General features: G+C 41.2%; 1 protein-coding gene and 2 long non-coding RNA genes across 5 annotated transcripts; 2 read left to right on the forward strand and 1 right to left on the reverse strand.

Annotated features, from left to right (window-relative positions):
- The first annotated feature begins 36,275 nt into the window (after positions 1–36,275).
- gprc6a (G protein-coupled receptor, class C, group 6, member A) lies at positions 36,276–69,312 on the forward strand. 2 transcript variants are annotated; one of them, XM_069886779.1, is made up of 6 exons: positions 36,276–36,601; positions 49,999–50,302; positions 57,035–57,880; positions 61,132–61,335; positions 63,252–63,375; positions 67,435–69,312. In XM_069886779.1, exons 1-6 carry the CDS (start codon positions 36,390–36,392, stop codon positions 68,508–68,510), a joined length of 2,766 nt encoding a protein of 921 aa, XP_069742880.1. In that variant the 5' UTR covers positions 36,276–36,389; the 3' UTR covers positions 68,511–69,312. The 2 variants fall into 2 exon arrangements, with proteins under 2 accessions (XP_069742880.1, XP_069742881.1); XM_069886780.1 differs by having other exon boundaries at positions 36,513–36,601; positions 50,049–50,302.
- Positions 69,313–92,188: 22,876 nt separating this feature from the next.
- LOC138737664 (uncharacterized) lies at positions 92,189–120,503 on the reverse strand. 2 transcript variants are annotated; one of them, XR_011341120.1, is made up of 5 exons: positions 120,305–120,503; positions 102,039–102,194; positions 101,468–101,566; positions 100,367–100,449; positions 92,189–92,929 (listed from the first exon to the last, which is right to left on the reverse strand). It is a non-coding gene; the product is annotated as an uncharacterized lncRNA (long non-coding RNA). The 2 variants fall into 2 exon arrangements; XR_011341121.1 differs by lacking the exons at positions 92,189–92,929; positions 100,367–100,449; positions 101,468–101,566 and adding an exon at positions 101,591–101,920.
- LOC138737663 (uncharacterized) lies at positions 103,306–108,174 on the forward strand. Its single transcript, XR_011341119.1, has 2 exons — positions 103,306–103,455; positions 107,505–108,174. It is a non-coding gene; the product is annotated as an uncharacterized lncRNA (long non-coding RNA).
- Positions 120,504–121,896: the final 1,393 nt, after the last annotated feature.

Below are 121,896 nucleotides of genomic sequence, written 5' to 3' on the forward strand. Positions count from 1 at the left end.
CCGTTGTCATACCCACACTCCTGTTCAGCTCTGAATCATGGGTCCTCTACCGGCACCACCTACAGCTCCTAGAACACTTCCATCAGCGCTGTCTCTGCTCCATCCTCAACATTCATTTGAATGACTTCATCACCAACATCGAAGTACTCGAGCTGGCAGAATCCGCAAGCATTGAATCCATGCTGCTTAAGACCCAACTGCGCTGGGTGGGTCACGTCTCCAGAATGGAGGACCATCACCTTCCTAACATCGTGTTATATGACGAGCTCTCCACTGGCCACCGAGACAGAGGTGCACCAAAGAAGAGGTACAAGGACTGCTTAAAGAAATCTCTTGGTGCCTGCCACATTGACCACCACCAGTGGGCTGATATCGCCTCTAACCGTGCATCTTGGCGCCTCACAGTTCGGCGGGCTGCAACCTCCTTTGATAAGACCGTAGAGCCCACCTCACTGACAAAAGGCAAAGGAGGAAAAACCCAACACCCAACCCCAACCAACCAATTTTCCCTTGCAACCGCTGCAACCGTGCCTGCCTGTCCCGCATCGGACTTGTCAGTCACTAACGAGCCTGCAGCAGAAGTGGACATACCCCTCCATAAATCTTCGTCTGCGAAGCCAAGCCAAAGAAAGAAAACAGAAAAAGAAGATCTCCAGCTATGTGTGTGTGTGTGTGTGTGTGTGTGTGTGTGTGTGTGTGTGTGTGTGTGTGTGTGTGTGTGTGTGTGTGTGTGTGTGTGTGTGTGTGTGTGTGTGTGTGTGTGTGTGTGTGTGTGTGTGTGAATGAGTATTATACCCAAACCATTTCATTCCAGGCCAAAATGTAGAAAGTTACTTCAAAGTTCAGTCTTTTAAATTCAGTGTTGAAGTGTAGGCCTTTGAAATTTGATGCCCAGAATTAATGTTGAACTGATGGGAAGACTGGAGTTGTGGCTGCTGCAGACTTACCAATTCTCCTTGCTTTGCTTTTGAAGAAATATCCATCTACATGAGCTGTGATCACAACACTCCTGCTTCTTTTGTAGGCAAGACTCAAGCTGGGCGGCCTCCATGAAGCTTCCAAGACCCTGGCACCAGTCGCTCCAAGTAACTTCACTGCTCATCACACTTAAAATGAAGCAGTCTCTCCAAGTTACATCCACTGTTAGTCACAATCAAAATTAAGCACTTTGCTCCCCAAAAGGACCCTCCTGGCACGGAAAAGGTCCAGGCCATGCTTTGCTCTGAATTCCACAGAATGGCTGGCCGCAAGAGCTGCTTCAAAGGGCTGTGTTCTCTCCAACAGCCAGAATGGTTCTCCTTTGCAAAATCAGTGTCTTTGGAAATGTATGAAATTCTGGAACAGACTTTGACAAGCCTTCCCTCAGTTGAAAGATTTGAATTATCATTGGGCTGTGACCTGTGATCTGCTTGGTGCTTGTGTGAAATGTTAAATTTTAACTGTGACCTTTCAGTCCCTCCTGTTTATACTATCCCTTAAAGTGATAATCCAATTTTACTAAAACGGGAGCTTGTAATACTTTCTTGAAGGTTTTCTTGCATTTTGTATACTCCTCAAGTACTTCATTTTCTCATTGTTACTTATACCTGCTATACACTCTCTTCTTCTGAACCAGATCCCCAATATCCCTTGAATGCCAAGATTCCCTATACCTGTTCACTTTGTCTTTAATCCTGACAGGAACATATAAATTCTGAAAATGTCACCTTTGAAGGTCTTTCACTTTCCTCATTCATCCTTTCCAGAAAACAACTCCTCCTTGAAAATAGATTCTTCTATACTTTAAGACAGTAGGTTCCATAGTCTCACCAAGTTTACATGAAAAACATTCATCCTAATCGCTAATTGATTTCTTGGTTACTACCACTTAATGACCTTTTCCTCACAAGTGGTAATATTCTTTTTGTATTCTCTGTATTAAAACTCTTCATTTTACAGAAGCATTCAGCTTTGTTTTTTTTAAGAGAAGCCCCTGTCTCCACATACTTTCATATATGTACCTCTCCACAATTCTGATATTATCCTCGTAGTTTTTCTGTACAGGACCATATGTAGGAAGAGTTAGGCTATTTGGCCTGTTGAGTCTGCTCTGCCATTCTATCATGAGTTGATCCATTCTCCCATTCAGCACCACTCCTCGGCCTCTTAACATAACTTTTAATGCACTGACTATTCAGATACCTCTCTCTGCCTTAAATACACCCAATGAGTTGGCCTCCACAGCTGCCCAGGGAGCAAATTCCAGAGGTTCACCACTCACTGACCAAATAATTAACAATCATATTATAACACAAATAGATACGAACTGGTTGGTTTTGGTAGGAAGAATGGAAGAGTCACTTATTGATTGGAAGAAGCAAGTCCAGGTTGTGTAGAGGAATAAAGGGACCCAGGAATACAAATACACCATTTACTGTATGTTGCGCAACAGGCTAGCCAGTTCAGAAGAAAAGCATAAAGATTTATTTCCCGAAGGGCAAAATTGAAAAGTTGTGAAATTACATTATAAAATTATATTAAACTTAGGTTAGTCCTCATTTCTGTTCACCATTTTACAAGGATATAGAGACAATGGATTAGAAAGATACTAGCATGAGTAGAGCATTAGTGGATTGGCAGAAAACAGAGTGTGCGAATAAAGGGATCCAATTCTGAATGGCTATTAGTTACCAGTGGTGTTCCACAGGGGTCAGTGCTGGGGTCACCTCTTTTTACATTGTATGTTAATGATTTGGATGGCAGAATAAATGGATTTGTGGCCAAGTTTGCAGATGAGACTGTTATGACTCAAAACAGTGACAACAGAAGACGCAATTCAAAAGGGTTACATTTTAACTCTAAATTTATTAATTGTCAATTAACAATATAATGTCTTAACACAATTAACCCCACTATAAGTACCTATAACAAATATACAGATTTCATATCTTTATAAACAGTGTGTATGTAAAAAAAAAACCCCAGACTATTTCAGTCTGTGCCCAATATTCAAAAAGGAAGAATCCACCAAAACCCCAGGTTAGTCAGTTAAGTAAGTCAGTCCAGAAAACAGTCCACAGAATTCAATCTCAAAGTCCAAAGTCCAAATTCAGATCTTTAACTGATTAACAAAAGGACATCCCATTGAACGTTGGAGAGAGAAATGACTGATGTGCTGTCGTAAGCTTAAAAATGCTTTTACAAAGCTTCCTTAGGTGACTTCTGGAAAGCATTTCTGTGTGCAGTTTGGATCACCAAATGAGAGGAAGGTGATAAACAAAATAGAGAGAGTGCAGAGAAGGTTCACGAGAATGTTGACAGGATGTCAGGGTTTGAGTGACAGAGAAAGGTTGAGCAGCCTGGGGCTTTTTTCTCTGGAGCAGAGAAGATTGAGGGGGGATTTGATGGAGGTGTTCAAGATTTTAAAAGGGATAGAGAGTCAATGTGGATAGGCTTTTTTAATTAAGAGTGGGGGATATTCAAACCAGAGGCCATGGTTTGAGATTGCAGGGGGAAAATTATAAGGGGAACATGAGGGGAAATTGCTTCACACAAAGGGTGGTTGGGATGTGGAATAAGCTTCCGGCAGAGGTGGTTGAAGCAGGGACGTTATTTACATTTAAGGAAAGACTGAATAATTACATGGAGGGGAGAGGATTGGAGGGTGGGAATTTGTTCCGGCATGGACTAGTAGGGCCAAACTGGCCTGTTCTGTGCTGTATATGGTGATATGGACTTCCCTCGGTTCTGAAATTGTGGTTTTTAACTGCCAGTGGGCTGATATCGCCTCAAACCATGCATCTTGGCGCCTCACAGTTCAGCGGGCAGCAACTTCCTTTGAAGAAGACCGCAGAGCCCACCTCACTGACAAAAGACAAAGGAGGAAAAACCCAACACCCAACCCCAACCCACCAATTTCCCCTTGGAACCGCTGCAACCGTGTCTGCCTGTCCCGCATCAGACTTGTCAGCCACAAATAAACCTGCAGCTGACGTGGACATTACCACTCCATAAATCTTCATCCACAAAGCCAAGCCAAAGAAGAAAGAGAAGAACTTATGAGGCATGTGCCTTTCACACAGCTCTCCAGTTGGCCTCCATCCCTCCAAATGCCATTCTAACTGCCATTTTGAGCATTCCATTCTCTCTCTGTCTGCAGAGCTTGACCCAGCTGCCACATAAGTCACAGCAGGATTCCATCCATTATGATGACAGTCCACAGTCCAAAGGGTCAGTCCATGGTCCAAAGATAGGTGGAGGGCAGGGAGTGAGGAAGAAATGGAAAGTCTGCAGAGAGCCTCCTGCGAAGCTTCAAGGAATTCCTTGGTGTTGGCGTTTCTAATGATCTCAACTGGTCCCTGAACTCCTCCATCCTGATCAAAAAGGTGCAACAATGCCTTTTTTTTCTGCGGAGCATCAAGATAACTCACCTGTGTATCAGGATATTAATGGATTTTTATCACTGTACCATTGAGACCATACTCACCTCGGCAACTATCCTGTATTGGACTGTAAAACATTCCAGTGGGTGGAGAAAACTGTCCAGCAGATTATTGGAGTCAATTGCTCACATCTATCAGAAACACTGCCTGGGCAGGGCGGAAAGCATTATCAAGGATGCATTTCACCCTAACTATGGATGTTTTACTCTTCTTCATCCAGTAGGTGCTACAGGAGCTTCCACTCCCGAACTAGCAGGCTCAGGAAGAATTTCCTGAGGCTGTGACCCTGCTGAACCTTGCATCACAGCGTTCAGCAGAATTGTAGCCATATTGTACTGTCAGTCCTTTTATACTTGTTTGTTTACTGGAGCGCTTGCTTTTATTCACAGTTACTTGTAAAAAGCACTATTCTTTGTACTTCTGGTTAGATGATAATTGTATTTCATTGGATTTGTATCTGTACTTGGAACATTGACAATTTAGTTGATTCTAAATCTAAATCAGTTCAGCTCCTTCCTGTCTCAGTCCCATGAAAGGAATCTTTCTTTCTGCACTAGTACTTTAGCTGTGTTTCTACAAAAATGACAGTGAACAATCTCATTTCACATTAGAAATATATCTCTAGATGGGGATAATCTTGAACTCCAAGAAATATGATAGCTATCAAAGCATTAAATGAAGATGAGGCAGAAATTTATCATCATTTGCTTCTACTAAACATGCAATCTGTGGTTTTGCATTATACTCCAGTTTGATAGCAGAATACAAGGCATAGCTGCGACTTTCTTGCACATTTAACACAAATGAACAAGTACAAATATCTAACCAATGATTCTCTTGTAGATTATATGTACTTATTATTCACTTTTGACTTTCAAACGACTTTCAGTAACACATAGAAATTATTAAAAAGAGCATCAGAAACCCCATGAAATTAAAATGAGCAAGGAAAATAAAGCCCTGCTGAGAATGAAAGGAGTATTGGAAATAAAGATGCAGCAAATGTAAAAGGTGTGTGGAAAAAGAGTCCCTGTGAGTTTAAACAAGCACTTGGTATAAACAAAAGAGCTGAAAAAATAAGATAAGTTCCTTCAGGGCATGCAAAACATTAAGTAACTCAATGTTGTAGCATTTTGGATATTTTTTTATTTGTTAGTTGAGTTAATCTAATAGTTAGGGTCATGCTGGTGCACCTCAGAGCCATGGAATGCACATCCTGTGCCATCTGAGAACTCTGGGATTCTTCCCATAACCTGAACATCCACAGGTGCAGTAAATGTGGTCAACTGGAAGAGTTTGAGCTGTGGGTTTTGTAGCATGAGCAACAGCTGATATTACTACTGGCCACTAGAAGCGTTAACACTTGTTGTCCTTCCACAGACGAGATTGGATTTGCTTTATGTTTCCAGCATTTTCTGCTTTTAGCTTGTTCTTTGTCGTTTCAACTCAGTTTGTCTCTCCTATGATTTCTGCTGCCTGAATTGCCGAAGAGTTCAAACATTTTTGTTTTTTCAGGTTTACAACTGCTGCATTCCCTGTTTCAATCATCCAGCATTGATTTTCTCTTCTCTAACCACATTCTCTGTGGTAAACCACTATTATGCCATGATTGGCTGCTGCCGGCTGGACATCCCTCCTGATACCAATCCTTCCCATAGCCCCTTGCATGTTCCCCTTTCTCTTTGCTTTGACCAGTCAATGAGGTTGATGGTAGTTCCAGTCTTCAGTTAATAAAAGCCTGATAGTTTCACAGTATCAGACTTTTGTGATTACTGATAGTACATCAATTTTATTAACTAAAAATTTCAAATAAAAAGCATGGAACAGTATCTGAAACCTGAGAAACTTGACATCGACCCCCGGTAACTGGACGCCCTGAACAAACTTTGGCTACAATGCTTCGAAAACTTTCTGGCAGTGGCTGCGGATGGCATTACCACAGATACTTAGTGGCTGAGACTACTCGTCTCGCATATCAGGCCCCAAGTGTACCCGATGATCAGTGACGCCAGCTTGTTTCAAGCAGCCTTGGAGGTCGTCAAGGCTCAGTATCGCAGAAAAATTAATGAGGTTTACACCAGGCATCTCCTGGTCACCAGAAAACAGTGACTTGGTAAATCGAGTATCTGCAGGGCTTCGGATTCTGTGTAGAGCGTGCAACGGTAAGGCTGTGTGGACTGCTCAGAATGCAGAGGACCTCATCAGAGAGGCGTATCCACTCCAGGTGCATAAGGAAATGGCTATTGGAGCAAAATGTTCTTGATCTGCAAAGGGCAGTTGAACTTGCAGAGACATTGGAGGTGGCCCTCCAGAACTCAAATGACTACTCAGCCACTTGGTTGCCATGGGTGTTGCTATCCTTGGACGGGCCATTGTCCCTCCCTGTGAGTGACTGGTCCCCTATACAATCCCACTACTCTAATGATCTGACCTCAGCTGCCATTGCAGGAAATCTCTCCAAGGGCTTCTTTTGTGGGCAAGGTCAGCATCTGAGGAAACCGCGCCAGAAAAAGAGGCATTCTGCCAGAGTTTTTCAGTCCAAACCATCTGTAAGATCTAGCATCGCAGCATGCAGACAGTCATCACTCTGGGCAGCATGATCAGTGCCATCTTCCCCCACTCCAGCGATGCCTTGTGCTAATCATGCGGGCTGCCATTTTGGACTATGTGCCAAACACCATCTTCCCAGGCATACAATACTACGAGGGGGTGAGGCTGGCCATCTTGAGGCCAAGGGCAGCCATCTCAGGTACAGAAGCACCCATCAGACTCAGTCAATGAATCCATACAAGCCTCCATCACCCTGAACCAAGAGGCCCCACATGAACTTGCCAGGTCCATGATTGACATCTGGGTAAATGGGCATGATATCAACTGTTTATTTTATAGCAGGAGTACAGAAAGCTTTATCCACCTTGATACCTCTAAACAACTGTCTTTTAAAGTATGGCCCACCAAACACAGGATATCACTTGTGTCCAAAACATATATTGTAGCCAGCATGGGATCCTCCGTAGTGACTCTCACTGTTGGAGGCATAGAGTATAAACACTTCAGATTGCTCATTTTGCCACAACTCTGTGCCCCCTTGCTACTAGGGCTGAATTTCCAGTGCCACCTTCAGAAAGTCTCTTTGCAATTCAATGGGCCTTCTCTCCCCTCACTGTCTACAATGAACAGTTCACAGACAACCCCCTAGAAGTGATGTGTAACCTCTCTACCCTCAAGGTCAACCCCCTCCACTGTTTGCCAACTTCACTCCTGAGTGCAAGCCAGTGGCTAGGAGTAGACGGTTCTGTGTGACAGACAGGTCATTCATTAAGGCGGAGATTCAGCACTTATTGGGTGAGGGGATCATCGAAGCCAGTAATAGTCCTCGGAGGGCCCAGGTGATTGAGGTGAAGAATGAGAATGAGAATAGGATGGTCATAGATTACAGTCAAAGCATCAACAAGTACATGCAGCTCGATGCTTATGCCCTTCCCTGCATATCTGATATGGTCAATTAGATTGCATAATATCGGGTATTTTCCACGATTGACCTGAAGTCGGCATATCACCAGCTCCTGATCCGCCCAGAGGACCACCAGTATATGGCATTCAAAGCAGATGGCCACCTCTATCACTTCCTCTGGGTTCATTTTGGCATCACGAGGGGTCTTCATCTTCCAGTGGGAGAAGGACTGCATGGTGGACCACTACGATCTACAGGCCACCTTCCCATATCTAGATAACTTTACTATCTGTGGCCATGACCTGCAGGATCATGATGCAAACAGCTGCATGTTCCTCCGGGCAGCAAAATGTATGAACCATACTTATAACAAGGAGAAATGTGTGTTCCAGACAGCATGGCTAGCCATACTTTGCTGTATGGTCAAGAATTCTATCATTAGTCCTGAACCGGACCTCATGTGTCTGCTGATGGAGCTACCCCTCCCACATACCACCAAAGCTCTGAAGAGATGCCTCAGGTTCTTCTCATATTACGCTCAATGAGTCCCCAACTCTGTGGACAAGATCCGCCCATTGGTCAAACATTTCCCCTGCCAGCAAAAACTGAAGCTGCTTTCAAAAGTATCAAAGATGACATTGCCAAAGCAACCATGCATGCCATAGATGAGTCCATACTGTTCTAAGTGGAGAGCAGTGCATTTGACTTTGCCCTAGCTGCCACATTCAATCAAGTGGACATCTGTCATCTTCTTCTCACGAACCTTCCAAGGTTCTGAAATTTGCCAGTCCTCTATTGAGAAGGTAGCCCAGGGCATCTTGCAGGCTGCATGCCACTGGAGGCACTATCTCACCGGGAAACAGTTCACCTTCCTCACAGATCAGTGAGTGGTAGCATTCAGGTTTAATAATAAGCAAAGAGACAAAATTAAGAATGATAAAATCCTCAGATGGAGAATCGAGCAGTCCATTTATGATTATGACATTCTCTACTGGCCCAGAAAAGCTAACGAGCCTCTGGACACTATTTCCCGAGGAACTTGTGCTAGTGTTCAAATGGACGGACCACAGACTCTCCACAAAGACCTTTGCCACTCCATACTAACCAGGTTTTTCCATTTTACCAAATTTTGGAATCTACCATGCTCCATTGAGGAAGTGTGTCTATGTTTGTGTCTTAGACAAACTATGTCTAAAAACTGTCAGGCCTGTGCCGAATGCAAACCTTAATTCTGCTGGCTGGACAAAGCACATCTGATCAAGGCTACCTGTCCCTTTGATCACCTCAGCATTGATTTCAAGGGACCCCTCTCCCCTCTTCCAATCAGAATGCCTACTTCCTTACAATCATCAATGAATACTCCTGTTTCCCCTTCGCTATAATTCCATACTTGCCCAGACATGACCACGGCCACAGTTATCAAGGCCCTCTGGAATATCTTCACGCTCTTTGGGTACCCTGGATTCATCCACAGTACATCATTCATGCCAGGGGCATCGCCATGAGCAGGACCACCAACTACAATCCTAGGGGTAATGGGAAAGTGAAAAGGGAGAATGCCACAATATGAAAGTCTATTTTCCTGGCACTGAGGTCATGGGGTCTCCCTATCTCCCAATGGCAAGAAGTCCTCCTCCCAGATGCAGTCCTCTCCGTCAGGTCACTTTTATGTATGGCCACCATCAACATTCCTCATGAATGCACGTTTGCTTTCCCTAGAAAGTCTCCATCAGGGACAATGCTGCCCACCTGGCTTACCTCTCCAGGATCAGTCCTGCTCTGGAAGCATGTTAGGCAATCTAAGCCTGACCCACTGGTCGGAATGGTCTACCTTCCCATGCGAACCTCCAGTATGCTTACCTTGTCTTCCCTGACAGGTGCAAAGACACAAACTTGATTCGGGACCTTGCTCTGATCTGGCTTCTCTGATCACCACTGACCTACAACAGACACCCTTCCCACTTCAACTTAGGGGTCCTGGAACCTGTAGCTAACCACCCTCTACCCCTTGCCATTGTTGTAGCCAACAATGCACCAGCTCCACATTCCCCCATCACCCCACCTGTTCCCATCCCTCAACACACTGTTAACAGGCCAACCCCACAAGCTGCTCCAGATGCTACAGTAGGGCCCCAACCATGGCCACATTGCTTGCTGCAGCAGAGGAGACTCCTTGATAGACTTAACCTGTAAAATGTATATGTGTATAGTTGTTTCACCTTCTCTTTTTTTCTCTCACCCCGCAGGACTCTTCTTAAAAAGGAGGGGTGAATGTGGTAAACCACTGTTATGCCATAATTGGCTGATACTGGATGGACACACCTCCTAAGACCAATCCTACTCATAAGCCCCTTGCATGTTCCCCTTTCTCTTTGCTTCGATCAGTCGATGAAGTTGATGGTAGTTCCAGTCTTTACTTCATAAAAGCTTGATAGTTTCACAACTTCAGCCTTTTGTAATGGCGTAGCAGTCCTCCAGAATAATCAGCTGTGATTAACAAATATTCATCACCTTCTCCCGGATGGAGAAAAGAGTTTTTTGCATCATCTGGGTAATCATGATCCGCGGACTACAGCAAGGATTCCCCCCCCCCCCCACCCCCCACCGTTGTCTCTAAACTTACCTCTCTCATCATTTTAAAAATCTCCTTGCTTCCTCGCTTTTTTTCTTCTGCCCAAGAGGCATTAAATTGAGATGTTAGCTCTGCTTCTTTCTTCACAAATGCTGCCTGATATTTTGGATATTTACAGCTCCTCTTGTTTTTATTTCAGTCCCACAAAGTTTTGAGAAACCTGGAAATGCCTTTCTGTGATTTGCATCAGAAAATTGTGATCTTTATAGGAATTTTATCAGTTACATTAGAGGGACACACTATTCTGTATTGACATCAGAGTGCAACTATTTCTTGGTTTGATGAAAAGCTGTCAACATGAAACTTACTCTATTATCCATTCACAAATTTTCTTTGACCTGCTAGATACATACACAAGTGACACATAAAAAAATGTATTTGAAGTGAAAAACCTCAGTGAGGACAATGGGTGCTGAGTGTTTTTCTTTTATTCCAACTTCTTATCATTTTGAATAATATCTCTGTTGACCCTCACCTAACAATCAAGTAAAAAGTAAATCACAAAAATCCATAGACCCCTTGGTTCAAGTAAAAACACAAAATGCTCAAGAAGCTCAGCAGGCAAAACAGTATCTTTTATGTAGCAAAGGTCAGGATACATAACCGACGTTTTGGGCTTTAGTCCTATGGTGTGCTGAGGAAGTAGCAAGCAGGCACAAACTCAGAAAAAGTCTGAACACCAGTTTATGCCTTGGTGGCTCCCTGTGTGACTGGCTTAGGAGGGGCCAGCTCAGGTTTATATTCAGGCCGGCTGATTGACAGCCGGCCAGGTGGAGTCAGCCTCTTAGATGGTCTATTCAGGTCAGCTGATTGACATCCAGCCAAGTGGAGTCAGCTCCTTAGGTGGTCTTCCTGCAGATGCAGAGATCGCCCCCTGCAGTAGGTTGGTGGTCATATCACCACAAGCCCTTCATAAAAGTAAGAGAAAATGCCGGCAGGCGTCTGAACGAAAGAATGTGGGGGGGGGGGGGGTGTTGGTGGCAAAGGCAGGAGATGATAGGTGGAGAAAGGAGGGAGGGGACAGCAGGAATGAGGGGAAGGAGGGATTGTTGGCTGGGTGAAAGAACTGGAAAGACGGAAAAGGAGAGAGGAAAAAGAAGGCGAGCAGGTTGAGTGGAAAGCAGTAAAGTCAATATTAATGCCATCTGGCTGGAGACCCAGACAGAAAGTAAGGTGATTTTTCTCAAATTTATGGGTGGCCTGGGTAGGACAGTACACAAGGCCATGGACAAACATGTGAGTGTGGAAATATGACTTTGAATTGAAATGGTTGGCCACTGGGAGGTAGCTGTTGCAAATGGAGAGGAGGTGCTGAGTGAAGTAATCTCCCAATTTGCGACCGGTCTCTCCACTGTAGAGAATGCCACAAAGGGAGCACCGTTTGCAGTAAATAAGTTCACTGGATGTAGAAGTGAAGTGTTTCTTCACTTGAAGAACCTGTTTGGGACCCCGGACCATGGTGAGGGAGGAGGTGTGGGCGCAAGTGTAGCAGCTTCTGTGGGGACAGGAGAAGGTGCTGGGAATGTGCAGTGCACAGGGGTAGTGTGCTGTGCTGAAGGCTGGCCCTGCCTCCTGGCTCCACCCCCATCTACTCACATATAACCCTGGTTTCCTGCCTAAACCCAGAACCCTTCTGAAGACTATTGTGAGACCCTACCCTTAGTAATATGCTAATAAAAGCATTTGTTCTCCCTCCAGTCATGAGAGCTTTCATTCATGCTACAATTTTATTAGCTTATTCTCTAACGATGGAAGTGCTACTCAAGCCAGAGATGCTGCTGATCGACCCTCTGTCCCCCCACGCAGCTGAGGAGTTCACATACTGGCTCAGCTGCTTCCAGGCCTACCTTAATGCAACTAGAGACATCTTCCACACCGATGAACTTAGGAGTTTCGTACTTGTTTCGATGGTAGGAAGGAAAGGGTATGCAGTCATCAAGGACTGCATATGATGCTGCTACCAAGGCATTGAAAGCTAGGTACTTGAAGTCGCAGAACGAGATCCTAGCAAGCACTGACTCACTCTATGTCGCCAACAGCCAGGAGAGACGATTGATAACTATCTGCTGGATCTGTGGACATTTGCCAAGAAGTTCAGGTATGAAGCGGCTATGGGCCGCGTTCGTGAGGAAGAACAAATTCAGGACACTCGAGTCGCGGGGATCTGTTCGAGGTATATGAGGCAGTGACTGCTCAAGTCGGGAAAGAAGGACCTGGCTAGCCATGTCGAGCTGGCCAAATTGCTGGAACAGGACAAGTTTGAGAACAACGACTTCAAAGCTAGTGAGCTCGCTCACTAAGGTGACCCCTTCTAAGGACCAGCTGCTCCTGTTACCCCTACCCTAAAGACTGCTGCTTCCTATACTAGGGAGTGCTTTTTCTGCGGCAAGAGCCAGCATCCATGATCTTTTTACCTGGTGAAAGACTCAGTGTGTTCCAGCTGTGGCAAGAAAGGGCATTTGGCGAGGGTTTTCTGCACGAGGGGAAGCCCGGGGAGTCCATGGGCTGCATTGCTCCTGGATCCAATTCCAACCCCAAGGCGGCTGCCCCAAATTCACCCGAATCCACTTGCTGCGTGACACACCAACAGAGGGTGGTGGTGAGGAAAAGGTGTGAAAAAGCTCGGCAGCCATCTTACCGCAACCCAAATTCAAACTCGGCGCCATTATCATCGGAGAAAGAAGGATGGTGGCCATCTTGCTGTGCCATGAGGTTGATGCCATCTTACTCATGTAGGGAAACCCAGGATGGTGGGGACCACTCAAGTGAGGTGCATGGAGCCTCTGGGACCTAGCTTCGATGGTCCTAGATCAGGATAGACCTCACCAGCTCAGCAACTCTATAGTGACTGTGAAGGTAAACAGACATTCCACTAAAAGCCTAATCGACACGCGCTCTATTGAAAGCTTCATAGACTCATGGACTGTGCACAAATACAACCTGGAGATATATCCTTCTAATTACCGCATATTTCTCGCATCTCATTCGCATTCTACACGTATTCAATAATATTGTATAGTACATCTGTTATTTGAAGGGGGGGAATTCTGTAAATTTCACTTGTATATTCTTGATGAATTGTGTGCTCCACTGTTGTTGGATCTGGACTTCCTATGTCACCTTAAAAGCGTGACCTTGGAGTATTTTGGTCCCCTACCCCGTAACGGTTCGGAACAGAGAGCCCCTAAAATCAGAGTCCATATGCAGCCTCTCCAGTCTGAATAACGACCACCCCTCCTCTCTTCCCAAATCTGTCCTCAGACTGCAAACCTATTGCTACCATGAGCATGTGGTACAGTACAGCAGACCAAGATTTTATAAAGTCTGAGACACAATGTCTGCTTGAAGAAGGTATCATCGAGCTTAGCACCAGCCCATGGAGAGCGCAAGCAGTAGTGTTAAAAGGGGAAAACATGTCCAGGCTAGTAATTGACTACAGCCAAACTATTAATCGGTATACACTCCTGGACGCACAACCCCTCTCTTGAATTTCAGATATGGTGAATGATATTGCGCAGTATCGCTTCTATTTGACCATTGACCTGAATGCTGCTTATCACCAGCTGTCAATCCATTCTGAGGACTGTCCATATACAGCATTTGAGGGTAACTGTTGTTTTTATCAATTCTGGAGGGTCCCTTTTGGTATTACTAACGGGGTTTCTATCTTCCAAGGGCAGATGGACAGAATGGAGGATGATATGACTTGAAGGCTACCTTCTCCTACCTCGATAATGCCACCATCTGTGACCACACCTTGGAAGACTATGGCACCAACCTCCAGAGTTTTCTCCACACAGCGAAAGCCCTGAACCTCACTCTGACAAGTGCGTGTTCAGTACTAAGCATCTGGTCATCCTTGGCTACATGGTGGAGAATGGCATCATTGGCCTTGATCCTGATAGGATGTGCCCCCTGTAAGAGCTCCCCATCCCCAGGACCACAGAGACTTTGAGGAGATTCCTGGGGTTTTTCTCATATTACACCCAGTGGATCAATATGCTGATAAGGTTTGCCCTCTCGTAAAAGTTACTAATTTCTCTCTCTCAGCTGAAGCCCAAACGGCTTTTAACTACCTCCAAAACCACATTGCAAAAGTTGTCACACACGCGGTGGATGAGAATGTGTCTTTCCAAGTGGAAAGCGATGCTTCCTACATAGCCCTGGCCACTACCCTCAACCAGGTAGCCAGGCCGGTTGCATTTTTTGTGCGGACATTACAAGGCCACGAGCTCCAGAACCCATCTGTGGGAAAGGAGCTCAAACCATTGTAGAAGCCGTGAGGCACTGGGAGACACTACCTGGCTGGTAGAAAATTTACGCTCCTCACTGAGCAGCGCTCGGTCACATTCATGTTCAGTGATGTCAAGAGGGGAAAAAAAATCAAGAATGACAAAATTGCTAGGTGGAGGATTGAACTCTCCACCTACAATTATGACTGTCTATCGGCCAGGAGCCCTTAATGACCCTCTAAGTGCCTCTGTACACACTGGCCAACTGTAGTCTATGCATAATGAGCTCTGTCACCCATATGGTTCATTTTGTCAAGCTGCACAATCTGCCCTACTCCATGGAAGACGTCAGGGAAAGGATCAGGTCTTGCCTGGTCTGCGCGGATTGCAAGCTGCATTTCTACCGCCCCGCAAAAGTGCACCTGATTAAGTGATCCAGGCCCTTTGAACAGCTCAGCTTCGATTTTAAGGCACCTCTCCCCTCCATGAATGGGAACACCTTCTTCCTCTCTGTCAATGATGAGTACTCCCGCTTCCTGTTGGCCATCCAATGTCCACACACATCCACTTCATCAGTCACAAAGGCCCTAGACTCTATTTTCACTCTGTTCGGGTATCCCAGCTATATTCATAGCGACCGGGGCTCAGCCTTTAAGAGCGATGAACTACGTCAATACCTGCTTGTGAGGGGCATCGCGTCCAGCAGGACTACTAGTTAAAACCCTTGGGGAAACTGGCAGGTTGAAAAGGAGAATGCCACGGTCTGGAAGGGTGTCAAACTGGCCCTGAAATCGAAAGGCCATCTAGACTCTTGCCGGCAGGAAGTCCTCCCCATGGCGCTCCATTCCATCTGGTCACTACTATGTGCTCCAACCATCGCTACTCCTCATGAGCTCCTATTCACTTTCGAAAGAAGGCTGACATTGGGAATTACACTCCTAACCTGGTTCATCACTCTTGGTCCAGTCCTTCTCAGGAAGCACGTGTGGAGAAACAAGACCAATCCCCTTTCTGTCTGGGCACTCTCCATCCAGATGGCATTAACATTGACTTTGCTGCTTTCAACTAAACCTGCTCACCTTTTCCTTGCCCTCCCCCTTTCCTGTCTTTTCTGTTCTTCCAGCCATCCCTCCTCCCCTTCATTCCTGCTGTCCCCTCCTTTCCCTTCTATCTATCATCTCCTGCCTTTGCCACCCACCTTTCCCCAACCCCTCCCCCCACTCTTTTGCTCAGACATCTGCCGGCATTTTCACATACTTTGATGAAGGGCTCAAGCCCGAAACGTCAGTGATGTATCCTTACCTTTGCTACATAAAGGACACTGTTTGACCAGCTGAGCTTCTCCAGAATTTAGTGATTTCTACCTAACAATCAAGTATAATAAAGAAGCACTTTAAAAGAAATAACTGGACAAATTTCTAACTTCTAGCAAAGTAGTCTAGATAGATGATGAACACAAGAACAAAATGTTGGTTAACAAGTTCATAACTAGCCAACACCCAAGTTCTGTCTTCAGAAATCTATAATTAAAAGCAGGAAATGCTGAAAATAACAAACCAGACAGGAATGTAGAGAATTAATGCTTCATTAGTGACCTTTAGAAGTGAAGCGACTCAGAGATTACTATATTTTAAAATGGAAGGAAAATAGATGATGGTGCAAGACAAAATGGGATGATATTGAGACAAGCATGACTGAAAAGTGAAATTCTTAATTGACAATATGGTAAATGGGGAAGATGATATTTATCCTGGATGAGGTGTGTAGCATCTCGGAAGGAGACAAAAGAAACTTGTTAATCTGCAAGGAGAGTTGCAGAGGGAAAGTCCCTGATAGGGTAAAACAGGGGTGACAAAGGAATGGAAGAAGTGAACAAATAGGATTGTGATTGAGTGAGAGACAATAAGGAACAGCAGGTACTAATGGAGTTAGTGAAGGGAAGAAATGGTGAGTCCAGAGGTGTAAATGGAAGAAACAGTAAATGACCAAAGCCAAACACATTTGAGAGTTAAATTTTCTGTTCCTCATCCACATTTGAATTTCACTGAAATTGTTACTTTTTGCAAGAACAAGTATATGTACAGAAAAACTACAGTAAAACCACTGAACCACTGGCATCCGGCACCTATGGAGATTGGTAGATGCTAGATACGAGTATTTTTCAGATACTTTAGACTTCCTCTTATCTTCTTCTTCTTCTTCTCTTTGGCTTGGCTTCGCGGACGAAGATTTATGGAGGGGGTAAAAAGTCCACGTCAGCTGCAGGCTCGTTTGTGGCTGACAAGTCCGATGTGGGACAGGCAGACACGGTTGCAGCGGTTGCAGGGGAAAATTGGTTGGTTGGGGTTGGGTGTTGGGTTTTTCCTCCTTTGCCTTTTGTCAGTGAGGTGGGCTCTGCGGTCTTCTTCAAAGGAGGTTGCTGCCCGCCAAACTGTGAGGCGCCAAGATGCACGGTTTGAGGCGTTATCAGCCCACTGGCGGTGGTCAATGTGGCAGGCACCAAGAGATTTCTTTAGGCAGTCCTTGTACCTTTTCTTTGGTGCACCTCTGTCACGGTGGCCAGTGGAGAGCTCGCCATATAACACGATCTTGGGAAGGCGATGGTCCTCCATTCTGGAGACGTGACCCATCCAGCGCAGCTGGATCTTCAGCAGCGTGGACTCGATGCTGTCGACCTCTGCCATCTCGAGTATTTCGACGTTAGGGATGAAAGCGCTCCAATGGATGTTGAGGATGGAGCGGAGACAACGCTGGTGGAAGCGTTCTAGGAGCCGTAGGTGGTGCCGGTAGAGGACCCATGATTCGGAGCCGAACAGGAGTGTGGGTATGACAACGGCTCTGTATACGCTTATCTTTGTGAGGTTTTTCAGTTGGTTGTTTTTCCAGACTCTTTTGTGTAGTCTTCCAAAGGCGCTATTTGCCTTGGCGAGTCTGTTGTCTATCTCATTGTCGATCCTTGCATCTGATGAAATGGTGCAGCCGAGATAGGTAAACTTCCTCTTTTAATGCCTAAATAATACACCTGCCTTAAGAATAAACAGTTTAAAAGACAAAAGACAAAAATACTATATTGTATTTACCATCACAAATAGATATTCAGAGTCTCGTTGTTGCTTAAGTAAGTTGCACTCCCCTTAAGCCGTGTCATACTGAGTGTAAACCATGTATTATACCTCCATACATTTTCCATGCCAGTCACATCCTTATCAACGTAGGCCGTGGTGGAGTTCCATTTCCTGCTCACTGTCCCTTTTCATTGGCTGAGATTGAGCAAATCCGTCGGCTGGAATTGCATCAATGTAGCGATTTGTCCCCTCGCTGTGAAGTGTCGGTGCTCAGGTTGGATGATAGGAAACCTATCCAAGTGATGCCAACAAGAAAAGGCAAAGGAGAATTTTTTTTCTCTCATGCAGCCTCAATTAATCTGTGTCCTTGCAAAACATTCTACCAGTGTGCCCGGTTACACCCCCGGCAACCAGCCTGCTCACTGCTGAGCTCTGGTGGACCTCCTGTTGCTCCACTCCTTTGCTACAAGACCCCATGACAAATCTTAAAGGAAAGAACTATCCCACAAAATGTATCTCTGCCTCCAGGAAGAAAGCCCCATCTGGAGGATGGTCTGCCTTCTCAAAGAAAAACAAAGTTTTCTTGAGTACCTATTATTTTTTCTTATTTATTTTAAATTTTATTTATTTTCTGATTTTTGTGTCAGATGCTTAAGGCTGCCAGTTGCTTGAATTCCGATACCTGGGGTAACAGTAAACTAATTAAATTAAAATTAATAGACAATAAATAAATAAGATAGATATTAAATATTCACATGAATCCTTGTGGAAAAGAAGTGACTTCCAATAGTGCATGGAGTCTTTCTGTGGTGTCGGAGCAGACTATGAGCAGTGTACCAAGGGGAGTTTCAAGAGTCAGATAGCTGTTGAAAAGAAACTGGTCTTGAAATTAGAGGACCTGGATTTTAGGCTTCTGAACCTTCTGCCTGAAGATTGCAGTGAGAAGAGGTTGTGACTAGGGTGATGTGGTCCTTTATGATGTGGACTGAAGCAGAACCTCACTTAGCTGTCTGCAATGGCAGGTAAGTCAGAGCCTGTGATGGACCTTGCTATGTTTGCTACCTTCTGCAGCCTTCTGTGGTCCTGGGCACTTGCATTGCCAAACTAAGCTGTGATGCAACCAGCCTGTATATTTTCCACAGTGCATCTGTAGACATTTACTAGAGTATTCAATGACAAGGCAAATCTCATTCCCCTTAGAATTGTGCCTTCTTCATGGTTGTCTCGAGGTGCTGATTTCAGGAAAGGTCTTCTGAAAGGTGGACTCTCAAGAACTTGAAGGTTCCAAATATCTCCATCTCTGTTTCATCAATACAGACAGGTTCATGCCTCCCTCCCCCCCCCCCACTCCACCACCGCCACCTCACCCCACCCCTCTCCTTCCTAAAATCATCAATAAATCCATGGTCTTGGTGATGTTGAGAGCAAAATTGTTCTGACACCACCCAACTAGATTCTTAGTATTGTTCATGTATTCTGACTCATCATTTCCAATTATTCAGCCATCGATGGGGACATAGCCTTGGGGTGCCACTGTGCTGGTGGTCAGTGTTGAGGAGGTGATATTGCCGATCTGCATTGATTGGGGTCTGCCACTGATGAAGTCAAGAGTTCCAGTGCCTGTAGCTTGGTCATGAGTTTTGCTGGTATGATGGTGTTGATCACAAAGTTACAGTCAGTGAACAACATGAACAACAATGATGGGAGCAGTGTCAAAACATTATTCATGCCTTTTCCTCGTGTTAGTGGATGAGGAATTTGTATTTCGACATAGCCACATCCCCGCTCGAGCATATAATCTCTGAAAAAATTAAACCTGTAATAAGCAGATGTCATGGCTTTTAGGGAAATCTGATAAGAATGAAGTAGCAACTCTGCCAAGTTTGCATGTTACTCATCCCATCATGTCCTTCAGGCACTTGTGAGAAATTTGAGAACTTAGTATCTGCTGCTGGAATCAAGGCAGGTGCTTTTATTGAAAAACAAGTCAGATAAGAATAAAGTTTCCTGTTGTTACTACCTCCAAGATAGAATGGCACAGATCCATACAAACGTGAGTAAGAGTGTGTGATATGTGGTTTAAGCCCAGAAAATTTAGCGAAACAGGAGTAGTGTACCCTGAATCCTTGGCATGGCTTCCTGCAGCTCAGGAGGATCATGGTGCACAATTGAATTCACAGCCATGAAGAAGACACGTCAGCACCTCTACTTTCAAGGAGCCAGAGGAGATATGGCATGTCTTCTGATACTCTATTAATCTTCTTCTGGTGCACTGTGGAAAGTGTAGAAGTTGGGAGGACATGGTGCAGTTGTATAAGATTTAGGTGAGGCGTCACATGAAGTGTGGTGTTCACCAAGCTGCAGTAAAAGTTATGTCAAGCTGGAGAGGAGACAAAACAGATTTACGAGGATGTTGATAGAACTCGCAGACTGAGCAGGCGAAGCGTTCATTCCTTGGCGAAAGGGTGGATGAAGAGTGATGTCACAGAGGTGCACAAAATCATGAGAGGAATAAATTGGTGAACAAGTGTCCTTTGCCCAGAGTAGGAGAATCAGTCATCAGGAAGTCAGAGAATTAATAGGAACTTTTTTGCACAGAGGGTGGTGAGTGAATGGAACAGGCTGCTGGCAGAGGTGGTTAAGGCTGGTTTATTGCAATGTTTCAGAAAAATATGGATGGATACATGGATAGGAATGGCACTCTAAACTTTAGAGGGATATAGCTGAATGCAGACAGGTGTAGCTAGTGAGGGGAGGTTATTTTGGTCAACATGGGCAAGATGGGTCGAAGAGTTGTATCCACACTGTATGTGTCTATGAATATATGGCTGGTTTGCATAGAAACACAGAAGGCTTTAGAAGGTTGTCAACGTAGCCATGTCTATCACACCCTCCATTACAGACATCTATGTGAGATCTATGTAAGGCAGCCAACATCATAAAGGACCCCTTTCACCCTGGTAAGAACCTGTTCTTACAGCTAATTTCAGGCAGAAGGTTTATAAACTTAAAACCAGCACCTCTAGGTTCAAGAACAGTTTCTTAGGAACTGGATTTATGTGCATTTAAAGATGTCTTCTCAGCAACAGTCAACATAGATTTATTAGGGGCAGGTCATGCCTCATGAGGCTAATTGAGTTTTTTTGAGGAAGTGACAAAATAAATTTTTGCATGAAAGATGGTAGATGAGGTGTATATGGATTTTAGTAAGGCATTTAACAAGATTCCCCTCGGTATATTAATTCAGAAGGTCATGAGGTATGGGATCCATGAAAACTTGACTGTCTGGATTCAGTATTGGCTTGCCTGCAGAAAGCAGAGGTAAGTAATAGATGGAATGTATTTTGCCTGGAGGTCAGTGACTAGTATAGTTCCACAATCATCTGTTCTGGGATCTCCATTCTTTGTGATCTTTATAAATGACCTAGACAAAGAAGTGGAAAGATGGGTTAGTAAGTTTGCAGATGGAACAAAGGTTGGAAGTGTTGTGGATGGTATTGAAGGTTGTCATAGGTTACGACAGGATGCAAAGTTGGATGGAGAAGTGGCAGATGGAGTTCAATCTGGATAAGTGTGAAATGGTGCACTTTGGAAGGATGAGCTTGAAGGCATTTTGTGACCGGATTTTTAACAGTGTGGAAGAACAGAGGGACCTTGGGGTCAAAATCCATAGATCTCTCAAGGTGCTGAGTATGCTGACCTTCAATAGTCAGGAAATTCATTTCAAGAGCTGTGAGGTACTGTTGCAGTTCTATAAAACTTTGAACTACACTTGAAATATTATGTTCAGTTCTGGTTGGCTCATGACAGGAAGGATGTTAAAGCTTTGGAAGGTTCAAAGGAGATTTACCAGGTTGATGCCTAAGTTGAAGAAGGTGTCGCATGAGGCACGATTAACAGAACGAAAACTTTTCTCTTTGGAGTGAAGAAGGATGAGAGGTGACTTCATAGAGGTGTACAAGATTATCAGAGTCACAGATGTGAGAGGAGGAAAATTTAGGGGAGATGCCAGGGGAATGATTTTTATCCATCTGGTTCATTAAATTTTGCAGTTTCAGTTAACATCTATCCCTATCCGGTTCTACGGTTTCCATCTGTTCTTATTTCTCCCTCTACTGACACCAGGAAAGGAGAAGGAGCCAAAAGGGAGGGGTCAGAGGATCGCAGAGACTGAGAGAGTTGGTGACAAAGAGGTTGGAGAACAATTGAAGGGAAGAGATTCAATTAGGAGCTGTGAAAGACAAAAGATAATAGTCAGGGAGAAATTGTGCAAAGGTATTGCATTGTGTATCATTGTTCAAAGGTGTTTGTGTGTATACGTGCAGTGTTTAGTGCTCATGCACATTCATGTATGTGGTGTGCATACTTGCTTTCAAGATTTCTTTATTGTCATGTAATAATTCACAAACTTTGTCAATTTTTGCATGCTGTAAAGGCACAAAGAGGTACCACAAGCTTGTGCCCTCACTAATGAAAGAAAGAGAAGCAAACATGGTCACTTCAGAGACATCAAGTGTCCATGGATTTGCCTCCTGTGGTCCTGCAGTCTCTACATCTGCATGGCCTCCTGTCTGCTCCACCGTCTAACCTGAAGTTCCTGACTGAACCTTCAACATCATCAGGAAGCCCTTCGGGAGCATGTGGGTGCATTAAGCATGTGCCATATAGCTTGACCTTCATCGATCTTGTCACAAAATCAATATCTCATTGGGCATTCCACTGGGTATTTCTACTCCTCAGAACTGAAGTGGAAGTAAGTAATTCTCAATCCTAAGAGACTGCTTAAAAATGGAGATTAGAATCCATCATCAAGCACCTGAGTCCATGGTGAATGACCTCCATTTACATAGTGGATGCTAGGATCATCTCGGTGTCCGAGTCGCTGCTCCTCGACAGTTGTGGTGAATAGCTGCCTGCAGGTGCCCTTTGGAGTGTGGAGTGTGGTGGGTCCACAGTTCTGCACATGCACATCTTGACCACGTCATCTGGTCAGCGAATCAAACAAATTGGAGCGGTTAGGGGCCGGCTGATCCATGATGGAGGCACCCAGGGGACGCACGTGGCATTGGTGTGGTTGGACATCTCTGGGTGGAAGTCAGATGATGAAAGATGGCAGCACATGTGGTGAGCATACTGTGGTGTGCGTGGACGGCTGGGCCAGAAATGACGTCGACAATGCAGGTGGAAGTGGCGGGCGGAGTAATGTCACTATCTGATGGGGGGCTCCTAGTTGGTCGTGGAGGGCCACAGCGCTCCTGGTAGGTCTGGCGAGGCACACTTTAGCGAAGTGGTCTTTCTTGCCACATCAGGAGTAATGGGAGTACCTCGCAAGGCAGTTCTTTTGGGAGCACCTGTCCAACCCACATCAAGATCCGCAGTACTTATAGCAGTGAACTGCATCAGTGGCGGCGATCGACTTTTCCACGTAGGGCCCCTTAGCGACTGCTGTTGTCGGCATCGACCATGCCAGAGGTTGGGGGAGTCGAGCATCGAACCCTCTACATGGTGAGCTGTAGCTTCTAGGGAGCAGACCACCTCCATGATTCTGATAAGGGAAACACTATTTTCCTCCAACAGTCACCCCAGCTTCTTTTTTTTTTAAACTTTATTTAAAATTTTATGACATGAATAAAATAAAAATTACATTTAAAGAAATAATAAAAAATAAGATAATAAAAATTAGAATACTACATCATTAAACTACACAAATTAACCCCCTCAATAATTATAACACAACATTAATCATCTAATTTAAAATTAGTCCAAGCCTCCCCCCCAAAATAAAGAGTGAAGAATTAATTAACAATGTTGTAAATAAAATAGAAAAAACCCCACTTACAAAAAAAAGAATAAAACTTAACAACAAAAAAAATCAATACTAAAATAATACCCTTAAACATATATTTAAATCAAACATAATACATGTATTTAACAAATGAAATCCACTTTAAAACTAAGTTCAAATATTAAAATCATATATCAACCACATATCTGTTATACAAAAAATCATAATTAATAATACATAAATACAGAATTTCCATTAATACCAAATTTCCTTTATAATTCATCGAGAGAACAAAAACATCCCTTAGAAAAACAATCAGATAAACTTTTTATTCCCTTCCCCTCCCCTTATATAAAAAAAAGAAAAAAAAAAGTTCAAACTCTTATAAAATTCTCCATATTCTTCATTTATAACATCTTCAAAATTCTCTATCGAAATTAACTTAATTTTATTAAACTCTTCTCCCTCAATGTATTTGTACTTGGTTTTCTTCTTTTTCTTCTTATCACCTTTCCCCTTATCTTCCTCTTCATCTAATTCAACATCCTCAATTTTTGATTTATTATCTTCTGTGACATCATCCTCTTAAAAAAGAAAGAAAAAAGAAAGAAACCCCCCCAAAAAAAGAGAGAAAAAAGGAGAGAAAAAAACCTCCTAATTCTCTCTCAATTACAATCAGAAAACAAAAAGAGTTAAAAAAAAATATTTATTTTTAAAAAATTTAAAAAACCTTCACTTCTTAACCCGAAAATTAAAAAGAAAAAAAAAACAGGTTGGAGGTCACAACTACCTCCTCCTGTTTAAACCGCCCAAAGCGGTAACTCCCCCAAAATATTGGGTGTGAGATAACTCACAGGTAGCTGATGGCTTCTGGAAACTAGTGCCCACCCAGTTCCCTCTCCCAACTCCCATTTCATTAAACTATCATCATTATTTAAACTATTTAAACTCTTCTCAAAAAAAAGATAAAAGATTTATTTTTTTAAATTAACGTTACCACTTCGGTCACCATTGCTTCCATTTCTTTTAAAAATCTGGATCCCACCTTACATCTCTACTCTCTTTGGAGACCTTGAAGGACTACATCATTCCTGAAACTGCATGATTGGTAGAGACTGAGCAAAGTCCATAGCCTCTTTAGGATTGTCAAAGAACTTTGGCTGATTTCCATCCTGAAAAATCTTCAGTACCACAGGATACCTGAATGTTGCCTTATGTCTTTTTTTCCACAACCGTTCTTTCACAGAATTAAATTCGCGTCGTTGAAACATAATTTCTTGACTCAAATCTTGATAAAAGAAAACAGGATTATTCTGAACCATCAAAGGAGATCTATTTTGCTGGGCATTTCTAATAGCCGTACGTAAAATTGTCTCTCTGTCACAATAGTTTAAACAACGGATCAAAACAGGTCTTGAATTCTGTCCTGAAAAAGATTTTCTTCTTAAAACTCTATGAGCACGTTCCAGTATTAAACCTTCAGGGAATTTATCCTGTCCTAACACTCGTGGAATCCATTCAGTAAGAAATTTTCTTGGATCTGGTCCTTCTATGCCTTCTGGCAAACCAACAATTTTCACGTTGTTCCGTCCAGATTGATTCTCCAAATAATCAACCTTTATTGCTAAATTTTTATTTTGGATCTGCAATGTTTCAATTATTCTATTTTCATCTTGCAGTTGATCCTGTATATCGACTAAACCTTGATCACACATTTCAAATCTTTCAATGGTTTCAAGCTTAAAAGCTCCATTAATGGCTTCCGCCATCGCATTAATCTTGGAAATAAACGGGTTCACAAAATTAGCTAAGTGACTCAATACAGAATATATCTTATCTTCAAGATCCTTAACAGACATTTCAACAGAAGTAGATTCAGGCATAATGGGGTCTTGCTGTTCCTTAGAGACCACGGGATCTTCTGTCCCTTCCCTTAATTTAGTATCTTTTCTAGCAGTTTGACTTCGTATAAAAATCCCTCTCAAAGTCCCCCCAGCAATGCCAGGAGACTGAAGATCAGGGTTATCTTTAAGCCAAATCTCTATAATCATCTTCACTGAATCGATGTCTGGAAAAACTGTTGTAATTGAAGATGCATTTTGCAGCGCCACCACTATAGCAGTCAAATGACAACTCTTTAACTCTCCAGCTGGTGGCGCCCCAGCTGATTCAACTGTCAAAGTCTCAGTAACAGCACTCACAGTGACCGTTGTGTGAAATACTGGCACCGGCCAGCTCTTTGTTCTAAAAGCTGCTGAGTGCGACCTTCAGAGAGTCTTACCGGTTTAAAACGGAGTTTCAATGCCGAATTTTGTACGTCTTCTTCTGGATCCATTCTACGTTGAGTCCTGGCTTCTTGTAAACAAGTAGGCTCAGATAATTTCGGAAAATGTAGTTTTTTAATAGTCTGTTGATGTTTTCTTTTACCTTTTTTTGCATATTAGGCACTAATCCAACACCTCTTATTATTTATAAACTTTTAAAAGAACTTTAACGGGCACTTAAAGACAAAACAATAAATCAGAGTCAGGAGAGGTCTGGAAGGCACGTCTGTTCCCTACGCCATCTTGCCACGCCCCAGTCACCCCAGCTTCGATTGTGCATGGGCATGCTAGTTCTCGCAGTTCTCCCAGTTAAGCACCTGCTGTCTCACCTGACTGCTGTACCCTGATGCTGAGCAGGTACCGGGTGTAGAGCACATTCTTTGGTGGCCGGTATGTGCCCTCCAGGACAGCCATCGCTGGCTCGAAATCCATGCACACTCGTATAGCCTGGAAAGCACGGGGGCCCAGTTTGGTGCGAAGTACCGTGAGTCTCTTTTGGTTCACCTCAATCACATGCTTCCAGATCTCGAAGTATACCGGGGCGTTCGGGTGTTGAGGGTTGATATCCAGCCTCTTGATGGTGAGGAAGTTCTCCACGGTCCTTTAAAATTTTGAGCTGATTAAATTGTGACGCGCTGTGGTGCAGCAAGCAAACACAAAACACTAGAAGACTGTATGACAGGCTTTAATCAGCTCAAACTCTGTACACATCAATCTTAATATCCTTGCTGGCTCCATGTGTGCCTAGCTGTCCTTTGCTGGATCCACGTGTCTGACTGACCCGGGGACAGGCCGGATCAAGTCTATATACAGCCCGGTGTGATAGTACAGACCTATCACCAATGTATATAGTTACAGTATCTAGAGTGTAATGACTGTGCTTACAGCGATTGGCTGAGAGCTTAGCCACCCCTACTTTCTGGGCCTTAAAGGGTTGTGTCCCTAGCCAGGTCGGATCATTCCGGACTGGTCAGCCACCTGTGAAGAGCTCTTTACTTTTGCTAATAAAAGCCTTGGTTTGGATCAACAAGTCTTTGGTTCTTTCGACGAGCTCTACACCCGGTGATTGACAACTGGCCAGGTGGGGCCAGTCTTCCAGGTTGCCTACCTGCAGGTACAGTGGTTTCCCCCTGCAGTAGGCTAGTAGAAGTACGGCCAATATTGAGGTTGTATCATCACATTGTGTACTTCCTCAACATCATCAATGAGTACTCACGTTTTCTGTTCGCCGTCCTCTGCTGAGACATGACAGCTGCCACAGTCATCAAGGTCCTACGCAGCCTCTTCACTCGGTTTGGGTTCCTCTGCTATATCCACAGCGACTGGGGGCCATCCTTAATGAGTGACGAGCTGCACCAGTACCTGCTGACCAGAGGCATTGCCACAACCAGAACCATCAGCTACAATCCCCAAGGGAATGGGCAGGTGGAAAGGGAGAGTGCCGCAATCTGGAAGGCCTTCCAGTCTCCCACTGGCAAGATGACCTCCCTGAGGTACTCCACTCCATAAGATCGCTCCTATATACCACCACCAATGCCACTCCACATGAAAGAATATTTTCCTTCCCTAGGAAGTCTGCAACAGGGACCACTCTGCCGCCTGGCTGACATCCACAGGGTTGGTCCTACTCTGAAAGCACGTAAGGAGTCATAAGTCTGATCCACTGGTCAAGAGAATCTACCTCCTCCATGCCAACCCCAGATACTCCTACGTGGAGTTCTCTGATGGGCACGAGGACACAGTCTCTGTCAGGGGCCTGGCACCTTCAGGGGTTCTGGACACCATTGCCGATCACACCACATCCCCATCACCCATTGTCACCCATGATACACCAGGGCCATGGCATCTTACCCCAACCCCAACAGATGGCACGGCAGACTTGTCACCATGAATCCACCCAATCAACGCTGATGACTGCATACAGCCGCCCCAGACTGACCAGGATCTATTGCCACTAAGCAGCAGTACGATGGTCACAGCGGGAGATCTGGCCACCCAAAAGACTTAATTTATGATAACATCAAATGCATTTCACCCTGCCAAACTCTTCTAAAAAAAGGGGTGAATGTGGTAAACCACTGTTGTATGCTTAACTGTCTGGTCACGTCCATTGGCCGACTATACCTGTCTGTGGCTCCTCCCACAGACTTCTGAATAAAGTTGACTATTCTGCAGCTCCCTCCCAGCTCAGGGCAGTCAACCAGCATGGACGTGGCTCCATTCTATTGTGAATAAAAGTCTATCAGTTTTATACAACTTTCTGTCTTTTGGAGTTATTGATGGGGCATCAGATGCCAAATGTTAAGGCATGTTTGAAATCAGTCAGTAAACTGAGTATTCTGCTCAGATATGTGTGGTACTTTGAGAAGGTTTGCTGTATGGTCCAATCCCCCTTGATTAGCTGTGATTGTTTTTGTGAGCTGAATACCTCTTTAAAAACTTTGTACTCTTTCTCAATTATAGGTGATTATGACAGGTCCATAACATGCTTCACGGCCTTTACATCAAGAAATGTATCACTTTCTGGATTCAGTGCAACAAGTGCATTAGCTAACTGTGAGGTGCCCTCGTTGAATCTGTGATCAATTTCTCCAAGCATTGTTTTATCCTCATTATTTCTGTGCCCTGAAGTTCCCATAATGACATAATTATCCACAATCTTGTTTACTTTGTCTCCGTTTGGCAGCCGTGGCCATGTCCCACATCTTATTAAACTCCTCCCCACAATGGAGTTTCTGTACACAAACTGTTGTACTAGCCACAATATTTAAACCTGTCATCAAGTCAGTGTCCTATTTCTGCAGAAGCTTGTTTGGTGGGTCCAACAGGGCAAGAACTGTGTGCACTAACTTGGAAATGAATGAAAAACTGGGATCTGTCATCTTGCACAACAGGCCCACAGTCTCTAATCATATTTCTGTGCCACAGACCAGCACAGAATCAATCACGCTAGTCAAAAGAGATGTTATGTCATCAAAGGATTTTAGAATGACTGATACAGTGGCAAGGTGTCCTGTCCATCTCTGTTCGAGAAGGCATTTAAGATGCCCACCCTTATAGTGCAAAGCAATTGTGGGCTTCTTGCAGAATTTGTAGAGGGGATCACAGACATGAAAGAAGTCCACTACAGCTGTCTCTGCTGACATTGTGAGTACTACAACTAAGTGTAGCTGGTGATTAAGAAAGAGTACATACGTATCTCATGACCTAGTTTCCCTTACAGTAGCTTCTGGATGCCACCCTGCTTCCCAGACATCAGAGCAGCCCTATTAAATACCTGGCTAGGAATCTTTGATGTGTCCAGTCCAACTTAATTTAACTCTGCCAAAATGGTGTCTGCTAATGTCTGTGCATCAACTTTGCCAGCTGTAGCCCAGGTTATCAGACATTCTGTGACATCACATGATTCATTTATAAATTGAATGACAATTGATATATTTTCACACCTGGTGGGGTCATAGGTTCCATCTACTTTCAAGGTGTAATAGGAGTTGCCTACTTCCTCCACTATATCCTCTGAAACCACCCTGCTGAGTGTACCTATGAGTTCATTTTGCATGCCAGGTATATGTGGCATGTGAAGGATCGTTTTCACAACCTCAGCCAATTCAGGGACTTTTTTAAGTGTATTGTTCAGTAAGGAGAGGAAAAGTTCACTCCCCCACTCTGACATGTTATCAAAAGCTTCTATCTTCTCGCATTAAGGCAACTGATTTTCTTCCAGATTTTTATAACATCAATAGGAGAGGAAAGATACCTGTTCTTTCATAATTGTTTTGTGATGAAAAATATTGAAATCTCCTTTCTTGTATTGACACGCCTCTCCTGCTCCATTCATAGTGTATAGCAAGAGATATACTCCATTGAACATTCATGTTTTATAAAATCCCCGATCTCTCTCCACAGCATTTTTCCAGTTATGAAAGCTTAACACTTCCAAAGGCATCCAGTCACCAAGACCTCCGAAAGATGTTAGACAGTTGACAGCAAAAAACAAAATGCTACATTGGCCTTGATACTGTATTCAAGCCAATCTCAGTTATGATATCAAGTGGAGACAAATAAATGCTTCCTACCACTGAAAATGCTGGCAGGGTACTGTTGTAAGATGATTTGGTTGGGCTGGTCATTTCTGTGGTCACCTATGGGTATGGGTTGTCATCCAGAGCTAGCGCTTACTTTAGCAGGTAGATTATGGAGGCTCTTGATTTTCAGAGATGGCCATGCTGGCTGCAAGTGTATTTGCTCCTCTTCCATTGGTGGAGCTGGAGGAGGCCTTGAAGAAGTAGATGCATAGTGTAAGGTAAAAACATCATGAGATGGGACCGGAGAAGGAGTCACCCAGTACTAAGGAGTAACAGAATGCAGATGTGACCTTGTACACTCAAGATAAGCTTTGCACTAACAGGAATGATGTGCAGCAGACTAAGAGAAGGATAGCAACAGTTTATTCATTGGACAATGTAATGGTATGATAATTTACTAAGTACGTATCCTGAGGTATAAAAAAAACACCACTTGCTGATAACGGCAGAATGCGCCTTCTCCAACTAACACTGTTAGTTGCAAGTGTTACAATCCGGCAATAAAGAACAAAGAACCTTGATTTCGACTCAGTCTGGTGTCTGACTCACTCATTCATGAACAAAGCAGACCTAACAATTTGGTGACCCCGACGTGATGGGTGAGTGGACACTAGACGACGGTTTCTGTTTTTCTTGACAATCATCTCAGCCGGCTGATAAAAAGGTCCAGAGAAGCCTGTTTTAACAAAATTCTCTCTTTTAAAATCTTTATGATTGTCAGTAAGAACTGGAGATCGGACAAATTAGACGACCATAATTGAAGGTCGTCACCTGCCAGGATTGTAACACGTAAGTGGTTACAGATAAAAGAAAAGTCCTTAAGGTGTTTGAGTGACATTTGATAAGTGCTTCGCCGACAAACTACTAGAGTTTAAAAAGTCTTTATTGTGTCGTTGCAAAGTCCAATAGAGTGAGAAGGTGGTCTATGAACAATTGGGGACCTGAGTTTTCTGCCCTAAACTGGTTATTAAGAGGAGAAATCTCCCACGTGAAGGTTGGGCTTTGAAAGAAAACGAAGGTTCAGGCTTATTGGTCTCAATTGTATAAAAAGACTGACTTATAAATGTCCGGTAGGTATGATAATGTTTGTATACTTGAAAACTTAAGAATTTATTTCCCCAATTCGCCGTGGTGGAATACCACAGCGGACATAAGAGACCTTGAGACGACAAAAAGAGTACTCAGGGACGCCTGCCTGGTGAACAAGGACGACGACGAAAGGCTTCAAAAGTTGTGTCTGGATCAGGTAGGAGATATCAATGAAAAAGTTGACAGAATCTTAAGAGACACCCGGTTTATTCGAAGTATTTTTGATAAGTTAAATGAGGGTATTCCCAGCATCACCAAGGAGATAAAGTTACGTACATTCATAGATTGGTACAGGGAAACTGGACAAAAATATAGCCCAAAAAATTTGGTTTCCTAGTTGTAATTTAACTTTCAGACCTCTTTGGGAAAACAGAGAGTGGAAGACGAGCAATCAGGGTATACAGGACAGTCTGAGGTCCACCGGAGGACCAGACTTAGAGACTGTTTCACTAAAAAATTTTTTTCATCCAGCCTGCAAAGAGAATTTTTAAAAGCGATTTTCGTTAACATAGATCCCCTAAACGGACAAGAACCTAAATTAAAAGAGGCATTAGGAAGCGACCCTGCAGCAATGGCTGCATAATTGTCTGCTAAGACCTTTGACCAAGTTATTAGGGAAATTAATCAGGAGTTAGGGAAGCGAAATACCAGTAATGTGGCATTGGAGAAACAAAAAATTCTCCGAAAATGTGTAGATCGCTGGAGGAAGATGGGGTGGTTACCCGGGAGCGCTGAGATATTCCTGACAGGTGAGGGAAACAAAATTCTAAAGCGTAGGGTCTTAGATAAGCTGGAAGAAACAAAACACAGAAGGGAAAGGAAAAGTGCCTGTTTCCAGTTTCCAGCCACGAAGTGTCCGGGTTTGCTCTCTCCCTCCCTCCTTTCACCCTCCCCCCTCTCTCTTCTCTCCCCCTCTCTCTCTTCTCCCCCCCCTCCTCTCTCACCCACTCCCCCTCCCAATCCCAATCTGTGGCGGTGCTGCCCTGAAAGCCCCAGGTGGGGCAGGGCAGAGAAATACAATTTGGTTTTAATTTTGTGCCCACAATTCCAGCTCCGCATCAAATGGGATCCTGTTTTATCCTCTCTCCCTCCCTCTTTCCCGCACCCCCACCATTGTGGGATCAGGGCAGACATTGTGGGCTGACATGTAGCACACTCGAGGTGGGAGGGAAGGAAGGAGTGATGGTTCCCAGTGGTGGGAGACCCAATCTGATCCAGACCAGTGATCATAGGATGAGAACTTTTTAAAGGTGTAACCATGAAACAAAAGTGTTAATCTGAAGACTTTTCTCCCAGTGGGGCCAGTGCAAGGCATTTTCTCTCTCTATCTCTCGTGCTCTGTGTATCTGCCTCTCTATCTCTTTCTCTCGCTATGCTCTCTCTCTCTCTCTCTCTCTCTCTCTCTCTCTCTCTCTCTCTCTCATAGTCTCTGGATGTATGTGATGTCATGTATGTACTCTGACAATAAATCATTTATAAGTGAGTCTTATACAATTATACAAACAGGACATAGAAAGGAAAATCTTTAATTGAGAGTCTGCACAAAAAAAGATGAGAGACAAGGAGATGCAGTACCGCGATGTCCTAGCTATATTCGAAGAATTTGGTCTCCCTGATAACCCACCTATTATGGCCCCTGTAGAAATAGCTTGTAGACCCCCGCCCTATGCATATGTGGAGTCACAAGGTACCCCTGACACCCCAGACGGGACCCAGGAGTCACGTCCCTTATATCCAGATATTGAAACACTGGGACATGACGGGAACATCGGGAATAGGGACGCGTCAGACAAGGTACAGGCCCCTTTACTAAAAATAGAAGGGGGAGTAATAGATGTCGAGACCCCCGCGGGATCCAAGAAAATAGAAAAAGACTTAGAGACGCAGAAAAGGAACATGAAAAAGGTTCAGGATAACGTTAAAAACTTAAACAAAGATGTGATTGTGCTAGGGCAGATAAGTAAGGAACAAAAAGAATTAATGGTAGGTGTATTGAAAGAAATGGAAAAGATAACTACAACACTGTCAGCAGAACTCCAAGCTGGAGGAATAGTAACAGGAGTAAAGGACGAAAAGTGTAGTACAGATGAGGAAACGAGATACGACCCACCATGGGAGGAAAGTAGCATAAAAGAACTCGGGAGGGAGAAGAGTAGACATGCCCGCCTGGACATAGTTAGGACGAAAGAGAAAGACGTGAAACCACTAGACTATAACCAAAAAAATTATCTTAGAGGACAAGCAAGGGGTAGGGGTGGACACATTGATCGGCCCCAGAAAATTGGGGGATGGCAGGGTGATCAACAAGTACAGGCACCCCAGTGTGATGACGATATTTGGGAAGGTGCTGAATTTGATTATTGACGGGGCCCTGGAGAATCAAAAATCACGCCTCCCTGGGAGCCACCGAAAATTTGGGGGACGGTAAATGGAGAAAAAATTGAATTTATGATTGACACAGGGGCAGCGGTTACGACCGTGATTAAACAGCCCCCAGGGAGCACATATTCGGGCAAAACATTATCTACAATAGGATTCTCCGGGATAAGGGAAACACAGCCCTATACAGATAACATCGACATGACATTTGGACGACAAGGGGTTAGAGCACCTGTCCTGGTTGTGCCAAGTTGCCCCATTAATTTATTGGCAAGGGACATTCTTACTAAACTGGGAATAACTATACAATGTTCTGAGAAGGGCCTTCGGTTAACATACCCGGGGGACACACCAGAAAGGGAAGGACAGTTTATAGTAATGACTCCAGCCAATGCTTCAGAAGACTCTGTGGAGGTTATTATTTTCTGGAGTCGACTACTGTATGATGAACCAGGCCCGGGGTTGATTAAACAGTTTTTTGAGTGGAGGGCCAGTATTCCTCAGTATAGGGATTACCAATATCCACTGGATCCTATGCATGTAACATTAAACTATACCATCCACCCGGACCAGGAGTATGAGGAGAGGTGGGACTCTCTAAAAGAAGGGACGACAGAAATGATACATTGTCCATTTATCTTTGTGGGTAAGGAGGGAATAGCTGCTATGGTTGTCATGACAGAAGAACAAATGGAGTGGTTCTGCTTAGGAGCAGAAAGTGTGCCACACGTAACCTTGGGAATTGCCAAAGATCACCACGCCCGATAGTTGGGTCCGATGGTGAAGGAAGCGATGGGGTGTGAATACAGGCAGACAGAAATCCTGGGATATTCCACCTTGGAGGGAGGGAAATTTATCAGACTGAATATTGAAGCATGGGACCGGGTAGTGAATGAGAAAGTAGAAAGAGACCGACCCATAAAAGGAGAAAATATTGATCACGGGGACTCAGACAAATATCTTTCTGATCTGAGTCCACAAATGTGGACAATGCTGAGGGCCCTATGGGCATTCCTGTTGGTGGGTTGCCAAACAAGCCAACAGAGTAGTTCGGATCCATGCGGGGCCAAAGTTATTCTGAAGATAGATAAAGACAAGGATAGCACCTTCCAGTTCGATCTATGCTGCACTTCTATCTCTAATAACTCAGGGCCAGATGGGTCACTCACTAAGGGGCTGACAAAGCTTAAGGCATTGGCGAAGGAATTAAAAGCCCAATCTGGAGTCTCTAACCCTGTTTTGTCCTGGTTACATGGAGTGTAACTTTTCTTAGGATTGTTCATTTCTGTATCCATTTTTATCACTTGTGGCTGTTGTTGTATTCCATGCATTCGAATGCTGGTCACGAGGACCATTGAGAGAGCCTTTGCCAACCGCGATGATCTGCCTCCGAAATATCAAGCTCTACAAGCTACGGAGCGGGACTATCTCACTTCAAAGGAGGCGTCAAAAAAATGCTGAGATCGATCTGGAGTCGGATGAAGAATGCGACAGGGAGGAGATGTTATAAAATAGACTGTAGCACGAATGTTAACTTTTATCTTAACTAATTACTAATGCTTAGAAGGGATAGCTAGTTATTTGCTTGGGGGAAAACGGGGAGAAAACTTGTAAACGGGCAATGGGATCGGGGAAACGGATGGGGGGTATACGCTAAAGAGGGTTGGGGGGAGCCCTCACCCACCAGCCGAACAACCCCGTGAACAGAACCCGTATAGAGCTTGGCAATAGTAGGCAAACTAATGTAACGTGGTGGTAGCGTAGTCAGGCCAAGATTGTCCTCTAAAGATGACAAAGGAGGGATTGTAAGGTAAAAACATCATGAGATGGGACCGGAGAAGGAGTCACCCAGTACTAAGGAGTAACAGAATGCAGATGTGACCTTGTACACTCAAGATAAGCTTTGCACTAACAGGAATGATGTGCAGCAGACTAAGAGAAGGATAGCAACAGTTTATTCATTGGACAATGTAATGGTATGATAATTTACTAAGTACGTATCCTGAGGTATAAAAAAAACACCACTTGCTGATAACGGCAGAATGCGCCTTCTCCAACTAACACTGTTAGTTGCAAGTGTTACAATCTGGCAATAAAGAACAAAGAACCTTGATTTCGACTCAGTCTGGTGTCTGACTCACTCATTCATGAACAAAGCAGACCTAACAATAGCCATTTTCTTATATCCATTTCTGTTGTGTATGTGTATTTAAGAATCGATTCACAATGGCAAAAAGGTTTTCACTGTGATAAATATAAATGAATTACTAAAACACCAAGTTTTGCACCAAAGGCTTGGCCTATGGGTGAGTGGGTGGGGGCACAATAAATCTTATCCTTCTGCCACATTCCTCCCCTTCCCATCCATAAGAGGAGTCCTTTGCCCTCTCTCTATACCTTTGTCCATCCCAACCACAATGCAACCTCCAAATCACTGCCACACCCCTCCCCCTTCCCCTCCTCCTTCCCCTCCCCCTTACCCTCCCCTTTCCTTCTTACTGGCATCCTAATTGACATTTCCTGCTTATAAAGACCCAATAGCGCATTGTTGGGGCCTGAGTAAACATGGCTTTAGGATTTAATTCATATTATTGTGGCCCTGTCAACATGTGGAGTATTGGCTTTGAGCATTTTACCAGCCTAAGAACAAATGAATACATGATTTGACACTAAACACATGATTTGAAACCACAATCAAATACCTGCTTAATGGCGATTATGGAGAACTTTTGATTGACTGAGATAGTATTTCTGCAATCCAGGAAACGACATATCACACCAATAGGAGAAACTGAAAATTACGTATTTAAATAGGGTGTGGTTGAAAGTTTATGATTTAGTTTTCTATGTAACCATGAGATACCAGGAACTTGTGAACTCAGTAAAAGCAATCACAATTTAAGTTAACCACTCTTATTAGAAAATGTTAAAGATGCTCAGATGCACGGTTCTGTTTTATGTTTTTGTTGTGGTGTGCACCTCGTCAATCAAAAATCCAAGCTCCTGTGAAAATCTAAATGAAATTTACAACATTTGGGTTCCAGGAGATATCATTATTGGAGGTCTCTTTCCAGTACATTTAAGAACTGTGAATGATGAGGGTCTCAACATACCAGAAGATCGAATATGTGAAGTGTAAGTAATTGATTTAAATAATTAACATAAATAATTAAAATAAATAATTAGTAAAGAATTTTATGTACCTTAGGTTATCAAAAGTTTGTCTGCCATAAGAAATTATAGACCTAAGTTAAATAAGTCCTTTGTGAATTGATACAATTGATATGAGAATAATGAAAATGTTAAATTGAGAAGGAAAGAGGAAATCTTTGAGTAAATTGTATTATATTCTGAAATACAAGTAATTATTTGTACATTAAATTTGTTGCAATCTCTTTTAGAGTCAGTAATAAATTTGACTAATGGGAAGACGCATTTACTGCAGCAAACTTCAGAAACAATTATGCCTTCAGATAGAAATCAAGAATTATAGAACTAAAAAATTCAAATCAAAGTGGCCAAGATTCTTTTAGTGCTTATTGATAATTATAACTTTTCCTTATAGCAAAGTTTTATAGAAGAACACACATGCTGTGATTCTGCAGAGCTATTAATTCTCAGAAAAAAAAATGTATATTTAAGTGATACATCTGAACTCTTCTACACAAATGTACCATAGACCAATAAGGATACCCATTCCCAGTTTTGCATATAACTATTTGTAAATTCCATGAAACCAACTGGCTTGTTGCCACATGCAGCTGTAGAGACCAGGTCATTGGCAGAGATTGATAGGTTCTTGATTAGCCAGGGTATCAAATGTTATGGTGTGAAGTGAGGCTGAGTGAGAAAATAGATCAACTCATGATTAAATGGCGGGGCAGACTCAATTGGCTGAATAGTCTATTTCTGTTCCTACAGTATGACTCATGATCTGATGAGGTAACTTTAGAGATATTTAATGTAAAACATTTGATTTGAAGGCTTTTAATTTACTGGACCAACTTTGCAATTTTCTGATCCATATAATGCATCCATCTATAAATGCTATTTATAAAATTCTCATCTTTACCTTCAGATCCCTCCATGGCCCCCTTCTCCACATATTTCAGCGTCCACTTCAGCTTTAGAGGACTCTGAGAACTTTGTGTTCCTCTTATTCTGACTCTTGTGCCGCCCCAATTTTCCTCACTCTCTGTGCTGTCGACTAATCAGAATCTAAACTGTTCTTTTCCCTCCTAAGCGTCACTGATTTGCCACCACACTTCACCTTAGAGACCATTCATATAGCCATTTATTTTACAAAAGTTTTGATAACTATAGCATTATATCCTTCATGGTATGATATGACATTTTGGCTGAAAATGCTCCTTTGTAGCTGTCAAAAGAACCAAAGACTTATTGATCCAAACCAAGGCTTTTATTAACTAAAATACTAGAGCATATGACATGTAGGTCGACCAGTCCAGAATGACTCTGGCTAGGAGCAATCCTTTAAGACCTGCCTATGCTCTCAGCCAATCACAGTCATTCTACACTACAATCTGTACATGTACACATTGGTGATAGAATCTGTACTATCACAGAAGCTTCATGGCTTACTTTAGTGCATTGGAGGAGAGAAATATGAACATAAAGATAAGAATAATGAATTTAATACGTAGTAAGACCACATTTGGAGTATTGCATGCAGTTCTGATTGCCCAATTATAGGAAAGATGCCTCTGAGCTGGGAGGGGCGCAGAAAAGATTTGTGAGGATGTTGCCAAAACAGGAGGGCTTGAGCTATAAGGAAATGCTTCATAAGTGGGGCTTTTCTTCCTGGAGCATAGGATATTCTGCTTTATTCTGCCTTTATTTTACTAAGGGGTGACCTTATAAAATAAAATAATGACGGATAGAGAGTCATGGATAATGTGAATAGTGATAAACTTTTACCAATGGTAAGGAGTCTAAAACTAGAGACCAAAACTGAGAAGCAAAAAATTTAAAAAGACCATATGAGCAGTAGATATGTGGAGCGAGTTGCCGGAGGAAGTAGTAGAGGTAGGTACAATTGCAATGTTCAAAAAGCATTTACACAGCTACGTGGATAGGAAAGGCTTGGAGAGATAGAGACTCAAGAGAGGCAAATGAAAATCACTCAGATAGACATCTTGGTTGGCATAGACAAGTTGAGCCAAAGAATATGTTTCCATGGTGTAAAGCTATTATGACTATCAACATGGCCCAGAATACCCATGAACACTGCCTGTTTCTTTGACCTATACAAGCATAATTACTGGTATAATCAAAACTACCTTCACATTAGTCAATGCACATCAATGACAATGACAAGGTCATTCAGATATCTGACTGTTTCAGGGGTCCTACACTATGACTCGAAGGTTTTCTGCATCACCATTATGAAGCAAAATATTATATATTTTCTCACATTACTATAAGACTTGCTTTTAGAGAGGTCAAGCATGGAATTAACATCAGAAAGGAAGGAGTGACTGCATAGAAAGGGATTAGATCATTGGTCAGTGATTGCATTGAACACGTTGGACCTTGGCCCTGAGACACAATGTCCTTATGCACCATGGGTTAGATAATTAGTTCTTCTAATTTGTAGTAAATAACATTTAAATCATGGAGAGTAACAGTCTTTGCAAGTGATATTGAATTAGTCTAATGAACAGAAAATACAGGCAGAATAAAGCAGAATAATGATTTTAAATTATTTAAAAAAAAAATTCGGACATACAGCACAGTAACAGGCTATTTTGGCCCATGAATATGTGCCGCCCAATTTATGCCCCATTAACCTATGGTTTAAATAGTGGGAGGAAACCAGAGCTCCTGGAGAAAATCCCCAGACACAGGGAGAATGTTTAAACTCCTAACAGACAGCTCAGGATTCAAACCCCAGTCTGATCCCAATTGCTGGTGCTATAAAGGCATTGCACTAACCACTACACTAACCTTGCTAATCTACCCAAGAAGAATCAATAGATGGGCTTCAGTAGAGCCCAAATGAACATTCCAGTCATGGGAAACCCCACTGTAAAGTTCAGGGTTCAAAGCTTGTTGGAGTTTGGGTTGGGGGAAATATAATATATATATTTATATATATATATATATATATATATATATATATGTATATAAAACAAATAGCACACCCTTTGAGTTTTTCCTTAACTATTCAATGCAATCACGGCTGATTATCTATCGCAATACCATATTCCCTCTTCTTTCCTATATCCCTTAAACTTTTCTGCCAATTTTCGGGGTAGCAATTCAGGGAAAACAAGGGATCAGAGTTTGTACCATTGTTTGAGCATGGATGTGAGGGGAACTAAAGGATTGGATTGTGCCTTGATTTGAATGGAGGGGTGGGATTGTGCCACCGATTGGTCTGATGAGGAACTGTTCATGGTGATCATGACATAAATAGTAGAGGAAGTGATAGGGTGGTCTGAATTCTGCCATTTATTGAACCCTTCTTGCAAGGGAAGTTATTGCAAAGAATGCAAGTATGAGGGAGTCAAGAAGATGGCTTGTAAAATGGTAAAGATGTTGATCTTAACTTACAATGTCCTTCTGACTCTGGGAAGAGCAGCGAATTGGGTGCATGGTTGAGACATAAAATGCTGGCAGCCAACACAAGTTGCAGAGAAGTATAGCAATGTATTAGGCCTGTCAGTGTGAAATCTTAACCAGCAACCAAAATAGAGTCAATGCTGAAAAACCAGTAGAACCAGTTACAAATACTGGCAATGACAGTTGTTGAGAACTGATAGTAAGACAATACTGGGGCAGAGCAATGGACTAAAAAAGTTAATCAAAGATTTAAGCAACTAAGCAGCAGGACCAGATGCAGGTGGGTCTTGCAGAGCCCTTCACAGCAGTTCAGTTCAGAATGCAATTAACCAATACGCTAGGATTCTACTAAATAGAATAATACCTAGTGTCGCTGAGAATATTCTCCCAGAATCACAGTGCGGCTTTCGCGCAAACAGAGGAACCACTGACATGGTCTTTGCCCTCAGACAGCTCCAAGAAAAGTGCAGAGAACAAAACAAAGGACTCTACATCACCTTTGTTGACCTCACCAAAGCCTTCGACACCGTGAGCAGGAAAGGGCTTTGGCAAATACTAGAGCGCATCGGATGTCCCCCAAAGTTCCTCAACATGATTATCCAACTGCACGAAAACCAACAAGGTCGGGTCAGATACAGCAATGAGCTCTCTGAACCCTTCTCCATTAACAATGGCGTGAAGCAAGGCTGTGTTCTCGCACCAACCCTCTTTTCAATCTTCTTCAGCATGATGCTGAACCAAGCCATGAAAGACCCCAACAATGAAGACGCTGTTTACATCCGGTACCGCACGGATGGCAGTCTCTTCAATCTGAGGCGCCTGCAAGCTCACACCAAGACACAAGAGAAACTTGTCCGTGAACTACTCTTTGCAGATGATGCCGCTTTAGTTGCCCATTCAGAGCCAGCTCTTCAGCGCTTGACGTCCTGCTTTGCGGAAACTGCCAAAATGTTTGGCCTGGAAGTCAGCCTGAAGAAAACTGAGGTCCTCCATCAGCCAGCTCCCCACCATGACTACCAGCCCCCCCACATCTCCATCGGGCACACAAAACTCAAAACGGTCAACCAGTTTACCTATCTCGGCTGCACCATTTCATCAGATGCAAGGATCGACAATGAGATAGACAACAGACTCGCCAAGGCAAATAGCGCCTTTGGAAGACTACACAAAAGAGTCTGGAAAAACAACCAACTGAAAAACCTCACAAAGATAAGCGTATACAGAGCCGTTGTCATACCCACACTCCTGTTCGGCTCCGAATCATGGGTCCTCTACCGGCACCACCTACGGCTCCTAGAACGCTTCCACCAGCGTTGTCTCCGCTCCATCCTCAACATCCATTGGAGCGCTCACACCCCTAACGTCGAGGTACTCGAGATGGCAGAGGTCGACAGCATCGAGTCCACGCTGCTGAAGATCCAGCTGCGCTGGATGGGTCACGTCTCCAGAATGGAGGACCATCGCCTTCCCAAGATCGTATTATATGGCGAGCTCTCCACTGGCCACCGTGACAGAGGTGCACCAAAGAAAAGGTACAAGGACTGCCTAAAGAAATCTCTTGGTGCCTGCCACATTGACCGCCGCCAGTGGGCTGATAACGCCTCAAACCGTGTATCTTGGCGCCTCACAGTTTGGCGGGCAGCAGCCTCCTTTGAAGAAGACCGCAGAGCCCACCTCACTGACAAAAGGCAAAGGAGGAAAAACCCAACACCCAACCCCAACCAACCAATTTTCCCTTGCAACCGCTGCAATCGTGTCTGCCTGTCCCGCATCGGACTGGTCAGCCACAAACGAGCCTGCAGCTGACGTGGACTTTTTACCCCCTCCATAAATCTTCGTCCGCGAAGCCAAGCCAAAGAAAGAAAATAGACTGCAAATCTGAAATAAAGGCAGTAAATGTTGGACATATCCATCAGGCAACAGAAGTCACAAATCATTTTAAATGTTGGGATCTCTTTAAAAAAAAAACAAATCACTGGAGGAACTCAGCTGGTCAAGTAAGGGCTAAAGAAATTGTTAAGATTTCAGGTCGAAACTGTTCATAATGACTGATTGTGGTGAGGGAAGACAGCAGTATAAGGAGAGTGTTGAAGGTGTAATACAGGGACCAGAAGGGGATTGGTGAACCAGAGCGGGCTGAAGGATGACAGACAGATGGGGAAGTTGAGAGGTGGGATTGAGAGATGGGGCAGGTGATTGAAAGGTGCCAGGGAGTTGGCAGAGTAAGATGAGCCCTTGGAAAGTTAAGGTGGAGGCGAGTGATAAACAGGAACAAAGGCCATCCACATAATCTTGGAATTTGATAAGTAAAGAAGGTGGTAATGGAAATCAAAGCGATGGGATCAGGTGGCATCTGTAAAGGACATATAGTTAATGTTTCATGTCAATGAGCCTTTATTAGAATTGATGAAATTCCTTGTAATCCTATCACCATTATGTTAACTCTATATGTGTTGTCTCTCATTTGAAGAAAATAGGCCCTTATTGCTGATCCTAACCGTGGCTCTTGATTTTGCATAATTAAATAAAAGATTTCCTCAGATTCATCTCTTACATTGAAAGCAAACCAACCTAAAGATTCCTTCCTCATAATTAAGATTCTCAGGACCTGGCAAAGCCTTCATAAGATGCCTCTGCACATCTTTTTCACATCTTTCCTGTCAACAGAGCCATCTACAAAACTCCACCTGTCGGTTCACTAGTTAGACAATTCTAGGATGACTTCTCCTGCTATTATGTTTAGGACAATAAATATGCTTAGAATCATAGTGTGATGTAGTAGGGAAACAAGCCCTTTGTCCCAAACAGTCCATATCAATCAAGGTGTCTTCCTGGACTAGTCCCATTTGACTGCATTTGTTCTATGTTCCGCCAAACCTTTCCCTTCCATGACTATGTTCAAATGTATTTTAAATGTTGTAATTATATCTGCCTCCATCACTTTTTCTGTCAGATAGTTCCATATACCCATCACCCTCTAAATGAAAAACATGATGCTCAGGTTCCCTTTAAACCTTACCCCTCTCACCTAAAACCAACATTCTCTAGTGTTAAGCTCACCTATCTCGGGAAAAATATCATGACAATCCACCTGATGTATTCTCTTCATGATTTTATGTGGTTCTGTTAGGACACCCTGTAGCCTATTTTACTCCAGGGAAGATAGTCACCATTAATCAAGCCCTCCAGCTCCAGCAATGCTTTTATGAATCTTTTCGTGTTCTCTCTAGCTTGAACATGTAGGGCACGATCAGTAACCACAGAGACAAGCTGAGGAAACGATAGGCTTTAATACACAGAAAAACCTTGCTGGCCCAAGTCTCAGGATAGGAATGGCGCAAGGGAAAGGTGGCTCGAACTTTCTGGACCACGGGGGGAGGAGTCATAGGGTATGAGTCATCCGTGGGTGGGCCAGCTCCATATATACAACCAACAATGATAACTATTTACAATGGAGGAAACAAATCACCACAGATCATAGATCAAGCATTGGACTCAATTATTCCAGGTGCCATCTCACCATTGTTTTCTACAGTTGTAACATAATGTCCCAACTCTTGTACTCAATGCCCCATCTGATGAAGGAAAACATAGCATGTGTCTTTAACACCACATTGTCACCCCATGTTGATGCTTTCAGGGAAGTATGTTCTTATAGCCCTTGGTCTCTCCATTCTACAACATTTTACAGGCTCCCATCATTTACTGTGTAAGTCCTGCCTTGGTTGAATTTCTGAAAATGCATCATTTTGCACTTCTCTAAATTAAATCATATCACCCATTCCTTTTCGCATTTTCTCAGTAAGGAACATAGGAACATAGGAAGTAGGAACAGGAGTAGGGCAAAAATGGCCCATCAAGCCTGATCCCCCATTCAATATGATCATGGCTGATCTAATTTATGACCTAATTCCACCTACCTGCCTTCTCCCCATATCCCCTAATTCCTCTATCATGTAAAAATTTATCTAACCGAATTTTAAATATGTTTAATGAGGCAGCCTCAACCACTTCCCTGGTTAGAGAATTCCAAACATTCACTACTCTCTGGGAAAAACTATTTTTCCTCATCTCTGTCCTAAATCTACTCCCCCAAATCTTGAGACTGTGTCCTCTCGTTTTAGTTTCCCCGGCCAGCTCAAAAAACCTTCCTACATCTATCCTATCCATACCCTTCATAATCCTATATGTTTCTATAAGATCTCCTCTCATTCTTCTGAACTCAAGCGAATACAATCCTAGACGATTTAATCTTTCATCATAAGTCAACCCCTTCATCCCAGGGATCAACCTAGTAAACCTCCTCTGGACCATCTCCAAAGCCAGTATATCCTTCCTCAAATATGGAGACCAGAACTGGACACAGAACTCCAGGTGCGGTCTCACCAGTACCTTATACAGTTGCAACATTACCTCCTTACTCCTGAATTCAATTCCTCTAGCGATGAAGGCCAACATTCCATTTGCCTTCTTAATGACCTGCTGCACCTGCAACCTAACTTTTTGCGATTCATGCACAAGCACTCCCAAGTCCTTCTGCACTACAGCATGGTGTAGTTTTTCCTCACACTTACTAACATTGTACTCCATCTGCCAGACCTTTGCCCACTCATCCAGCTTAACTATATCCCTCTGCAGACTCTCCACATCTTCATTACAATTTGCTCTTCCACTCAATTTGCTGTCATCCGCAAACTTGGCTACACCACATTTTGTCCCCTCCTCCAAGTCATCAATGTAAATGATGAACAGTTTTGGGCCTAACACTGACCCCTGCGGCACCCCACTTACCACTCTCTGCCAACCTGAAAAACTCCCACTTATCCTGACTCTCTGCCTCCTGTCAGACAACCAATTTTCAATCCAGGCCAATATACTTCCCCGGACTCCACTTTCCTGTAACTTACTAATAAGTCTCTTGTGCGGCACCTTATCAAACGCTTTCTGTAAATCCAAATATACAACATCAACCTGTTCCCCTCTATCCACCGCACCCATTATATCCTCAAAGAATCCTAACAAGTTTGTCAAACAAGATCTTCTCTTTCTAAAACCATGCTGCATCTGCCTGATTGAACCCTTACGTTCCAAAAGTTTCACTATTTCATCTTTAATGACGGCTTCAAGCAATTTTCCAACAACAGACGTCAAGCTAATTGGCCGATAATTTCCAGTCTTCTGCCTACATCCCTTCTTAAAAAGTGGCGTGACATTTGCTGTCTTCCAGTCTGCCGGGACCTGCCCAGAATCCAAGGAATTTTGGTACATGACCACCAATGCATCAACTATAACTTCTGCCATTTCCTTCAGAACCCTTGGATGCATATCATCAGGACAAGGTGATTTGCCTGGCTTTAGTCCCATTAGTTTCTCCATCACTACTTCCTTTGTAACAACTATTTTATCAAGGCCCTCCCCAACATTCACATCCTTAACTCCGCACTTGGGCATGCTGGACGTGTCTTCCACTGTGAAGACTGACACAAAATATTTGTTTAATGCCTCAGCCATTTCCTCATTTTTTGCTACCAGTTTTCCTTTCTCATCCTCCAAGGGTCCTATGTTAACTCTGGCCACCCTCTTCCGTTTTATATATTTATAAAATTTTTTGCTTTCTGTTTTTATATTTTGTGCCAATTTACTTTCATAATCCTTTTTCCCATTTCTTATTACCTGCTTTGTAACCCCTTGTTGTCTCTTAAAGTTATCCCAATCTTCCAGTTTCCCACTGCTCTTTGCAGCTTTGTACACCTGCGCCTTCAATTTTATACTCTCCTTTATTTCCTTTGTTAACCACAGTTGATTTTTCCCTCTCTTGCTGCCCTTTTTCCTGACCGGAATATATTTTTGTTGAGCATTACAAAACATTTCTTTGAAAATCTTCCACTGTTCCTCAACTGTTTCATCAATTAGCCTGTGCTCCCAGTCCACTCTGCCCAATTCCTTCCTCATCCTATGGTAGTCACCCCTGTTTAAGCATAATATATTAGTTTTAGATCTAACTATTTCCCCTTTCATCTGAATGAGAAATTCAATCATACTATGATCACTATTTCCTAGATGGTCTCTGACTATTACATCATTTACTCTACCTATCTCATTGCACAACACTAGATCAAGGAGAGCATTTTCTCTTGTGAGTTCCTTAACATGCTGCTCAAGAAAGCTATCGCGGATGCATTCTATGAAGTCCTCTTCTAGACTCCCACGACCAACTTGATTTTCCCAATCTATGTGGAAGTTAAAGTCCCCCATGACTACTGCCATATCATTATTACATGCCTCACTTATCTCTATTTATTTCCTGTGCCATTAAACTATTGTTATTTGGTGGGCGATAGATAACACCCACCAATAATTTTTTCCCTTTGTTATTCTTTATCTCTACTCAAATGGACTCAACATTATGCTCTTTAGATCTTATATCATTCCCCACTACTGCCTGGAGCTCATCTTTGATTAAGAGTGCAACTCCACCTCCCTTACCATCCTGTCTATCTCTTTGCTCCACCTGATACCCTTGAAAGTTTAATTCCCATTTAGGGTCACCTTGTAGCCATGTTTCCGTGATGGCTACCAAATCATAGGCATGGGTATCGATTTGCGCCTCAAGTTCACTAACCTTATTTCTTATACTGCGGGCATTCAGATAAAGTGCCCTTATGCTCTTTGTCCTTTTAATATCCAGTGACTTCTGTAACCTTTTCTTTTGATTTTTCTGCCCACTATTTTTCTTTGTAATTTTCTTAACACTATCATTGACCCGAAAACTCACTGCTCTATCTGATTTTTTTACTTTCTCCTCCCAACATTACTTTTCCTATTTTACTTTTCCTGGCCATTTCTTTATCTTCCCTACCCTTTTTCCTATCACTCTGGTTCCCATACCCCTGCCAAATTAGTTTAAACCTTGCCCCACTGCTGTACCAAACATACTTGCCAAAATGTTGACACCTTTTGGATTTAGGTGCAACCCGTCCCTCTTGTAAAGATCATACCTTCCCCAAAAGAGATCCCAATGATCCAAGAAGCCAAATCCTTGCCTTGTATACCAGCACCTCAGCCACACGTTCATTTTCCTTATCCTTACATTCTTTTCATCACTTGGATTTGGAACAGGTAGTAATCCCAAGATCACCACCCTAGCATTCCTGTCTTTCAGCTTTCGTCCCAGCTCACTGTAATCCCTTTTCATTACCTCCTCCCTTTTCTTGTCAATGTCGTTTGTACCCACATGTACCAAGACATCAGGCTGCTCTCCCTCTCCTCTCAGAATATTTTGGACCAGATTTGTGATATCTCGTACCCTTGCACCAGGGAGGCAGCACACCATGCGGGTATACTTATCTGGCTCACAGAACCTCCTGTCTGTACCCCTGACAATGGAGTCCCCAATAACTACTGCATTTCTCCTTTTCCTTTTCTTTTGCACCACTCTGCCAGGCTCATTGCTATTGACCTGGTGCCCGTGGCCATCTTCTGTCCGGTCATCTCCCTCAACAGAATCCAACACAACATAACTGTTGCTGAGTGCAATAGTTGATCTTAATCCTTTTGTGACCGTAGACAACCATTGTTACAATCCACCGCAATGCCAATAGTGGTGTCATCTAGAAATGTTCTCATCATGCCACCTACATTCTCATTCAAATCATTAGTATATATGCCAAAAAACAGGGGATCCACAACTGATGCCTGCAGCACACCATTAATCATAGGCCTCCAATCTGTAAACAACCCAATTTCATATTCATACTCCTTCTATCAAGCCCATTTGTGTATCCACTGAGTTAGCTCACCCTGAATTCCAAGCGATATCATATTCCAAACAGTCTGCCATGAGGGAGCTTGCTAATAAATTCTATATGAGCAATATCTACTACTTTGCCCTCATGAATCCCGTTGGTCACCTTTGAAGTGGAAGAAGTTGAAGAGCGACCTCATAACAGTGTATAGAATCATGAGGGACACATACATAGTCACAGTATTTTTTTTTGAAGGTTATTTTTTAGAAGGTTATTCACATTCATGAGGCACAATTTGTAATTCACAAAGCTACGCTGATCATTTATTATCATTCCTTGCCTTTCCAAATGCATGTACAGTACATTCTACCTCTCACAAGTAATATACTAACCACTGTACTGCCTTTGCAGCCCTTCTTTAATAAAACCACAACATTAACTATTGCATTCTTCATTACAATATCTGCCAGTAATATATCATGTCCCTCTTTTGCCCTTCCAATATTCTTCTTAAGTGTATACGATCCTAGCTGTCTACACTGGACATATGCCTTGTTCTTTTTCCCAATGAGAACCCCAATATCCCTCATCAGCCAGGGTTCCCTGCCAGCCTGACCTGTCCTTCTAACAGGAACATGCTGCCCCCGATCTCTCCCTATTTCTGTTTTAAAAGCCTCCCACTGGTCAGACATCCCACTACCTACAAACAACCTCTCTCAATCAACCTCTGCAAGTTCCTGTCTAATGTCTGAAAATTAGCCTTGCCCCAATTTAGCTTGTGGACCAGTCCTATCTTTTTCCTATAACTATTTTGAAACCAAAAGAATTATGGTAAATTGTACCAAGGTGTCCCTCATTGACCCTTCAACCTCCTGTCTTTCCCAAGAGGAGGTGGCGTATTGCCATTTTTCTTACAGGATCATCAACATATAGCTCGAGAAAAAAAATCCTGGACATACTTAACTAATTCTGCCTGATCGAATTCCTTAGCTTCTTATGCTTGATTACACACCTGGCAACCTGATCCCCCCCACCCTGTAGACACCTGAAATCAGCTGCATTAGCCCCTTTAACACTGCCAATTACATGGGTTGAACAGGGTAATTTACTGGGTCCATATCCAGGAATCCCATGGTGTGAAAAGTCCTAACCTGGCAGGGTGAGTTAAATTCAACCAGGCTCTGATACTTGGTGGGGGCAAGTGCTAGAGCTCAGCCAAGTTGACACACTGATCGCCTTTTGGCAGTGTGAAAGCACCATCTGTTCTCGCATTGTCACCGCTGAAGGCAGGACCCCCCTTAATATTGCCAGTTTGCCGATTAAACAGGTAATTCATGGTGCAGTGGGAAAGGCGCCTGAGTGCAGCTTGCCTGGTAAATATTCCTGCTTCCTATGAGGGTTGGCAATGTGAAAGGGGCTTTTGATCGAATACAATTGACATTATCGGCAGTTGCTGAAAGAAAACATCCTAATTGCAGCTCAAATAATAGCCAATGAGCTACATGATTTGCTTCCTTTGTTTGCTGAGGGAATGTTATTCCTCTGGTTTTGGTACAGGATTGAGTTCATATGCAGCACTGGCAAAGCAACACTCATGGAATTACTTGCATGCTGTGCCATGAGGAATCCTACACTTTCATTAAAGCTGCATCTTCTCCCCACTTGCTTGCCTACAGTGAAATATATTCTGAACATTAAAAAAACTAGCAAAAGTGGATGGAAAATTGTGAAACTTTGCAAATATCTTCAGTTGACGCTGAAAATAGACTGAAGTATAAAAGTTTGTTTGTTGGTAAATTTTCTGCCACAATAAACTTCTGCTCATCAAAATTACTTCATTATCTTTTAATACTTGAAACTGTCCAAGGGCTGTAAAAGTATTGGAGAGTTGGAAATTCCTCTGGACTGGGGTGGCCAACCTTTTAATTTTTAATTTTGATATGCAGTATGGTAACAGTTCATTTTGGCCCACAAGTCTGTGCCGCCCAATTACCCTACACTCCCGGTACATACCCGTGGACCGAAATGGCCTGTATGTCTAAATTAAAAAATTAAAATTTAAAGATTGGTCACCCCTGCTAGAGGAATGACTATCAGAATAAGAATCATCCTAGCCAGTATATCTGAATAAAATAGAAATAAATGATCATAATAATAATCCTGTAATTTTTATTTCTATGTACTTCATTCTCTGATGTTCAGGTTTGACGTGCAAGGTCTGGTAAAAATTCTTGCTATGATCCATTCCATAGAGAAGATAAACAATTCTACTCTGTTACCTGGAGTCAAACTGGGATACAACATTTATGATACTTGCAAAGAAACTACAAAGGCATTGAAAGCAGTCATGAAGTTTCTGTCTAAAGCCAACTCTTCAGACTACTGTGTTGAAGTTCACTGTAATTATACAGACTACTTGACAACAGTTAAGGCTGTTGTAGGACCTGCTACATCAGAAGTTAGCATTTCAGTTGCAAGACTGTTGAACATGAACCTTATGCCTCAGGTAATTAAATCTTTTGCATTGAAAAATATTTATTTATCCTTCTTTTCTCTACTCATATATCATTGCCTGATGCTATTTATTTTTTTCAGTGTCACAGGATGCTGTACAAATGGTGTAATATATACATGTTCAGTATCAAAGAAGATTAACATTTAGAAAGATTAAAACTCCGTTATCTTTGCTGTGGTCTCAAATGTGACAAATTTCTCAATATCTTCTCATTTTCCTTTCTCCACTTAAACAACCAAACATTTTTTTAGCCCCAACATAAGTTCTGCCGCATAGAACCTCAATTTTGTGGGTGTAAATCTACAATAAAAAAGACAAAGTTGATCTCAGTTTGTGATCATGTATCAGAAATACAGAACATTTGATGACTCAATGCACAATACCAAAAACAAATGACACTTTCATTTCATAGCAAACCACTCATAAATAACATACCTGGTAAAATCTGCTTAATTAGTCACATCCCTGTGCAAGAGATGTAAACTGTTGGTTTTAAACCCAATATACTTTGCTTTGATATAAATGGACAGGCTTTCACCTAAATTCATTAGTGCTAAGTATAGGTTTTAACCTTGGTACTCTTCTGCTATTTGGTTCCATTAATTTCAAAAGAAGGTTGATATCTTCACACTTGTTTAATGCCAGAGATGAGTTTTCCTTAGGAATGTATCCAGGTGGCCTTTTTATATTGAATGGTATTTGGAGTTAAATTTTTATTTGAAGCTCATTAAACGACATCCCATTCTGGGGCAGAATAATCTTAAAATCAATTAAAAAAAAAAGATTATGCTGTGTTAAAACACAAAAGTGCTAGAGGAACTCAGCAGTGTTCACAGCATTCGCAGGAGGTAAAGATATATAACCAATGTTACCTTGAAGAAGGGCTTATGCCCAAAACATTGGTTATTTATCTTTACCTCCTATGTGCGCTGTGAGTTCCTCCAGCATTTCTGTGTTTTTACTACCATCACACCATCTGCAGATGTTTGTGTTTCGCAGATTATGCTGTGTGCTTATCTGGAAAGTCCATACTGTATTTGGTCATTGAAAAAAATACTAAATCACAGCAGAAAATGCTGAAAATACTTAGCAGGTCAGGTAACATCTACAGTGGAAGGACCAGGATTATGTTTTCATGTTGTTGGTCTTTCATCAGAACTGACCTGCTAAGCATTTCCAGTACTTACTGGGTTTTTTTTAATTTTAGTATCTCAGCACTTGCAATTCCATTCTTTTTAAAAGATCCATACCACCCTCCTCATTTAACTAAGTCAACTAATGCTAATCTGCGATGTTTTATATTTCTAAATGCATGAAATTGTATTTAGGAAAATTTGACTTTAGGAATGTGAAATTTAAAACCTACTTACATCAAGAAGTAGTTGCGTTAGATAATGCACTCATATCTGTTGGCAAAAATCTTAATTATCCCTAATCCTGCCATAAGAAGATACAAAATAGTAACTGTATTATGCCATTTGGCATGTTATACCCAACATTCAATAAGATCACCTGAGTGCCACTTTTCTCCGCAAGTCCCATATCTCAGAATTCTCTTAATATTGAAAAAAAAGCCTAATCTCTCAATCTGTTTTGAACCTATTGAACAATTTAAACCCCAGTTCTCTCGGGCAGAATTTCCAGACCTCACCCCCACCCCCCTCCCCCTGAGCAGAAAAAATGCTTCTGATCTCAGTCCAAAATGGCCAATTTGAAGAATAGGATGCCTGATCCTAGCCACCCTAGCCAAAGGAAACATTATCCTTGCATCTACTGTTACTGTCAAGTCCACCCAAAAATTTCATACATTCCAATGAGTTCATCTCTCTTTTGTTTTTAAACTCAAGACAATATGGAACAGTCTGCTTTACTTTTCCACCATTACTCTTATTTCAAATCATCTTGCAACTAAAGGTCAGCATACTATTTGCCTTTCCAATTACTCGCTATACCTGTATATGATTCTTGTATAGGGATACACAAGTCTTTCTCAACACCAACATCTTTCAAACTCTCACAATTTTAGGAAAATATTCTCCCTATCTATTTTTAGGGTAATAGTATCATAGAATGGACATAGACCCTTTGGCCCAATTTGTTCTTGAGACCATATTGTCTAACCCAGCTATTCCCTTTTATCTTTATTAGGCCCATATGATTCTAAACCTTTTTGTCTATGTATCTGTCAAATATCTTTTAAATATTACAATTTTACCCACCTTCACAACATCCTCTTGCAACTCAACTCATTACATACACTCAGCACCCACACTGTGAAAAAGATGTCCCTTGGATCTCTTTTAAATCTTTTCCCTCTTATTTTAAATCAATGCCCTCAGGTTTTAGATTTCCCCTGGAAAAAAGATTCTGGCTACTTATCTTACCTACATCCCTCATTATTTTATAAACCTCAAGAAGGACTGCCTTCAGCCTCCTGTGATTCAGGGGGAAAAGTTTTTGGCATAATCAATCACTTGCTTGTAACTCAAATAAAGAATTAAAATTCAAATATATTCTCAGAGTTAAAACATGACATCACATACAAACCTGAGATTCATCTACCTGGGGGCCAGGGAGAATTTCTAGTTTCTAATGTAAAGAAAAAGATACGCATATAAAAGAGAAATGTGGACAAAAAAAGTGCAAACTGCAATATATACAAAATAAATATTCAATAATTAATAATGTGCAAAATAAGAATCCTTAAATGAGTATCTGAGTTTGTTGTTTAGGAGTTGAATGGTGGAGTGGCAACAACCGCTCCTGAACTTGGTAGTAAGAGTCTTGTGGCACCTATACCCCATTTTCCTGATGTCGGTGGTGAGAACAGAGCATGACCAGGGTAGTGTGGATCTCTGATGATAGCTGCTGCTCTTCAATAGCAGCATTCCATGTAGATATTCTCAATGGTAGGGAGAGTTTTGTCTTTTGTGGGGCTTTCCACTCAGAGGTATTGGTGCTCCCATATGAGGCTGTGATGCAGCAGGTCAGCATACTTTTTGCGACACATCAGTAGAAGTTCCATAGAACAACCACTGAACCGTAGAACAATATGGCATATAAACAGGCCTTCAGCACTTCTAGTCAGTTATTCTCCCCAGTCTCATTGACCTGCACCCCGACATAATCCTCCACCCATGTACTTCTTAAATGTTAAAATTAAGCCTACATTCACCATTTCAGATGGCAGCTCATTCCACACTCCCACCACTCTCTGAGTGAAGGAATTCCCCCTAATATTCCCTTGAAATCTTTCCCTTTTCACCCTTAACCCAGGTCCTCTGGTTTGTATCTCACCTACCCTCAGTGTAAAAAGCCTACCTACATTTATCCTGTCTAGACCCCTCAATTTGAAATACCTCTTATTAAATTTCCTCTCATTCTTCTATGCTTGAGAGAATAAAGTCCTAATCTGTTCAACCTTTCCCTGAAATTCAGTTCCTGAAGTCTGGGCAACCTCCTAGTAAATCTTCTCTGCACTCTTTCAATCCTGTAGTGTATGACTTGGGCATTACCAAAGGTTTTCCAACCTACTTGGTTCAAACGTTGTGACATTAAGTTCACATTTTGCCAAGGTTTCTGATGTCATACTGAACCTCCGCAAACTCCTGAGGAAATAGAGGTGCTGACATTCTTACTTTACAATGACATTTGATTGTTGGTTTCCGGAAAGGTCCAGAACTTAAATTTGCTCACCTTCTACACTTTTGATCCCTCAATAATCACTGGATTGAACATGACTAGTTTTCCCTTTCTGAAGTCTACAATCAATTCCTTGGTTTTGGTGATAGTGAGTGAGTGTCCATTGTGCTCTTGTACGTGAAGTAGCCTTTGGTGCCTGGAAGGCGTGGGGACCCAGCTCCTCCAATCTGAGTCCAGGATGCCACCTTCTTGTGCTTCGAAGATTGCCTCGACCGCGTGCTGCCAGATCGCGAAGTGTGTCTGGCTTCTGGGTGGCGTGGGTCGACTTCGAGCCTCCCTGCACTCAGGAGTTTTTCCATGGCAGCTGTGGGAAAATTTTGTGGATTAAATTGTGGTGCGCTGTTAGAATCAGACACACACAAGAGAAAGACTGTACAACAGGCCTTAATCCACAAAGACTTCCACAGATCCAGGCTGGGTGTAGCTGTAGTAACTTTGAGTGAGCTTCGGGAGGCCGGCGCAGGCTTATATGTTGGAGGGTGATTGACACCCGACTGGTGGGGCTTGATCCCTTCAGGCCTACTGATTGACAGCCGGCCAGGTGTTGTCCTGTCCCCTTACACTCCTGCAGGTACAGAGGTTGCCCCCTGCAGTAGGCCGGCAGTACACTCCTGCAGGTTACAGGTATTGCCCCCTGCAGTAGGCCGGTGGTTTACCACCACAATACCAGCCTTTCAACATACTTCAACACTGTTGATGTGAGTGCCTCTGGTCCGTAGGCATTTAGGCAGGTTACCACACTCTTCTTAGGCACCGGTACAATTGAGGCCTGCATGAAATAGTTGGGTTCCATGCCTGTCAGAGTGAGATGTTGAAGATATCCATGAAAAGATTGGCCAGTTCATCAGTGTAGGTTTTCAGTACTCAGCTGGGTCCCCCAATCCAGGTAACAGATAGGATGATCTCACATTTTTCCACATTGTAGACTACCTGCCATCCCCTTGCCCATTCATTTCATCCACCTGAGGCCTTTTTGCAACCTCCTTACAGTCCACTCTGCTTCTTCATCCAAGTCATTAATTCAGGTTATGTACAGTGGAGACCCAGTAATGACTCCTGGAGCACCTCACTCATCAAACCTTCATAATCCATAAATTACATATATTTCTACTCTCTGTTTTCTGTCTTTTATCTCTGATCATATCTTATCCCCAATATCATGAGCTCAAAGTTTGCTTAATAAACTCTTGGCATTTCAGTTTATGAAAGATATTTTGAAAACCAAAACACTCTACATACATTCATTCAGTCTTATTTATTCTGATGGTTAAACTCTCAAAAAAAAATCAAAGGTTTGAAAAAAAGGATTTTACATTCATTAATCTTTGTTAATTAACTAATCCTATTTCTATTCCCTGATAATAGATTCCAAATTTTCCCTACTCTTAGAGATCTTTTGTTAATTTCTGAGCATTTTTTGTTTTTGTCGTAATACCAAATTTTTTCTGTTCATGAAATGGGTGCACCAGCTGACTGTAGCTTCAAAATCGTTACTGAGATCTGGGTGCGACTTTGCCCACTGTGGAGCGACTTTGCCCACTGTGGTGCAAATGTTCTCATTGTATTTTGAGTGACTATGTAGCAATTTTGCTTTTGCAATGTGATTTTCCAGCTCTGGCCAATGAGTGATTTATCGTCTCATCAAACATTGCCTTTTTGGTATTTTTCTTAAAGTCTCCTCTTTCTTCCCTCAATCTCTTGCCAACTTCTCATACATACCAATTTTTCTTGTGGCAGCATAGTTGTTGGTTTTCTTGGCCATTTCTATCATGTTTACTGTAAAACTCACTTCATACATTCATCATTTTGATGGAGTCTCTATGATAACAATCACCTCCAGCCAATGCCCAGCAGATCAATCATCACATTTTTTGGGGGTCGACTTATACACCGACAAATGACTAACATCTCAGGCATTGCGATTTCAGGGGGTAGACTTATATGCCTAATAGACGATAAAACCCTTAAAATGAGGCTGAAAAAGTGTGTGGGGGGGGGGGGGTGTGGTTTGAGTTATCTGCCAGTTGACTTAGATGTCAAAATATACGATAAATTAAATTTAGAAATACAGCACAGTAACAGGCCATTTCGGCCCATGAGTCCGTGCCACCCAATTTACACCCAATTAACCTACACCCCAAGTATATTTTTGAATGGTGGAAGGAAACTGGAACCCCTGGGAAAAACCCACACAAGGGGAGAATGTACAAACTCCTTACAGACAGCATGGGATTCGAACCCCGGTGCCAATTGCTGGTGCTGTAAAGACATTTTGGTAACCACTTTACCAACTGGGGCCGCCCCTCCATACTTCCAATAGATACTGCGTGACCAGCTGCATTGTTCCAGCAGTATTCAAAGTTTAAAGTTCAGATGCGAGGGGACCTCATCGAGACATTTTGAAAACAGAAAAGCCTAGATAGAGTAGATGTGGTAAGGATGATGATGGATTCTAGGACAAGAGGGCACAAATTTCATGATAAAAGGACGTCAATTTAAAACAAAGATGTGGAGAAAATTCTTTAGTCAGAGGGTGGTGAGTCTAAGGAACATATTGCCGCAAGTGGCTATGGATCTGAGGTCATTGGGTCTATTTAAGGCAGAAATTAATGGTTATTTGATTAGTCAGGGCATCAAGGGTTATGGGGAGAAAGCCGGGAAGCGGGACTAAGTGGGAGGTTTGATCAGCACATGACTAGAATGGAGGATCAGACTCCATGGGCTAATGGCCTACTTCTGCTCTTATATCATGTGATTTTGTGATCCTCTTTCAGTCCCATTAATTTCTCAAATACTAATTTTTCACTAATTCTCCTCAGTCTGTCTGTCTCTATTACACTGCCAGTTTCCAGTTTTTTTTAAGTCTTCTTTTGTTTCACAAAAGACACACACTTACTTAATTTGTCTCACATTTCTTTATTCCCTGATATAATTTCTCCTTAAAGAGAATCAGATTGATTCATCTCTTTTCCTTTGACTTCAAAGTAAGACTTTGCTTTTGACCATTTAAATCTTTTTCAGATTAGCTACTCCGCTTCCGCTAAAATTCTGAGTGATAAAACTCGATTTCCTGCCTTCTTGAGAACTGTTCCAAGTGACGTCTATCAGAGTAAAGCCATGGCCATGCTGGTTCATTCTTTCAATTGGAATTGGGTGGGAACTATTGCAAGTGATGATGACTACAGCCGGTCTGGAATTGACAACTTTATTTCTGAAGCGGAGAACCTGGGCGTATGCATTGCTTTTCGAGAAATTATTCCATTTTATGCATCTGATCAGAAAGCAACTTCCAGGATAAAAGAAATAGCAAATGTTATCATCAACCAAACGCGGGTGAAGGTCATTGTCGTGTTTAGTAGAGCCTCTTATGTCATTGAGCTATTTGAAATACTGAGCATTCACAACATAAACAAAGTTTGGATTGCCAGTGATAGCTGGTCAAGTAATAATAATATTACTCGTTTGGAAAATATTCAGAACATTGGGGATATTGTTGGATTTGCATTTAAAAGTGGAAGTATTTCAACATTTCAAGACTATGTGAAAAACTTGTCATATAATTTGACAAGTGTGAACATTTTTTTGAAAAAGTTTTACATGCTGTACAGCTTTTGCTCAGAAGTTCAAAATGATGATATTGACTCATGTATTTCAAATGAAAACTATCAGATGAATTATGGTAACAATCATGTCAGCAACAACATGGAATTGCTACACCAAGGAAATTACTTTATTTTGAAAAATATTGAACCAGGTGTTGTTTCCAGCATACAGTCGTCGGTTATTGCTCTTGCTCATGCCCTTAAAAATCTACTAAAATGCAATGAAGAGATTTGCCAAAGATCATCAGATTTTGCACCTTGGGAGGTAAGCTTTTACTTCTAATACCTATTTCCACTTGCAGATTAATTGTATCATTTATTAATAGGTTCCATGTAGACCCCTAATATATTTATATAATTAATATCACCTTTCACTTAGCAAAGTATTTTACACTTCTATACGGTGCAAGAAGATTACTGCTACATCAATATCCAACAAGTATTCCCTGCAAAATATTATACATTAATATTCTGACACATGAAGTGATGTGACAAAGGCTTATGGATTCATTTGCCAGAAATGTTCCAAGATTCAGGAATGTCTGCAATTATCCTCACCTCGAACTTTACTCTATTTATGCCAATTTGTAGCTAAAGCAGGTTTCAATTAAATTTTATTCTGCTCAGGCTAATGAAAAGAGCAGAGAATTTGAAATTTTATCACTACATTTGTAGTTAGTGTAGCATTCAGATTCATTGAAAATCTGATCATGGGCTCTTTATGTATTAATGGGCATTTTCAGACATTCAATCATCTTCCTCTGTGTATAGGAGATACATGTACAAATAATATTAACCCTATGATGTGGTGTCATAAGTAAATGAAAGCCACAGTCCACTAGATGCTTTCATTTCAGGATTTTTCCCCTTCTGCAGCCCTGCTGTGCACTCTAGTCATGAAGATTTCACCAAGATGAACTATTTATCCTTCAAATAAGCTCCTGCAAGCTCCCTTTATTATTTAGTAACCTAAGGGGGTCCTGGACAGCACTGCCTTTTTCCTGAGTGCCTTCCACCAAAGCACCTAAATTCAGTTTTGTAGCATTTCGAGAAAGTATTGTTTTAAGAGTTTCCAACCTTGGCAGGGAATAGTGGCAGCAAAGTCAAACATTGTTAGCAACTTTGAGTTTATGGTGCAGTTTGTGTGCACAAGGCACAATTGAAATACACTTGGCCCTTTATACATTGTGTACATTATAGTATCACATCCTTGAATTCAGCACCAAACTAATGCAAGTCCCCTGGCCAGCAATGCTTCACCATGTGCATCTACAGAATCTTGGGTCAAAGGACTACACAGATAGAAAAAGGCTCTCCAACCCAACTCGTCCATGTTGATCAGGTGTCCAATTAAGGTAGTCACATTTGCCTGCATTTGGCCCATGGCCCTCCAAAGTTTTCTTATCCAAGTGCCTATCTTTTAAATGGCACAATTTTACCTGGCTCAGTGGCTTTATTGAGCAGGTCACTGCAAGTATCTACCACCTGTGTGAAAAATCTGCCCTTCAGAACACTTACATTTGTTTTTTCTCACCTAAACCTATATCCTCTAGTTTTGGTCTCCCCTACACTAGGAAATCAATAGAGTCTATTTATCTTATCTATAACTTTTATGATCTTATAAACCTCTATAAGGTTACCCCTCAGTCTTCTATGCTACAGGAGAAAAATTCCAGCCTTTCGAATCTCTCTTCCAGACCCGGCAAAATCCTTGTAAATTTTTTAAGCACCCTTGCCCTTGTAATGACATCCTTGTTATAGGTAGGCAACAAGGACTGCCCACAATTCTCCATACATGGCCTCACCAGTATCTTGTACAACTGTAACACTATATCTGAACTCCTGTATTTATTGGCCTGATTGATAATCACCTTCTGCACCATTCTGTTTACCTATGACACCACTTTCATGAAACTATGTTTAGTGTTCCTGCTTTTTTCTATTCTACAACACTCTTCACTGTCCTGTCATTTACTGTGCAAGTCCAGTCCTGGTTGAACTTCCCAAAATGCATCCCTATCTACTTATCCAAGTTAAATTCCATCTACTATTCCTTGAATCATTTTCCAGTTAATCTAGACCGTGATGTATTCCTAGATAATCTTCCTCACTGTCCACATTGCCATCAATTTTGTAAACATTCACAAACTTATGAATGATTTTTACTGAATTATCATCTAAATTATTAGTACTGATGGAGCACACCACTGGTCACAGGCCTTCAACCTGAAAAACAGTCCTCACTACCACCTTCTGACTCCTTCTACCAAGCCAATTTTGAATCCAGTTAGCTAACCCACCCTGGATCCCATGTGATTTAACCTTCTGAAATAACATACCATAAAGGATCTTCTTAATCCTTGCGGACAATGCCCGCCATCCTCCTGTCATAAATCATCTTCAAAAACTCAGTCAAATTTGTGAGATATAATTTCCCACACACAAAGCAACATTGACTATCCCTTATCAGTCCTTGCCTATTCAAAACCTAGAGGATCCTGTCCCTTAGAATCCCCTCCAGTAACTTTCCCACAACTTAAGTTTGGCTCACTGGCCTGTAGTTCCCTGGCTTAACCTTATAGGCCTTCTTAAAGACAGGCACACATCTCCAGTCTTCCAGTGTCACAGCTGGGGTTAAAAATTATGCATTTATCTTTGTTGAGATCCCAACAACTCCTTCATCAACTTCCCACAATATCCTCAGATACTCATGGCCCTGGGGATGTATCCACCTTGATATGCTTTAAGACTGCCAACACTCCTTGTTTATAATGGTCCAAGGCATCATTACTTATTAGCCTCAATTCCTTAGCTTTTATGACCCTCTTCACAGTAAATACAGATGAGAAATTTTCAGTTAAGACCCCAGCCATCTCCTGTGGCTCCATATGTAGACAGTCATTTTGATCATTAAGGAGTTAGACATTTGCAGTTAATATACCTATAGAATTCCTTTGGATAGCCAGAGCTATCTCCAATCCTCTTTTTGGCTTCCTGGCTTCTTTTTTCAGAGTACTTTGAGATTGATTTTATTTGTCAAGGGATTAACTTCATCCCAGCTGTTTATATCTGATGCATACCTCCCTCATTTTCTTGACCAGAGCCTTAATATCCCTTATCAACTAATTTCTCTAAAACTATTATTTGGAATTTCTGTACTTCAAAATTTTGAATTTGTAATTAAATGAATTGATTCACTTTACTCAAGGTTATCATTTATACTAGTTGTAATAGCAAGGCCATCACCAAATAACAAAATTAAGTTACAAATGTATTCATTTTATTGTCAATTTTGTTTTTAATTACATGCTTTGGAATTCATACTCTAATTACAAGGGAATAAAATATGTTAAAGTCTCAAAGTAGTTTAGGACTTCTACAAAGGGATTTTACCATCTTAATATTAATGTTGACGATTATAGTATTGATATTTAGTAATTGACTTGATTAGAAGACAATACTAACCAAAGCAGTATTCCCTTAAAAACCATATTACCTGCTTGAATTGTCTTCCAGTTACTGAAGGCACTAAAGAATGTGAACATAACCGAAGAAGGCACTAGGATCCATTTTGATTCTTCTGGAGATTTTTTATCTGGATATCATATCTTCATGTGGAAATTAATCAACGGCAAGATGGTTTTTAATCACACAGTTGCAGAATTTGATATAGAGAAGAATGCATTTATAATTAAAGATTCACATTTCAATGAGTTAAAGGTAATTTTATATAGTTCTTAACTTTTAAATTGTAAATGTAAATATAGACACTCGTAATTGGTTTCATCATAAATTTAGTGAGAAAGACATTTGAAATTTTTTTTAATGTTTTGAGTTCATGGTCCCTCTGGCTAGGGTCAAAGATTCAAAATAAGGGCAAAGCCATTCAGAAATATGATAAGATGAAATGTCTTCACCAAATGATGTTGAACCTTTTCACTTCTCTACTCAAGAGGGCTGTGGAAGTTCAATGCCAATATTTCAAGTCTGAGATTGATAGACTTAATTATTAAGAGGGAAAAGAAAGGTATATGGGAGTAATTCAAGGAACTTGTGCTGTGGTGAAAGACCAGCTATGATTTTATTAAATGCCAGAACAGACATGAAATATTGAATGTCACTCTCTTAAGTTCTTCCTAAAAAATCCCAGAAACTCAAGCTACACTGAATGCAAGTCACACATCAAATTTCATTTAAATTAGTTGTTAAATATGTTGCTCTGATATTTAATAGGTTCATGACGTCCACGACTCATCTGATTGTCTTCCCATTATATCCTAAATAACCTATCACCCTCATCTAAAATTTCAACAATGTTCAAATACTTTGCTTCCACTACCTTGTAAGGAAATTCAAGAATTAAGCCAGTTTTTAAAATTATTTTACCTGCATCTTTTTAGCTACACTCTCAAAAAATAACTCCAATACGTTAAAGTTTGTTTATTATCATGAATGTACAAGTACATCCAGCCCTTGGTGAGAAAAATTGCAGGCATGCAACCAAACACAATGCACTTACACAAAATGCAGACAATCAGAATCAAAAAGTACTGTCACAAACAAGTCACAAAAATCGTTGTTTTGCAGCAGCAAATATACAAATATAAAAATGAATAAATAAATATTGCTTAGTGCATACTAACATCCCAGATGGTTAGTGTGAGGATTATTTTAAAATATCGATCCAATTTCTGTTCATTAAATTGTGTTTTTCTTGCTTAAACACCCCCTTCCCTTTCAATTATATAGTTCTTAACACTAATATTTCAGAAGTAAACAAGTCAATGTGCAAAGCTATTTGGGTTATTTATCGGTGATCCAAATAACACTGAATATTACATGAATTTTTATTGAAAAAATGTGTATCAATCTATTTTATAATTTAGTTTGAGAAGGTGAATTCATAAATAATTGCTTATAGAGTGTTAGCCATTGTTCAAAATCTGGTTGTCAAAAGCAGTGCAGAGAAGTAATGCTGGAAGATAATCAGATCGCAAGAGTTAGGCTTCCTTCAAGTGAGGGCTGTTGATGCAGCCCAGGCTATTGCACAAATCATATTTCCATTCACACCTACACTAATTGCTATCTTGGGAAAGCAGCCAGCATTAACGAAAGACCTATCCCACATCTGCCATACTCTCTCCCTCCTCTCCATAGGGTAGAAGATACAAGAGTTTGAAAATACATCCCACCAGATACAAGGACAACTTCTTTCCCACTGTTATCAGAATTTTGAATGAACCTCTTGTACATTAAGGATAAACTTTTGATCTCACAAACCAAATATATAATGGCCTTTGCACTTTTTAAAAATCTGTACTTTCTCTGTAATTTTTGTTTTTGCTGACCTTGTATGGGTGATGATAATAATCAATTCAATTCAATGCAACTTAATGGATATGTTACCATTTAAAATTTTCCATTCACCCAGAATATTTTAGTCAAGAAGCTTCTGCCTGATTTAGGCTATGCTAGCTGAATTTGTTCTCAGTGTATTCCAAGCAACAATTGATGATTTTTTAAAAATATTAAAGATTATGGTGAGGTAGCAAATATTACTTGTAGTTGCCATCATAATTTGAGATCACTTTTTGAGATTGATTTTTCTAATATAATTGTTTTAATTTTCTTTAAAGAATGTGATTTCAAAATGCTCAAATTCCTGCCAACATGGGCAACTAAAACTGTCATCTGAAGGCCAACATACATGTTGCTATGATTGTGTAAACTGCAGTTCCAATATGTTTTCCAATATAACTGGTAAGAAGAAACTAAATCTATTGGCAAATTATTTGTCTATGCTATTTGTAAACTAATACTTCATACACAATCATATGTACAGCAAAGAAATTAGTAATTTAGCCTATCACATCTCTATTGACCTTTCAGCTCGCCCACACTAATCTTATTTGCCTACATTAGGACTGTACTCCTCTATGCCTTGCCCATTTCAGGGTCTGTCCCGATGACTCTGAAACCATCATCTTCTCTGGCAGCAGATTCCAGGTATCAGCCAAGAAGACAATAAAGGAATTCTCCAATCAGAAATAATGGAAGTCCAAGAGATCACAAGACATAGGAACGGAGTTAGGCCATTCAGCTCATCAAATCTGCTCCACCATTTGAGTAATGGTGGATGTATTTTTCCTCTCCACCTCATTTTCTTGCCTTCTCCTTGTAACCTTTGAAATCTTTACAAATAAGAAATAATCTGCCTCTGCTTTAAATCTACCCAATAACTTGGCCTCTATAGTCAACTGTAACAACATTTTTCATAAGCTCACCACCCTTTTGCTGAAGAAATTTCTCCTTATCTCTGTTCTAAAGGGTCACTCTTTTATTTTGAGGCTGTGTCCTCTGGACCTCGACTCTACCACAACTGGAAATGTCTTCTTCTTGTCACTCCATCTGGCCCTTTGAATATTCAGTAGGTTTCAATGAGACATCCCCTCCCCCATCTTTCTAAACTCCTGCAAGCGTTCCTTATACATTAATCTGCTCATTTACAAGATTATTCCTGTAAACCTCCTTTGACCCTCTCCAACACCTGCACATCTTTCCCTGGATATGGTGCCCAGAGTAGCTCACAATATTGAACTTCAAATGTGGCCTTGCTTTTACATTCTAGTTCTCTCAAAATGAATGCTAACATTTTGGTTGCCTTCCTTACCACTGATTCAACCTGCAAGTCACCTTTTAAGGAACCATAGATTAGAGTCGTTTTAGACTCTGCTTACCTAATTCTCTCCATACTTAAAAAAAATTCTACATCTTTATTCCTTCTACTTGCTACTCAAGACAACATTACTGATAATCAAATCTACAAGAAATGCAAGTAAGTGTTGTGCAAAGCTATTGTAATGGGGCAGTACCACACCAAGTTCAAACCCCACAAGAACATCACAGTCATGTGGTGACTTTGGCAAGGAACAAATGCTGTCAAAGTGGAGCCCCGCAGCACAGAACGTAACAGCACAACACTTCCTATGTGTTAAACATGCTCTGAGCAGGGAGCCAACAGGAAGGTGACATCCACATCATTTACTGCAAGTGATAGAACATAGAACATTACAACACAGTTACAGGTCTTTTGGCTCTCAATGTTGATCCAACCCATATATTCCTTAAAAAATACTAACTGTGACCCTATATTTTTATTCCATCCATGTACCTGTCCAAGAGTCTCTTAAATGCCCCTAATATTTTAGCTTCTACCACCATCCTGGCAAGGCATTCCAGGCACTAACAACTCTCCATGTAAAAAACTTATCCTTGATGTATTCCCTTAACTTCCCTCCCTTCACCTTATACATATGTCTTCTGGTGTTTATTATTCCTGCCCTCCCAAAAAAAAAGGTGCTGGCTGTCCACTCTACCTATGGTTCTCATAATCTTGTAGACCTCTATTAAGACTCCTCTCATCCTTCTACACTACAAAGAGAAAAGTCCCAGCTCTGCTCATCTTGTCTCATAATCATATTTTCCAAACCAGGCGACCTCCTCTGCACCCTCTCCATAGCTTCCACATCTTTCCTATAACAATGTGACCAGAACTGAATTGAACACTCCAAGTGTTGTCTCACCAAAGATTTTTACAGTTGCAACATGATCTCTCTGCTCTTGAACTCAATCCTCCAATTAATGAAGCCCAGCATTACATAGTCCTTCTTAAATATCTTATCAATTTGTATGGTGACCTTGATGGTATGTCAGTAATCCTTCCTGAACATATCTGACAAATTCAGTCCCATCAATATTAGGGAAGTTGAAGTGTCCGATAACAACAACAACCCTGTATTTCCCATGATGTTCCACTCAAGGGCACTATTGCTGAAGTCAGGACAGCCTTCCAGCAGGTGAACTTGCAGAAAGTGTAAGTCCTGGGATATGTCCACAGCTCAACAAACATCTTTCATTTCACCCTACAGCAGGCCACAGTCTCCACTTGCTTCAAGAAGACTTCCATCATACCAATGCCAAAGAAAAATATTAATAATGGGCTGAAATGACTACTGTCAGTGGCTTTGATATCTACCAGCCAGCCTTAAACCACTTCAATTTTCCTATTGGCCAAATAGATCCACAGCAGATGCTACCTCCCTAGCTCTCCACTCAGGCCTAGAAGACCTGTATGCTAATGACATCTATTTTAGATTACTGTTCATAGACTCCAGTTTTGCCTTGAATACCATAGTCCATTCTTCTCACCCATTTAAGCACAGTTGTTTAAGTGCCCACAATAACTTGCTCAAGTGAGCAATACCAGTGACAGTGACTGCAGGCTGGATAATTAACTAAGGAGAGCATCATAGACAATAATTTCCAAGAGTACACTCATTGGTATCCCAGAAAGAATAGCAATTATGATCTGATCTACTTCCTTACTGTAAAATTTGGGAACTGAGTCCTAGAATTGCACAGTTGTAGAACATTGTTAAATCAGTCAGGAATGGAAATGGAGACTGGAACTATTTATGCTTCTCTATTAGTGTAATGAATTTAATTTTGTAATAGCCCTTGGAAAAGCTAAAATATTTCTAATAATTGTTATCTTTATTAAGAATGAATGACTCAAATATTCCCTTGATACCTTGATGATGAGGTCAAGCCCAAAACATTAGTTATATCCATTGCTATATAAAGTTATATAAAGTTATATTGTTAAATTGTTATATATATTGCTATATAAAGTATACTGTTAGACCCGCTGAATTTATCCATTTTTACTTAATTGACCAGTGAATCCTTTGGGTAGGTGTGTCAGAGTATATGTTTTTGGGAGATAAATTGGGAAAGGTCTGTTGGAGTAGGTTACATACAAACACTTTAAAACAGATCTTACTTGAAATGCTGGAGCTCTGCTAATGCTAGACACGTCGGCTCCACAGATTTTGCAAGAGCTTTGGAGAGTTATCAAGAGACTTCACTAATGGATTGTTGTTTACAAAAGGCAACAGATGAAAGATCTTGTTGGAGCCACAGATTGTCTGGAAGAGAACTTGTTGTTCTAAGAGGGTCTTGTGGTTTTGCAAGCAGAGAGAGTCAAACAGGCTTTCTCTCAGAGAGAGGAAGAGAGAGAGACATAGATCACTTCTACAGTGTTACAGCTAGCAATAGAAGCTGGGACTGGAACAGGACAAGCTGGCAAGCTTGTGAAAAGCCCCATTTGGAAGATGGCCTGGTCAAAGCCCTTGTGGTTCATACAAGAGGAGAGGACTGGCAGTCAAATGTTACACTTGAATTAAGAGAAACAAAAAGGAACTCTGTGGTGACCTTAAAGAAAAAGGTTATCATCTGGAGAAAGTTGAAGAGGGCAGGTTTCATCAGCAGGACACTGGAATGCCTGATTAAAAAGGAATCAATTGTGGATGTCCTGCAACAACAAATCCCTCTCTGAAACCCCACAAGAACCTTCGTGTGCGGTAACCATTTCAAGTAGCAAAGCCTGATGAACTTTATAAATGTTAAATTCTGCGGACAGTATAAGAATTGCCTGCAACCCGTGAACTTGGAGGAATGAGAAGTGAGATTGGACTATGAACCAAAGAACTTTTCTGAATGCACACATTACATACACCTGCGCTTAGAATTAGAAGGGGGTTAAGTTAGGTTAGTTAAGTTAATAGTGATAAGTTAAAGTGTGATTCTGTTTTCATGTTTAAAGATAATTAAGAGCAACTTTTGTTTAAATAACCATTTGTCTTGGTGAATATCTATGGCTGCTGGGTTTATGGGTCCTCTGGGCTCGTAACATAGGCTACAACAAACTTTTATCACCAAAATTATATATTAATTGTTTTTTTTTAACCTTCATTTCAGATGCACAACAATGTTATTATTGCTTAAAAGATGAATGGGCTCCAGCTGGAAGTGCTTCCTGCAACAAAAAACAAATGGTATTTCTTGAGTGGATGAATGCATTCTCGATAGTGCTAATATTTTTTTCAGCTCTTGGAATTGTTTTAATCTTTGTAATAATTGTTATCTTTATCAAGAATATCAACACACCAGCTGTTAAATCCAATGGTGGTCACATTTCCTTCATCATGCTCTTCTCTTTGATGCTTAGTTTTGCAAGTGTTTATTTATTTCTTGGAAAACCCAATGATATTTCCTGCAAAATCAGGCAGTGCTTGTTTGGCATCAGCTTCACTCTTTCTGTTTCATGTGCACTAACAAAATCACTTGCAATACAAATTGCATTCAACTTTAACCCAGCTAATAACTATTTGAAGAATTTCTACAATTCATGGCTCATCATAGGTTTCTGTACAGGACTTCAGGTTATCATTTGTACAATGTGGTTAATTTTCAATGGTCCAAGAACGGAAAGAGATGTTTTAAGACTCCCAAGAGAAATTTTGGAGGAATGCAATGAAGGTTCTTATGTAGCATTTGCTGTTATGTTGGGGTACATAGCATTGCTTGCATTGATTTGCTTTATATTTGCTTTTAAAGGTAGAAAGCTGCCAGAAAATTACAATGAGGCTAAATTTATTACATTCAGCATGTTGATTTACTTCATTTCTTGGATTACATTTGTACCTGTTTATGTAACCACCAAAGGTCAGTTCCTCCCAGCAGTGGAAGTGGTTACGATTTTATCTTCAACCTATGGGATATTATGCTGCCAGTTTTTCCCCAAATGTTACATTATTTTGTTTAAGAAAGAAAATAACACTACCAGCTCATTTTTGAAAAATCTCTATGACTATTCACTGAAAAGTGCAAACATTAGTCCACACAGTCAAATTTCTCCAAAGTCTTCACTTAACTCCATTCCTCCCTTATCCATCCAAAAACACAGCTTCAAAAATTCAGTTAAAATTAATTCTAAATCTTTCTTAGAAAACAGAGTCAATTGGATGCCAAGGAAGAGATTTTCCAGTTTATAAATGTTTAACTGATGAAACAGATTTCCATCCAAAATCGTCACTTCATATTGAGGTGTAGTTATTCACATTTGAGAATACATTGTGGTAAGTTTACTTCTGACTATTGTAGCACTCATGCACTTTGTTATACTTGAACTTTGAAAGGTCAAGGTGATGACTTATGAAACAATGGACAGCACTTTAATGGTAGTTCCAAGATCCATATATCATTCATTTATTTAATTTTATTTCTTTTCTCCTCAAATACAACATCTCAAGTTGAAATGGGTTGGTAACATTGTGCAATAATTCAAGAGGCCAACAACATTCTCTCCAGATAACTTAAAATGGGTCTTTGCCACCATGAAACAAAATATCATCCCACATTTAAATGCTCCCATTACCTGGTAAAAGTTCTTTTGTTTGCCTTGATCCATGTTGTTCTTTCATTGGAAATTCAAGGAGTAGTATAAAGTGAACCAGTTGATGATTTCCATTTTCACTTGTCTGTTGAAATGAATGTACTGTGTAAACAAATCTGACAGAGCAAACTCTTTGAAAGGTTTATGTCCACAATCATACTGTGGTGCCAGTTTATACTAAAAAGAGATATGAATCTTTGGAAGCCATTCAAATATCAATTTAACTAATTTAATACAGTATGTGAGTGTTTTGAGGATTCTCTGTGTAAATTTTTAAAAAATATATCCATACAAATGTATTTACATTTTGTAAATTGCAGTTCTCTTCTGTATTCATATAAATAGTTCTATACAATAGTTGTTGATCAATGCCAAATTAAAGGAAATGCATAATATTCTTATTATTATAGAATTTCAGAAATTATATTCATATATGGATAGTCCAATTATTTTATATCACGTGTGAATTTAATGCCTCATTGATATTACTTTATTTTTAATAATAATTCTTACAGATTACAAGGAATATTTAAAAACTGATATTTGACAGCATGTCAGACCCAAAATATTGGCTCAAAAATATCCCCCAGGTCTTATATGGAAAGTGGAAATTGAGCAGGTCATCGGCTATTCACCCAGCTTCAAGAAGCCCATGGAGGTACTGGGGTTGTCCAGGAAGGGGGGCCTAGAGCTTTGTGGTGAGAAGGGAGACCACAGCGGCATCCCCCAACAGCAGTGCAAGACCATTCATTCCCATGCATCCGCCGCTGCTCCTCAATTCTCCTGGTTAGAAGGCTAACCACAGCGGCCCATGCCAGCAGCACAACATTCGTGTTTGTAGTACACACTGAAAGTACGATTGATCACTTGCTTTGAGGGGAGCGCTGGGCCTTAGTGATCAGGCTCCACACTGAGCCTTTGTTCGATGAGAACAGCCCCCCAAACAAATTGGATGAAGCACGGTGGGGGGGGGGCGCAGGGAGTGGCAGTGAGTGAGCGGTGTTTTGAGAAAGTATCGTTCATCTGCTCCCCGTGATATTTTGCCCTACCCATTGACCTGGTGACCAGCTTCTCTTCCTCCCACCATTGCTCGCCCATTGGTCTTGGCATGCCTGTCAATCGATCAGCGTTTTCACAGTAGGGGGGGAGTGGCCTGAGCTTCCGCATGCGGCGGACAGGAGGACATGTTGCCCATGTGTGAAGCTGGGGGTTACAAGCAAGCATGGGTGCCTATCTGTCATAGCCCAACACAGCAAAGAGCTCCAGTGAGTGGTGTACCAACAAATTCGGCTTCGACGTCTCGGCCATGCAAGGCTGGAGGGTTTCTATCAATGTGAATGAAGGTCCATGCGAGCACATCTAAACACACACACACACACACACACACACACACACACACACACACACACACACACACACACACACACACACACACACACACACACACACACACACACACACACACACACACACACTCTACAAAAGGCCTTCCAGGAGGAACCCATTCGCCAACTTACCTATAAATACACTAAAAAAAAATTCTTAATATTCCCTGATAAAATGAGGGGGGGGGGGTCTTGTATGCTGTCAAATATGGTACCTCATGAAAAAAACATTTAAACACCTACATTGTAAAATATTTTAAGGAATAGCAAATTATGATTTAAATAAAACTCAACTCAAATTGGGGTGCTCCTTGTTTGTGAAATCCTTTCACAAGGATTATTCACTTAGAATATGTGAAAGATTTTCTGAATAACCTTTGTAGAGATACCTCATTTATACACTGATTTTGTTCGGTTCAATATATTGCCATTACACATTGATATAATATTGTACAACCTCAGTTCTTCATTCAAACTACAACATCCTCTTCTATTGTCATTTTGAATTGTCACTGAAATTGCTTTCATTGGTTGTCTTAATTTTGGATCTGTTGAAATTCTTTTAGCACATGGGACATTTGGCTGTTGATCTGATAAAACCATGATGAGTGAAGGCCATTGCAGCAATTATGAGTGACTGATTAGTTTTTGCAGTACTCTTCAGACTTCATTCAGTAGTCTTAGACTTTGCTGTGACTCTGACTGCAAGCTATGAATGAAGGTAAAGACAGTGGGCAAAATCTAATAAATGTGAAATTAGCAAGAAATTTAAAAAAAAAGAAACGCACAGGATGCAGAGTGATCAGAATGTCACTGTGCATGATTTAAGGGAAGCTGATGTTTAGATCGATCAAATATAGCACAATGAAAGCTAAAAAAAATTATTGTTATTGCTAGAGAAAATAAATATAAAAATAAGGATATTATTTTTCATATATATAGGATAGCTGCAAGACTCACATCTGAAGTACCATATAGAGTATTGGTGTCCTTGTTACAAGTCCAGAGGACCCCAAAACCCAGCAGCAATAGATATTTACCAAGACAAATGGTTACTTAAGCAAAGGTTGCTTTTAATTTTCTTTAAACATAAAACAGAATCAAACTTTAACTTATTATTTAACAATATTAACTTAACAACCCCCTTCTAATTCTAAGAACAAGTGTATGTAATGTGTATTTGTTCAGGAAAGTTCTTTGTTTCACAGTCCAATCATTCACTTCTCACTTCTCCAAGTTCACCGGTATCAGGCAATTCTTACACTGTGCACAGAATTTAAGATTTATGAGTTTTCACCATGCTCTGGTGCTTAAAGGTAAATGGTTACATCTCAGGAAGGTTATCATTGGTTTCAAAGAGAGATTTGTTGCTCATTGGACACACACACACACACAAACTGATTTCCTCCGATCAGCCACTTCAGTGTCTTGCCAAAGAAACTTGCCCCATCATGGGTTTTCCAAATGAAAACCTCTTCTTCCAGTTTACCACATAATTCCTCTTGTTTCTCTTATTACAGGAGAAACACTCTAGCCAGCCATTTCCTCTTATAAGGATTACAAGGGTTTTGAACAAGCTAATCTCAAAACTCACAACCCGTCTTTAAAATGGGGTTTTCAACAAACCTGCCAGCTTGCCATTTTGTAGCCTCCAATCGCTACTGAAGAACTGTAGAACTCCATTCTCTCTCTCTCTCTCCAAGAGAAATCCTGTCTGTTCTTTCCTCTCTCTTTGCTTGTAAAAACCAGAACTCCTTGGAGGGCTCCAAACCCAATCTTTGAAAGATCTTATCAGCCTCTGAGCAAACATTGCTCCATTTGCACCTACTTCTACTGTTCCTTCCAAAGCAGTTTAATTATCTTTGCAAAGACATTCAATGTCTCAATTTCAGCAAAGCTCTAGCATTTTAAATGAGATGTCTTTTGTGAAGTGTTGCTCTGTTTGTGAAGTGACCTATACATTAAACCCCCCCACCCATTTTTTTAAAGATCTATTTATATAAAATATAAAACATAATATAACCCGTAACATCTTGGTTTAAGGAAAATTTTGTGTGTTGGAAGGAGTTAGAAGTAATTTACTAGATTAATACCAGGAATGGACAACTGGTCTGTTTGGAATGATGGGATGATCTGGAGTAGAAAGAGTGAAAAAGCCAACCCATTGGTGTGGTTTGGGTGAATGTAGAAAAGATGTTTCCTCATGTGAGAGAATCTTGAATGTCAAAAAACAAACAAGGGCTCACCCTTTTAAGATAAAAAGGTGAATTATTAAAACTTTCTTCAAGGACCATTCGAACTAGAATCTTTGAAAACACACAAGAAACTGCAGATGTTTGAACTGGAGCAAAAGAATGCAATCTGCAGGTCAATCCGCATCACTGGGAGATAAAGAATGGTCAATGTTTTTGGGTCAGAGCCCTTCATCAAACCTCAATTAAACCAGTCAGGGAAGCTATGTTGACCCTTTCAACACCTGACGCTTACATGGCTAAAAATTGTTTATACAATTGATTCAGTATTGTCTATACAGCTGTTCCAGTTCTGTGGGTTCTGAGATGGTTGATGAGGCCAATGTTACAGGAGGTGCATGGTGGGACAGACTGAATTCACTGTGGAAAGTGAAAAGAGAAAATAAAATGCTGCTACAGAAATTTGAAATAAAACTTGAAAATGCTGGAAATCCTCAGCATGTCAGGTAACATTTTGGAAAGAGAAATTTAGTCAATATATTTTCATCAGAACTGGAAATGGGAATAATTGTTTTCAGCAGCCAAATTATTGATGAACAAAAGGAATATTCCTGATAGGATGAAAGCAAATGGTAAATGCAGCAGCAAAAAGCAGATTGTACCATTTTATTCTTGTAATGAGTTGCTCCATCCAGGCTATATTAATGTACTAGTAACTGCTCCCTTTATTGTCTTGGAACTCACCCCATTAGACATTTTGCCTGTTCTACCCATCCCTCCTTTATCTGCTTTCCCACTGAAAACAAACTGTTTTTCTCCCTTTCTCAGTTCCATCAAGAGGTCCCAGATCTGAAACACTAACCATTTCTCTTTCCACATGTATTGCCCAGTCTGTTGAACGTTTGAAGCGTTTTCTGCTTTTAGTGTATTAAATATTAAACTGTGAACATCAGTGCAGTGCATAGATTAGAAGTGCACTTAAATCACTACTTTTACTGGGAAATGCAACTCGAGAAGGGAAATAATAAAAGGAAGGTGTTACAAATCCTGCAGTTACATGAGTGAGTGCCATGAAGCAAGAGGCCTTTAGTGGGGTAGAGTTCTGGATGGTCCACTCCTGTTCTCAACACCCTCCCAAATGTTCTTTAAAAATGTAAAAAAATATTTTCAGTGCCTTTAGGTGCTAGATGTAAGTGTTCCAGGTCTCCAAAAAAATCTGGAGGCACCCCACTACTGCCCAGACATCCACGAGTTTAGTGCTGGTTGTGCACTTTGATCCTCAAACACCACCTTTCCTGAGATAGACAAAGGCACTCTGGAGATAGTGTATCTTGTTATCAATGTCAGCAATGATTATGATTTTTTTCCCATTGAAAAGGAAATGGCCCATGTTTTCTGAAGTCTCCCTGTCGAAGAGAAGTTTTGTACAATGGAGACTGTATAATTCAGCAAGCAGGATAAGATTGACCTTGAGCTCAACCTCCAAACATTTCACATTCAGTGATCTGTGTGCTTCAGAGCTACAGCTGAAACTAGACTGGTCTGCATTAGTGAAACATGAAAAGTCTGGCGACACTGATTGTAGTAAAAACACATAGAAATGCTGGAGGAACTCAACCAGTCTCAAAGCATCCATAGCTGGTAAAGATATATTACTGATGTTTCAGGCCTAGGCCCTTTATCAAAGAATAACTAAAGAACAGGAGGCATAAGGATATAGAGAGTGAAGGTTGGCTGGGGGCGGAGTCCAGCCCAACAAAATGTGTTAATTGGATATAAGAGGAGACAAGAGAATTGATTTTGGCTCTGTGAAAGGAGAAGAGCTGGGAGAAAGACAACAGGGGGAAGAAGGGAGGGGGGATGCGGGGGTGGGGGAGTTGCTTAATGGAAATCGGAGAAGTCATTGTTAATGCCATCCAGTTGAGGATGCCCAGGCAAACGATGAGGTGTTGCTCCTCCAATTTGAGACATGTCAGCAAGGGAATGGGACAGGGAATTGAAATGGGTGACCTGGGAGATCCATGCTATTGCTGTGGACAGAGCTAGGGTGCTCAATGAAGCAATCACCCAGTCTGTGCCCATTCTCTCCGATGCAGAGGAGACCACAATGGGAGCACCAGATGCAGTAGATGACTCTTGCAGATACACAAGTGAAAAGTTGCTTCACTTGGAAGGACTATTTGGGGCCCCAAATATGATAAGGGAGGGCATTTGGGTACAAGTGGAGCATCTCCTGTGGTCAGAGGGGTAGGTGCCAATGGGACAATTGGTGGGGAGGGAGTAGTGGACGAGGGAGTCACGGAGGGAGCAGTTCCTGTGGAAAGTGGAGAGGGAAGGAGAGGGGAACATGTGTCTAGTTGTGGGATCAAATAGTATATGCTGGAAATGGCAGAGGAGGATATGTTTTACACAGAGACTGGTGGGGTGATAAGTGAAGACAAGGGGAATCCTATCCTTGTTGTATGTGGCGGCAGGGCAGAAGTACAGGTAATGGAAGATACGTGGGTGAGGGCTGAGTTGATGGTGGTAGAGGGAAAGCTACATTGTTTGAAGAAGGAGGACATATCTGATGATCTGGCATTGAAAAACTTAGTCCTGGAAGCAGATGCGATGGAGATGGAGGAAATGAGAGGAAGAAATGGAATCCTAATACGGGGAAGGTGTGAAGATATGTAATTGAGGTAGCTGTGGAAGTCAGTGGGTTTGTAGAATCTGTCGAAAGTTTGTCTCCCGAGATTGAAAGAAAGAGATCGAAGAAAGGGAGATTATTGCTCAAGATGGACCAATTGAATTTGAATTCAGGGTGGAAGTTGACAGCCAAGTGACTGAAGTCGATGAGCTCCTCATGGGTGCATGAGGCAGTACCAAAGTAGTCACTGATGTAGCAGAGGAAGATTTGAGGGGACTTTCCTGCGTAGGCTTGTAGCATGGTTGCTCCACATAGCCAACAAAAAGGCAGGCATAGCTAGGGCCCATGCAGGTACGCATGGCTACCCCTGTGACCTGAGAAAGTGAGTCAAAGGAGAAGTTATTGAGGTTGAGGACGAATTCTGCTAGCTGGAGGAGGGTGGAGGGGGATTGGTTGGATTTATTGTCCAGAATGAAATGGAGGGCTTTGAGGCCTTCAGAATAGGGTATGGAGGGATATAGGGATTGGATGCCCATGGTAAACATGAAGCATGCAAGTTCAGGGAAATTGTTAAAGTGATGGAGGGAATGTGAAGTGTCCAGGAAGAATGTGGGGAGGGACTGGACTGAGGGGACAAAACAGAATCAAGTTAAGCAGATACCAAATCAGTGGGGAAGAAGCATGTTTAAACAATGAATCTGGCAGGACAATTAGGGTTGTGGTAGGAAGTAAAAACAAGCAGTGCTGTGTTGGGAAATAATAAGGTTGGAGGCCATGCTCAGGAGATGTCCGGAAGTGATGAGTTCAGTGACAGCAGATGAATAGTGGATTACCCCCATTCCAGTGGAAAGCAAATTGGAAGTGAGGTGCCATATTTTGGTAAGAATATCAGAGAAAAATTCAGTTACAAACAGCAAATAGAGTCAAGGACAGCAAAGCAGCTCTATTTTTGTTCTATTGGATGTGCTTTATTCAGTGTCACTGTTGATACTTGGACCTTTGTTAATCAAACCTGTCAAATCTGCTGAATAATTTATTTAATTTACATTAATTCATGTTAATAATGCACATTGCAAGATACTCCTTGCTCTGTTCCAATTTATTGGCCCCAATACAAGTTTTGAGGTAGCATGGAGATTTCCTTCAGAATTGTAATATTTGAACAATTCATCCATGATTAAAATAATTCTGTGGGTAATCAATGAGAAACAAATCTTGAGATCTTTAGTTTACTGACAAGGATATAGTGCCCACATACAAAAAAAAACAGGGGGGAGGAAATCATTGCACAAAGGAGATTGTCTATTGCAGTAATCAAACTACCTATGGGCTAATGGAAAACCAATGGTGTTTGAGGGAAGGCAGGGGTGATTGAGAAAGGGGCTAGTGATGTGAGGAAGGGTATTTGGAACAATGGGAGATGGGGCTGTGATGACAATGTGGTTATTGGGTGAAATGGTTGGTATTTTTTTGAGGTTGATTAATGGTGTTTTTGAAGGGTTGTGGAGTGTGATGGTAGGTGGGAAAAGGACATTGGTGTGCAAGGGTCTGAAGTGATGGGGGTTCTGATGGAGTTTGTGAGATGTTGGAGAAGGATAAGATTGACAGAGTAGTGAGAATCAGAGGATGATGGAGGTTGCAGGGGCAGGCAGAGACATGGTGATGGGCTGAGTGCAGACAACAGTACAATGGGAAGTCAAGACTAGAAGATTTGGGAAGGCTGATGGGAGATCATGATGTGTCTCACAGGAAAGTCAAGTCCTGAGTGAAAGCTTGGTAAAGATTATTGTATGAGGGTGGGGAAAGGAGGGAGAAACATGATTGAATGTTGGTAAATTGGTAGGTGGTGAGGGCTACGTGGGTGGTTGGGGGGCAGAGAAGAGTGAAGGATATGGAGAGATAAATAGAGGGAAATGGGGATGGGAAGAGGTTTAGAGGGGGGAGACTGATGAGAAGGGAAGGAATAAAGGGAAGAGGAAAAGAGAAGGAGAATAGAGAGATGAAGGAAGGGAGGAGGGGTAAATGAGAAAAGCAATGTGTGGGAAGGTATGAGGACAGAAGGGAGACTGGGGGGGTCAGAAAAAAAATGGAGAAAGTGAGGGAGGGCAAGGGAAGAAAAGGTCTAAAGGCATTGGGGAAGTTAGGAAAGGGAGGAAAGGACAATGAAAAGAGGAAATGAATGAGATAGCAGATAGAAGGGAGAGAGTCAGAATGCTAGGCAGGAGAGAGTGATAGGGACACAAGAAAGATGGGTGACAGATAGAGTTAGTGGGATTTGCTACTGTGGGAAATGGGCAAAAAGAAAGAAATAATGGACTCAGGGACTGGTGAGTGGTAAATGAAGGGGCTATGGGTAGGGATGGAGAAGAAGGGGAAGGGCACATGGGGACTAGATTGGTATGGGGAATTGGGAATAAAGAGATGGAAGAAAGGGAGGAAATGCACTGTCTAAGAAAAGGAGAGTGGGAAATGGAAGAAAAGGAGTGAAAGGAAGTGAGGGGTAGGCAGAGTTCTGAAGTGGGAAGGGATGGTGGGGGAGGTTATAGTGTTTGGATTAGTGGAGTTTGGGTGAAGAAGGAATGGTTGGAGATAGAATGTTAAAGGTTATGAAAGATGGGTGAGGGATGGTGTAGGAAGAGAGAGTAGGGGTAGGAATGGACAATGGAGAGGGATGTGTCAAGGGGAAATAGGGTGGAATATATCGTGAGATGGGTGGAGGAAAGGCAGAACAATGGGTGATGAGAAGGGTAGGAAAGAAAGACAGCCAAATGAGGAGGGATCAGAAGGGCAGAGAGGTGAGTAAATGAAGGGGAAAAAAAACCCAAAGATTCAAGTAAGGGAAGGGAGAAATGATGGGTTAGGGGAGGGCAAAAGGGAAGGAGAGTGAAAGAGGAGTGATATTACAAGGGAAGGGTTGTGGAAGGGAAGGGATGAAGAGATGGATGAAGGAAAGAAAGGGTAGAGTGAGAAGTAATGAGATGGGATGTAATGAGAGCAAAGGATGGAGAGTAGATAGGTGGAAGAGGGAGTAGAGTTAGATCAAGGAACCTGTAATAATTTCCTTAGGAAATTAAACACAGGTTTAATATGAACTTATCAATGAAATTGATCATTCCCAGCACTCTCAATATGCCTTTTTTATCATTGGGTCTGGGCATCTCTAAAATTGCTTTCACCTTGCTTTTGTCTGGTTCCATACCTGCCTCTGACAGTTTATTTCCTGAAAAGGTGATTTTCTTCACACCAAACTGACATTTTGTCAGGCATGAGTATCACCCAAACAGTATATTAAATGTTTAGTATTTTATACTATCTTCATGCAGTTTTGCCAGAAGCCCTGGGATTCATCCAATTTAATGAAAATCTTTGCACTGTCTATCTCACTTGCAATATCATCCCTGGATCGAATCTGATAATGTTCCCTCTTTATATTGGTATTCAAGTCTTTTGGGTCCATGCAAATGAGTAGGTCACCGTTCTTTTTTACACACACCATTGAATTTGCCCATTCTGTGGGCTCCTCCACTTTCTTTATGACCTCTAGTGACATCATTCGGTCAAGTTCCTGCTTGAGCTTTTCTTTTAGTGGTGCTGGAACCTGCATCCTCCGTTAACTGTATCTTATAGGTGAATGGTAGAAGTCCAAACTCCTTGAACATATTTGGAAATTGATCCAGTATTTCCTCTACCCAGTTCCATGAATTGTCACTGTTAATGTGGTACACCCTCTTGACTAGGCTTAAGTTTTCACATGCTTTGTCACCCAGCAGTGATTCGTGTTCATCTGGGACTACTGTGAACCTGAGCTGGTGCTCTTCATCTTTAACTTTCACCTTGAGTTTACATGTACCTTTCATGTTGATGCAATGTCCATTGTAAGCTTTGAGCTGTACAAGATTTGTACGTGTCTATGGCTTTATCTTCATTGCCCTGATGTCACACTCACAAATGAAATTGACCTTTGCCCCTGTGTCCAGGTTGAAAAGAATATTTGTTCCATTTGTATGCAATGACACAGTCCACTAGTCCTGCTCAACTCTGTTCATGCAATAGGAAGTGTTGCATTGTTCACTGTCTGCTGGTTTATAATCTTCCTGCACTACCATGCCCATAAGAAGTGTGGCACTGAGAGCAGTTTTTTCTCTTGTGTGTAAAGTGTCTTTTATAGTGCGTTCACCTGTATTTTTGTTTTGTTTTCCTTTGGAAAAAACATTCCTTTGTGTAATGGTTCTGCCCTTTGTACTTATTACAGACTTTTTCATTGTTTTGATACATGTAAAGTGCCACATCATTTACAAATGTATGTTTCTCCTTTTTGTTGTTTTCTATATCTTTTTTTTTTGTTAATGTGTGTGAACACACACTGTGGCTACGGCTTGCCTTCATTTTCACTGGCTTTTGTACTTTCACCAAACTTTTTTGTGAGCTGCTGAGCTAATTCACTGGCGTGGCGTATCTTCACAGCTCCAGCTATGGAAAGCTTTGTCTTTTGCAGCAACATCTCTCTCATTTATCAATAAACCCAAATACAATCTAATCACAGATCATTAAATCTTGCAGGGATCCAAAATTGCATGTTCTTTCTTTTAATTTCAAGTCTGTTAAGAATAAAGGCTCTTTATTAAGTATCAAAGGTATCTCCCTGAAGCTGTGTGAGTGAAACATGTACCTTTCAAACATTTCATTTTACTTTGGTTCATCAGAATTCTCAATAACCTTGTCGAACATGCCCTGATCTTCTGCCTCAGCAAAACAAATGCTTGAGGTGCTTGAGTGCAATCTTGCAGGCATCAGGTTTGCTATTGACTCCAATAGCTTGCAGGTGCAGCATGAATCATTGTTTGAACAGCGTCCACTCGTTGTTTACATTTCCAGTCCAATTTACAGGATCAAGAGTCTTTACATTTTCATTTCACTGCTGCTATATTGACTGATTCTCACTCTTGGTACTGTTACAAGCCCAGAGGACCCCAAAACCCAGCAGCAAAAGATATTCACCAAGACAAATGATTATTTAAACAAAAGTTGCTTTCAATTATCTTTAAACATGAAAACAGGATCAATCTTTATCTTATAACTATTAACTTACTTAGCCTAACTTAACCCCCTTATAATTCTAAGCACACGTGTATTTACATGTGTGTAAGTTAAGAAAAGTTATTTGATTCATAGTCCAATCTCACCTCATTTCTCCAAATTCACTGGTTGCAGGCAATTCGTATTCTGTGCACAGAATTTAACATTTATAAAGTTCACCAGGCTTTGGATCTTGAAAGGTATATGGTTACTGTTCAGGAAGGTTCTTGTCAGTTTTCAGAGAGAGATTTGTTGTTTGATGGGAACAAACTGATTTATTGTAATCAGCCACATCAGTGTCCTGCAGAAGAAACTTTCCCCATAAGGGTTTTCCAGATGATGACCTCTTCCTTTCAGGTCACCACAGAGTTTCTTTTCGTTTCCCTTATTTCAAGTGAAAGATTAGGTGGTCAGTCCTCTCCTCTTGTATGGACCACAAGGGTTTGACCAGGCTGAGCTAAGCACTCTTCAAAAATGGGATTTTTCCATAAGCTTGCCAGCTTGTCCTGTTCCAGTTCCAGCTGCTGCTGCAGAGCTACCATAGAACTGAATTCTCTCTCTCACAGAGAAAAACCTGTTTGACTCTCTCAGCTTGCAAAACCACATGACCCCCTTAGAACAGCAAACTGCACTCAGAGAGCCTGCAGCTCCAAACCTAATCCTCCGAGTTCCTTCATCCGCCACTCTCCAAAACAATAATCCATCAGTGAAGTCTCTGTAGACACTCCCCAAAGCTTCTGAAAAAGCACCTGGAGCAGAGCTCTAGCAGATCAAATGAGATCTGTTTTGAAGAGTCTGTATGTGACCTACATTAAAAAAAACTGCCACAATTTATATTCTTTTAAACATATAAAACACAACACAACCTGTCACAATTCTATGTGATGTTTCTTTTATTGGAATCACAGTACTATGTGATGTTTCTTTTATTTGAATAAAGAAACTTGAGTTCTTTTAAAACAACTATACAAAAGAACTCATTCAGGACCATGTGGAGGAATCCATCTTGAATCCAACGGAAGCTGCCACAAACCAGTCTCCAACTTCCTGAAGTGGTCAGGAGGATTACGAGCATTCTATCATTACAGGGAGGAGAAAATATTATTTTTCCTATTCACCTTTTCCAAAATGGTGCCAACCCATTCCCAGTTAGAACCAAATATAATCTTCCTATTAATATTTGTTGGTCTTAACAAGCCAGAAATTGACTTCAAGTGATGAAATCTAACCCTTAATGATTTACATGCAAAGAGAGATAATATACTCTTTTACAACTCCAACTGAGAGGGTCAGGCTGCAATGTATTCTCATGGTTGAGAAAAAGAGTAAATGTTTCAGGTGTTACAAATTGGGTTAATAAAATTATGATAAAATATGTCTTTAAAAGGTATAGATTGTGGGGATTAAGTTTAGCTATTAGTATAGGGACACTTTACAAACAGACATCTCAACATCACAAATAGATATTAACATTTCACAAAAGACATCTCTGAATATTTTATTTATTAAAAACCTTGATACATACATTAAAAAAATAATAGATATAATACAAAATACATGGTGTGTGAATATATATATATTATATATATATATATATATATATATATATATATATAAATAAATAGATAAATGGATTTAAATAAATATATATATATATCTTTCTTTCTTTGGCTTGGCTTCACGGACGAAGATTTATGGAGGGGCATGTCCACGTTTGCTGCAGGCTCGTTTGTGGCTGACAAGTCCGATGTGGGACAGGCAGACACGGTTGCAGCGGTTGCAAGGGAAAATTGGTTGGTTGGGGTTGGGTGTTGGGTTTTTCCTCCTTTGTCTTTTGTCAGTGAGGTGGGCTCTGCAGTCTTCTTCAAAGGAGGTTGCTGCCCGCCAAACTGTGAGGCGCCAAGATGCACAGTTTGAGGCGATATCAGCCCACTGGCAGTGGTCAATGTGGCAGGCACCAAGAGATTTCTTTAGGCAGTCCTTGTATCTCTTCTTTGGTGCACCTCTGTCTTGGTGGCCAGTGGAAAGCTCGCCATATACATACACACACACACACACACATAAAAAAAACCTACACCCCCTACTCCCCACCCTCCTCCCATTTCACCCCTCCCACTCACCCCCTCTCCCCAGTACCAACTAGTCTACCCCTCAAAGAAAAAGAAAAAGAGATGTAAACCAGAATGACATAATAATTAATTAATTTACATGGATTAGCATAACACCACAACTATGTGGTTGGAGAATTCAAAATTTTAAGCCCATATGATCCAAATAAGGGCTCCAAATTTTATGATAAAGAAATAGTTATCACGAAAATTAGATGTTATTTGTTCCAATGGAATACAAGATCTCAATTCCATATTACATCTACATATACTCAAATCAGTCTCATTTTTCCAAGTAATTGCTAAATGTTTTCTGGCTGCAGCCAATACTGATATCAAAAATGCAATTTGAAATCTAGTTAATCTTAATTCTAAACTCAACTTCTTAATATTACTTAAAAAAAATACTGATAGATCTAATATAAATTTCACTTTAAAAATAACCTAAAAAATCTTTAAGTCGCTTCCAAAAAGGTTTAACCATTTCATATGACCAAATAGAATGTAAAAAAGAATCTATTTCCTTCTAACAACGAAAACATAAATCTGAAGAAATTAAATTATATCTCCTTAATTTTTCTGGAGTTAAATATAATTGATGTATAAAATTATAATGAACTAACCAATATCTCACATTAACAATTTTAGTCATACTATCTTTACATAAATTTCTCCAATAGTCTTGATTAATAATTATTCCTAAATCTTTTTCCCATTTTATCCTTGATTTATGCAAATCTTAGGCATTTTATTCTGTAATATGAATACATTTCAGATATAAATCCCTTTGTAGCTGACCACTACACACGCACACACGCACACACGCACACACGCACACACAGTGTGGCAGGTTAAGCTCACTCCTTTATTAGGACTGGAAAGGCTGCTTTTATACTGATCAAGTTCCCGCCGTTTTTGCTGATTGACTGAGTCACCATATGAATAACAATAGCGGGTGGGAACGTCCATGCATATAAATGCCCTTCTTCCCCAGCCTGTTTCTGCTGAGTTAGCTGGGCAGCTAGACCGACATCATTTTAGGGCTGTTGGTCTAAGGCTGCCCCAGCTTCTACCCCCGCCAGTTCATTGTCCTGTGAGTCACTTTAGCGATCTCTGTCCGCATCTGCTGCCGCTCGATGTTCCAGCCCGATCTCTGCAACTGCGGGCCGCCACATGAAACCCCCCTCCCCCCCCAAGAACTGACATTACAGTCTATAGTGTCTGTAGGTACAGTCTCCAAAGTCTTTTGTGGTCTGCCTCTGTGTCACGGTGTTGGTGGGTCTGTGTGGGCAGGCTTGATTTTATCTGTAGTGAAGACCTTTGGTTTACCACTGATGGCTAGCTCGAAGTGGCTCTGTTGTTCCGGATGACTTGAAAGGGACCTTTGTATGGCTTCTACAGTGGTGAACAGTGGGGTCCTCTGCATACAAACACATACTCATGGTCCTTGAGTTCTTTGGGGATGTTGAACTTGGCTTGTCCGTGTCTGGAGGGTGGAATCGGAGCCAGGTTACTGACCTTTTCGCGCAGCCTGTCCAGGAAGGTGGCTGTCTCCTCCTGCTGTCCTCTGGTCTATGGAACGAAATCCCCGGGATAGACAAGTTTAGTAGAGGATGCATGGAGGTCTTCTTTCAGCGCTGTTTGGATGCCCAGTAGAGCCCATGGCAGCTTGTCCACCCAGTTGGGGTCCTTGAGTCTGGTCATGAGGGCAGTCTTGAGATGCCTGTGAAAATGCTCCACTATGCCATTGGCTTGTGGGTGGTATGCCGTCATATGGTGTAGATGAGCGCCCCATAGGTTGGCAATGTTGGTCCACAAATTGGAGGTGAACTGTGTGCCTCAGTCAGAAGTGATGTGCTGTGGCAGTCCAAATCTTGCAATCCAGGATGAGGGGAGTGCTTTGGCACAGGACCTGGTGGATGTGTCAGCCAGAGGGATTGCTTCTGGCCACCGGGTGAAATGGTCAACCACTGTGAACAGGTAGCAGAAACCCTGAGAGTGTCAAGGGTCCCACTATGTCCACGTGAATGTGGTCAAACCTGCGTTCCATTGGCTCAAAAGGATGTGGGGGGACCTTGGTGTGTCCCTGAACTTTGGCTGATTGGTACTGTGTACACACCTTGCCCCATCCCCGGACTTGTTTCTGCAATCCATGCCACACATAATCCTAATGGATGAGTGTGTCAGCCCATGGATGGAGTCAAAAACATGTCGCCTCCATGCCGTTGGGACAATAGGTTGAACCTGCCCAGTGACCATGATGCACAGGAGAATAGTAGTACCTGTGTCGACTGGAACATCCTGAAGCCGAAGGCCTGTGACAGCAGTCCTGTACTGTGGGATCTCGTCGTCCTGCTGCTGTGCCTCTGCCAGTGCTGTGAAATCCAGACTGTTGACGAGCGAGTGGATGCAGGTTAAGCTCACTGCTTTATTAGGGCTAGAAAGTCTATTTTTATACTGTTCAAGTTCCCACCGATTTTGCTGATTGACTGAGTCAGCCATATTAATAACAATAGTGGATGAGAACATCCATGCATATGAATAACCTTCTTCCCCAGCCTGTTTCTGCTGAGTTAGCTGGGCAGCTTGACCAATGCCATTTTAGGGCTGTTGGTCTGATGCTGTCCCAGTTTCTACTCCCACTGGTTCATTGTCCTGGGAATTGCTTTAGTGATCTCTGTCCGGATCTGCTGCCGCACAATGTGTCGGCTCAATCTCTGCAATTGTGGGCCGCCATACCTTCTTCCCACAATCTGTAAGTAAAATTTCAAATTTAGATTGTCTAGGTAGCTGTAAAGTATGTCCAAAATTGTTCAATAATAAAGCTTTAATTTGATAATAACAAAAAGTGTATTTGTTGATATTTCATATCTTTCTTTCATTCTTTGAAAATATATAAAATAACTCACTTCATAACAATCTTGTACAGATTTAATTCCTTTTTGATCCCATAATTTCAAAAAATGATTATTAAACGTAAAAGGAAAAAAAGCTTATTTTGATTTAAGGGTGTTTTTCTTGAAAATTTCCCTTGAGTACCTATAACATCATTTATTTTATTCCATAATTCCATTAAATGTATCAAAATATGTGAATTATAATTACATAGTAACTTACAATTTGATTTATAAATAAAATAATCCATCTTCTCACCAATTTGCGATATTTCAAATTTTGCCTATACCAATGACTTTCCCAAATCAAACATTCTATTAATACATTTTAATTGTGCCGCTTTGTAATAATTTTGAAATTCAGAAGTTATTAACCTCCTAATTCATATTTCCAGGTTAATTTTTGTAAAGATACCCTTACCATTTTATCTTACCATAGAAACTTTCTCACAATAGAATTCAAATCTTTAAAACATTTTTGAGGAAACTTTCATGGAATAGATTGAAAAAAATACTGAATCCTTGGAAAGATATTTATCTTATTACAATTAACTCTTCCTATTAATGTAATTGGTTAATATTTCCATTGATTCAAATCATTTTTAATTTTATAAAACAACAGTATACAATTTAATTCATACAAATAACTAAAATTACTATCTACTTTTATACTTAAAATATTTAATTTGGTCTGACCATTTAAATTTAACAATATGTTTACAAGGAGTATAGTCCAAAGGCACTATTTGCCTTGGAGAGTCTGTTGTCTATCTCGTTGTTGATCCTTGCATCTGATGAAATGGTGCAGCCGAGATAGGTAAACTGGTTGACCGTTTTGAGTTTTGTGTGCCCGATGGAGATGTGGGGGGGCTGGTAGTCATGGTGGGGAGCTGGCTGATGGAGGACCTCCATTTTCTTCAGGCTGACTTCCAGGCCAAACATTTTGGCAGTTTCCGCAAAGCAGGACGTCAAGCGCTGAAGAGCTGGCTCTGAATGGGCAACTAAAGCGGCATCATCTGCGAAGAGTAGTTCACGGGCAAGTTTCTCTTGTGTCTTGGTGTGAGCTTGCAGGCGCCTCAGATTGAAGAGACTGCCATCCGTGCGGTACCGGATGTAAACAGCGTCTTCATTGTTGAGGTCTTTCATGACTTGGTTCAGCATCATGCTGAAGAAGATTGAAAAGAGGGTTGGTGCGAGAACACAGCCTTGCTTCATGCCATTGTTAATGGAGAAGGGTTCTAGAAAAACAACCAACTGAAAAACCTCACAAAAATTAGCGTATACAGAGCCGTTGTCATACCCATACTCCTGTTCGGCTCTGAATCATGGGTCATCTACCGGCATCACCTACGGCTCCTAGAATGCTTCCACCAGCGTTGTCTCCGCTCCATCCTCAAAATTCATTGGAGCGACTTCATCCCTAACATCGAAGTACTCGAGATGGCAGAGGCCGACAGCATCGAGTCCACGCTGCTGAAGATCCAGCTGCGCTGGGTGGGTCACATCTCCAGAATGGAGGACCATCACCTTCCCAAGATCGTGTTATATGGCGAGCTCTCCACTGGCCACTGTGAGAGGTGCACCAAAGAAGAGGTACAAGGACTGCCTAAAGAAATCTCTTGGTGCCTGCCACATTGACCACCACCAGTGGGCTGATATCGCCTCAAACTGTGCATCTTGGCGCCTCACAGTTTGGCGGGCAGCAACCTCCTTTGAAGAAGACTGCAGAGCCCACCTCACTGACAAAAGACAAAGGAGGAAAAACCCAACACCCAACCCCAACCAACCAATTTTCCCCTGCAACCGCTGCAATCGTGTCTGCCTGTCCCGCATCAGAGTTGTCAGCCACAATCGAGCCTGCAGCTGATGTGGACTTTTACCCCCTCCATAAATCTTCGTCCGCAAAGCCAAGCCAAAGAAGAAAGAAGAAAAGTCCACTTCTACTAATGGCATGATCTCACTTTCTTCACAATTAATTTTATAACCTGATATTTCACCATACTGTTCCAACCTATCATGTAACAATTTTAAAGAATTCTGAGGTTCTGTTAAATATATCAAAAGATCATCTGCAAATAAATTAATTTTAAATTCATCAGACTTCACTTCAATACCCTTAGTATAATTATGTTGCCTTATCATCTGAGCCAAAGGTTCAATAACTAATACCAAAAGAGCTGGTGACAAAGGACAGCCTTGTCTAGTAGATCTATTCAATGTATAAGGTAAAGATAACTGTCCATTTGTCACAACTCTAGCAGTAGAATTTTTATATAAAGCCTTAATCCAAACAATAAATATTGGTCCAAATTTAAATGTTTCTAAAATTTTAAATTAAAAAAACTCCATTCTACTCTATAAAATGCTTTTTTTTTTGCATCCAATGATATAACCATCATTGGTAAGTTGAATTCCTCCCAAGAAATATTAATCAAGGAAATCAATTTCACAATATTATCTGCTGAATAGCAATTTTTAATAGATCCAGCCTGATCCAAATGAATCAAACCTGGTAAATATTTTGGAAATCTATTTACTAGAACCTTTGTTACAATCTTCTAATCAACATTTAAAAATGAAATGGGTCTATAAGATCCAGTTTTCAAAGGATCCCAATCTTTTTTTAAAAATAACCATAATAATTGCCTAAGAAAAAGAATCCAGAAAAGAATGAACCTTCACCACCTGTTTCAATAGTTCCATCAATAGTGGAATTAATAAATCCTGAAATTTTTGTATAAAATTCAAAAGTAAAACCTTTTTCACCATTAGGCATAGATTGAAATGCTTCTATAATCTCTTTAAAAGTAAAGGGAGCCTCCAATTCTTTAATATCCACACTACTCAAATAAGATAAATGAAGATCAGATTTAAAAAATCAATTTTAACTTCATCTTTATCTGATTCAAAAGTATATAATTTAACAAAAAATCCCTAAAGACATTGTTAATCTCTTGAGATTTATTTGTAATCATTGAATCCTTTCTAATAGCATTTATTTTTCTTGAAACTTGCTTCATCTTTAAATGCCAAGCTAAAACTTTATGAGCTCTTTCCCCTGATTCATAATATCTTTGTTTAGTTCTTTGTAATAATTTCTCAAATGTACAAGTTTGTAATGAATTATATTGTAATTTCATATTAATCAAATGTATGTTTTTAATCTCCGTTGAATTCTGTTGTTTAAATCTTTTTCTAATATTTCTATCTCCCTCTCCAATTTATTAACTTCAGATAAATATTGATTCTTTATTTTAGATGTAAAACTAATAATTTGTCCTCCCAAATATGCCTTTAAAGCATCCCATAAAACAAATTTACTATTAACTGATTCCATTATTTTTCTCAAAAATTGCTGTATTTGATCCCTTATAAAAATACAAAATCCTACATTTTTTAACAACACAGTTGAACCTCCATCCAAGCGTAGCATCAATCTTTTCTAAACCTGTACATGTTATTAACAAAAGAGAATGATCTGACAATGTTCTGCTCTTATACAACATGACCTTGTAATTGTGTCAATATCAAAAATAAATCTATTCTAGAATAAGTCATGTCAAAATGAATAAAATTAAAAAACTTTCTCTTTAGGATTTAATCTCCTCCATATTTTGACTAAGTTCATATCTTTCATTAATATTATCAACTGCTTTGCCATTTTAGTCCTAATTATGGTTTGTGGAGATTTATCCAATAATGGATCCAAAGAAAAATTAAAATCACCCTCAATCATAACTTTTTCATCTGCCTGATTCAAATTAAGAAAAGAATCTAATATAAATTTCTCATCTTCTACATTAGGAGCGTAAATGTTTATCACAGTCCACGATTTAGAATAAATGTTACAATTTATAACTAAAGGTCAATCAAATTATTCAATTATTGATTCAAACTTAAATGATAATTTCTTATTAATCAAAATGGCTACACCTCTTGCTTTGGAATTAAATGAAGAAGCTATAATCTGACCAACCCAATCTCTTTTTAATTTTTGATGTTCCTTCTCAGTTAAATGTGTTTCTTGAAAAAAAGATTATCAACTTTCAACTTCTTAATATAAGACAAAACTCTTTTTCTCAATTGGATTATTGAGCCTATTAACATTAAAAGTAGCAAAATTTAAATTAGTCATAATCTTAATTTACGTCAAAAACCTCAATGCCACATGTAGTGGAATGCCAATCCATGGGCAATATACAATTAAAAAAACCATCTCCTCAAAAGAAAGAATAGAAGAAAAAGAAACCCCATAAAAGGAAAACCCCAATAACAAAAAAAAAGAACTGCACCACAGTACGGCCTCCCTCAATTATACGGGAAGTGACTAATGCCACAAAGAGGCCACGACTTCAGAAGAAGCAAATAAAACCACCTACCCCGAACAGAACAATCAATAAAAAAACAGTAAATAAATCACTTCAAGTCTGATAAGCTTCCTCCAAATCTCTGTTAACTTGATCATCATCAATGTCAATTTCAACCAACTGTTAACATTCCCTCACTTGCACAACCATTCTTCTTTTCCTCTTGAGCTGGTTTGAATGGTTGAGAAAGACTTTCTTGATTTTTCTCCTGTTACTATCAGGCAAAGAATTAGCAAATGTAAAAGCTTTGGTATCATCAATAAAAAACTGGGATTGAAAATCTCCATAAAACTTGAAGAACAGCAGAGTATCAAAAAGCAAATTTATATCCTTTCTTCCACAAAAGAACTTTGGCAGAATTAAACTCTTTGCGACGTTTAATAACAGACATCTATTTAAAATGCAAGCGCTATGCCTAAGGTGGAGCCTACAAATGTACAGTAACTTTGCAGAGACAATGGAACTGCTTTGGAAAGGACTTCACAAGTAGGTGTTAATTGGACTGATGTAATGGAATAAATGCACTATTGTTTTAATGGAATAGATGTCCAGGCTCTGAAAATAATTCTGGTGCCAGTGATCTAAGACTGGTTGAAATTTCCTGTTCTCAGAGGAGTCATGTAGTTTTGCAAACAGAGAGAAAGAAGGGGAAAAAAAATGTGATTCTTGAGAGTCAGATTTGCAGCAGGAGTTGGTGCTGGAGGCTGCAAGTGTGGTACTCCTTCTATAAGACCCCATTTTGAATATAGGTTTTGAGCTCTGAATTCAGCCTATTCTCAACTCTTGTAGGCAATTACGAAGAAGTGGGTGGTTAATGTGTTTCTCCAGGAATAGGGGAAAAAGAAGAACTCTATGGTAACCTGGAAGAAGAGATTATCTTTTGGAAAACCCATGAGGGGGCAAGTTTCTTCAGCAAGACAATGAAGTGTCTGATTGAAGGAGATCAGTGTGTGTGTGTGTCTGATGAATATCTCTCTCCAACCAACAAAGACCTTCCTTTGTGGTAACAATTTAAATTAAAATACCAGAGCCTAGTGAAGATCATAAATGTTAAATTCTGTGCACAGTATGGAAAATTGCCTGGTACCAGTGAACTTGGAGAAGTGAAAAGTGAATGATTGGACAATGAAACAAAGAACTTTCACATTACATTACATTACATACACATGCTTAGAATTAGAAGGGGGTTAAGCTAGGTTAAACAGTTCCTAGAACGCTTCCACCAGCGTTGTCTTCGCTCCATCCTCAACATTCGTTGGAGCGACTTCATCCCTAATATCGAAGTACTCGAGATGGCAGAGGCCGACAGCATCGAATCCACACTGCTGAAAATCCAACTGCGCTGGGTAGGTCACGTCTCCAGAATGGAGGACCATCGCCTTCCCAAGATCGTGTTATGTGGCGAGCTCTCCACTGGCCACCATGACAAAGGTGCACCAAAGAAGAGATACAAGGACTGCCTAAAGAAATCTCTTGGTGCCTGCCACATTGACCACCGCCAGTGGGCTGATATCGCCTCAAACCGTGCATCTTGGTGCCTCACAGTTCGGCGGGCAGCAACCTCCTTGGAAGAAGACCGCAGAGCCCACCTCACTGACAAAAGACAAAGGAGGGAAAACCCAACACCCAATCCCAACCTACCAATTTTCCCCTGCAACCACTGCCTGTCCCGCATCGGACTTGTCAGCCACAAACGAGCCTGCAGCTGACGTGGACATTTACCCCTCCATAAATCTTCGTCCGCGAAGCCAAGCCAAAGAAAGAAAAGAAAGAAAGATTGATCATTATTATGTTTGAAGAAAATTAAAATAAATTTTTGTTTAAGTAACAAATGGTGAATTTCTGTTGCTGCTCGTTTTTGAAGTCTTCTAAGATCCCTACACAAGTTAGTAACCCTTAATTGTGAAACATTAGGCCTTTTCAAACTGCCATGCAAAATGGGGTTAACTGGGTGATTTTCCCGGTTAGTTCCCCACTCACACAACAGTTAGAAAGTGTCTGACCCGGTCAGTGTGGTCCTAATCCAACTGGGTTCCTGATCTACCTCAGAAGGAGTCAGGGAACCCAGTTAATCTTAACTAGGCCGCATCCACCGGTGGCTTGAATAGAAAAATTGCCCACTCGGTTACCCTGGATGAAGTGCTGCCGCGATCGAGGGGAGAGAGGGGTTGCTGCTGCAGGGTCCGGGATAGGTGGGGGTGGGGGGGAGAGGTCACTGCCACAGTGGGGCGGGGGGAGGGGGGCTGTTTTATCTTGTATTTTTATGTGTGAGTTCCTAGACAACATATGGATGAAGGAAAAGGTTTGTTACTTTAAAGTTGATGTAAACAGCACATGAGCCATGCCATGAGGCTGCAAGTCTCCATTACAGATCCAGGATACTGTGCGTCCTGCTCTGTTTCAGCCCCTGGTGGCAGCCAAGTATAATCAAACAGTAAGTCATTGCTAGTTGCATGCAACCATGATCACTATCATTACATCTCTCTTTCTTAAATCAAAAGTAGATTACTTTTAACTAACACATTTTCTTTGTATAACTCTGCAATTTTAACTTTAACACCAAGAACTTACATTTTAATTATTATCAACATTGTTAAGATTTTTTAAACTTGTTTTGTGTGTTCACATTTACATACATTAAAATTTGAAGAGCGAATAAGGTAACACTACTTAATTCTACAACAGGAGTCTTTAAATTTGCTCAGTGAGTCTCTTAGGAGGATTCACGTGTCTTGACGATCCCCTGATTGATTGTCCTTGAATCTGAGTTGTTGCCTCAGACAATTTCTTCTCAGCGGTGTATTCAGGTTGGTCAACAGCATCTGTCTTTCCATCTACTATGGCTGGTTCCATTTGAAGGTCTCAATGATTCCTTCGCAGAACAGCACCTTCATCTGTCTGAATGATGTCCAATCTTGGTTGGATTTCATTAAGTATAGTTCCCTTCTGAGTCCATAATTTTATTTTGTCTTTTAGCCTTACTTGGTCATCACTGTAGAGTTCCGGTAGGTTTTTTGTTCATCTGTCAAAGTAATACTTTTGCTTTTCTTTCTGTTGTTCTTTGAACTTCCTCACTTTCTCCCCCTTTTTTGTTTTCAGGAGGTTCTCCTGAATGGGTAGGTTTGATCTTAGGCTACGTCCTTGATAGGCTCCATCAATAACCTCAGAGTCATAGGCTGCAAGAGCAATAAGCTTTAATGCACACAAGAGTTTGCTGGCCTGGATCCAGGTACAGGACTGCCGGAAAGGGGAAGGTAATGTGAACTTTATGGCCAGGGCAAAAGAGTTCTCTCCTCCAAAGCCTTGCCAGCATTTTCCAATTTGGATTTCCAGCAAATGTAGTCTTTTGAGCTGCAATGCATTGTCCCTGTGCTTGAGAAAAAAATGAGGCATTTGTCAGAAAACATTCATCATTCACTTGAGTGAAGGAGGAAGGTTGCCACATTGATAAACTTTGGGGGTTCAGTCTAGTGGCCGTGTTTGAAGTTTGCTCTTGCTCACATCATTTGGATCACATGTTGCTTGCTGTGACATGATTTGGAAATGGAATTTCAGCAGAGGGTGACTCCAACTACAAAAAAGGTTGTAATATGGGTAGGTGAAGTAATGGTGTAGATGCACCAATATAAGGGGGAGGAGGATCTGGAGCATCGTGCTGATAAAATTAGAGGTGAAAAGATGAGAAAAGGCTTAAGAGGGAGCATAATGGTGAAATGGGCCAAAAGCATCTGTTTCTATGTCCCATGTAACCATGTTCAAGGGGGTTTTCTGTGCACCCAATTTCAGTGGCAAATAACCTTGACATTCTTTAGTGTTCCATTGTATGAATGTCTTGATAATATGGCAAGGCTTTACATGCTCCAGAGTAATTGTTACAAACCAAGAACAGTATATAGCAAAACTACGTTTACGCTTATTAAAGGATGTAATAGAAATGCTGAATACAGTCAAGACAAATAAATCAGGAAGAAATTTTTGAAATAACTTTACCATCAATAAAGTTTTAATTAAAGAATGAGGTTTGGCAGGAAATTATTTCATTTATTACAGGTCTGGCATTCCAGGGATATTTGATTTTTAATCATATTAGCCCCTTTCATACTTGCTTCCCACTAAATGGGCCATTCAGTGTCCCAGGATAGGAATGGTTGTTTGGCTTTTCACACTGACCATTCCTAACGCTGCAGTTTGGACTGTTTTACCTTCCACTGGTGATGTCATGAAGCATTGAGTGATAGTGGACTTGCACTAAATCCTGATCAATGTATTATGATCCTATATTTGAACAAAATTAATCATGCCTAATTATAAGATAATTGAGGTTTATGTACAGCACAATATGAGCTCGTCAGCTCCTACTGTTGTTATGCCAATCTAGATGCACCTTTATACGGGACCATGGGAAAGTGCTAGCAAAAAAATATCAATAGCAGACAATTTTTAAACAGCATGGGTGTAATGATATACCACTAGCCTACTGCTGGGGGAAACCTGTGTACCTGTAGAAGAGCACCAGAGGACAAGGCAACACCTGACCGGCTGTCAATCAGCCAACCTGAATTGACCAAGCCCCACCTGGTCGGCTGCCAATCACCCTCCAGGATATAAGCTAGATCCGGCCCCTCAAGGTCAGTCTCAGAGCTTGCACAGCATTCTCACAGCCAGCTCTGTGGAAGTTTATGTTGAATAAAGCTTGTTGAACAGACTTTATGTTTTGTGTCTGCTTTCAGTTTGATAGTGCAACACAATGTATTCAACATAAAATTTGAAGCTGCTTTGGAGAAGCTCCTGAGCGCTGGGAGCCTTGAAGTCGACCCACGCCATCTGGAAGCACAGGCACACTTCGAAATCTGGAAGCACACGGCTGAAGCAATCATTGAGGCACATGCTGACGGCATCCTAGAGTCTGACAGGAAAAGGCTTGTCTTACTCCACTTGAAGCTGGGTCCCCAAGCTTTCCAGGCCCTCAAAAACTGCGCCGGGTACACGGAAGTGATGAACACCCTAGAGACCATGTAGAAACCTTCCACAAACATGGTCTTCGCAAGGTACCTTCTGAGTATTCGTACCCAGCTGCCCGGAGAGACAGTCAAGTCATACCTGGGAGTCCTACGTGAGTTAACCTGACCATGTCTGGAAGAACCCAGGGTGAATGAAAGGGAGGTCAAAAGGTTGATCAGGGATGCCTACATCTGGGGTCTACGCTTGAGAGGCATCAGGCAGAACCTACTGGAGGACAATATCTACTTCCTGGCCAAAACAGTGGAGGTAGTCTGAACCCTGGAGGCACCAGTCCTACATACTGAAGCTTTTGACTCCAGGCTTCCCCAGGTCTCCGCATGGTCAGCACAGACAGCAGCTATGGCCCAAAACCAGTCAGTGGATGAGAACATCGCTGCTGCTGGTGCCCCACGCCCTTATAAGTACCGTCGGTCCCGATATGGGTCAGATCGACGATTGCGCCAAAACTAACCGGCCAGAAATCAGTACTGTTCAAGATGTGGCAAGAAATGTTATTTTGCTAAAGTATATCTTTCAAAGCCTGCCGGCAACTCAGCAGCCCTCTACGACCAGCTCCCCTCTTTCATAGTCCCAGCCACATGCGATTGCCGGGTGACGCCATTGCCCCCACAGCAACTTCCAGACTCCCCAACCTCAGCAGCCCTACTTCCAACCTATTTAGAAATGGTCACCGCTTGCACGCCATGCGCCAGGACCAGCCCTTGACTTTGCCAGTGCCACTCCGTTAAGATGCCATGTCCGCAGACTACAATGGTGTCACTTCTGTCGCCCGCAATGACGTTACTAGCGCCGATGGCCAACGGTGTGACATCACTTCCCCTGGTGCAACCAGTGCAGCCGGAGAGAAAGGCCAGCCATGCCGCTACTGCATACCCCCACATTACACTGCCATCTTGTGCTGGACAGATGCAGGAGCCATAGCCACCTGGGCCCACCCAGGCCTACAATAAGCACAGCACCGACGACGATGATGACGTGGTCAGCACAGGAACTGACCGGGCCACCCTACTGACGCACCCTACACCTCCAGATGCAGTTGATCACTACCCACTGCACTTCATGCCTACAGAGAACGCCACCAGCCAACACTCACCTCTCACGATGCACCCCATGGCTGCAGAGGATGCCTCTGGCTGAAACTCACCTCCGCCATAGGGGGATGATGACTCGGACCCCGGGATGGTCCTAGCAGCCACCACGCTGACTAACGACATCCTCATGGCCTCAGGCACTCTATGATGGACGTCAAAATCAATGGGTAGGTAACAAAGTGCCTAATTGACAGTGGCAGCACCGAGAACTTTATTCTCCCAAGAGTGGCCCATTCCCCAAAACTCAAAATCTATCCCACCACCTTCTCTATTGTCTTTGCTGCCCAGGACTGAACTATTAATACCTTTGAGTGCTGCTCTGCCAATTTAACTGTGGGGGGGGGTGGGGGGAGAAGACATACACCGGGTTCAGGCTCCTGGTCATGCCCAAACTCTGCATCCCAGTCCTCCTGGGCTTAGACTTCCAATGCCACCTGCAGAGTGTCACCCTCGCCTTTGGAGGCCCCTACTCCCACTCACGTTCCACAGCACGCCATCCAAACAGCTCGGCCAACCTGCAGCCTCTCCACGCTGTGCATTGCCCCTCCCACCCTCTTCTCACACTTCACGCCAGACTGCAAGCCGATAGCCGTGCGAAGTAGGCGCTATTGCACAACAGACAGAGACTTCATCAGAGCAGAAGTGCAGCAGCTTCTGGTGGAAGGTGTCATAGAGCCCAACAACAGCCCATGGAGTGTCCAAATCTTGCTGGTCAAAGGGGGCAGCAAACCGAGGATGGTCATGGATTACAGTCCATCAACTGTACACCTAGCTGGACGCCTACCCCTTACCGAGGATAGCCAACATGGTCAACAAGATAGCCTGCTACCGGGACTTCTCCATGATTGAACTGAAGTCAGCCAATCACGAACTCCCCAACCAACCATGGGACAAGCCCTACACCGCCTTCAAGGCCAATGGGCACCTTTACCAGTTCCGCTGAGTTCCATTTGGTGTCACGAATGGGGTCTCGGTCTTCCAGCGGGAGATAGATCGCATGGTAGACTGGCACAAGTTAAAAGCGACTTTCCCATACCATCTGCGACCACAACCAGCAGGACCACAATGCAAACCTGGAGAAATTTCTCCGGACTGCCGAGGAGCTGAACCTCACTTACAAAAAAAGAGAAGTGCATGTTCAGCACCACCCACCTCGCCATCCTGGGGAACCTCGTGACACATGGTGTCATCAGCCCGGATCCAGAATGGATGCGCCCATTAATGGATCTGTTCCTTCCCCCCACGCTCAAAGCCTTCCTCAGGTACCTTAACCACTCTCCTATTTCTCACAGTGGGTTCCTCGCTTCTTGGACAAGGTCCGCCCACTGGCCCAGGCCACAACTTTTCCTCTCCCACCCAAGGCACAGCCAGCCTTCACGCACATCAGGCAGGATATCGCAGATGCCACGATGTATGCCGTGGGCAAGGACTTCCGCTTCCAGGTGGAGAGGGAACCATCTGATGTGGCCCTCATCGCTACCCTTAACCAGGAGGGGCACCCAGTCGCCTTCTTCTCCAGGACCCTCCACAGTTCCAAGCTAGGGCACTCTGCCATTGAAAAGAAGGCCCAGGCGATCTTGGAAGCATTCCATCACTGGTGCCACTATCTGGCCGGCAGGTGGTTCACCCTTCTCACCGACCAGCGTGCAGTGGCATTCATGTTCAACACTACCCACAAAGGCAAGATCAAGAACAATAAGATCTTCCGCTGAAGAGTCGAGCTGGCAATGAACAGCTACGACATCCAGTACCATCTAGGGAAGTTTAATGACTCCCCCGATGCCCTCTCCCAGACCTGTGCATTGCTCCATGACGACCAGCTGCAGGTACTGCACGAATCCCTCTGCCACCTGGGCTTCACCCGCTTATACCATTTTATCAAGTCTCGAAACCTCCCGTACAGCATCAGGGATGTCAGGACCATGACCAAGGCATGCCAGGTCTGTGTGGAATGCAAGCCCCACTTCTTCTGCGTGCCCCAGGCTCATGTCATAAAGGTCACTTGGTCCTTCGAGCGCCTCAGCATAGACTTCAAGGGCCCTCTTCCTTCCATGAATCAGAATGACTATTTCCTCACGATCATAGATGAGTACTCCCGCTTCCTTTTCACCATACCATGCCCAGACACTTCCACGACCACCATCAGGACACTGATGCAGATATTCACCATGTTCAGCTACCCTGCCCACATCCACAGTGACCGGGGTTCTAGCTTCATGAGTAGGAACTGCACCAGTACCTGACAGCAAGGGGCATTGCAACTAGTCGCACAACTAGTTATAACCCGAGAGGTGATGGACAGGTGGAGCGCAAAAACAGGGTAATTTGAAAAGCAGTCCTCCTAGCCCTTAAGTCTAAGGGGTGGTCCATAAAGTACTGGCAGGACACCTTCCCTGAGGCATTCTATGCCATCAGGTCACTCATGTGCACAGCTACCAAGACCCCTCACGAATGCCTGCTTTTTCCCCCAGGAAATCAGCAACGGGAACATCACTCCCAGCATGGCTTGCATCTCTGGGACCGGTATTCCTGCATAGACACGTGCAGGCACACAAGGCCGAACCCCTGGTCGAGCAGGAATTCCTCCTACATGCAAACCATAACTATGCCTATGTTAAGTTCAGCAGCAGCAGGGAGAACACCATCTCAACCAGGGACCTGACACCAGCAGGAGTACCCACCACAGCACAACAGCAACCTTCATCCCAGGACCATGATGCTGACCCCGACCCCGGACAGCTGTGGGACATCCAAGACCACCCCAGGCACCTAGGACTCACTCCAACCGTGGGGGATGAACCCACCCCCCCACCCATTCAAAGCCTCACAAACACTTCAATTCCAGCTGCCCCGGCCACCCCACCATGCTGCACCATGCCAGCCACTCAGGCCCCCACCCCCAGCCCCCACTTACCCTCACCAACCTTTGACCAGGAGCTAACCTTGCGAGGTCACAGAGACTCTGATGGACGTCGGACTGTCTAAACTTATAAATAATGTATTTATGTTTTGGGGCTTTGGAGAATTTTTAAAGAAGGGGTGAATGTGGTGATACATCACTAGCCTAGGGCAGGGGGAAACCTGTGTACCTGTAGAAGAGCACCAGAGGACAAGGCAACACCTGACCGGCTGTCAATCAGCTGACCTGAATGGACCAAGTCCCACCTGGTCAGCTGCCAATCACCCTCCAGGATATAAGCTAGATCCGGCCCCTCGAGGTCAGTCTCAGAGCTTACACAGCATTCTCACAGCCAGCTCTGTGGAAGTTTATGCTGAATAAAGCCTGTTGAACAGAATTTATGTTTTGTGTCTGCTTTCTGTTCAATAGTACAACACAGTGGGAAAGCTGGTAGCGCTTTTGTGCTCAATTTATATAATGTGGGGAAGTTTATAGTGCTATAGTGCACAATTTATCTAGCGTGGGAAAGTTGGTCGCACTATAGCGTACAATTTATAAATACCATGGGAAAAAAGTGATGGTGGACCTGCCCTCCCAGAATGCTATGCAGCAGAGAAAGGACCGTATGACTGGCTGCAGCAACAGAGCAGTTTCTCTGCCACTTGACATTCTGGGAAATGAGGTTCGCCATTACTTTTTCCCATGCTTTATAAATTTTGCGCTATAGCTCTACCAAGTTACCCACACTGTTTAAAAACTGTCCGCTATTGCTACTTGCTGCTATTTATTTCCTCTGTCTTCCTCTCGCGCTGCAATTTTCTCACAGCAAAATTTATACCTTCATTTTCATCTTTTCTTCCTTCACGTTCCTGCACTCATCCAAAAACTTGGGTCATTTCAATCCCACAATGCAATTATCTGTTTCACACTTGCCTGATTGCAACGCCGGCATCTGCAGACACCAGGGATTGTACTAAGGGTCGAGGCGGTCAATCCCCAGCATGAGATTACATCATCTGACCCCGGCATTGAGCTGATTTTGCTTTCATACTTGGCACTTTAAAGGCTGATTGGCGGTTAATTACTGGGATCACTTGCAAGTGTGAAAGGGGCTATTGAAGATTCTACAACAAATACTACCGCATTACAAAAATATACAATATTAATTAAATTCATTATTTTTGTTAAATCTGTGTTCTTTTATCATCCATATCTGGACCAGAATTATTGGTGGAGAAACTTCATTTCAGCAAGGGCTTTATCTGACCATGTGTCTAAAATAATAATTATTTACAAAGTTAAATTGTTACCATTGTTTTAGGAAAATGAAGATTTTGCTTCCTGAACACATTTGGGTGTATTTTATAGAATTTGGGCTGCTGATCACGAAAATCACCTTAAAATTTTCCTCTGTTGTACCTTTTCTTTAGATGTAATCTAATCTTGTGATTTCCTATCATATTTTAACTCTATCTCAAGCATACAAAACCATGAAGTGTAACATGTCATTGCAAATTCATTTTCTGCATTCACACTTGGACTTCTTCCCTGCTGATCTTGGTGCCGTCAGTGACATAGTGACCATGGAAAAGCGATATCAGAGCAACTGGAATTCATCACTACTGGTTGACAATGTTGGACACTGACAAAAGGCATCAGATGCTGCGTACAAACAAAAATCAGTGGCAAAACGTCTTTAGGTCAGTTGAACGAACGCAATGTGTCAGCATAATTTTGCAATTAAACATGCTAAATTCAATAAAAGTTAACTAATGTTTATTCAACAACATACGTGATGCAGCAAATCTGAAATTATCTTTGTGTTCAGCTTGAAGTTGTCCATCAGAATCCCCAATTTTATTTCTGGAAGGAAACCTTTAAAAAAAATGTCCAGTGTTATTGTAACGATGTACTTACTAAACAGATCCTGAAAATAAATTATTTCTCAAGGTTCGTCAGTTCTGACATAGAATTTGTCTCTCATCTAGATTGATGTTGAATTGATCTACAGATTCAACTATATTTAATTTCTTCATTAAGAGTCCACTGCTGCTATTGTTGGTTTGATGAAGTCATAGCTCTTGTTTACTCTGCTCCACTCAACACCGTTCCTCCTAACAGTGCCCCACCTTTCCCGTGCCTGCCCCCCCCCTACCCTCATCACCACATTTCATTACAAACTATCTTAATCATTCACTGGCTGCCACTTAGTGTGGACCCAAGAGAGCAGTAAGCGGAGACACAGCACCATTCTGCAGGGTCCAACAGCTCTGTCCTAATGTTGGCAGCTCCATACAGACTTTTAATGGCCTTTTAAAAGAGATGACAGTGTTTTCATTTAAAATCTTGCAACCATGATGTTTGTGACCAAGATGATGATACCTGTTCTGGTAGCGGCCTTGATGGGTTGAATACTCTGGGGGAGCAGTGGACTGGCACAGGGCACCAGAAATGGGGAGAACCTTCCCCACCATTGAGAAGGAGAAGCATGGCAGATGACCATACAGGACGGTGACCACATCAGCGAGGAACTCAGCAGCTGAAGGATCCCAACATGTTGCGGACTGCTGGAGACTGGTTCAGGGGAACTAGTATCAGAACTTAGAGTTTAGAGGGTGCTGAGGTCAGGAAGGGCTCCCATAGAGCCTTGGGTGCTGTAGGGTTCCGTGTCATATCAGAGGTTTGGTTCTAGAGTTCAGGTTACCAATGGATAAAATAGGTGTCTATGCAGCTGCAGAGGCTGTAGGAGCACTGGAGTCAAATCCAGATACATTCAGTGACTCTAACGAGACTCTTTTGCTTCTCTTTCTCTTACTGTAAGAGACGCCTCTTTGTCTGCACTATGGCAGACTAAAGGAACTTTCCTGTAACATTACGTTTTCCATTTTATTACCTGATGATGGAAGAATCCTTAATATGACTCCCCTTAAGTGGATCTGTACATACACTTCAATCACTCATCATGGCAGTGAGATCCACATTATCACCATTCCTTGAGTAAAAAAAGATTGTTGTTACTAATTCCATTTTGTAGCAGTTCCCATCACCTTTGAATGAAAGTTATACATGTTCACACTTAATAAATCATGTCCATGACACTGGCAAAGTAACTACAGTGTCACTGTGGAAGAAGAGAAGCAAAGCAAGTCAAAGCTGAAAATCTTGGCTTGGATTTTGAAAAAAATCACTGCAGGTTAATGCAAAATGACTACTGTATTTTCACTCTATAGCACACTCATACAATTAATGCACACAGGCATATAACACACAGAAAATCTGAAATGATGTAAAGAAGTTCGTGTATAGCCCATATAGTCGGTCCTGTCCAGCACCTTCATAATATGTCCTATAAAAACACAAAAAAAGCGATACATGAGCAGATAACATTATCAGCCTGTATAGCTAAAAAAACCATTGATTTTCACCACTCATCACCAATGAAATTTATGAACTTAGAATCACACCTGCAGATTGGATGAAATCCTAATGGCCTTTGACGTCCCCACCACTAGAATAATGGCTCTGGAACTAGAACTGTTGTACGAAAACTGTGGCCATAACCTCCACCGGCCATGAAAGGTCGTGCTTTTCTGTAGTCCTCGGTTGCATTGCAAGTGGCGCTAAAATGAAACCAATGATCATATTTAAAAGAGTAACATTGTCATGAGAAAAACTGCCAAATATTGAGATTGTTCACTGTAACAATAAAGGTTTGATGGACTCCAATCCTATGAAACTGGGGGTGGAAATGTGTTACCAGTGTAGAAAAGTGTAGAACCAATTGATGCTCAGATAACTTCAATTTTATATTCAACATGTAGAAAGATTCTGGCATAGCGCGCTTACAGAGATAACGTGCGGTGGGTTACCCGCTTTATAAAAAAGCATATTACATGAGCACGATATGTATAAAAATACGCTGTATATGATCTTGATGTTACTTCTGTACAAATAAATTTTCAGTTGAAGTTCTACTTTAAAATACAGTATTCTGCTTTTACCAACTTATACCTCAATGTAAACAATCATTTCATTTATAACAGGATCAAAAGGATTCCAGATCTTTATTAATTCAAATGTGTAACTAGATTGTCAGTACCCAATTCAATGAATTCATGGAGGCTGTTTTAATCAATCAGTTTTAGTGTCTCAGTCGAGTCTTACATACCATGCCATACAAAGCAAGCATTGTATTTAAGAGGTTGCATAAAATTAGTGGGAATGGATACCATGTGGCGTAATAATTTAATTAAATATTTGAAACAACTCATGATGTTTAACTTAATTAACATAACAAAATACAGAAAGAGAAGACAAGTATTATTTTAAAACACACAAGCATTATGATTTAAATAAGACTATTTGTGATTGGTAATTTGAGAGTGCTGTGTAATTTGATGTCAGTATTTAATCTTCGTGACTTTACCTAACCTCCAAATTTAATTTCTTAGAAGGAAGTTCTGTTTATTTGCTTCAAAACAAAATGATTCATACCAAATGTACAATAGATAACTTGCATCCATTTAAGACCTTTGTATCAAAAAAGCATTTAAAATAAGAACAGAGGAATTATTAGACAAAAAATAAATACTCAGCTGAAGAAGTAATTTTAAGAGGTAGCTAAAAGTTGATTCAAAGAGGAGCTCAAAGGAAAAACATAGGAGAGAGCATTCTGGGAGGGTGAAATCAGGCAAGGTCGTTGAAAGCAGGTGCACAAGAGAAGGGTGGAGGGAGTGGTTTGATTGAGAAACAAGAGTCTTTGCAAGAGTGCTTATGAATTGACTTGGATACGTAACAAGACCAAGAGGGGAACTAATCACAACCAAATGAATTTTAGGCTAAAATTATTGTGATACTGGAATCTAACACAAGACAAAAATGGTAAGTGGAGTTGAATGCTTGAAGCTAAAAAAAGCAGACCTGAAAAGGCTTTGGAAATAAGGAGAATCTGAAAACCTTTTATAAGTACAATTGCAGGAAATTATTTGAAAAAATTATGTTCAAGGGATAGGATTTATGTTAACTTGATAATTCTGGAGTCAAAATTGTTTTGTCTGGGGGAAATCCTGTTTCACAAATATACTTGAGGTTCTAAGTGGTGACTCAGGAAATTGATGAAGGCAGGATGGCAAATGTGGTTTACATGAATTTTAGCAAGTAAACTATGTCTGCATTGTAAGCTTCTCTGGAAGATTACAGCACATGGAATCCAAGATATGTTGATACATTGGATCCACAATTGCAGGAAAGGGACAATGGTCAAGGAATGTTTTCTGACTGAATGCCTGCGACATATATATGTGAATACCCCACTGCTGTATACCACATATCACACACTTCAGATGAGAAACCATGTGGAATGGTGAAACAGGTCCTTTAGACAACTGAGTCTTTGCTGGGCATCACACACCCATTTTTAATCTTATCCTAATCTATTTTATCCCACTGTCCCATCAACTTTCCCTAGATTCACCATTCTTTTTCATATCTGCCAGCCTACCCTGTCAAGCTTTACTGGGTACCCTCAAATACATGATCACCTTTCAGGTAAGCCCCATGGCTAGCCAGTTTGAATGTTGCTGGATTATGGGATATTGTGGACTACCTGCTTGCTCAATCAATTAACTCCTGTACATCAGTTAGCAACTGCCCATTCTTACCAACCCTTCATCTCACCCACCAGACCCCATGATATCAGAGAGAACTTCTAAGCACTCCAATGTGCCTTAGAGGAAACATTACTTTGAGGATTTGCTGACTGAACAGGTGCACATAAATGGGTCTTTGCTAGACATGAGTTTTCTGGGAGAATTCTTAGGAATTCTATCCTTTATTTTACAAACTTATAGAGTTAATCTATCTACCAATTATTGAAAAAAGATGGTGTGCCCTGAAAAAAAAAGCAAGTTTCTAATGAACAATACTAGTAAAGAATATTGTGAACACACTTCAGTAAAAATTTGTAAAAATTTCATTGACCATCATCTGGAAAAATTCTGAAATTGCAGCATCATGAAAATTAAGTTTAGCTTGGTTTATTATCATAACGTATAATTATAAACAAGCCAATTTCCGGATGTTCATCCATAAATAACAATAAAACCTCATGTCACTAAAAAAGAGAGAATGAGATCATTGAATTCTTGTAACTATTAGACAAAGTCCAAGTACGAATTTTATTTCCAGTCTGGGTTAACATTCAACTTCAGGTGTCCTCCTCATCATGACCACTGAATACAATGCACCAAACCAAAACAGGTACATGTGGGTCCCCACTGCATGTGGAAACATTTGTGTCCCTGGGTGTTGAAAGGGAAAAGATGTAATTCGGGTGTGTTGCTGAATGGAAGGTGTTGGCAGAAGGGAATCAGATGTTGATAGAGCAAGAGTAAATTAGAACATTATGGAGGGAATAGCTTCTTTGATATACTGAAAGGAAAAGGGCAGGGAAGGTATGTCAGATCATTTAAGGCAAATCATTTAGGGTAGCAGAAATCGCCAATCTGTTGAATGTGTATGCAAGAGGAAATTGCCTTTTTGTCCAGGATGGTATCTGTGGAGAAAGAAAACAGTTTATATTTCAGATTTATGATCTTTCATCATAATGAAGACATCCCAAATGTACGTCCAACAGATCAAAAACATTCTTCAGGAGGTAGGTGTGGCTATGTTAAATACTTCATGAGCAGAAATACAGAGGCTACACTGCAAGATGTAATCCACTAGTTAGCCACAGAGAGAGGGTGGCAAAGCAGTTAGCACAACACATTTATAGTGCCAGTAATCAAGTCTGGACCTGGCTCGAGAACCACGCTGTCAATAAGGAGTTTTTACGTTCTCCCTGTGTCTGCATGGGATTTCCTCTGGAGACTCCGGTTTCCTCCCACCATTCCAAATGTACTGGGGGTCTTGCTTAATGGGGTGTCAATTGGACAGCACGGACATGGGTTGAAATGGCTTGTTACTGTGCTGTACATCTAAATTATAATAAATTAAATTTAAAAAGAATGGCCAGCTTACAGTTTGCCAAGAAGTATTTAAAAGACCCTGCAGAATTCTGGAAAAAGGTCTTGTGCACAGGTGAGACCAAAATTAACCTGTATCAAGTGATGGCAAGAGAAAAGTGAGGAGGCATAAAGGAAATGCCCAAGATCCAAAGCATGTCAACTTTGTCATGGTTGCATCTTGCAGTATACTCTCTGTATTTCTATTCTTCTGCGGACAGTAGTCATTGACACATCCACATCTACCTCCTGAAGAATATTTCCAATATGTCAGACATGTGTTTGGGAATTTTGCTTCATTATGATGAGAATTCTTCCGTCATCAGCAGTGGAGATCTTCTTTGGCCTACCAGTCCCTTTATGATTACTGAGCTTACCAGTATGCTCTTTCTTCTTAATGATGTTCCAATCTGCTAAATTTTGTTAACCCAGGTTTAGGTGATGTTCGTTACTGTTTTATTCTTGTTTTTCAGCCTTATAGTGGCTTCATTAACTTTCATTGGTACAACACTGTTGAAAAATGGCAACTACAGATTCTAAAGGTGTTCAAAAGCTCAGAAGCAAGCCTAGCTCTCTTATACCAGCACCAGTGAAGCAATTAAACATACCCGAGTGCTCACAAATACCCGTGAAGCCAAATGTCCCAAACGTTATGGTGCCCTGAAATGAGGGAACTATGTATATAAAATTGCTGTCATCTTGGTCAAACCAAAATGTATACAAATAACCTTGAATAAAATCTGAAATGTGCACTTTAATTACATGTGAATTGTTTGATTAAGAATTTAAAGCTGTGGAACATAAGGGCAAATAAAGGAAAGAAAAGTCTTTGATCCAAACATTATGGAGGGCCCTGTATCTGGATGACCTAACCAATCTGCATCAGCAAACTGTATTTTTGCATTTTGGAAATTTTCCTCCCACATTTTTCCCCATTCCAAAATTCTGAAAAATGATTCAGTATGTAAAGTTCATATGCAGAGAGATAATTAACCTTACAGGTCTGAACAACAATTGTTATTTTCTCACAGAAAATTCAACTTTTAGTAACCCTATTTCCATTGAAATAAATTTAGTGATGGCCCCACGTAAGCAGTATTCTTTGATCTCAATATCTATGATTTCCTCCAACTTCAAATACAATCATCATACATGTGTGCATAAATGTAAAGAATTAATTATTTTAAAAATCCTGTTTGGATTTCCTGAGCCTGAAATTCCATTCTCACACCAACATGAATATAGGACATACCAGTGATTTCTGGCTTCCACTGGAGGTAGTGACCTACTTTCCTCCAGTGAAGATGTGGTCAGTTGCCCTATCCTGGCACCAGTAGTCTCCTCACCCAGATAAGCTGGAGAGCAGGAACTTGCACAGTTCTCCCTCCTTTTAAACCAGGAACAGTGTCCATTAAACCATACTGTGCTAGGTTAATCCTGGCACACACAGAACCATCCCCACTTAATAAAGAGGAAAAAAAAATAGATGGGGGCTTATTTTATTAATTTCAATATTTATAATATATTTAAGTTCAATACACTTTTTTCTATTCCCTGTGCTAGAATGTTTTACTTTTTCTATAACCTGCTGAGGGCTTCGCTGCTGCTGGGAGCCTGACGCCAGAGTCCAAAGACATACTGTTATATCCAAATTCACCTTAAATCAAGGTGCATAAAATCAGGGTTTCACTGTATTTGACAATTGTTATACTGCTCTTTGCACTTATTTGTTCATTTGTCATTCATTCACTACCTGCCATATTAGTTGGATTGTCTGGATAACATGTAAAACTAAGCTTCTTACTGACAAAAAAACAATTCAATTCAAAATTTGCATTGCTTAATAGAATCTGAATATGTGATTTTAATGTTTTGAGTAGAAAGAAAATCTTGATTTTTTTATGCAATAATCTTATTTTTTGGCAGCTCTCTGGTGGTTTCGAGTCGTCCAATAACATTGACATCCCTGACAGACTGTGACACTGGAAGTGCGGCTGCAGCAGCTGTTAAATCCATTCTGTGCTGAGAAAACCCCTAACCAGTATTCAACTATGGCCAAGGGCTGGAAAATGTGCAGAGAATAATTCAGAGGCAATGAAAAATTTGTTTCAACTGTTAGTAAAAGATATAAGTTAGAGCATGCTGATTTATAAAGAATTATCGGTCAGGTGAGATGGATTCTCAGCTGCTCGGATCAAGTTTCTATTATTCCAAGAATCAAGTAAATGTATGGCAGGACCTTGGGAGAGCTTTCAGTTTATCAAATGACCAAGAGGAGGACAGGGACCTGATTTATCCAAAATGTAGAACAATAATTTCTGATTTTGGCATCACTGCTTCATGGCCAATAAAGGTTTGGCATTTTTTTTGAGTGAATTTAATTTTTATTTTTAAAACTGTTGTTGCTGGAATTCTAAAAATAAAACAAAAAGAAAAAATTGGAAATACTCAACACATCAGGCAGCATCTGTGGAAGGATATTGCCTGTTTCTCTTCCCTACAAATGTGAACTGGACTGCTGAGATTTTCCAGGACATTGTTTTTATTTCTTTTTCATTAAATGATGAGTGAATACTTTACGCTCATCAAATAAAAACAGTGTGTGTGTTCAATATTTTAACCAAAAGATGGAATACCTGAAAAAATATTAATTTAATTCTCCACGGAATTACCAGTTAAGAACATGAGCACAAATCTCTGAAGTGAGGCTTGAACTCATGACCTGACTGTTATCCCTGGGCTAAGGATGGAATCCATAAGTGTGCTTCCACATGCAAAAGAAGTCAATAAAGTTGTATAACAAAAGAGAGCATAAGCAAAAAAAGAGGATGGAAAAACAGAGTATATTAATGTTAATAATTTGGCATAAAAATGAGCAAAGCACAGTGAGCTTTCACCGAGTTCCTGCAAGAGGTCATGGAACATGTTACAAATTGCAAAAAGGCAATCTGGTCACGAAGACAAATAAACTGAGTCATGGTAACCCACAAGACAGGGAAATACAAGGACAAAGTGCTCACAAAGCAGAGTAATATAATCAGCAATTAATTAGATAATTGGCAGTATAAAGGACATGCCTGTGCAAATATTCAAAATCATTTTACGTAAACCCTGTAGAGAGAGCATGATAAATGATCCCATTACAGCAATGTTTTTATTAAAAACAGTATTTGTTAGCTGTCTTTTTCATAAATGTGCTTTTAGAAATTTTTTGAGGCCTTCAATTTTAAGGATAATGTATTCAGAAATATAATACATCTGATCTCATCAACATTGGGTCTCTGCAGAGAACCCTTCCCTCCACCCTCTCTGAAAAAGTCACGCCAGTTTAGAAAGGAATGTCTTCTCTGCTTGTGGTTGAGGCACATTATTAGGGATGTGTATATGAACCCTGAATCTGCATGTAATAAGTCCATGCATGGCCTCTGGTAAGCACAGATTACATTTAAAACATGTATATGCTTGTTTTCTGAGATACATTGCCGAGTACACTGTCCTGTTCCTTCTAATTCAAAATGGTTTAAAAATAGTTTATTACAAGCTATCTGAGCTTGAAATCTTTTGCAATCTTACAATGTTTGCCAAGACTCCACTTATGAATTGTCAGCAAATCTGTATCTCCATATTAACCCTCAGGAACAACATTTCTAATAATTCTCTAATGCAAACAAATTTATTTTAGTTTTCAGGTTGTGTATACTCCTATCTTTATAGTGGGACATCTATTGAAAATCTACACTGTACACGAACTATATTTACTAGATTCCCTCCCTCTGGCTGTTAAAATTTTAATATCTTCAGGAGTCACATTGGCTTTGTTGAGTGTGACTTGGCTTTCTCATTTTTATATGCGGAAGCTGAACTTTGCTAATCATCACTTTGCTAATTTGCATTCTTACTGAATAGCTTTAAAACCCAAGAGCAAGTGGAATGGAATGGCCTGTATAGGAAGCCAACTAAGCACCTCTCATTGGTTGTGGAATGGAGAGGGGAGGGGGAGGTGGTAGGGAGAGGAGGGTGCAAGGAAGTTAGTTCATAATCAGAATTTATCGTCATGAACAAGTCATGATATTTGGTGTTTTATGGAAGCGTCATTGAGCAAACCTTCATATTATAACCATCTTACAATATTACATAAAAATATAAAAATAATATGCACAAAAAGTAACGCAGTTTCTAAGGTTCATTGATTAATTGGGAATCTGGTGGCAGTGGGAAAGAAGTTGCCCTTATGCCACTGAGTGTTCATCTTTTACTCTTTATATAAGTTTTGAATAATGTTATCTAATTATTTCGAGGTTCTTAGATCCCTGATCTTCCTAATTTTCAGCCCATACATCACTGATCTCTCTGCCTCATGTAGTAACCTACTATAACTACTTGTTGATCTCTGACCACTGGCCACCTCCTCCATCCATCTCACCAAACTCTTGGCTTCCACACCTCGTCTCCAGATACCAAATTGATCATACTAAATGCCAAGTGAATTTGATTATCATCTTATTTTAACTTATCTTATAATTTTGACTGTTTTTTTTTGAATTATTTTTATTAATTAGAACAGTGTGCATTAGGTTTCAAATCTGCTAAATTCCATGGGAACTCCTTAACTTCATTTTTAACATATGCTTCTGAGATATGGACTATCCATAGCAGATACCTCAAAACACTGAAGAGACATCAACAAAGCTGACTCTGGGAAATCATCCAAATCTATTGTCTAGGTAAATGAGATAGCACTGCCTCTCCCAGCATCACTGTCCTTCTGAGGCCAACATCATCAACATTTGAGTCCTAAATGGAAAAGGAGAAATTGGATGGCACTGGGATTCATGAGATCACCTCATGATCAGTATATAAACTGAGAGAGAGAGAGAGAGAGAGAGAGAGAGAGAGACAGAGACAGAGACAGAGACAGAGAGAGAGAGCACATCCCAAGCAGTCTCCTGTACCCCACACCACCCCAAACCTCAAACACTCAGCCTAACTACACTGCATATACATTATTTCTACTTTATAGGCTGTGTATTTATTATATCATCCCTGCTTTTTATATATGTTAGTGTTATTTTAGGTTTTATGTATTATTTGGTAGGTTTTTTTTGGTCTGGGAAAGCTCAAAAATGTTTCCATAGAGACCAATGGTAATCGCTTCCTCGCGTTATGCCACTTTGGTTTACGGAAGATTTTGTAGGAATGCTCTAATTTAGTAATGCAGGGGGGTCGGGGGGGGGGGGGGGGGGTTTATACCTGTGTGTGTGTGTGTGTGTGTGTGTGTGTGTGTGTGTGTGTGTGTGTGTGTGTGTGACAGATTATGTTGTGTTTGTATTGTATATAGATATGTTTTTGGGAGATAAATTCGGGCAGGTTTTTAGTGTTGGTCACATACAAACACTTTAAAACAGATCTCATTTAAAATACTGGAGCTCTGCTAAAGCCAAACATTCTAGCTCCAAGTGTCTTTGCAAAACCTTTGGAGAGTGCCCAAGGACTTCACTAATGGATTGTTGTTTTGAAAAGCAACAGATGAAAGAGATTGGAGGAGTAGTTCGGAGCCACAGGATGTCTAGAGTGCAACTTGCTGTTCTAAGAGGGGGTCATGTGGTTTTGCAAGCAGAGAAAGCTGAACAGGTTTTTCTCTGACAGAGAGAGAGAGAGAGATCAGTTTTACAGTTTTACAGTCAGCAGCAGCTAGGAATGGAACAGGACAAGCTGGAAAGCTTGTGGAAAAATCCCATTTGGAAGATGGGTTGTGAGTGCTTAGTTCAGCCTGGTCAAAGTCATTGTGGAGAGGACTGGCTGCCTAATGTTTCATTTGAAATAAGGGAAACAAAAAGGAACTCTGTGTGACCTGAAAGAAAGGGGTTATCATCTGGAAAAGCCTGATGGGGCAAGTTTCGTCGGCAAGACACTGACATGGTTGATTAAAAGGGATCAGTTTGAGTCCTGGAACAATAAATCTCTCTCTGAAAACCAACAAGATCCTTCCTGAGCGGTAACTATTTACCTTTCAAGCACTAAATCCTGGTGAATTTCATAAATGTTAAATTCTGTGCACAGTATAAGAATTGCCTGCAACAAGTGAACTTGGAGCAATGAGAAGTGAGATTGGACTGTGAATCAAATAACTTTTCTAAACTTACACACATATTACATACACGTATGGTTAGAATTAGAAGAGGGTTAAGTTAGGTTAGTTAAGTTAAAGAGTTATCCAGTTTTCATGTTTAAAGATAATTAAAAACAACTTTTGTTTATGTAACCATTTGTCTTGGTGAAAATCTATTGCTGCTGGGCTCGTAACAGTACACTCTCTCTCCCCCTCTCTCTCCCCCTCTCTCTCTCCCCCTCTCTCTCCCCCTCTCTCTCCCCCTCTCTCTCCCCTCTCTCTCCCCCTCTCTCTCCCCCTCTCTCTCTCTGTTCCAAAGTAGTATTGAGTTTATCCCTGTTTATTTTATTATAAGCTCCCATTTTAGTAAAATAGAATTATCACTGTATGGGATAGCATAGACAGGAGAGACTGAATGGATGCAATTAACATTTAACATTTCACACAAACACAATGCAAGTCACTGCCAGTGATAATTCAAAACATTGGAAGAACTGAGGAAAAGTTTGTCACGGTCTGTTCCAGATTCAATACATTTGCAAAGACATTGTGATTTTGCAAGGGAGAACCATTCCGATTGCTGCAGAGAAATCAGCTTTTTGAAGCAGCTCTTGTGGTCAGCCATTTTTGTGGAATTCAGAGCAAAGCATGCTCTGTGAATGATTGGGCTTTTTGGGAAGCAAAGTGCTTAATTTTGATTTTGACTAACAGTGTAGGTCACTTGGAGAGACTGCTTCAGTTTAAGTGTGACTAACAGAGAGGTCACTTGGAGAGACCGGAGCCAAGGTCTTGGAAGCTTCATGGATGCCACCCAGTTTGAGTCTTCCCTACAAAATGACCAGGAGTGTTCTGACCACAGCTCGTGTGGATGGACATTTCTTCAAAAGCAAAGCAAGGAGAATTGGTAAGTCTGTAGCAGCCACAACTCCAGTCTTCCCATCAGTTCAATATTAATTCTTGGCATCAAATTTCAAAGGCCTACACTTCAACACTGGATTTAAAAGACTGAACTTTGAGGTAACTTTCTACGTTTTGGCCTGGAATTAAATGGTTTGGGTATAACACACACACACACACACACACACACACACACAACTAGACACACTAGCTGGGGATAGATTTAGTGTTAAGGATAATTTAAAAGTTAACACTATAGTTTAAGACTTAGAAATAAAATTAAATACTGTCTGGTACGTTGCCCTATTGCTACTCATTACATGTGGTTCGTTACAAAGTGAACTCTTTAAGACAGTAAATTATACTTAAAACAATTATTAAAATTGGACAATAAAATGTTAATACATCCAAAAGTACACAATCAAAAGAATGTCCGGACCACCTTCATCCTGCTGTAGTCCTACATGCTACAAAAGTAAATTCAAAAATGAAACCTTGTTTATATTATACATGCAGAAAATGACCTTGGCGACAGCCCATAATTATAGAAACATTCAAAAGAATGTTAACAATTTTCTCCAGATTGCTAGAAACTGGCAGTTTATGTTTTCAAGTCATTTTAACCCTTAAAATACCAGCCCCAATTATTATATCTAGAAATAATAATTACCACTACAAAGAAAATCATATATTAGGTAAATATTCAAAAGAAAGCAGAAGTCAATCGTTAAAGCTTTTTGCTTCTTGTAAATGACAGATTTTGGTAATTGGTCTGTTCATAAAGCAATTTTTAGTTTCCAAGTGTAATGGAAGATTCTAACCATGTTTTTTACTTTTGCAGCCTTTGCTTGTGCAAGGCTGAGAACCTGCTTGTTTTTTACTTTTGCAGCCTTTTCTTCTACAAGTCTGAGAACCTGCTTGTTTTTTTAGAATCAGCAGACATAAGCTAAATTCCACCGAGGGGCCAGAGATGCTGTTATATGACGAAAGGACATCTGTGTACCAAGAACATTTAATCTTCCTGCTTCTTTTGGTCACAGACTGTCAGAGGCCTAGCCTTGATACAAAATAAACCATTGTATTCAAAGTGAATAGCTGAAAATTATGTTATTCGATAGAAGCCTAGCATGCTAGCTTGCTTGCTTATCTTTCTGGCTGTGCTAGGAATAGGTGCTTGGGTAAGCAATTTTTGGGTAATATAAGCCATGGTTACGCTGCTGAAGTTTGAGACTCTCCGAGAGGTGGCAACATCTCTCAGCAAGAAGAACTTCTAGAGTCCAGCCCACGTCCCAGACATTGGAGGTGGAGAAGCTGCTACCGGCGCCCTAACAACCTACTACAAGTGTGCAGTCATTGCCTCGCTTTGGCAGTTGGGGCCAGTCCAGGCATTGATAAGTATAGTTGGGAAGGGCTTGCATATTGTAGTTTGAAATCAGTTTTTGAATTTGTAATAAACATTTGTATAAACTGAACTGCTCTCGGTGTGTGTGTCTATTTTCTTTCAGTAGCTCAAACACTGTGACCAATCTAAAATGAACAAAATGAGAGGTATAAGTTTACCCAAGACACCAAGGTATTCACTTGCTTGAGGGTACAAGATGGGTCCTCTTTCTCCTTTTCTCTTTCTTCTGTGGTTGATTATAGAAAAGGTAGGACTCAAACAACTTTGGATCCTCAAACACATCAACATCCATTCTGGCTTTTATTGTCTTTTCCTGTAATTCTGGATCCAATTTTGCAACTTCCAATTCAGTCTAATTTTCTGACAATTTTATCTTGAAGTGTTTTATGAGATTCTCTTCCTGTATTTATTAACTGGGTCTTCAAGCATGTACCTTGATTGTTTTCCATCGTCAATTGTCTTGTGTCATTAAACAATAACCTGTTCTCTTTCAAAAAAAAATCTTTCAACTGTAAGGAAATTGATTTATCCTTTTCTTCAATAACTGCATTCATTTCTTTAGCAGTTATTCCTTTCTTCCCTTGGTTTTATGAATTCTATTTACAATTAATTCTCCATTCCTGACAACTGCTCTCTGAGCTTTTCTCTTGGCTGCTTTCAAAATTGAACAATCTTCAGAGTCAGTTTTGTTTCCAAGTACAAAGTTAAAATCTTTTTTTGGTCACTCCTTTTTGGAGTATCCAAAATTCCTTTCAACATTTTGTACTCCAAAGACAGTTGCACCATATTGTCAGATTTGTTTTCAGACATTTAGTTTCACAGGAATAACCACCAGCTGTATTTGCAGCATCTTCTAATACTTCATTCTCAACCATTTTTGATTGTTATCAATGCGTTCAGCAAAGTCTGTCTTGAACGGTTGTTTCAATGGTTCATTGAGTTTCACAACAGATATATTGACACTTGTTGTTGACCTGCTTCTGAACAATATCATTCCTTCTTTCTAATGGTCCATTGATATCCAAACATAGTTCTAGGTATTACTTTTATTGGTTACAGAGCCCTTGGTACATCTAAACCAATTAGCATCTTTATCTCAGAGCTATTTTCCAGTGTATAAACCTTCTTCAGATATGATCACTGATCCACATCAATTTGATATGGGATGTTTCATCTCTGCACAGGCTTAGTCTTCTGTGTGTATATATCTGGAAGATCACAAAAATCATTGCTGTGTATTCCAGCAACCTTTAACTCTGAAGCCATATTAGCTTCAACGACCTTTCTTTGTCCCATGGTTTTCAATAGAATCTTCGTCCTTTTTCCTTCAAGATTAAACTTTATCATAAGCCCCACAGTACAAAATGATGCAGTGCTTCCTGGGTCAAAAAATCCATGTGTACGTACTGTTGTACAGGCACTATCGACTGCACCAGCCCCAATAAGACCACTCGTCAATACTGAAGTTTCAGTACTGTTTTTATCTGCTTCTTTCATCGAAGTTTGTTCCTTTTCCATATCCTTCTTTTCTTTGAAGACTTGTAGCATTTTGGGAGGCTTTTAATTATATATTGCAGCTGAGTCGCTCTTTGCAGTCTTTGCTGATGTGTCCTTTACTCAGACAGCCAAAAAAAACTCCATTTTCTATACATCGTCTTTTCCATCTGTGTACACTTTCCCAAATCGTGCTTATCATTACATGACAAACATTTTTTTCTCAACAGGCAAACGTTCATTTTTCTTCATTTATTTATCCACCACTATCTTTCTTCTTTGGCTTGGCTTCGCGGATGAAGATTTATGGAGGGGTATGTCCACGTCTGCTGCAGGCTTGTTGGTGACTGACAAGTCTGATGCGGGACAGGCAGGCACGGTTGCAGAGGTTGCAAGGGAAAATTGGTTGGTTGGGGTTGGGTGTTGGGTGTTTCCTCCTTTGTCTTTTGTCAGTGAGGTGGGCTCTGCAGTCTTCTTCAAAGGAGGTTGCTGCCCGCCGAACTGTGAGGCGCCAAGATGCATGGTTGGAGGCGATATCAGCCCACTGGCGGTGGTCAATGTGGCAGGCACCAAGAGATTTCTTTAAGCAGTCTTTGTACCTCTTCTTTGGTGCACCTCTGTCTCGGTGGCCAGTGGAGAGCTTGCCATATAACATGATCTTGGGAAGGCAATGGTCCTCCATTCTGGAGACGTGACCCACCCAGCGCAGTTGGGTCTTCAGCAGCATGGATTCGATGCTTGCGGACTCTGCCAGCTTGAGTACTTCGATGTTGGTGATGAAGTCATTCCAATGAATGTTGAGGATGGAGCAGAGATAGCGCTGATGGAAGTGTTCTAGGAGCCGTAGATGATGCCGGTAGAGGACCCATGATTCGTAGCCAAACAGGAGCGTGGGTATGACAATGGCTCTGTACACGCTGATCTTTGAGTGTTTCTTCAGGTGGTTGTTTTTCCAGACTCTTTTGTGTGTCTTCCAAAGGTGCTATTTGCCTTGGCGAGTCTGTTGTCTATCTCGTTGTCGATCCTTGCATCAGATGAAATGGTGCAGCCGAGGTAGGTAAACTGGTTGACCGTTTTGAGTTCTGTGTGCCCGATGGAGATGTGGGGGGGCTGGTAGTCATGGTGGGCAGCTGGCTGATGGAGGACCTCAGTTTTCTTCAGGCTGGCTTCCAGGCCAAACATTTTGGCAGTTTCCGCAAAACACCAAGCTCACACCAAGACACAAGAGCAACTTGTCCGTGAACTACTCTTTGCAGACGATGCCGCTTTAGTTGCCCATTCAGAGCCAGCTCTCCAGAGCATGACGTCCACCACTATCAGGGAGGTGGAAAATGTACTTTTCTTCATTTTTGGTTGAGGATACGATTTGGACTTTTCAACTTCTTTACTCACTGTTTTAGTACCCTTAATTCCATATACTGGATCTGTAACAATGCTCACTTGTCCTTCAATAAACTCTACCAAATCTTTAAAAGTAGCTTCCACATGGTTTCTTCTTTGATATTGCTACAACTTGTCTTCTCCATAATTCTCTCATCCGGTTGGGTCATTTATCTACAACGTCTACCATATTCTGAGGTATGTCAAGCTCTCCAAGATGGCCAATCTCCGTTATGATGTTGCAACAGCCTCTTAGAAAGAGAGCGTAAGCTAGTAAACCATTCGTGTCCTCTGGTTTTATTAATGACCATGAAAGAGCTTTTTGTATATAAGTTCTTGAAATTCTTGTCACCAAAATATTTCTCTAGTAATCACTTAGCCTTTCTGAATCCTTGATTTGAAGCCATATGCTGGCAACTCTTTACAAGTTCTTGGGGCCGTCCACTCATGAACTGATGCAAATAATAAATATAAACAATCATCTGAGCTTTGACTCTTAATTTCAATATCACGTTCAAAGCTTTTCATAAATGCTTAAAATTGAAGTGGGTCACCATCAAAAATTGGTATCTTTATCTTGGGCAGAGAAGAGAGTGTCTGTAACAGGCTGTAACTGAATTAACAATGCAGCCATTTCATCCTATCTTGTCGTGCCTAGGTGTACATTACTTTGTTCACCCCGATTTCTGCTTGCCAGGAGAGCCTGGTATAACTCTATAAGGGATGTCATTTGACGCCCATCTTTGTCCAATATGGCCATCATTGGAGTTTGATCTCTAGCTCCTTGGATTGACCTAGTTAATTTGTGATCTTGTTGTGCCTCCTTAACTTCTAAGTCCAATTCAAATGGAAGCATTTCCTTTTTTACTTCAGGAGCTGATGCGAATGCTTGAATTTTTAAATACAGATTCAGTGCTTGAAATTCTGGAGCCTGTGGTGCGCTGTTAGCCAGAATCAGACACACACAAGGTAAAGACTGAACAACAGGCTTTAATCCACAAAAATCCTCCACCGAGTCAGGCTGGCTGTGGCTGCAGCAACTCAGTGTGAGGCCTCAGGAGGCCGGCACAGGCTTATATCCCAGAAGGTGATTGACACCTGACCGGGTGGAGCTTGATCCATTCAGGCCGACTGATTGGCAGCCGGCCAGGTGTTGTCCTGTCTCCGTACTCTCCTGCAGGTACAGAGGTTGTCCCCTGCAGTAGGCTGGTTGTGTACCACCACAGAGCCTGCTCTAGAGCTTCTCCTGCTGGAAGTATTTGATGTACTATCATTAGGTCCTATTAAGTCCTGTACATAAAGTGTTGCTTTAATCTCTTACTATGTCTCCATTTTGGATTGTTCATCTTCCACTCCACCATCTTGTGGTATAGCTTCAGCCACTTCCTCATGGCTGATCTTAGCTTCTATTAATGTTTCTTTGCAGTAATTCTGTGGGATCTATATCCCCAGCAGCTGAAACCTTATTTGTATCCTCCCTTAGTCTTGCTTGTAAGAGTCACTTTGTTTCCCTTTGTATCTAATTGCAGATTTTGTAATTCATCTTCTTGACACATAGCTCCCTTATAGCCGTAACTGTGTTGTGTTGTCCATTGTATTGTTCATCACATTCAGTTATCAAACATGCACAGCAATCTCTTCAAAACCAAAAAGGACAAGTTGATCCAATGCCCCAAACTGTGTTCTAATCCAACATAAACTCAGATACTTAACACTTCTACAATGGTCTTGATTGTTGTTTGTATCTCCTTATTGAGCTGCTTGAAACAGAGTCCAATTGATCCAGTCTTCTTCCAAGTTCAATTTCCAACTTTCTATGTCTTCAATTCCATCTTACATTGACTAACGAGTCAATAATCCAGTTTTCTTTTACTATAATAATCTTACTTAAAGATCCATCTTCTATTGACAAACGAGTTAATAATCCAAATTCTTTTGACTAAATATTGTGACTATCTTCTTTCATAATCACTCAGAGCAACATGCAGACATCATTGTTTCTGACTCATTAATGATTGAAAAATTTGTTCCAAAGTAGCATTGAGTTTTTCACTGATTATTTGAACTCTTAACACAGTAAAACTACACTGAAAAGAGTTAATAAAAACAGACAATAAAATGTTAATACATCCAAAAGTACATGACCAAAAGAATTGTCTGGACCACCTTTATCTTGCTCTAGTCCTATACACTACAGAAGCAAATTAAAAAATAAGCCTTGTTTATATTGTACACACAGAAAAGGATGTGGCTACAGCCTGTAACTATAGAAACATTCAAAAGAATGTCAACAATTTTCTCCAGACTGCTAGAAATTGGCAGTTAATATTCTTTTCCTTTTTTTAAAAATTTTCACACTATGAACCATATTAATCAAAATACACACAAACAGGACACTGTGTATATTCAAGAGGGAAATGGCAGTTAATATTTTCAAGTCATTTTAACCCTTACAATATACAGACACTCACACACACATATATATATATATATATATATATAGAGAGAGAGGGATAATCATAAATAACAGGGGTCCCAACACCAATCTTGCAGAATGTCACAGGCTTCCAACCCAAATTTCAGCCATCCACTACCACCCTCATCTACATCAGTCAATTAAATATCAAAAACATGCAGTAAATCCTGGAGAAACTCAGTTGGTCTCACAGCATCCATAGGAGATAAAGATTTATTACCAATGTTTCGAGCCTGAGCCCTTCTTCAAGGTATGAATATTAAAATTATCAACACCATGGATCCCGGACATATGCACCTTCTGTAAAGCCTACCATGAGGGATCTTGTCTAATACATTAAGCTATTGTCTGGAACATCCACTGAGATCCCCTCATAATTGTCACCTCCTCAAATTGTTAAGACATGAGCTCCCCCTTAGCAAGCCATGTTGACTGTCCCTTGACTGACCACCACTTTTCAAATGTATGCTAATCCCATTCCCTAACTTTTCTTTTCATTGACATGAGGCTTACCACCCTATAATATCCTAGATAATCCTTCCCCTCTCCCCCATCCTCCGACCCTTCTTAAACAAGGTTACAACATTAGGTATTTTCCAGATATCTGGGACCTCTTCCTGATTAGTGAAGATGAAAAGATCTTTGTCGTGCCTCTTTCCATAACCAAGAATATATCCCATGAATTCCAGGGAACTTGTTAATCTTAGTGTTCCTCAAAAGACCCAACACCACCTTTTTCCTGATCTCAGGAAAACCTAATTCTCCACATTATGCACCCTATCACTGTCCATGTCCTTCTCCATGGTAAACACTGACACAAAACACACATTTAGAAGTTCATCCACTTCTTCTGACTCCAAGCATAATTTCCTTCCTTTGTCCTTGAGTTGCCCTATCCCATCCCTACTCATCCTTTTATGTTTGAATGTGAGTACAAATGCCTTGGGGTTTTCTTTATTCATGCTCACCAAGTTGAATTCATTGCTCCTTTTGGCTTCCCTAATTATCTATTGGAACTCTTTTCTGCAGCCTTTATATTTCCTCAGGGACCTGTCTGGTTGTCGCTTCTGAAACCCAACATATGCCTCATTTTCATTCTTGTCTCAATTAATGACCTCTCTCATTGCCCAAGTTTCTCTTACTTTGCCATCCATTCTATGCATTGAAACATGTTAGTCCTTAAATAGCTACCTCATGTGGGCTTGCCCAGTAACACCTGCTCCTGTCTGATGATGTCATAATTAGCCTTTCCCCAATTTAGTACTTTTCAACAAAGCCCAACCCTATCCAGTTTTGGACAGTTATGGACAAGAATTCAATTTTAATCTATTTTCTTCATTCTATTTATTACTTAATTTTTAAAAAATTAATAAAAATAAAAGTTAAAAAATAAAACTAAATCTTTGTTCATGACTATCTTGAAATATAAGGAAGAGTGATCAATATTTCCAAAATTGTTTCCCCACCTCTCTGGGCACATTTTCCAATACAAAGTCCAGCATGCCCCCTTCCTGGTAGGCTTACTTGCCTACTCGCTCAAGAAATTTTCCTGAAGCCACTTAATAAATTCTCCCCTTTTAAACCTCAAGCACCAAGGATATCCAGTCAATATTGTAGAAGTTAAAATCTCCCATGACATGAACCCTGTTACTTTTGCAACAACTTTCCATAATCTGTCAATATATCTGTCCTTCCACTTAATGGCAATTGGGAGGCTGAAGTTTAGCTCCATCAGAATGATTAGACCTTTCTTATTTGTGATCTCTACCATTAGGTCCTCTCTGAGTTCACTGATGACAGTATCCCTAATTAGTAATGCTATGCCTCCATCTCTTCTACCTCCTTCTCTCCTGTCTAAAACAATGAAACTCAAGAATCCTGTCTCTCTTGCAGCTATGAGTCTGTTATGGCCACAACATCATAATTCTAAGAATCAAACCAGGCTGAAAGTTCATCTGCCTTGTATTAAAATAAACATGTCAGTCTTTCCGTCTTGCTGCAACCAGTTACCCATCTCCTTTTGACCTTTCTTTTAAGGCTTACTTACCTTTGGATCTGTCTTCCCCTCAACTCCTCTATGCTGGCCTTCTGTTCAGGATCTCGTTCCTTGCCATCCAAGTTGAACCCATCCCCACTAGCATTAGTGAACTTCTATACAAGGGCATTAGTCCTCCTCCAGCTCAGGTGTAACTCATATAGCACTACAGCACAAAAATAGGCCCTCGACTCATCTAGTCCATGCCGAACAATTATTCTCCCTCTTGAACAAGTTCAACTTTCCCCAAAAGTCCAATTATCTAAATATCTGAGTCCTCCATTTTGCATCATTATTCACACATTGAACTGCACTGACTTCCTGTTTTTTTGCTTCACTAGTACATGACACGGGTAGTAATCGTGAGATTAAAAACGTTGAAGTTCTACTTTTTAATATGCTACCTAGCTCTCTGAACTCATTCTGCAGGACCATATTTCCCATCCTACCTACCATTGGTACCAAAATGGACCACAACTTCTGGCTGCTTTCCCTCCTCTCCCATAATGTCCTGCACCTGCTCAG

The sequence above is a fragment of the Narcine bancroftii genome, chromosome 6, assembly GCF_036971445.1.
Source record: "Narcine bancroftii isolate sNarBan1 chromosome 6, sNarBan1.hap1, whole genome shotgun sequence".
Taxonomy (NCBI): Eukaryota; Metazoa; Chordata; class Chondrichthyes; order Torpediniformes; family Narcinidae; genus Narcine; species Narcine bancroftii.

Coding starts and splice junctions, on each gene's coding strand:
- gprc6a (XM_069886779.1), top strand. CDS start 36,390: ATGTTAAAGATGCTCAGATGCACGGTTCTGTTTTATGTTTTTGTTGTG. Junction 36,602..49,998: donor GAAGATCGAATATGTGAAGT/GTAAGTAATTGA, acceptor TCTGATGTTCAG/GTTTGACGTGCAAGGTCTGG. Junction 61,336..63,251: donor CACATTTCAATGAGTTAAAG/GTAATTTTATAT, acceptor TTTTCTTTAAAG/AATGTGATTTCAAAATGCTC.